General features: G+C 40.4%; 2 protein-coding genes across 2 annotated transcripts; one reads left to right on the top strand and one right to left on the bottom strand.

The window, feature by feature from the left end:
* Window positions 1-1,937: 1,937 nt before the first annotated feature.
* On the bottom strand, window positions 1,938-5,597 carry SP9 (Sp9 transcription factor; the record flags this gene model as incomplete). The annotated part of the gene is made up of 3 exons (XM_084264547.1): window positions 1,938-3,293; window positions 3,506-3,736; window positions 5,445-5,597. 3 exons carry the CDS (start codon window positions 5,595-5,597, stop codon window positions 1,938-1,940), a joined length of 1,740 nt encoding a protein of 579 aa, XP_084120673.1.
* A 26,477-nt stretch (window positions 5,598-32,074) lies between these two features.
* OLA1 (Obg like ATPase 1) lies at window positions 32,075-133,096 on the top strand. Its single transcript, XM_084264706.1, has 11 exons — window positions 32,075-32,124; window positions 32,439-32,539; window positions 34,383-34,526; window positions 43,235-43,362; window positions 78,143-78,318; window positions 93,897-93,977; window positions 94,245-94,342; window positions 125,392-125,532; window positions 126,223-126,319; window positions 128,390-128,512; window positions 132,579-133,096. Exons 2-11 carry the CDS (start codon window positions 32,439-32,441, stop codon window positions 132,678-132,680), a joined length of 1,191 nt encoding a protein of 396 aa, XP_084120832.1. The 5' UTR covers window positions 32,075-32,124; the 3' UTR covers window positions 132,681-133,096.
* Window positions 133,097-143,113: the final 10,017 nt, after the last annotated feature.

The raw sequence follows: 143,113 nt of genomic DNA, 5'->3' as shown, positions 1-143,113 counted from the left end.
TTTTTTTTCCTCCCTCCTCTCTTATCCCCCCCCCCCCCATTTTTTTTAATAACACAATTATCTCATTTAACAATTTGCCTTTAAAAAAATACTGTGGCTGTTAGGTTGGTGGTCAGGAGACAAAGGGAGTGAAAATAATTTTCATTTCAATAATTGCCTTCTGGTCAATTTAACTGTGCCTTATTTTGAAAGAGCCTGTCTAAATGAGATTCCTGTCCCAAATGTGTTCCCAGGCCTTAGCCCAGCCTTTAATTATTCCTGAGTTTTTTTTCTTCAGAATAAGACGCTGCACTGAGTAATCACAAAGAAGTCAGAGAGCATCCTTGAACCTTTTCAATAGCAGAGCCACTGATATTCAAATAACATGCAAGGACCATTTGACTGCATGGGGACATAAGCATTTCCAATTCACTATTTGCATAGATCAACTGTCTTTGAAAAGGAAAGGAGCAGTTGTCTTCCATAACATTAAAAAGCCTAGTTATCAAATCAAGTGCTTAGTTTGGGGCTTTTAAAACGTTTACATTTTATCTCAGGTTGCCCTTTACCGTTTGACATGCAAATTTGGTGCAGTTAATTTGGACAATTAAAAGGATCTTCAAGGGAGCTTTGTCACCGAGAATATTCGGAGTTTTCCCCGTGGACCAGCTGAGATAAAGTTGGCCAGAACAAATGATGTCTAGGAGATTAATTAGATATTTGATAAGACATGAATCCCTAATAAGGGAATACAAGGCACAGGGGGCTGCTGTGTGCTCTAAGTCAAAATTAATAACATTTAACAAGATTTTCATTTAGGCATGAAATGTCTTTTCCGGAGTATTGACTCTAGCGATTTATTCCCCCGGGATCGCCTCCCAGCCCAGGCAGCCTTGTGGCGCTGAAGGCTTTTTAAATTAAATAAATAGTTCCTCAGCACAGTCCGGTTTCTCTCGGGTTTGGGGCCGGCTTCCCTCAGGGCGCTTAGGGCTCGGTATGCTTCCCGGCTGGTAGAGCGGGGCTCGGACTCGCCTTAAGTTCGGGTTTTAGAAATAATTAATAATAATACAGGAGGTTTGAAAAGAGCGAGCGGAGCGGTACCGGGCGCCCGGCTCGGGGGCCGGTTCCTTCCCCTCCCGGCCACCGCTGCCTGCAGGGTTTTTTAATCGAGGGCTCCCGCTAAAAGCCTGACCCCCGCGAGGGCTGGGCAGGGGGGAAGGAGAGGGCACGAAGAACAACAAACCCGTGAGTATATTGTTCAGAGTCCTTTAATAATACCAAAATGAAAATATGTCAAGATTTTTTTCCATACAGATAAACGCATTTAATTTCTTTAAGAGACCTTAACTTACGTGTGTTTGAGTGAAATGTTAACTCAACATTTTAAATATCTTTTACATATATACTGACTTCCACAAAGTGCATCAGAAATTTAAAATAATAATAAAAAAACCAAACCAAAACCCCAAAACCTCCCTGAATTTCAGGAATTCACCAATTAGAAAAAAATTAAATCCCCCAAACCCCCTATCAGATCAACATTTACAAGAAAAATAAGCGAACACGATCTGGTTTTCTTTTTTTTCTTTTTTTTTTTTTTCTCCTTTTTTGAACCCTATTTATACAGATGTTTATGAGATACAGAGGAACCGTCTCGGACTTCCAGTTTGATTTCTCACCTTAAGCCTCTCTCAGGATGCTTTCCTTCCAACAGAAAGAGAAGAGAAAAAGGAAACGGAAGAAAGTGTCACTTCGTACCTACTGGCCGGGCGGGACGGGACCGGGACGCACCGCGCCTCCCCGGCCCCGCCATCCCGCCCGCGGCGGCGCGACTCGCGTCCCTCCGGCCGGCGCGGAGCGGTGTCCGGGCGGCTCCCGGGGGGCGGTGGGGGGTGGGGGGGTTGGGAGGGAGGGTGTCTCGCCGGCGGGGCCGGGCCGGGGGCCGGGCGGCGCTGCCCCTAGGAGTCGCCGGGCCCCGCGGTAGGTTCCTTGCCCGGTCCGCGGGCGGCGGCGCCCACCCCCTCGTGCAGGATGAGGTCGGGGGACTCGGAGCGCGGCGTCTCCAGGTTGCTGGCGTCCGTGTCGCTGTCGCTGCCCTTTTTGCCCCCGCCGCCCCCGTTGTGCGTTTTGATGTGTTTGCTCAGGTGGTCGCTGCGCATGAAGCGCTTGTTGCAGACGGGGCAGGCGAAGCGCTTCTCGCCCGTGTGAGTCCGCAGGTGCCGCTGCAGCTCGTCGGAGCGGGTGAAGCGCTTCCCGCAGAAGAGCCAGTTGCAGACGAAGGGCCGCTCGCCCGTGTGCCAGCGCAGGTGCGCCTTCAGGTGCGAGGTCTTGCCGTACACCTTGCCGCAGCCGGGGATGTGGCAGCTGTGCAGCCCCTTGCGCCGCAGGCTGGCCCCCGCCGGCCCCAGCCGCTCGGCCTCCTGGCAGTTGGGGCAGTCGCAGGTGGCGCGTCCCGAGTAGCGGCGGGCGGAGCGGGCCGAGCCGCCCCCGGCGGCGGCAGCGGCGGCGCCCGAGATCATGGCGCTAGCCGCCGCCACCGCCGCGCTGGAGTCCGTGTAGGAGGGCAGCACGGGCTTGAAGCCCTCCTGGGTGAGCAGGTGCTGGCTGGTGGAGAGCAGGTGCGAGGCGGCCGTGGAACCCAGGCCCGTGGAGCTGAAGGCGGAGTGGGTGAGGGAGCTGAAGTCGGGGTTGTAGGTGCCCAGCTGGGAGTGCAGCGAGGCCTGGGGGGCGCCCGAGTGCAGCGAGCTCTGCAGCCCCCCCGCCGGGTTCTGCACCTCCAGCCAGGAGCCCGGGTTGGTGTGCACGTCCCACCAGGAGGAGGCCGCCCCGTTGGCCACCTCGCCCGCCGAGAGCGTCGAGTGGAAGCCCGACTTGTACCAGGACTCGTAGGGGTGCGCCATGCCCACCCGCGGGTAGAGGCTCTCGGCCGCTGAGCTGTGCACTTTGGAGATGAAGGCCGACTGCCCGCCGGGCTCCTGCGGGGACACGCCCGCCGCCGCCGCCGAGTTGGAAAAGAGGCCGCCGTAGTCGCTGCTGAAGGCCGACGAGGTGGGCGAGGTGGAGGCCAGGCAGAAGGCACTGTTGGCGGTGCCCGTGCCGCTGGCCAGTCCGCTGGAGCCCCTGCTCGTGGCCACCGTGAAGCCCGAGAGGCTGGAGCCCAGGTTGCAGCTGGAGGTGGAGCGTTTCCAGGGGTGGAAGCCCCCTTTGGCGAAGGCGCTGGACTCGGGCAGGGTGGTCAGGGGGCTGGTGTTGCCGATCTTGTTGCAGGTGGCGGCCAGCATGGCCAGGGGAGTCGTTCCAAATCTCGGCTCTTCCTGCGGGAGAGACAAAGCCGGGGGCCCGTCAGGCTCACTCTCGCCGCCTCGCCAGGCTCCCGCGGGGACGCGGCGGCGCGGGTGGAACCGCGGCGCGACGAGCGGCACCGCGGAAAAGTTTCCCCCCCCCCCTCTTATTTCGGAGGAAGCGCTCCAGCCCTGCCCAACTCGTTTTCCACCGAGGACCGGTCTCGGCGCCCGACGGGGTTTACATCGGACGCAGATGCCGGCGGGAACGAGCGACAGGCGAGCTCCGAGCGGGCGGCTTGGGACGCTCCGCGCAGCGCCGGGCAGCCGGAGCCCACCGCCGTGACACGGAAAATATTGTGGGAACGAAATGCGGTGTCTCCTCGAGCCACCGTGCAGGAGAGGCAGAAAAACGGGATGGCGGAGAGGCGAGCGGGGTGCGAAGCCTTCCGACCGGCGCCTCGCGCGAAGCCGAGCTAGGAAAAAAAAATAAAACACACCACGAAAAACCCCAAAACAACAAACCAACCAAAAACCAAAACCCAGATCTCCTTAGGCAATCTAGCGCAGCGCTTCGTGTTGGAAAGAGAAAAACCGCCGCAAACAAAGCAAAGCACCAGCAGCCCGACCTCTCTCCGGCCGAGCGAGTTTCCAGCCTCACCTCTTTGCGAACGACCCGACGGGAAACCCGCAGTGCAGTCCCCCGAGGCGGGCCGGGGTTACCTCTCGCCCGCGGGCCGGCGCGGTTTGCGCCGTGGGCAGCCGCAGAGCGGCGGCAGCAACAGTTTTTTCCGGAGGGCAAGCGGGGCCACCGCCGAGGGGCCGCGGGGAAGCGCGCGGTGCCGACTTACCCCGAGGATAGACGTAGCCATAGCACGTCCCTGGGCTGGGCGGTGGGGCGGAGGGGGGACGGCGCTCGGTGTGCGCCCCGCGCTGCCCGGCGGCACTAAGGACACTCCGGCTCGGCGGGGCTAAACTCTGCCTAAGAGCGGGCAGCGCCCGCTTTGAAGTACCGCTGGCGGCGGCGCTCGCCCAATGAGGGCGCGGGCGGAGCGGGCCGGAGCGGCCCGGCAGCCAATCAGGCTGCGCGGAGGTGCCGGCGCCGGGGCTCGGGGCGCGTGCCAGTCAGCGCGCGGGGAGAAAACTCCCCGCTCCGGACTGCGGCGATCGCGCCGCAATTAACTACAAACCCCGGCTGCCCGCCGGGTCGCGACTCCCGCCGACAGAAGCGGGGAGACGTGCGGCCGGGGTGACGCTGCCCGGGCACCGGCCGGCTGCGGGAGGAGCGAGGGGAGCCGCAGAGGGCAGGAGTCGAGGGCCGGGGTCAGCCGCGGCGGAGGGCTGGTGTCACGCCTGACGCCGCTCCGCCGTCGCCTGTAAACTGCGCGGGAGGCGTTGGCTCCCCTGCTGCTCGTTCAGTCACCTGCGGCCCTCGCGTCCAGTAACCCACACCGGCGTGGCTTTTATTCAACAGGCCCTTCCCTTCCTTTGCGGGCCATGGGGCGGCTGTCCGCGCCGGATGCAAACACCCTGGCAGCGCCTCATGACATCTGATGAAAGCACGTTAATTTCTTGGTGTTGCTTTGCTAAATACTACAAGTGATTCCGGGCACAGCGTTTTCCTCACTTTCTTTCCAAAAGGATCTGAGGAGCCTTTTTAGTTATATAAAGCGCCTGTCCCCCCCCCCCCCAAATAATTATGCGTATATATATATATATATATATATCCAAAGGCGGGGATGCGACAGGCATCCCTCATCCCTCTGCTCTCGTACCAGGGCGGGAGGGGGGGATGAGGGGCGTATGACATCCCTTCACTGAAGAGAGAGGATTTTATTTTTACAGAGTAACCCCCCAGCAAAACACTTAGAAAGTCGAACTCGCAGCCTGCAGCTCGTTTCTCGAGCCTCATGTACCCCCGTGGAAACGGTGCTGCTAAACGGCAGAAGGCTCGCTGCCTCCTAGCAGTGCTAGGGCGCTGCTGGAATAAGGCTCCCCAGCACTTGCCTGTGGCCTCTGCACTGTGCACACTCCACACGCCCAGTGAGCGACAGAGACTTTACCTGCTCTCTGCATGTGCGAAATGTAAGTCCGAACCTCGGCACCCCAATGTCTTGCAGGCTAGTCCCTTTGATTTGTAATTATCGGAGGCTTCTTAAGTAATTGGCTAGAACTTGCCCGTACTGTGTCCGCGGAAGATAAACAGGCGTGCAACTTTTCATCACTGCGATCGTCTCCGCGAGGCTGGAACAGGAGCTTCTTCCTCCGCGCAGCTGGGTACAGTTCCGAACCAGAAATGCGAGTGCGTTCAAGCACCGCCGGGCGCTTGTTCTGCATTTGAGTCAACATTTCCTTCTCCTCGGTGCCGCCTCAGTGTAAAACCTCCTGGCAGATGCAAAATAGGCATCGCTAAGGACCAAGATGGAGAAACCGCGCATTTGAGAGATTTCGCTTTTCTGTACTTGTTTCGTTACATATATATACATGTATTTTTTTTCGTGCTTAAACAGCATTGCGTTTTGCTGTACATTGTGTTATGCAATCTGCAGGACGGCTGCCTCGCTAGGGAAGGATGTCCCTGGAGATGATCTTTTATTTAAACGCCTAAGACTATTTTCAAAGGGCGCTCGCCTTTTTGTCGCCGCGTATTAAGCAGAGTCGGGGCAGTAGGAGGAAATACTGTTCTGCGCTTAATTCTTTCCACATTGACTCGCAGCCAGCGTAGGGGTCCGGGGAGCGCGTTGCAAACCCTTTCCCGGGAGGGTCTGCCTGGAGCAGATCATACGCGGTGGCTTTACCCAGGGGGGCTGTAGCGCTCGACGGGTGGAGGCGATTGAAAGGCGGTGGCGGGGGGAGCGACATAACCCCCGCGGGCGAGGCGAGGAGTCCGACAGGGGCACCCGGGAGCAATCGCCCAACAGGTGACTCCCTCCTTCCTCCTTCCTTCCTTTCTTCCCTCCTTCCTTCCTTCTTCCCTCCTTCCTTCCTTCCTTCCTTCCTCCGGGGGGAACCCGCTCCTTCCCAGGAGCCCGCCGAGGTGGTCGTCAAGTGGCAGCGAGGCGCTTCTGGCCAACCCCGGGGCGGCGGGGAGGGGGGGGGAGGAGAGGGGGAGCGTGTGGGGGTGGGGGAGAGAGGGTCTTTCCCCTCTCCTTGGGGAAAGTCATAAATAAAATAGGGCTGGAAGGCAGACCGAGAGCGTGACGTTTAGAAATGTTGCCTCCAGATCAGCGAGTAAAGGCATCCGCTGCCCGCTCCCGCAGCAAAGTGGGGCTGCTGTCGTGCCTGGAGGCAGGCGGACGCGCTGCCTGCCTCGCAGCTATCTCCTCGCCCCCTTTGTAAGCCGGAAAAGTAACTAAAATCCGCAGGGACCAGGCAGGCGGCGGAGCGGCTGAGCGAGCGACGGCGAAAGGGGGGAACGCGGCTCAAATCTTTAGGGGGTCAAGTATTTTCTGACAGATTTTTTCATACTCCAAAAATCGAGTTTTTAAACAAAGATCAACGTGTTATGCTAAAGTGTTGAGCTGACTGTTAAAACATTTGGGGGGATAATGACAATCTAACAAAGGCCTGGTTTGGAGTGAATCATCACCCTTTTAAAAGTTAAAGCAATTTTCAGGAGAATAGCTTTCAGCAAATGCTTTACATTATTCAAAACGGCCAAATAATGCTCTATTATAGCGCCTGAATGCTGCCAGTCAGCCCATAAGTGCAATTTGTGCAAAGGCTCGGTGCCTTATCTCCACTTCTTTATAAAGAGGTGAATATAAAACAATTTCTTCCAAACCCAGACAGAGAGCACGAAAATTGCTTCCCTTTCTGCAATCAGGGCAATTTAACTGGAGTGCAATTAGCACTATTAAATGTCGATTCTGCATAAACAAATCTGACTAAGAAGCGAAAGTGGGGTGAGAACCTCATATAAACTGAAACTGATTTTTTAAAATTATGTATCCGGGTCCTTTACAATTGATCCGTGACGTTTTCAGCTCGGAATATATTTACACCATAAATACATTACGGTTAAATCAACATAAATCTTAAACAAAACCCCAAACCTCGATGTGAATACTAATAAAGAAGAATAGCCTAATTAAATGCAACAGTTCACTTCCTTTGAACAATATTGTTTCCCATCTTCCCTTCACGCGTGGCTTTTGATCTGTGCAACTACTAAAGTTGCCGTCTTTAGGAGGTAAAGCTGGGAAACAATTCGTTCATTAAAGCTGATTGGGAGGCTCCTGGGTTCATATTCAAGAGCGTCAGATGAAACGGCTCTTTCTGTTCAAACACAGCTCTGGGAGAGAGCAGCCAAATATTTTCCAAATAAATCGATTTAGCAGCAGTTAAATGTAAGGTTGCTGTACGGTTTCCCCCGGATCCTAGGAGGGGCACGGAGTTTTACACATGGATGTTACGGGTGGGAAAGGGGCAAACCCTCCAAGTTCAAGAGAGGCAGCCTCCTTCTCTGCCAAACAGAAGGGATGTGGGCAGGAAACAGGCAAACTGCTCCGAGCCGAGATAAATAATTGAGTCCTGCCAGATTTTTTTTTTTTTTTTAAGCAACAGGACTTCCACGCGACACCCCCATCCCACCCCCACCCCCCCCCACCCCCCCTTTCTCAACCACACGTTTTCATTTGCGTCGCCCAGACACCACCATTGATTATCAGAGCAACACGGAGGGGGACCTGGTGATAAATTAATAACTTCAGTTAAGAAAAGGCTTCCCCACTATTCTGCCCAAGAGTAGATATTAAAAGGGGGAAGGCTATATAGAGCTGGTGTTAAAATACAGACCTTGGTGCCTGTTGAGTCCACTGAATTCTTTCCGCTGTAGAGTTTTTCATTTGTGGGTAAAGATGAAGTGCAGCTTTTGATTAGAAGGAAATCTTTTATAGTTAATAAAAAAGGGAATGAGCACTGGGATCAAACAGATCATGGAAATTAAATGAAAATTATGGCACTCTCCAACAATTTCTGCTGGAGCTTTCATGCGATGTTGGTTACAGGATGCCCTCCCCGCTCCTCCTGCCCCTGCACACGGAGCCCCGAGGTGGAGCATCAGGCTGGGCTTTCATCTCTTCCCCGGTCTTTAAGGTGACACTATTTAGGAGTGTCAGGGCGACCCGTGTTACCCTGCGATTAAAACCCGATAGTTTTAGAAAGCCTATCGTCTACCGAGCGCAGTCGAAAACGTGTCTGTGGGACTAATTCTCTTCCGCTAAATTTATTTGGACCATGTCTTTTAAACCTCCCTCGCTCTGTTTATCTCAGCCGAAGACACGTTAACAATTCAAGGGAAGACTAGTGTCAAAGGAAGGAAGGTGACTGCAGGCTGTATGATGATTTTAATTACTACAATTATTGGAAGATTATTCAACAGCATCATAGATTTGTTTTCTGCCTTGGTAGGAAAGTCTGGGGAACATGGTACGAGGATTTTATCTCTTGGTTCACACGCTTTCCGGTGCTGCTGTGATATATAGGTTAGACATGACAAGCTCAGGCGGCAGCAGGTTTGAAATTCAGCCAGTGCTGGCGTTCATAAAGCCTTCTTAAAATGAAGGTGTTTCTAAATAGAAAGAGTTTAATTAGTAAACGGTTGGACCCACGTTTATAGAGCGTAAAACCACCTTTTCACACAAGTCTATTAAAGAAGCTCCGATGACTTGGTAATTAGGTCTGTATTTTAAGCAGAGGAACAGTGGCCACAGCCGGTAGCTTGGCAATCTTCCGGCAGCAGTCCCGCCCCGGCTGGTCCTTGCCCGCCTGCCTGTTCCCTGCCCGCCCGGCTGGTCCCCGCTGCCCGGCTGGTCCCGGCAGGGCTGGCCGGGGGCGAAGGGAAGCGGCAGCGCGGTGCGGGGAGGCAGGAGAGCAGCCGTGTGCCTCGCCGGAGCGTCCCCACAGCGCGGGAGTCCTGTCCCCACGCTTCTCCCAGTATCCCGCCTCTGAGACCATCCTAGCTCCTTATATCACGGGTTTTCAGCCAGGCATGACTCAGGATGTTGGTCGCGATTAGGCGAGCTGTCTATCTGCAGATAGAGATATGTGGGAGCGTAATAGGCAGCATGATTGACGTTACAAAGTTCTCTGCGGTCCACAATGACCAATAAATCCTCCCGCAGTTTTCGCCTGTTAATGAATTGCTGGTTTGGAAGAGGAAAATACGCTGGACACCCCTCACCCCCCACCCCCAGCTTCGCACGCTCCCTTCTCCCCCCTCCCCCTGTCCTGGGATTAGGGCGAGGAGAGACTGGGAACCGTTCATTGTGCTCCTTCTGTGTTCTGTAATTACTGGAGCTCAGGCTTAAGGTGAATTTCAGCTCAGATCATGAACCATTTCACGTTCAAATGCAAGCTTGCAGTACTTTCCTAGTGGCAATTAGGAGCCTATTACAAGCCATTAGATTGATCAATGTACCTTAAACAATGTGAATGATTTATATGGCAAAGAAAAAAACCTTCTTACATCCATTGTACTGTTCCAGCGACCAACCTGGCCCTGTGTCTCCATTCATCACAGCTTTAAACAACAAAAGCGATTTATTTAGAAAACTTACGAGTGAAGAAACAGGCTCGATGCCTTCGTCTGGAAGGGTATCCGAGCTTTATCTGTCTTTATTGTCAAGAGATGTAGGCTGGAAGAATTCTGGCATGTGGGGGGAAGAGGGTGGGGTGGGTTTGCTGGGTTCCAAACAGATTAATTCACCTTGTACCTGAAAAAAGGAAACAAAGAGATTCCTGGCTGCTTCCTAAACAGGCCCCTAATCTGCTGTGCATATGCAGAGTGAGGAGAAAAGCAGTAGTTTACAAAGTGTTTGGGTAGCTTTTTGTAGTCTGTCAGTGACATGGGGGACTCAGAACCACGGGTCCTGGAAGTTCAAGACGGCTCTGGAGCAGAGGGCTGGGTGTGCTAGATGATGGAGGATGGGGGTATGCTCATCCCTTTTCACCATGGAAAGTTATTCTAACCATTCTACAACGAAGAAATTGCAGAATATCACCTGCTATCAAAGCCAGAGCAGTCACCCTTTAGGCCTTGGCTCTGTCTGTAGTTGTTTCCTTTCATAAGACCCAGGAAACCTCTCACATCTGGGAAATTCCTCCCAGCTGCTGGAAGCCCCAGAGTGAGGGGCTGGGAGAGGCTGGTGGCTTGGCACTTTCTGATGCTTTGACATTATGCAATGGGCGGCCTCTGTTTCTTGCATTTTCCTCACCTTTCTGCTAAGCTAATCACCTTGCTGCTTAGCACTGCACAATTGCTGTCTTTTCTACAGCTCCAAAGTGACCGAGTGAATCTTTGGCTTGGTGTTGAACAGTTTTGGTACGTTCCAGATTAAAACTACTGACAAAAAAAGCACACACATGGGAACTAAGCTGTTCTTTAAATGGGACTTTGATGGGACCAGTGTAACAGGTGACAGTGTTTGCTAGGAAAAAAAAACCCAAAACATTTGCAAGTCTTGGTTCAGATGGAAATTTATTTTGAGGGAGAATGTTATTCATTTAAGATCCCAATTATCATTTGTGTTTCAGGAACAATCTGGTCTACTGTCTTCTATGCTCCGGTCTCTGGAAATGGCTGCAGTGCCTGTCACAAGTCATCGTTTTATCACGTCATTTTCTGCGAGGAGGTAAGCGCACAGTGCATCAATATCGGTACAAAGGAAAGAAACAAGGGATGGCTGCCAAGTCCTATCAAGAGATACAACACTTTTGTTACAAAGCCCGGATACAGCCACTTCAGAATCTGATTTTCCGAGTTGTCCATGTTACGGGATTGAGACTATTCACTCACTTCTCCAGTTACCGGCTGCTTGCTTTCTTGATAAAAGGGATTAGTAAAACACAATGTCTACCACGTAAACCGAACGGTAGATGCAATAGGAATAAGACTGTCCTTCCCCTTTCCCATAGGAGATCCCGTAAGGAGAGGAGAAGCATTTCTATTGAGTCTGTCACATACTAAACCCACTCTTTCCCTTTCTTACAGACCCTATGCCATCCAGAGCTTAACCCACAGAATCAGCAGTGTGTCCTGCTTACCTTAATCTTGTTCTTTGTCATAGAGGAGACAGACCTGAAAGAAGAAGGGGAGATGTGGAGGTCTCTTTCAAAGGTTTTGTAGAGATTGCCCATTTAGTCACATTGTGCTTTAAAGTCTTTTTCCTTTCCCAGAGCTTTGTATCTGTCACTTTGCCCAGGAGAATTGCCGGGCCAACCTTCTCAGGGCAAGTTTTGGCCTTCCTCTACTTGGAGTGTTTCTACACAAACTGCCTGCTTGGAGGGCTTTCCGCAAGCCTTAACCCTCACATGTATACCCTCTCGTACAAAAGCAGCCTGTGTGCCGCTTCAGGCATTTAACATTCCATCTGGGTTGCATTGCCCTTTAATTATCAGTCTTCTTATTGTGATCAAGTGAACTTTTACTAATCTCCACATTTATTGTTAAGGTAAATAGATGCTGCTTTTAATCAATACGGAGGGCCACACCAATGCAGTTCGAAGTAACTTAAGTCAACTGTAAAGAGTTCAATGTGTGTATAATTACAGAGGACGTCAACTATTCACTCCAGACTAATTCAGTGTCTCTTTAGAGACAGACCTCTCCCTTCTTCCCGGTCCTGCTCTCACCTCTTTGCTCCCCTTGCCCTCAAAGTAGGCAAGGGGAGTACAGCTGAGGCTGAGGAAGCATCAGCCCCGCTGAACTTCAGGCTGCCGAGCAGCTTGAAACTGCCAGGTGAACATCAGCACGCAGGTACAATATAACACCTTCTTCCAACAAAAAAGATTGATTGCATCTTGGCCTTGGTATTAAATGTGCTATTATCAGAAGAAGCTGAAATAATGCATGCAGTCACTTTAAAAGAAAGCAGGTTTCCTTTGCAAGCATACCTATTATTTCAACAGTACTTGAGAACTATTTCAATAGTGGCCAGGTTGTTGCTTACTAAAATACTTTTGAATTGAATATGTATATATCAGGGTTTTTTCTTAATTTTACTTTGAATTATTCCTGAGGTTCTCATTAAATTTACCATTTGTAAAGGACAGATTAAATGAAAATGGCTTTTAGAAAAATAGAGCTGGAAATTATTTTGGCCTTTCTGACCTGGAAGAGGTGATAATTTGCAGCAGCACTAGATACTGGACATGTCTGACATTTTAGGTATTCCCTCACAGTTTTGGACCTTTGTACAGATGAACTCCGTCTGGGACAACTCAGCAGTCAACTTTTTGTTACCTTAATGTAGATGAGAAGACTACAGCTGTCTTAAGCAATCTAGGCGGACAACACCAAAGGAAAATGAAACTTGGGCAAGGGCAGTGCTAAGAAAAGAATGTCTATTATCCACAATAATGCTCCTAACATTTTCTAAACAGCTATTACCTGTGTCTGTCCATAATTGTCCTTGTTAGAGTAACGGTGCAATCTTTCTTTCAGAACACTTGCAGAAATCTCTCTCCACTGACTTTGCCAAACGTAAACAACCTATACAGCATTTTCTAATGTAAAACAAATGCGGTAAGTAGGTCCCACATAAAGGAATCGCTTTGACTGGAATGTCTGAAATGCTCAGGGGATTTTGGGGTGGGTTAGAAAATACCACCATTTGCATTCGGTTTCCAGACGCAGCCCCAGATATACATACGAGCATCAGCAGGACCTGTATAGCGCGTTGTTGCTGGGTTTGGATGGTTGCAGAGAACAACAGCTCACTTTCTCTTTTGCAATGCGATGCAAAATAAGCTGTTGTGGATTTTTGCTGTCTAATATCTCTTGTGGCTTTTATTGCCCACGAACGTGACTAATTTTCAATGTTGACACTAACAAACATTTGTCTATTCAGAAAGCAACATGACTACACAAATTCCTGGTTACAGCAAAACAACTAGAAGCCAACATCTGTATCACCCCCGTTTGTAATCCTGTTAGACAAACCGTGTGAGTTACTCACATTGAAACAGGACTCTATGTGTAAAGCAGGGCATTCAAGCAGTGGAACAAAATGTGAGTTTCACATTTCCAAATCCTCATCTCCACATTAAAAAATAGGGTGTTCGTAGTTCCTACAGGATACTTATACAGTGCAACCGGATCCTCCCTGATGTGGTTTGGAGGAGATCCTGGGTCTGTTCAGCCTGAGACAGGCACCACAAGAGTGTGAGCTGGTTGTTGGCTTTTTGTAAACACGATGGCTGCAAGCTCAGGTCTGAGAGGAAGAGGTGGCAGTGTCCTCCAGCTCTTTCGTATTATCACTGCACGTATGCCAGTGGGTAATACCAGTATAGCCAGACCTTTCAGTCGTTACCCAAGTCCTTATGCAGTAGCTTCTGGAGAAGCTTTGCCGGAGTGAGGACCTCACACTCCTATTCAGAGGCAGACGTTGAAGTCAGTGCACGCAGAAACTTGTGCTCGTTCAGGGAAAATTTTAGAAAAAATTGTGGAGTGCCAAATGCAATTGAAGGCTTTGGAAAGGTGTGTTGCTGCACCTTTCTGGTTTGTTCCTGGATTGTTCCAGACCCCTGTTTTCCCAGCAGCTGGGAAGGTGCTGAACCCCAAACTGCAGAGACGCGATACTACGCTTCTTCAGGGAGCAGCTGTGGTACCCACAAAGAGACTGGCCGTATCCCACGGTGCAACAGGAGTGCAGGAACACCTCTCTGTGCCAAAAGTGCGGTCTGCAAATACTACAAAACATGGGTTTCTTGCCATGTGAGGGAGAGACTCGGCCCTTAGAACAGTGGGTCTTCTAGTGATGTCTAAAAAATCCAGCTTACTTGGAGTTTTGAAGCTCCAAGACTGAAATTGTACAAACACAAACTATTTGCAGATGGTGTCTTACCTGAGGATGCACGCTCACACTTGTGGCTGCATAAGGGAGAAGGAGGGGAGCTCTGCAAATAAACTGCTTAAGAAGAAAATCAAATAGTCAAACTAGCAGCTCGGTAGTTTGATATTCGATTGCCTTTTGTTACAGTATTTTTCAAATAGCTGTTACCATAACAACATAACATATTTGTCTTTTAATTTTTTTAGCTGTTTGGGGGAAAAAAATGTTCTTGCCAGAATTCTTCCATAATAGCTTCCATTAAATGCAGTGACTTCTGCTGGGGAGGCCAGTGCTGATGTCTCCTGCTGTCACAAGTCATTCACAAATCTAGCAGATGTTTTGTTTGATAAGGCCAATTTGAGCTTTATAAAACATGTTGTGGGTTTTTTGGTTTTTTGTTGCGGGCTTGTTTTTTTTTTTCCCTGTCCCCAAAGAGCAAATATCAGTTGGGATGGGACTCAGAACCAATCATTTCCCAGGAGACAAGGTTCTTGCTACCTGTCAGCAGAATGACCCCCGCACTTGAAAAAGTAGATCAGGCCAACTGGTAAAGATCCTCCTTTAACATAGCGATAGAGTACCAACTACCGAGAGAGGGGCCTGAGAGACATAACCACCGAACAACAGCAACAACTACAAAAAGGAGCAAGGAGGAAGAAAGGTGGTACGAATCCTTCTGTATGTTCTTCCCTACTCCGCAGTATGTATTTTGCCAAATTCTTAAGGCAAAGGCTGTAGATGGGAGTGGTTTGTCACAATCAAGCAGAAGTTGCTATAAAAACAATCAGGAGAGGCGAAAGAAAAGGAATCCACTTCAAACACTGATGCTGCCCCAGAAACACCAGCAATTTTATTTTGGATTCAAGTAATTTGCATGACTAAGAAATAATTGCTTTTCCAGGCCCTCTACGCATTTGACGGTGGCAAACGTGTCCAGATTATTATATTTAATAATTTCTCTGCTAATACCATCTTGTCTCTTTATTTTTGCAAGGCTTATTTTACGATTGGTTTTTTATAATTTTGCAATAAGCTGGAATCACGCTTTAGTGTAAGTTGTTCAGTTTAATTTTTTTTTTTTAAAAGCAATTTACACAGAATAAGAAAAGGTTCCATTAATTACTCCAGTGTTGTTATTTAAAATTTCTCAGAGGGGAAGAAAATGTAAGTAAATGCTATTTCTATGTTGATTACCTGGATCAAAATGCCAGTGCTGGCACACTGCTTTTCTGGGGAGGTGTGCAAGTATGTACATCCATGTATGCAGGCATGCCTGTGTGTTTTTTGTACTGGCTAAAAGAAATACTTCTAAAGTCTTTCAAAGTGTTGCTGAACAATGTGCTTTCATTTCCATACTCCATTCTGCAAATCTGCATTCATGAGAGTAGTTTAAATGAATTCCGGAGAGGATATTCCAGATTTGCACAAGTGTAAATGACATTATAAAATGAAGTGGTGATCTGGCCATAAGGCTTCAATGAGGCCACCACCAGAAGATTGAAGCTTCTCTTCAGTTTGTGAAGGTATCCAACACGTCACTGAACCTGAAGACAGCAGTGTTGGAAACAGCATCGCAAATCCTGCTGCTCTATTTGAAATCAGAACAGACAGCAATTTTTGCCTGTGTAGTTTGGATTTTTTTCCTAATGTGGACCTGAAGATATTTCTTTAAGTAAATGAATTTTCCCCCACATTTCAGTGCATTTAAAAGCGTGCAGACATGGATGTATTTCCAGTATTAGGAACGCAGCAGGGCCAGCATTAGGCTGTCCGCCAGAGTATCCCTTCCTGGCTTAGCAACAGAACTATGTGGGGTCAATCTAACAATCCTGGATTGCACATCACTTGATATCAAGAGGTGAAAGCGGTACTACAGGCGCCTGCAATTTGATTGATAATGTTAAGAATGTTCATCCACATAACTGTCCACTAGATTTTTTTTACCAAGAGGTTACTCAGGCTGAGATCATCCCTTGCAGGCAGCAAATCCGCAGTTTTGAAATCAAGCGATAAGTACTGCATGTTCCTTTTGTTATGCTCCATGCCGGTCGTAGGGGTCTACATGTAAAAATGCAAACGAGATGTATTAAACTTATCAACAAGTAAAATCTCCTGCCTCCACACCACTCTGCTGTAACCAGGGCTAAGGCAAGCTTTAAACAAAAAAGCTTTCATACCCTGCTCCGTTGTGACCAGCCATTGTAGGTTGCTCTAGGAACCCCCTCGTAACCACCAAGGGGACGTCTGAAATGGGCACTATTTGAACTTCTGAGCATGGTCTATAATCTTGCTTAATAATTACATCAACTGTGACAGTTTAATTCAGTGTAGGTATCCGAAACTATTTCTGAAATTAATAATAGGCATGCTTTATAGCTTGCGCATGTCAAAAGCTGTAAGACAAGTCTCCTCATGGAACTTAACTATTTTAACATGACTTTAAATAGCCCAACAATTTAAAACAATTATATAACTTTTTTTTTTGTTCTGACTTTTAAAACAAAAAATGTTTCATTGCATTTATAGAGTTGGATATTGTTAAGTGACCTCTACAAAAGGCTCCCTCTTTGAAGTGCTCTCTGAAGAGAGCTTCAAGGCAACTGAGTGTCTCAGACTGTGATTTTGCAAGGTTTTGATGCTAGAAAATTGTTTAACAAACAGCTCCAAAATATTTAGATTTTGATTAATAACACACAGTGCCGTGGTATTTAAATAATATAAAGTATGAAATCTAACATGTGGCAGAAGAGTATGTGTTCCACATGGTTAGGGGAACAGGAATGGGGGCATACCAATATCTGAGCAGGAGGGAAGGAGTTATACAAAGCCAATTAAACTCTTCTTTTGGAATATTATTAAACTGTTGTCTCTACTTGCGCCAAAACTTTTCCTCTAACTTTGTGGTCAGAAAGGATGCTCCTGATGCAGCATTGGGAGTTCTGGTTGTCATTGCTTTGTTCTTCAAATGTCCATGCTGTGTACGAGTCTGCAGAACCCTGGATCTGGTTAATGTTGGCTTCCCAGCAGAGACCACTTTGGGGCTATTGGCCAAATTTCTTAATACAGCAATATACGAATAAGACTAAGTAAACTCAGGGAAACTAGTTGTGTGCAACTGTCTTGAAAAGCGATGCTCACTCTGAAATCAGTCGTAGTCCCTCAGAATGTTTGGCTGGAGTTAACTTCCTAGATAGATTCATAGTCTTCTCATACGTTGAAACTTTGCTACTAAAAGAAGCTTTACCCTGCCCGAGGAAGTAAAATACCTCTGGATTTGGAGTCTTTGCTGTGAAAGGACTTAAACTGATGTTAAGAGATACTGAACTGGCCTCCAAAGAAGGGTTCATTTGAAAATCCCACCCCGTTTATACCCTAATTACTACTAGATTAGGATCATGTCTAATCTCATAGTAATTATATATTAGCTGTATATATTAGCCCTAGGATGAGATCTGGTGTTTGCATACAAGTATTTATTTTATTACATGAAGAGAAAAGACCCAGCTCTGGCATCATTTGGCTACACCTCATTTGCATATATACATTTCAAATTCCCAAACAGAAAAAAACACTTGGAAATTTTATTTCTATTTTGGGATGAGCCAATGGGAGGAAACCAGAAAATAGTTCTCTCTAGTAGTGAAAATAGTTCTCTATGAGTGACGGGTAGTGGCTACAACATGAGTAAGCTTTCAGTAGTGCGCCACTGTCTAAAATGGACATGGACACTAAAGTGATTCTCCCCCCTGCTCAGAGTAGCCGCGAGTGTTAAAAATGAGAGGAGCTCATTCAGCAAGCCATACGACTTGCACCTAGCCTGCACTGCAAACTGGTCATCGTAAGCATTCCTGGGTCGGTATTACTAAATCTCAAGGATTGTTCTGTGGCTGTTGGGAAGAAAATTAACAATGGTCTCCATTTAATCTCTTTTGCAGGAGTTGAAGATAGATGTGAAAACAAAGTGTAAAGAATAAATAAAAGGCTTACAGTCAAATATCTTGATACCTAACCACCTTCTTATCTCATGACTGGAATCTAACTCCAGAATTAATTACAGAACTTCTTTCTTAGCATTCATTCACCCCATCACAGACATAATACAATAAATATTTTAATAGAATATTTTTATAAGCAAGAATGTGACAAATTTTTGTGATTTGGGGTTTTGAGACCTCAGATTAGTATCTTAAATCCCAGCTGAACAAAAGGCAGTGTCTCAAGCAGCAATACATTTTTGTGAGTATCCAGAAGAAACAGTATGTGGGGCTTTTTAAATTGGGAGATTGTTTTTTTTCCCAGATGCTTTCCTGGGGTGAATTCCCAGCCTGGAGTGGACATACCTGCCACGGCTCTCACTCTATTACCATTTCACATTTCAAAATTAAGTGGGCTGGGATTCCTCCAGTCAATAATGCTGAAGGGTATGAACCGGAAAAGGTAGAAAGACTTTAAAGCTTTATGATACCAAGTATTTTTAAGATGCTTAACTCTTGCAGTCTCCAGGAATTACAGGAATATAGAACACTGTTCTGAAGTTGCTGACAAAATTTTGTTTGCTAGTGGGCTCTTCGTAAGGTACAGGATGATTAATTAAAGCCTGAGATGGTGTTGTGGTTTAACTCAGCTGGCAGCTAGAACAACCTCGCAGCCATTCGTTCACTCCCCTCCCCCTGGCAGTGGGATGGGGGAAAGAATTGAGAGGAAAAAAAAGTAGGGAAAAAAAAAAAAGACTCATGGGTTGAGATAAAAGCAGTTTAATAGGACAGAAAAGGAAAAAAACCCACCCCAAGCCAAATGATGCACAGCACAGTTTCTCACCAACGCTCAGCTAGTTCCTGAACACACCACCTCCCCACACCAGCCCCCATTCTATACAGAGCACGAGGTTGTATAGTATGGAATATCTCTTTGGCCATCTGAGGCCAGCTCTCCTGGTTGTGTCCCCTTCCGGCTTCTCAGGCACCCCCCACCTTCTCCTTGGCAGGCCAGTATGATAAGCTGAAAAGTCCTCAACTGCTTGGCAACAACTACAAATATCAATGTGTTATCAACATTATTCTCATCATAAATCAAAAACACAGCACTATACCAGCTGCTAGGAAGAAAATTAACACTATCTTAGCTGAAACCAGGACAGACAGTCTTCTTGTTGTTACAATTTCTTCTTTCCAAGAAGGCTGGTCTGTGAGAGAGATACTGGCACATAAGCCCTTCATCTGATGGATTGCTGACTTAAATGACAAGGCTTCACAACCAAATTCTTCTTACGGTATGGGATTTACAGAGCTGGCGCTAGGCAGGTTCAAGTTAAGCTATTTGTATCCATGTCACTTTAGATGTGTCTTGTTTTGTGAGCAATTACAAAAAAAAAAAAAAAAAGGCCACGTTTTGTACTCTGGAGACGCTGCTGTTTGTAGTTCTACCCAAATTTAAACATTTTTTTTGTGCTTGATGGGGCACCACTCTGGAGAGGTGGGGAGCTTAAGCTCTAAAGAATTCTGAGGCAAAAGGTATTTCAGTTTCATCTAGTTCCAGTGGTGCACCAAGTGCTGAACAAAAAACCATGAACATGTGAGGTCCTGTTTTTGTTCTAAAGTATAGTGGCTATGGAGAACAAAACTCTTCACTTATTTTATTAATTTTTAACTTCAGGTTTTTATACTGTGAGGCTTTTTCTCTTCTGTGTATTTTAATTACTGTTTTACTTGGAAACAAGGCATGGCTTTGTCTGGGACTCTGCATAACAAAATCAAGACTTTAATCGTGAGGTTTCATCACTGAGTCTCTGCTGAGTTAGGGAAAACAATGTGGGTACATTTGAAACCAGTTGTAATATTTTTTTCCTGAAATATGTATTGAGATTGATAGGGATAGTGGTCAGGTACTATTTTTTCCAGTACTTCTCTGAAGCAAGGAATGGTTAGGACTGAAACATGCAGATTCAGACTGTGCAAGTATGTTTTCAGTCTAAGGGTTAAGAAGAGAGGGGCAATCATTCAAGTTATTATTCAACGATGGACTGAAACTTGCATTTCAGAAGTGACTTCATAACTTAACCTAGCTAAAATGAAAAGAGGAAATACCTTTACCTGAAAGATAAAAAGTAGTAATATTGTTCTCAACTATCTACTTAAGAAAATTGGGTACAAATTGAGATAAATTGGGTATTGAAGCAGAGATACTGCTAAAACTGTGACTGATTCTATTCTGTCTTCTCCCACTTTGTGCTGTGAAACAATCGCTGTTGTCCTGTTAGAATGGCTGAACACATCCCTGTAAGTGACTGAGTAGGTTTCTTTTCCAGAGACTGGGAATGTTTCATATGTGTCTGTCAGGAACACACCAGTTACGCTTTAGCATTAACCCAAAATAATGACACTCTGTCATTACTGAACTAACATAACACAGCTATGCAAATTTGGGCACCTACCTACGTGTTCCAACCTACAAAACCTCATGAGGGAAGAAAATGGGGGTGGGATCATGATTTGGCAGGTAGATATAAATTAGTGATCTTCCCAAGGCTTTCCCCCGCTGCACTGAACAGGCAGCACAGCTAAATAGCTCTTGTTGAGGCACCAAACTGGCACTGTAAGGGGACTGAGTGAGAAGAAATCATTAATACAAACATTGTTAACCAGTTGCTCCTTCTTTGGAAGGTAATTTGAATAAGGTAGATAAATGTTCTCAGCTCTACATTTTGGGCTAAATCATGGTGCCGAGACAAGGACCATCAGTTACTGAAAGGCGCTTGAGCTGGGCCCCAGGTGAAGTGTACAGGCACTGTGCTGTCCCTGGGCCTGGCTGACAGCGCTCGGCGCAGGGCTGCGGCCTGGGACCGGGGCTGTGGGTAGAGCTGAGAGTCGGGCCTTGCCTGTGTTCGAGAGTGCGTTGGCACTCAGGTGTGAGGCTGTAGACGTGCTTTCCCCAGGTCTGTGATCTTTTGTGACAAACTTGTGATCCAATGACCAACCTGTCTTCACCTGGCTGCCTGACTGGCCCACAGTCCTGCTTTGTCCCCATGGGCATTTCTGGCAATGACCGGGTTTCTGGCTGATCCTGTACCAGTACCAAGCCCACTTTGCTTGTCTAGTTTGGTGTTCACCTGCACTAACAGGCACGTTTCTCTCCGTTGGAGACCTTCCAGGACTTGGGAGGCTTGTAATTCACGTGGGAGAGAGCAGGGCATGCAGGAACCTGATTTTCTCTAATTAAAACAGACTTGTTTATTTTGGTGGGAATGACTGTAAATACAATTGCAAATGTTTTTGGAAATAATGGATTACTTCTGCAAGCCACACCAGATCTTTGAGACCTTTGAGCTTTCCATCTGTGATCCAAAATGAAACACTAATGGACATCATTTAACAGAGGATGTGTTTGAAATCAAATAATAATAATAATAATAATAATAATAATAAAATCACTTATAGACTTGGTTAGAGTTTTGCAATTAACTTCCCCCCCCCCCCCCCCCGCCCATTACAGTTCCTAAAGGACTTTCTGGACTAAGTTAGTGCACCACTACCATCAAATAAGGTAGAAAATATTTTAATCCCTATTTTTACCCAAATTTATGTCATGGCATATTGAAGCTTTTCATTGTTCAAATCAGTGAACTGACATTTACAGAGATTTTTAACTCTAAGTGTTTTCACACTTTTGGTTTCCATCATATATTTGACATGACTCAAATGCAACTAATTAGTACTGAAGTACAATTTCTCATTTATCACGTTTTTGCAGATAGATTTTTAAACCATTTTTTCTGATTACTTGTTTATTATGATACACGGCTTCAGATTAGAACCTTGACTTATTTTAATAAGGATTCTGCAATCTATTAATACATTCTGCATGTAAAAGGCCTAATAAAAATCCTGTTATTTCCATAACATAATGGTATTGCTGTAAGCATCACAAAGTGATTATGTTTTCAGCATTTTATTCAAAGATGCATGGTGCTAATACTCATTCCCTAACTTCAATACCATTTTGGAACCACCACCCTGAGAAGCAGATGATGTGAGAACGAAGGCAAATTATTAATGCAGAAAGGCATCGTGATCAATAGGCTACAAAATACACTTTTAAAATCCTGCTTTTACAAACATGGCACAGACTCCGCTGTAGCACTGTATGCTCTAAAAGCTGCAGATATATTTTAGAAAACACTGATGAAGCCATTACTGCTCCATCCATTTGTTCATAGTATATATCATTATTCAAGAAATTTAAGAACTGTAATGATGGAAAATCACACAGAAAGAAAAGAAAAGGAACATGGACTTTGTCAGAAACAAGGGCTACATTTTTATTCAAGAGGCCCATAATGACGGAAAATCACAGTGAAAGGCAGAGACGAAACAGGGATCCCATAAAGGACTGACACACCACAGTGGCACAAGTACTGGAACAGTCATAGCAAGTGGATAAAAATAAAGAAAACAAAATTAACTAGAGAAGAGCTGGAGTCGGATGGAGCACAAAACAGAAACAAATCACAGCAAATGCTGAAGATTAATTTCAAAGAATCCACTGAGAATGAGCGGAGAGACAAGTTGCATCAATATTAATGAAGCTGAAATAGAACTCCAAACGACCATGAGTACGAAATGGCACACAAAAGCATTTTCTTTTAAATAGGTTGGAGATTGGATCACGAGACCTTCGCAAAAATGAACAGAATTCACAGAAGATGTTGTTATGGGAAGCATGATAAACAATCACAATACAAATCTTAGAAAAGAACTATGGAAATATTAATTACCAGCACATACATTTACCTTCAAACAACAGTTTATAGATGAGATACTCAGGGAAGTGAGGAGGAGTATTTTCTGGTATCTGATGCTCTATATAAGTGTCTTGAAAGGATCTTAGAGATCTTCAGGTACCAGTCTTTGATAATTATTTTTTTTTCCTCCCCCTGTGCAGTCTAAGAGAGCCAGGAACCACAAATCCTTGGTAATATATTCCCCCTGAGGTTCATATAACGTGAAAGGGAATAGTTTGGTGTGCCTTGAAATGAAAAAAGACTAAATATATGTTATATATAGATTGGCAGTCAGAGCTCTGTGCGGGCAGGAAATAAACTTTTCTTCCCAAATTACTTAAGCTACCCACTTGTATTAGACAGCCCTGACTACCGGCTGTGGAGCTTTCAGAGATTCTTGGATTCTTGACATTAAAAATTTCTACCCTGCTAGCTGACAAGTGTATTCACTTCTCGTGAGGTAGCCTATGGTTAGAAGGAAGGGGTCACACTTCAAGAACCTGATTTCTAAAAAAGACCGACACAAATGTGTAATTTTTCAGATGATGTTGTCAGGAGTCCTGTAAATTGTAACTGGCATGTCAAACGTCGAAAGATCTCCCTTCACAGGAAAGCAGAGTGAGCGAGTACCTTTCCCGATACAGATCACTCTTCCCTACAAAAACTCCTCGTGACAGGCAAAATTTCATTGTCGCAGAGGTACAATCAATCGATCCATCTCACTTGGGTAACAAATTTAACTATTAAAGGCTTTGCATCTGGCTCAAGAGCAGCCACATGCTTTTCCTTCCTCTCACGGAGCAGGTCGCGGATGTTACGTCAGTGCCTCCCACACCTCATAGGCAGAAGTCTCCTCCGCTTCAGGGTTCTCATTGTGCTGGCTGTAAGTGTGCTATCCTTTCTTTTACATCACAGTAAAGACGTAATGATCTAAGTAAAGCTATTGAGAGGAATAAAAAGACTCTGAAAGTCCAAGCTTTGGTTTGAAAGGGAGACTGGGATATAAATATTGACATAAACGTACATAAAGATTTAGATCAGCTTTGGCAGAAGATTAATCGCTTGTGGTAGGTCATGCTTCCCTGTTTCTTCAGGGGACAGGAATTACAGTGGCAGCCCCCAGTTAAACTCTGGATGGAGATCCCTGTGCAGAATTTGTTTGGGTTCTGAAATCTGCACTAGTGAAATATGTATCCAGGCATCCACGCTGTTAAGTCGTACTTTGGTTGTACCCACAAAAATATGAGGATTGGGCCGCAGCAGGGTTTCTGTGATCATGTTTTATTTCTTAATGTGGTGACAGTAAGCTTTACAGCTTCATAAGTAGGTTCTCAGTGTTTGGTAATAGGATTTCATTGACTTTCCTGAATTCTTCTGCAGAGGTGTTATCAGGCTGCCAGCTGATGAGTGAACGCTTCTGGCATGCCCTGGTCTATCCTCCTGTGTACATCCTCCATCCCCGTAACCAGCAGGGCAGGGCAATGACCTCATCCTATTACTGATGCTACTGTAATGCCCATTCTGGGAAGACAGGGCATGGGATACAATGGGAAGGTGACTGCTAAATGTAGGTTTGTACTTGGGTTTATGCTGGCATGGCCAATAGTGTGCATACACAAGTTGTTACTGAAGCTATGACATGGCAAATCCCATGTTTACAGATCCAAGTACTGCACAGTTTGGAACAGAGAGTTAGGAACGGCTTTGTAAGTAACAACTGGTGTTGGGTGAGGCTGCCCTGAGCCATGAAGCTTTTCCAAGAAGAGACTGACAAAGTTACAAAGCAGCCAAGGGGGACTCTCTGGAATGTTTAAATGAGGCATAATTGTATTGTGACTTTTTCTTACAAATAAGACCACTACCATGAAATTAAAGAAAAATAATATATATATAGCATTCAAGGTTTAAAGAGCTTTTTTAAAAAAATGGATTTTCATACTATAGCAGCTGAATGACTATGGAGTAATGTTTGGATTCTTATCATAACCACAAGAATACAGCACCAGAGATTTGTAGTATTTACCTGTAAACCAGCTACTGGGGAAAAAATTAACTCTACCTCAGCTGAAACCAGGACGCTTAAGCAGTTTATTAGGTAATTCATCTTGTTGTCCCATCAAAACAGACTGCATTTTACCAGGTTAAAAAAATCACTAGGTTTGCATGCATTAGGTTAGGCTAGGAATGAGATTTTTCTCCAAGGACGTGGTTTTGAGTTCAATTATCCAGATCTCTCAATAAACTTTTGTACTGTATTCAATAGTTGAAACAAAATTAAGTCACTGTCTCTATCACAAAAAAATACATCACAAACATTTTTGTGCCCTAGAAGAGAAACACGAAATGCCTTCACAAGCTAGTGAGAGTCTAATCTTCTTGCATGGATGGTTAACTGCACTCAGTTTAAAAAATCCAGACCAAATTCCAAATATATTTTAGCCTTCTATGCTGTAACTTCAAACTCACACCTCACAAAATCTAGAGTTTAGGGATGAGTTACTCGAAAAAATAGAGCTTCCCCTACAGTTTCTTCCTCGCAGGTATCTCCCAGGCTGCTGAGCATGCTCAAAGATTTGTAGAAAATGTTGTCCAGAATAAGCCCCTTCTGTGGGCTAATTCCTAGTCAGCATCCTTGCAGGTTTTAGGTTTGGGGTGTAAGTATTGAGCATCTTGATTTATCCACTCTTCAGTGCTATCATCCTCAGTACTAAATAAAATTAATCTAAACCTTTTTCTTAGACCACTACTATTTTTTTTTTCTAATAGTCCTTTATGCCTTAGGGTTTCATTTGTAGGAGAGGAGGAAAAAAAAAAGTGGTGGTGGTGGTCATGCTGGAGTAGTCCTAGAATCTTTGAATCCTAGAAAAAAGCCTAGTATCACCCACTCCATGATCAGTACCAATTCAAGATATTTTTCTCTGTTTTTATTAGTAGTTATCATAGAAGTATTTTTATTTTAGATTGGTACTTGCTTTTACACTGTCATTTTGCTAGGCTACTGAAAAGTTCAAAGTAGACCTGTCATTTTTGAACTGAAATTTCATTAATTCCCAGGTAACTTCCCTTACTACAGTACCTCTCTCTCCTTGCCTTTCTCTGTCTGTGAGCATATCTGTCTTTCAGTATTCTCGGTAGGTGTTATGCCTGTTGGTTACATTGTCTGTGTTAGTTATGAAATTCAGCTGAAATTTCCAGACTCACTATCTAGAAATATTATTAATACATGTTGGATCAGACTGTTCTGCATTGCATGCTCCTAGACAGAGATATTGCAGAAAAGGGTGAGAGATGCTTTATGTCACCACAGCAATCTTGACCAACTTTGGAGCAGTGCTGACATCATTAACGAGCTGTTAACCATGCTTAAAACAAGGACAGTTAGCACAATACAAAAAGCAAGAAAATGAGTAAATATAAAAGGTGAAGTAAAGTATGGATTGAAGCGTATAAAGAACGGTGTAAGGTTAGATGCTCTATGAAACCAGATGAATCCACAGTTAACAGAGCAAGTCACACTGAACACACCAAAAATAACGTGCACAAATACGGTAATAAAGCACAGTTCAGCTGGGTGATGGCTGCCTTTAAACTTCGTGCAACTCGATGAACATCACTTAGTTTAGACGTGCCCTTGAGTAGTGGGTGGGTGTTTTTTTGTTCTCTTTTGGTTTGTTTTTTTTTGTTAGCACTAAGTGTATTTATTACTGGGAGCCATCCAGTTCCCTCCCAGTGGCACGGACCCAGGCAATTCGGGAGCAGTGGTGTGCAAAAGCAGCTGTGTTCTTCTCACCCCCTGGGTTGCGCTGAACATTGCCTGGTCACAGCAAGGATCAGGGGCTCTGTCTTTATTCTTTCAGTTCCACAAAACCATTTATTTTTGCAGTTAACGGTGACTTTGCAGTAAATATATGTTCTGGGCAGCAAAAAGCAAAGAGTATGTTGGTGGCACAAACCACAAGGTGTTTGTTTTATTACTCTCCCTTAAACATTGTTTTTAATCAGGTAGAGTTGCTCTAGGGCTGTTTGACTTCTGCACGTGTTCCAGCTGTACAATAAGCTGTATTTGTGCAGTGCTTCTGTGTTGGAGAGTTGACATTGAGATGACTGCTCTCTAGGTGGTTTTTTCCATTAAACTTCTAAACCACATTTTGAATTTAATGCAGTTGAGATTATTATGGTTTAAGATATGTATGCTGATTTAAAATTAGGTCTTCACCATTATGACAGATTTGGATAGAAACCTTCAACCACGTTGGGCAAATGGTGACTCTAAAAGCTACTTGAAACCAAAACCATGTAAGATAGTGTTATGTTGCCAAGAGGTGACTTCTAGCTGAAGGAATCAAATGCTTTCAAGTCCTGTATCAGTGTTTAGTGAAGTGGCCACAGTAACAGTAAACTAGATGCAGAGGCGTTATTATGATATATTGTATGAAAAGCAGAAATATAAAACTTATATTCAAAATTCTAAATTTTAGTGCACACAGCACTGATTTTTGTAATAAATGTAGACATGCTGAAGTACAGCAACAAAAGTAGTCGGTATCTTAGTATCTTTTTCTTTTGAGTTTAGCTGTTTTTCCAGCTAGGTATAATTCTAACTATTGTAGGCTACAATCTTATTTTAATTTTTATATATATATGCATACGCCCCCCCACACTCCTTTTATTCATGTAGCAAAGTGCTTATGCCTGTATTGTGCTTGTGAACTGGTGGTGGTGGGGGGAAAGTTAAACTTAACTGGCTGCTAGATAAATACCAACTTTCTGGTCACAGATAAATATTCGGCAGAATTGACTATTTTTATTTTAAGGAGACAGTCAAAATGTTTATCTTATGAAAGCTATTACTCTTGCACTAAAAAGATGGAAAACAAAATTGCCTGACAAAATGTTAGGATGGTGAGGAAAAGCCCCCTTCCAGCAGCCTTTCATAATGTTTGTGGTCTTATTAGTAGAGCTAGGCAAATCCAGCTCTGTTTGTTGCTATGAAATAGTCTTGCACAACCTGCTGTCAGTATAAGTATTGATAAAAGTCCCCTCTCTTGGGCTTTACAAGGGTGGAAAACTAAGGCGTGTTTGTTCTACTCCTGAACAGGAAACTATGTGGTTACTGAAGTTTGTAATGTAAGGATGTGAAGGACAGAGAGGCTGCTCTGCGTTTTTTTATTAATTTCAATATTTCTGAATGTCTGTTGTAGAAATCCATTATCTTAATTCAACAGTAAAGTAACTGTATTTTAAACTGAATTAGTTGGGGGTTTTTTTTAAACTCTTAAATGTACAGTGTTAGAATTTAAGGCAGTAGAAGGACCATATAAACATGTAACCAGGAAGAAATGACAATTATTGGTTATCACAGAGCTGATAGAAAAGCTCTGAACAGATCTGGCACTCTCCTCAGCCTTATTGTTGCAAAAATCTCATGTTACTGGAAAAAAAGAGAAAAAGTTGTAACCGCCATTTTTCTATGTGTAATTCCAAATTAGGTTTACTAAAAGTGTCCTTCCATAGAAAAAAAAATATTTTTTTAATGTTCAAGATTATATTCCTTTTATTGTGACAGAGATGACATATAATCTGATGATACTCTCACCTTGACTCCTTCACTCTGGTGTTTTTCAAGTTTTGAGAATTTTATCTTATGGACTTAAAATAGGACATGCTATAAGAACAGTTTTTACTGCCTTCTCTCCTTCAATTTTCTTAGCAGGTAAACACTTGATGGTGCCTCTCTTTAATGGTTCAGAGAAGCGGAGCCTGAGTTAAAGAAAATGTCCTTAATTTTTTGAAGAGCCCTGGTCTGGCTTCTGTGACACTCCCCAGTTAATTTTTCATAGGTTCTAAATGTTTCATCTTTTCTCCTTGAAATCTCTATTTTATTCCCAGCTCATTTTCCCAATATGATAATTACTTTATTGTCTATTAAATTGCCATGTGAATTCTTATCAACAAATCCCAATGTGTTTGCAATGGGCTCTTTGTGGCCATACACTATCTTTACAGATATCTAGATGAGCACACAGGAATACCTGGTCGTGTGCCCAACCATCAACGCTCCTTTGACTCAAAAAAAGCATGTGGATGCTCAGGTCTCTTCTTTGGGTGCTGGGCATGTCACCTTTCTGGTGCTTCCCACTCTCGTGCAGGATTACTGGGTAGGGAAACAGAAGACCAGGAAATTTGATCCCACTTCTCTACTTGCAGTGAACAGGGTTACACTTTGTGCCTTGATACTTCCCTTTCATTTATGTTATTATTTCCACAAGGGTCCAGGTTCTTGCTCACAGCTTCCTTGCAAGCCGTAATCATCTCGGAAAGCTTTCAGAGCTCACGTTCACTAAAAAAGCCTATAGAGAAGGACATCCTAAATAATAGCATCACATATTTTGACAGGGCCAATTTCGATTGAGAGAATTGTTGTTTTCTTGCTGAAGACTTATTTTTTTATTTTTGGGAAATTCTTTTAGCAGAACTTAGATGAAAGAGGAATTCTTTTTCAGTTAAAATATTTTAAAAGACTCACAAAAAGAAATTGCATAAACAACTACCATAAGTATTTACATTCTTTCTGAAGATAGATGATTTACATTAGTTTCTGAAGATTACGTTAACGCAGACTTGTGAAAGGAAAAAAATTGTCTAGACACAGTATGCAGACAAGGTGTAATCATTACTGACTCATTAATTTAAAATCTCTTTTTCTGTACAAATTATATAATCAAAATAATGCTATGCAGGGGAATCGGTGGTCTTAATGACTCCTACAGCTGGTTAACTATCTTCATTCTGTTTATAGATTAAAATTATATACTTGTTTGTTTGAAAAAGCAAATGAAAAAAAGTCTTTATTCGGAGAACTGTCAGCCTAGCCCTCAATTTGCATACTGTGATACCTAAAACCTCCTAGAAACACTGACTTCTGAAACAGGTCACTTCTTCCTGGAACTGACCCAATGGTCAAATCTAGCCTTGCATCTGAAGACTTAATAAACAGGGTTTGCATTCCTGTGTTCTTCCTAGGGACAGCAAAATTGATTTTATAGGGCCACTGATGAAGCAGCAAAACTGCAGGTTATTATGATAATGATTGCTCATTACGCTAAATTCCTATTTACAGGTTAAATGGAACCCCTGTGTGGAGGTAATTTTTCTAGTGCAGTTGTAAACTCTTGCAGACCCCTTTACTTCCTTCTGTCCGTTTTAATGGGATTCTGCTGGACAGAAGAATCACAGCAGGGTTGAGGATTCCTCTTCTGGAGGTGAAGGCTAGACCCCTCAACCTGTTAGCAACTGTCCCTGGGGTTCTGCTCTTGCCTCCAGCTCTGAGTCACAGGGCCTAGGAAATTCAACAATTTTTCCTCACAGGCTGGTTTTCTGTATAGAAAGGATGTAAATACTTGCTTTTGTCAAGTATCTGTGAGTCCTGACAGTTGGTGAATAGGTAACTCTTACAAACTCTCATGGGAAAACCCCTAATCATGGAATCATAGAATTTTCTGGTTTGGAAGGGACCCTGAGGATCATAGAGCTCCAATCCCCTGCCACAGGCAGGGCCACCAACCTCTAGGCATGATCTAGACAGGGTTGCTCAGGGCCCTATCCAACCTGGCCTTGAACACCTCCAGGGATGGGGCATCCACCACTTCTCTGGGCATCTTGTTCCAGCACCTTACCACCCTTTCTATAAAGAACTTCCCCCTAATATCTAATCTAAACCTTCTTTCCTTTAGCTTTAATCCATTGTCCTGCCATTGACTACTCTTTTAAAAAAGTTGATTCCCCTCCTGTTTATATGCTTCCTTCAGGTACTGGAAGGCTGCAATGAGATTCCCCTGCAGCTGTCTCTTGTGTTCTCTAAGCTGAACAAGCTCAGCTCCCTCAGCCTCTCTTTGTAGTCGAGGTGCTCCAGCCCTCTAATTGTCCTCATGGCCTCCTCTGAACCCTCTCCAACACTTCCACATCTTTCTTGTATTCAAGGCCCCGGATCTGGACACTGTACTCCAGATGGGGCCTCACAAGGGCCCTGCTGGCCATTGTCCCTGCTGGCCACTCCTCTTCTGATGGAGTCCAGGATACCTTTGGCCTTCTGAGCTACAAGAGCACACTTGTGGGTCATGTTAAGTTTCTCATCCACCAGAACCTCCAGGTCCTTCTCATCAGGGTTACTCTCAAGGAGCATTCAAGCTGATGGCTTGTTGTGCTGCGTGCTCAGGGCTGCGGAGTACTTCTGACTGTCCTGTTGGTATTCCCCTGCTGGGGAACTGCAAGGGATCCATCCCTGAGAAAGGGTTACATGCAATGGCTAGTACCTGCAGTCTGCAGATAACCAGGCAGTGAAGACCTTGTTCTGTCCCTGGGGCGTGAGAGGGTGAGAAACCCTTGAGGGTTGTTTCTTTTCTGTGTGGATTCCTCAGACTGGTTTTGTACCTCACACAGCTCTGATTTGGTGGGTTTTTTTGCCCCATTGCCTTTCTTTGACCAATTCTGCCACTTTGCACTTCTTCCAAAAGGCATAACTCTGCGCCTCACTGTTTTCGGGGAGCAGCGGAAGGAGAAGGGAGGACAGCTTCTTCTTCCAGGAAAGAAGCTCAGTGTGGCCAGCACTCTTCTCAGGACTCACCACGGTGGCCACCAGCCCTCCCACTAGCCACAGGTTGTTTGGAGCCCAACAGTTGCCAGTGCTGGCCTTGCCCTGCAGCTGTGCAGCAGCAAACTGGGAGCCTGGGGAGGAACTGTCACCCTGGCTTTGGGATTTTTTTGCCAAGAAGGTAAAATAATAATTTGCTACTGACGAAGGAGATAGAAAACACTGTGTTAAATGACAGGGTTTGCGTGTATATCGTGGCACCCCCATCCCTGTGTGAGCTCTCTGTGAGACTTCTTCAGTGTGATTTACAGTAGCTGAGCTGCTGGCCTACGCTATTAAGTAAGCGCAATTACATTTGATTGTAACGCACCTGAATAATGTTTGTTTACTATTTTTAATGACTGTTTTCGCTGGCGTCAGCGCTAGACCTCGCGCTACGGCTCTGGGTGCCTAGGGCCGGGCTCGGAGGGGTTAAAGGAGGGAGGGCGGCTCTGAGCGGACGCGGCGGCACGAGGCGGTCCCGCCAACACCGCCCTCCCGGGGTGACCTTTCCCCTCGCGACGCTCCCGACCAATGAGCGGCCTCGGGCCCGCCTGTTCCGCCGGCGTGTCCGCGTGCCGCTCGCGCCTCTTCCTCTCAGGCGGGGGCCGCGCAGCAGCTGAGGTGAGCTGGGCCCCTCCTTTCCCCTCTCCTCTGCCCTGTCCTCTCTTCTCCTTTCGCCTCTCCCTCGCAGGGCTGGGCTGTGGGGGGAGCCGCTCGGGCTGGGCGGAGGGGCAGCTGAGGCCTGGGAGTTGCCGCGGCTGGCGGCGCGGGGTGCGGGCGGGTGTTTCTCTTCGGCCTTCTCGAGGTGGAGGCCTCAGCTCGGTCGCGGCGCCCTGCCGGGAGCGTCCCTCGCCGGGACGGGACGGAGAGGAGGGTGTGCAGCGGGACCCCGGGCTGTCGCGGTGCCTTCAGCATGTCCTGTTCTGTGCTTTCAGATGCCCCCGAAAAAGGGAGGCGATGGGGTTAAGTCTCACCCGATCATCGGAAGGTTTGGGACGTCCCTGAAGATCGGGATCGTCGGGCTGCCGAACGTTGGGTAGGTGCTCAGGGAAGCGCGGGACGGGGAGCCAAAGGGCGATACGGAGGAGTCGGCCGGAGCTGCCCGGCAGGCTGGGGCTCCCCGCTCTCCTGAAGTTTGCTTCTGCTGCAAGTAGAGTGACCAGATGCAGTTAGGTGAAGATAGGCACTTATGGATGCGTGTATGAGCTGAAGGACACAACCTAAGTCTGTTTGCTAAGGGATAGGGTTATATCTTGAAATACTTACAGGTGGAGCAGTGTAAAACACTCAGGTATTGTGAGGCTGGCATGTGCAAGTCTGGACAAAGTCATAGTGGAGAGTTAAAAGAAAAATGTCTTGGTAACTGCTGAGCTTTATGAAATACTAAGTCTTTTGCATTTCCTTACTTCCACTGTCGTGTATGTGTAGCACACATTTTTGTTCAAATACACGTGCACATGCATACAAATTCCTTTTATGCTTTACTTTTTTTGGAGAGGATGAAGTACACAGGAAGTGGTTAATGATACCAAAAGTATCAATACTAGTGAAGAGGACTTATATTCCTGAAACTTTTTCAGAGCATGTAATGAAAGAAAAGTTGTGTAAGTTACAGTTTGGGAGAGGCGATAAAAGGTGAATTGTTGTTCTGTGTTATGCTTCTCATCTGTAGTTGTTATGGCTCCTCAAAGGAGCTATGCCTAAGGCACCTGAAAAGAATGAGTTACAATGAAACTATCCGTGTGAAACTATTGGTGCTGATTTGTGTATCAGAATTCTCAAATTTCATACGTTTTAAAAAGTTAGAGAAAAAGTCTTTGAGCACATCTCAGGACCATAAATACTACTTTCTTGTCTTTTAACTATAGTTTTGTTTTTCAGGGGTAGGTAAGTTGCACACTAGAAAGAAAATAATTAGCAGTGACATTGTGTAACATTTCAATGGTGAAAAATAGTATTTATGTGTAACATATGTGTTAAATGTAACTTTCAAAGAAAAATAGTAGATGACTTTTTTGCATGTTCACTGCATGCAGAGGGGGTTTCAGATTTTATTTTTTTTGAGAAGTTACATGAAACTAACCCCCAAACAACCAGAAATGCCCAGAGTATTTATGGTAGAATATTCAGGAGTTGATTAAAGAACTTTTTCTTAGCAATAACTCAATAATGTCTCTCTTTTTGTTTAATAAATGCCAACTAATAAAATAATCTGCTACTTGGTTTAAGTGGAAATGCTCTTTTTTTCCTCTGATACCAAGTGCAGCTTTTCCATTGATTTTAATAAAGATGAAGAATGTTTGAGGTAGAACTGTTATCTTGAAATGTGCAAAGATGTTACTTGTAATTGATTAACTGATGTGGTTTGCTTTCAGTGCCTGTATTTCTGTTTGGTTGTTGACTTTTACTGCTTAGATACTGAAATTGTGTTAATATGTAAATAAATCTGAAGAAACTACACCCTTGTGGAAAAAGCTGGTGAGTCATGGCAAAGCTAGTTCACTCAGTAAGTTTCACTCAGAATCACAGAACATTTCAATCATCGCTATTGGTTTCTCACTCTGTCCTCACTTTGGGAGGAAAATGACTAGTGGCCAGTAGAGCTGGGCTTTTCACTTGTCTTTGCTAACTAATATGTGGAATATAGTCACTTAAGGGAATTTTCAAGGAAGAGAGGTAAACATCACTGGGTTTCCACAGGACATCCTGTACATGTACTTGGAAGTGTCTTCTACTAGGATCAGGGTAATGATTGCTATTGTTGAAGTAAAGGGAAAGTTTAATATTGCTTTTGGGTTGGAGTTAGACGTGTTTCTATCTAATCCTTTTAAATACTTCTAATCTGAGCATCTTTAAGAACGTGTCTGTGTTGTTTATAGGAAATCCACGTTTTTCAATGTGTTAACCAAGAGTCAAGCGGCAGCAGAAAACTTTCCGTTCTGTACTATTGATCCAAATGAGAGTCGAGTACCTGTGCCGGATGACAGATTTGACTTCTTATGCCAGTACCACAAACCTCCAAGGTAACTAAGATTCTTAATCTTTTTTGTCACTTAAGCAGCTGTATTACTGAACCCAAACTTTTCATAGACATTTAATGCAACTATAATGTCTGAAGTTTTTGCTGACATCTCCTTTAGGATGTGATATATATGTACCTGCAGTATACTTCTTCCTGCAATGTAACCTTTGTGGTATGAAAAGTTTAGGAGCTTGTAGTCATTGCTCAGCACCATTTGGTGCTTGGTGTTCCTGTCTTTGAAGGTAGAGGTTCCTAGGATCTTCTGAAGAGATTTGGAAAATGAACAGTAGTGGAGTGGACATACCTGTTGGGTCATGAGGTTGCTTACTTGTAACATTTCCACCCTGTATTTTATATTGTTCAGAACATTGTATATGTTGTACGTAGCCAAACAAATACCTATGAATGTAGCTCTGTCATCAGTCTTTTGATGGTAAGCTTTAGAGGCAGCCTTTTTTGCCCCTCTTTCTGTTCTTTTTATAGGTTGTGCTACTCATTACCTGGTATATATTCAGGGATATTCCTACAATATATCTCTTCTAATTATTTTCTTACTCGAGGAGTGTGTTAATTTTGTCGCATCAGTGTTTTTCCCTATTGACTGTTTCTATAATCTGCTCTGTTCAGTGTGGGAACTGGATTTTTACTTTGAAAAAATGGAAACTTATTAAATGGACACCTGTGACTTGTTAATTTCAGTTTGCATTTACTTGCAGAGATATCTTGAATAGAGTGAGCCTACATAAATTGTAGGCAAATTACCATGTCTGCCTGTACTATTGTTTAATACTTTGTCATCAGTTTTAGAGCCCGATCACACCCACAATTAAAGATTGATTAGTCAGTGATCAAATACGCACTTGTTAACTTAATTTTCAGGTCCAAACAAGTTGCTTCTGTTTCAGTATTTTAAATACTGAAAAATGCATTAATGTAGAGCTGTTTGTTCAGGTGGATTGCTATAACGTGTTATCTGTCTTTTCCTGCTCAAGTGAGTATTAAACATGCTTGTTACTGTATGGATCATAAGAGAAAACTTTCTGGCTGTTGACTGTGCAGTGGTAATGGTGTGGCTTTTAAGTTTTGTTGACAACTTAGAAAAAGTTGTAGTGTTACTGCTGATTTGGCAACATATTTATCTCTCTTATCACTTAGCTATGACGGGATACTTTTATGTTAATGCTTGAAGTAACAGACTATTACCCCTCCCTCATCCTGCATTTGGCCATCTATTCTTATGAGGTGTGCTAAGATTGTAAATAACTTGTATGTGTATTCTCCAGCTCACAAGCACTCTCTTTGGAATAAATATTAATGAAAACTGTATGTTTACTGAATCTGTCTTCAGTAAATATTCTGAATTGGATGATAAATAAACTGGACATAAATAGTAAATCAGTTTTCTTTTGAATGGTCATTTGACTTTAAGAGAGTATTTGTTACTTAAAATAAATGGATGTGGGGATTATTGTGTAGTTACAGCCCCTGAGTTCACTTGTGCTGCTTAGATGATTTTAATTTTTCACTGTAACAGTAATAAAGCAGTGATAGTGGTAATTTGGCAGCACAATAGACTGAGGTAGCTCTTCTTGGGCAGTTTGTGCTTATCTGGCTGAGACTAACCCTGGAAAAGAAGTCTATTGTCATGAAGATACACAACAGAATTTAATTTAAATTCCTTAATTTCTCTCATATTCTTGTGTTCTGTGTTAATTTTCTACTTGTTTGGATTATTAGACTTAATCTGTGCACACGGAATGTTTTATAAACAGTAAGTTCTCTTTTAATTAGACTCTTGTCTAGCCTCAAGATTTTGTCTCTTTAATTCTAAAGCATTTAGGTTTTTGTTTCCCATGTGTTACACTTAGTCATCGCATAACTGCAGTCATTGTTGAAAGTTGGGGGGAAAAAAAAAGGGGGACTTTATCCTCACTAAGATAATGCATAGCAAACTAAAGTCATCTTGCCTGGATGACCACTGTGAGGGAGATAAGGGAAGAATGGGACTGGGGTGGGCTGACAGTCGCTGTATGTCACACTGAGCTGAAATTGCTGCTGCTACATTGAGAGGAACTCTGTTCCTGAGAATACTGCTGGTATAAGTTTGTGGCTGTTTGGCCACCAGAGGAAGAGTTAAGTTCTTTAGGTACTATTTGTTTCTTAAAAGTGTGTTTCTGTCTCCAAAAGAAGAAAGCATCACCCTGACTGACTGGTGTTCAATTACTTGGTAGCCCATGCTGAAAGCTGACTGGTATTACTTTTTTGGAAATGTAATTGTTTGTAAATGAAATTGTGGGAAATGGTTTAGAGACTATTCTGTAAAGGTAACTCTGTGCTTAGGAGATCCAGATTTGCCATCAGCATTTAAAACTTATATGTTTTAATTTTTGCAGCAGTGGATGGTGTGTGACTGTTCATGTTAGTTCAGTGATACAGACTGCTCACAGAAGGTGGGCTCTAAGAACTTCCAGTAAAAACTGCTGTGTTGCTGCCAAATTAACTAGATGAACCAGTTTCCTTGAGCTTTAATGTTGTCTATTGTTTGCTTTCTGGTGTGAATGAAACTTCTGGTATTAAAAAATGACCTTGATATATTAAGAATAACTTTGTATGCTTGTTATTTTAAGGTCTTAGTTTAAAAAAACCCTATTCAGTAGACAGTGAAAACTTGTATTTGTTACAGTGTGCCAGCATATAACTCTTTCAGAAAGGAAAGACTGTTGGTTGTTTACTTTGTTGCCCTCCTAACCCTGTTCTCCCAACACTGGTACTGTACAGGCAAGGTTTGAGACTCGTGATTTAGTTAATTCCAGTTTAATAATTGGAAAGAGATAATTTTCTTTGGACTGACTGACTTCAGGAACTAAAGCAGAAAGGTTTATTCCTGCCCACCCCCACCCTGCCATCTCTGAATCTCAATCAAGCAGCAGATATGAGATCTGCTAATTCTAAAATGGAAGAGAGGTGTTCTTCATCTCAACAGGTAGCTCCTGACTTAAATTGGGACCTGGAAGCCAGAAACAGGTGATCTGTTAGCTGCAGTCAATATTTTAATGGGACATTTTGCGTTTGGAAGTGGGAGGTTTCTCACATGAGAACAGAACTATGTGTAGCTGTCCTGGTTTCAGTCAGGATGGAGTTAACTTCTTTTGCAGCAACGGATGGAATGCTGTGTTTGAGAGTTAAAATGAAAGCAGTGCTGATAACACCTTGATGGTTTTAGTTGCTGTCAGACAGTCAAGGACTCTCTCAGCTCTTCATATTTCTCTATTCATGAGAAAGGAGGGGTGAAGCCAGGACCAGTGACCCAAACTGGCCAAAGAGAGTATTCCATGCCAATTTATGTCATGCTCAGTACAACGGGGGGCTGATGGGAGGAGGAGCAGGGGCGGCTCCAGGACGTGCAGTTTTTGGGGGACGGTTGGGTTCCGGGACAGCTCTGGGTGGCACGACCTGAGCTGTGGGTTCGATGAGAAACTGCATTGTGTAGCAACAGTTTCATATATTTTTTTGCTCTAAAGTCCTGTTAGCATTGTTACATTTTATCTTTCTGCTATTCTAGTAAACTGTCTTTATCCCAACTCAGGGGCCTTTTGGTTTCTTGGTTTTAGGGTTGCTATTTGCCCCTTCCTTTTCCTTGCCTCTCCCCCCTCCCCCTTTCCCCTGCTCTTTTCGTTTAAAGAGCAGGCAGCTGCGTGGATCCCGGCTCTCAGCCGGGGTAAAACCACGACAGTAGCATATCTAAAGAAACTGTATTAGTTTAACGAAGACTTTAATAAAGCTAGTCCTGTGAATTTCGTGTTCTAAATTTCATTCCAATGCTAGTTAATCACCTCCAGCCTAAAAATATTTTTATGTGAGTGTCAAACTGATGTTATTTGGACAAGTGATTTGTGTCCTAACTGACAAATATCTTGGAAGCCTCATGAGTGTGTATATGTACCAGGTTTAGCCTGTATGGTCCTGCCTACTACCCACAGCTGTGGTGTACTGTGTCTGACCAGGAGATATGTCACCACTGACATGCGTGATTCAAGCCTCAGAATGATTTTGAGTGAGGGGAGGAAACTTATTCTCCCTCACTTTTTTTTAAAACTTATGTGTGTCCTAAATAATCTCCTTACTGCACTGATTATCATTCTTCTTTAAACTATATGATTAAGGAAAACCAGTACTCAGGTAGAAACAATGTAAGCCTAAACTATGTTTTAACTGTAAACAGTTTAAACCAAGGGACTGTATTAGCTGATAATAATCAACCTGTGTGAAAGCATTAATAGGAAAGTGATTTTTTTAAAGCCTGTTTCTGCTTCCTCCTCTGGCTAAATCCAGTGAGATTATAAATAGGAATGAGTAAAATGTAAATTGTTTGATAACCTGACAAAGGATGAATCTGTATTAACTTAGTTCCTTGTTTGTTTGCACCTGTAAGTGGGTGTGTTGCCCTGTACATACATGTTGACAAAACAATGCTTATTGCAACCACAAATACTTCTGTTTAACTTAGACTATTTGAAATCTATCTTGGGTGTCCTTTTCAACGTTAAATTTTAAAGCAATCTTGTTTATCTTGCACGAGGATAATATGTGAAGTGCAGCGATCCTCTTCAGCTCGAACACTGTCCAGTGTACTTCAGGTTCTCTGTCATTTTTATCACAAGATTGCTTTGGTTTGTTCTGTTGCATTGTAGATTGTTAAAATTCATACAATCAGATTTTGCTGCTAAAGTGATGGTTACTGCACTAAGTCTAAGTCTGAGTAACTTCCATTGCTGTCTACACCATGAAAGTCCTGTGTAATATGAAATAAAAGTTCTCTCAAGCTTGTTACAGGATCACATGCTTAGATACCTGAAAGTTTTGAAGTCCAATTTATGTAATCAGTTGGTGGAAAGTACTACTTAGAAATGAGGTCAGGAGTGTGACTCTTTGAATGACATCATGTGGGACTCTTAAGATTTAAATTAAAACCACCTGTAATTTGAGTGAAACACTAGTAACAGCTGGATGTAATTCCAGTATATCAGCATCTCTAAGAGAATTCCATTTTTTTTACAGAAAACAACTGAAAATTGGCAAATATATCTTGTTGCTACTGTGCTGCTTCCTTTGGTGTTACTGAGTTTGCCTGCTCTTTGGTTAGTTCTGAGCTTGTGTAAATCAACTTGGTTGTGTTGCTTGTTCTAGCATTGCAGCTGAATAATTTGCCAGCACTGAATGAAAGACCTTAAGTAGTGGTGACTTGAGCCATCTTTTCTGCCTGGTGGGGTAAGGCAAAATTTAATTAGTTGTATTTTGTTAGTGTAATAACTTAGTGAATAGTTTGAGAATGCAGGCTTTGATACACACGAGGCACTGAGAGTCTTAGTCTACACTGCATCTTTTTACTTTTTTATAATTCATGTAAGTGAAATTTAATTAACAGAGTTTTTGCTTCTGGTTCATTTGCTACTAGGTTCAAGTTTTGTTTGTCAGTACCATGGATAAAATGCTATTAAGGAAATTGTTTTTGCATAGGAATGACCAGGGTTCATCTGCAACACGTAGTTCTTCAGAAGCAGAGGCCTTTTTAATTATTTGCTTACATTGGTCAAAACTGCTTGTGAGATTGACAGCAGAAGCCGTGATACAGCTGCTAGTATGGTCTCCTGGAAGAGGGAGGGACTGTGAAATCTTGTTTGGAAATGAGCCAAAATAGTGGTGAGGACAGTGAGAGTTGAATAGTTTTCTAAGAAGTCACAATATACATGTTCTATGCTGCTTTTAGGTCAGGTCATTAGTGAACTCTTAACAGATGGTTCCTGCTTAACTCGATTGAACTTTTGGGAAAGAAGAAGAGTTTCTCCTTTTTTAACAGATTTCAAATAACAGCATTTAAAGACAGGAGAGTCTGTGCTACAACCATGAGATGAGTAGCATGTCTGGCTTTACTGAAGAGAAAAGGGGAGCTGGACGTTTTACCCTAATACTGAAGAATCTGGCTTTTTTTGGCATGTGGAACCTAGGGTCCGGTAGAGTTTGAGTTGAGTGAAATTTCTTGAACTACTCAGGAAATGAATAAAAAGTGAATGTTGTAGCCCTTCTTTGGACTCTCTCCAGGAGATCCCTGTCCTTTTTATACCAAGGAGCCCAGAACTGGACGCAATACTCCAGGTGGGGCCTGACTAGGGCAGAGTAGAGGGGCAGGATCACCTCCTTTGACCTGCTGGCTACACTCCTCCTGATGCACCCCAGGATCCCATTGGCTCTCTTAGCCCCCAGGGCACACTGCTGGCTCATGGCCAACCTGTCATCAACCAGGACCCCCAGGTCCTTCTCCATTGAGCTCTTCTCCAGAAGGTCATCCCCCAGCCTGTACTGATACAAATGTTTGTTCCTTCCCAGGTGCAAGACTCTACACTTGCTTTTGTTGAACTTCATCTGGTTTCTAACTGCCCAGCTCTCCAGCCTGTCCAGGTCTCTCTGGATGGCAGCGCAGTGTTCCTGTGTGTCAGCCACTCCTCCCAGCTTTGTATCATCAGCCTACTTGCTGAGGGTGGATGCTATTCCCTCATCAAGGTTGTCAACAAAGAAACAAAGTTCGGGAGAAATAGGTCTTCTCCCCTGCAAAATGCATAACCCTATGAATACAGGTCTCTTATTCCTGAATAAATAACCCAATCACTGGACTACAAAAATATAGTCTCTTGTGCTGGTTGTTGCACAGTAGCTTGTACAGTGAAGGGAAAGCAAAACTGCTGCTGCTGTATTTCTAAGTGAGGTAAAAAAACCCTTGCTCAAGGATTGTACCTGGGCTTGAAATATAGGGCTACTTCTGGATTTGGTAATTGGTTTCATACTATAAATTCCTGTGGCACCCTTTATGGTAGGTCGGTATTGTACTGATTTGTACAAATGATCAGTTGATGCCACCTGTTCCTGATGATCATTTGAGGCTCAGTGACATTATGCTAATGCTGACTAAGGAATCTTAAGACATGGAAATTAATCTGTTTAGAGGAGGTGAGAAAAAAAGAACTATCCAGTTAAGTCTTCTAAATTTAAATGTAGTGAACTGCACTAATACCAGAGATAATGCTATTCCTCCTCCATTCTCAGCTTTTCTCTGTATTCGTCTTGCTATGATGAAATAGATATTTAGAGTTAAGAAAGGAGCTGCCAAAAATGGGGATGCTTTTATTTTGCTTACAATGTTAGCTTTGTGGTGCCCAAGGTGAAGGTGAGAAAACAGCCTGGAAACCCGGATACTCATCTTCAAAGGTTTCTGGCTCTGTTAGTCCATTGTGAAATAAAGGTGCTGGGATTTTCTTTCTATTGTCTAGCAAATGAGGTTGATCCTGGTGATAGAGTGGTCATCTGCATATGAAGGTATCTGTCTTGCTCTAATGTGGCATCTTTGTAGTGAAAGTGTAAATTCTTCTGATGGCTGGCCAGGAAATTAATCCTACCAGAATGATGAGGGGAGCATAGAAGGAGAACGTTTCTAACACCACCTTTGTTTTTCTTGAAGCAGTTTAAAATGACAATGGCGAAGTGCTTTAAAGAGTGGCATTTTTCTACTTTGCTTTGACTTAGTTTGTGTCAAAAAGTAAAGAGTTATAACAAACGTGACTGGTCTGAGGTATGTGTTTGCTCTGTGGTCCTGTCAGGCAAAGGAGTTAACTGAGTTAATGTATCAACAGAGTTACTGGTTTCTGTCTTCAGTGTGTGCATTACATTTGGTAGTATTTTAAACTTAAGAATTTGCTGTTTCCATTTGAGTTTGTGTACTGGTAGTTAAAAACAGATAGTTTGCTAAGAAAACCATAGTGGGACAAAACCAATGATATTTTCAAAGCTTGTTTACTTCAGAATATACTTAACATTCATGTTTGCTCTGCGTTTAACAACATTAACTTGCAGTACACGACATGCTTCTTCCCAAAGACAACTCTTCATGGCAACATATTGCGTACCTGAATTTAAGTAACTCATGCTGTGTTGTAAATATTGAGTGTTTTATTTTTTTAACTTACCTTTCTGGATGTTGTGTTTTATTCATGTTTGTTTTGAAGCTTGTCACAAAGATATTAAGTTCCTAATTTATTACACTTGACAGGTTTAGTGATACTTTGAACTTCACCTTGGTGAAGTAAAAGATTTTGTCCAGATCTTGTACCATGAAATCAGTTTACTTGCAGGAAATAGTTTTTCTTTTGGCAGTATTAGGGGAAGATTGAAAACAAAACCAGGGGAAGATCTTTTGCTTTTAGGTTACCACACTTACAGAAATACTGATGTTACTTGTCTTGTGAGAAAGTTGCTTAACTTACTGAACTAAATGGTAACCTTGGAGTTGTGTGAAAGTGCAATATATGTCTTAGCCCAGTGGTAGTAAGAAAACTGCTGATTACCGATGACTGACTTCATGCCTCAGTGTTCCAGGCCTGGTTGATTATTTGTATAGTTAACAGTAAGATTCCACATATAGAAATGACTTTCTCTCATTTTACATGAATAATTACAGAGAAATTAAAGAATCGTTGATTGAATTGGGGGGAGGGAATACTGTCTTCTATACATTGCATGTTAAATAAGGAAGAAAGCTACTGTCATATGTAACTTTTTCTAAAAACAAAAAAAAAGTCAGATTTTCATGTTCTAAATTTCAGTGCCAAAAGTTTTGGATAAAGTTTTCATTACTGAAGCATATTAACTTTTATATTTCAGCAAAATTCCAGCCTTTCTGAATGTGGTGGATATTGCTGGCCTCGTGAAAGGAGCCCACACCGGCCAAGGCTTAGGAAATTCCTTCTTGTCTCATATTAACGCCTGTGATGGGATCTTTCATCTGATGCGTATGTAAACTTATTTATATGCTCTCTGTCTTAAGGACAGCGTTGTTGTACCCTGAGAACTGTGGAACACATTATCACTACAACTTAGCATTCAATTCAAAGTCACCAGCTTTTAGGGTTTTCCAACTGAGAAAATCCCAATCCTCTGCTATATAACAAGTACTTATTTCTTTATTGGCATTGTGCTGAAGACTTAAAAATGAACAGGATTTGGGAAGTCTGCAGTAGTCGCTTGTTTCCTTTTGCTTTCAGCGCATGACAGTTGATATGTTCAGTTTGATAAAGGAGGAGGAACGGAATGTGATAATAAAAGGCTGAAATGGAAGTAGAAAAAAAAATAAAATGGAGTTAGTAGCAGACTCTGGGATTCTGTTCCTTACAGGGCAAGCCTCACTTTCCTTTTTTGGATTTCCATGTGACTGAGTATTAAGCACACACCTTTACCTCTCCCCCAATCCAAGTGAATTCTGAGATTCTAATTCTCAGTTAGACCAAGGGCTTTGTTTCACTCCTCCATCACCTATTAACACAGAACTGACCTTCAGAGTCATATTAACAGCACTTAGGAACTTGGCTCTTGAAAGCTTCTTGGAAGGTTGTGTTGGTTTGTAATATACTTTGAGTTATGAAAAAGGCTTCTGGTCTGAGAAGATTGAGCTTAATAATGTTTGTGTGGCTTTGAGGAAACGGGACACCTTTGTTGGTATCTTTTGGTTGGCCAGTGTTTTACTGTGATGAAACAATAGGACAAACTGAACAAATACTTTTGATTCAGTGATTGAAGAAAACAGGTTTTTATGTGGGCAGAGTGTTTACAAACAAAACCCAAAGACATGGAATATTATTCTATTACAGTACTGATTTAGATACTTAGAACCCTTGTTCTCATGAGCTTGTCTTTTGAAGCATATTTGTACAAAGCAGTAAACACAATGTGTCTGTAGTCTGCATGTTTGGTAAATGCTACCTCAGTCAAATGCAATACCTAGACACTGATTTGTTGTAGAGTGCTGCTGCTCTGTTTTCAATCAAATGAGACAAATTTCTGAGGAAGGGTATTTTTCTTTTAGGCTTATGATGTTGAAAAACAGGATATGCTTTTAGGAACATTGGCCTTTTTTAAGGTCTTCTAGTGTCTGTAAGCCATCTATAGCTGTGCATGTGTGGACCATTACTTGTCCTTTGAAATTTTGGTCTTATTTATATTTTATATCTAGTATTACCATTTTCTGTTGAAGTCGTTTGACGCAGTTTCTGTAAACTAGCAAACTATGGGCTGTTGATGGCAGCTAAGCCATTAATAGTATGTAAAACTAAAAGATTTTTGTAAAGGCAAGGCCAGATCCTTACTAGGTAGAGTGAAGTAAGTTTTGAACTTGAGCATCTGTTTAGGAACTAGTTCAGTATATGAAGGCTCTGCTAATACATTGGTATAGTTAAAATATTTGTAACTAGCCAAGAGCCATTGCTACAGTATATCTAGAAAAAAGGGGGACCATTTCCCCAAATTCATTGCTGTCCTGGTACTGCAATTACTGTTTTACCTGGTGTCAATTGAAAGCGAGTGATAATTGCTTCATTCTTGCTCTGTTTTTATACTCGTATCCTTAGTGCTTGTTAAGGAACAGATAGCTACAATAGTGGACAAGATACTTTTTAATCTATATGTTGAATAATCTTTCCAGGTAGGTAGCTACTATAAGGGTTAACACCATGTGCATTTTTCCTTCGGGATTGAAAGGAATGAGGCTATTGTGTGGTTTTAAGCCATTTGGATACTTTGTATTGACATCTATTTCTTCTAATCTAGCCTTGGATTTACATGTTACATGTTTCAGCTTCTTTCAAGGGTTCTGAAATACAATGGTTCTGAAATTATAGTCGCTGGGCTTTTTCTTTGGGAGCTAAAAAGATAATGGAACCACTTTTTAATTAGCACTTTTTCCTTTTTATTTTTTTTTTAAAAAATCTTAATCCTTTTAATCTAGATGTTTTAGCTAGAACACAAGCTAGTGCCAAACTGAAGAAGAAATTCTGTGTGTTAATTGCCCAATAAACAAAGTTCTTTCAAAATATTATGGAGGGGTGATAATAAGTTAATGCAAAATTTTGCTGTTAAGATACTAAAACTATTTTTTCCCCTGCAAAGTGCATATTAGTTCTACTTTTCTTTCCCCACAGTACTATAGAAATGAAGATTTAGCACTAAAAGTTTAGTAATAGTTATCAAGTAAATACAACAAAAAAAAAAATCTGTTGTCTACGCAGTTAAACCCTGTATCTCTTGGAATTTTCGCCAAACCATGCCAACTAAGATTATAAAAATGATTAAACCTTTTTTATATATACTGCAATGTTTTTATATGCACCCACCTGTCTAAATTACTTCCAATCTTGAAATCCCTTTTTATGAGTCCGGCATACCTGGAGTTTGTGTAGTTTCTATCAAATTACAGAAACTACCCAAGCTGTTTTTGTAAATCCCTAAAATTTCCAGATCTTAGAGGCTGAAGCTTCTTTGTTGCCCTTTACCAGGGTTTGGTCCAAGTTCTTAATAGACTGTGTGTCTTTAGAAACCTGTACCCTGAGACTGGATGGCAGTCTTTGTCCTGGTGGCTAGGCACTGAATTTCTGCTGTTGTGGAGAAGCCAATTTAAGAGGAACCCAGACAGGTTGCAGGACTGGAACATGAGGCTTTTTATATCAAAAAGCTGGTAAGGAGGTGTTGCTGAAGATGAAGAGAAGATGAGAACGGTGAAATGCTCTTAAAAAGCAACACACTAGGAAGTGAATCTGGGGACCATGCTTTTACAAAGCATGAAAAAATTTGCATTTTCACTAAGGTTTTGAGTTGATCTGGAACAAATTTTCACCTCTGAGCTCTGAAACCTTTGCTCCCTGTCTTTATCCTATTGTAGTATGCACTACTGCTGCCCATGTTAATGGCTAGCATGTGAAGCAGAGCCTTTTGGAGAATTGGTCTTAATTCTGGATGCCAGGCAGAAAGTCAGAAGCAAGTCATTGGGGTTTGTGCTGTGGGCTTCAAGATCTGTGAAGTATACTAAAGAAAGGCTTGTTAAGCTTCAAGTTATCTCGGTTTGGTTGGTATTTTTACAAAAAAACAGCTTGAGAATGAACTCCCTTATATTTTAACTAAGGTAATGGTAGGTAAGGAAGTGGCTAGCTAGTAATAAAGAGCTTTTGTTTACTGCAGTCAGCCATAATTTGTTATCTTTATTCATTGAGAATGTGTGGAACTGTTTTTTCTTTATGACAGAAAGTTTGTTTGTGGGTTTGTTTTCTGTTCTGTATCTTTTTTTTGTTGGTAGGGTGTTTTAGCTGCCATATCAGAATTCACTGATGTTACAGTGGTCTGAGATGGTTTCTGAAGCAGGTATTGCCTATCAGTTTACCCACCACAGGGCACGGAGGTGAGCTGCAACTGTAGTAGTCTCAAAGTAGTAGTAGGTTTCTGTTGGAACTGTTGTAGTGCTGTCTGGTATTTAGCAAGACTGTTTTTTAGATGGCATAAAGTTCAGGAGAAATGAGATTTGTCTGGCTGATTCTCTACTTCCCTTGTTTCATTTAAAAAAGGAAAGTATCCCTATCATGAAATGGTTATGGATTTTCAGCTGTCAAATTTCCATGTCCTAGAGACACTGCTACTTTCCTGGGTTCACAGTGTTCATTAAATCAATGAAATATTATTTATGTTGAAGGTATATTTTAGTATACCTAAAAACCCAGCAGTGTGTGTGAGAACAGTGATTGGGTAATGGCACAAGTAAGAGAGGGAAGTTTGTGTTGAGCACCAGTTATTTTTTGGACGTAATTAGTGCTGGTATGAAGTAGATTCTGTTAGCTGAGCAAACTGGTTTTCCTATATTGAATAGAGTAATACATTCTTGGGTTTTGATACTTCCTATAGATTTTTCTTCTATTAAAGGCCACAAACTGAAAATTAATTAGTGATATTCAAAATAAACCATATGATCTCAACACATGCAAATATATCAAAGGTTATCTCAGTTTCTTGGGGTTAGGGATCTATATTCTTTTGGCCAAATCCAATCATGAAAACCTCAGACAGATATACTTGGTGGTTATTGGCTGGGGGAATAGGAATTTAATTTTAAAACTTTTCTGCCCTGGATAGTGGCGTCTACAGCATGAGTACCATAGTAATTTGACATGTGCTTTAAAATAGTTAGACCTTTGTTCATCTTCCCAGTTTCACTGCTTAATTTGAAACACTTCTGACAGTTCTATTTTCCATGTTTCAGGTGTGTAGCGGTTTTAACTGAGACAGCAATGTTTTCTCAGTGGCAGAAAGCAGGCTGTTTGAAGATTGTAATAGTGTTTCTTCCAAGTTGCATGGCTTTAACCACCTTTCAACTTCAATGGCACATCAGTCACAAGTACTTGTAGAAAATTACTTTCTTTGTGTGTTGGACTAAAAATGGCAACCTTGTTACATGTGTAAATTTACAAATTGCTGTTAAATAATGCTTCAGTGGAGAAAATGGTAGATGTCAGTATTTAGTCCCTGCTACAGCTCTGTAGTTTTTGAACAGACTGGATGTTAAACAGCCAGTACTGCTCTTGTTTTTGAGTTTCTCCTCTGATATTCTGCAGTTCTAGTTCTCTGGAAAATATGTTCCACATTTTTCTCTTATATTTAGTTTCTTTAATGAAATGCAGTCTTGCTCTTCAAAGTTTTAGAAATTGGAAGGAAATCTGTCTCTAAAATTACTTTGGTATCAAATGCTCCTTTTTAATAAATAAAAAAAAGAGATAGGATTTGATGCCAAATATTGAACAAGGTGGGCAACATTGACTCTTGTGAAGGATCTTGAGAGCTCACCTGCATGCCATCACTTGGTCTTCCAGCTCTGCAGAGGAATGTGGGAGCTGCCTGCTGTGGGTGATACCATGCTGGGTAAGCACAGGCAGGTAGGGGTGTGGAATTCCTACTTCATTCCTCTGCCTGGGAGTGCTCTGACTCCACAGCAGAGGAGCTGTAGCTAGCTGCCTTTTAGGGGCAGGATGGGGAGTTTGGTAACTGCTAATCCGTGAAATGTCATTCTTTGTGACAAAAGTGAAAGAACCATGAAGCTAGGTAAACATCCCCCGTGGTCTTATAGAAGTGACTGGTGTGACCAATGTGAATTGGTTCCTAAAAAGCTTTAATTGCTTTTACTCCAGTTTTATGTCTGTAGTAACTGGAAATGTTTAGTACAACCCCTGATTCTGCCTCCTGCTGACTTTAAAATGTAGGTCAATTTGTCATCATGTAAACTTGGATAGGCATGGATCATGTGAGCTGAGTGTAGTTCGGTCTTCGAGATGATAAACACTCAACAAAACAGTTTGACAATATTATACTGATTTTTGCTCAGTGTTTAAAATGAAGTTGACCTGGCTTTATTTTTTTGTCATCGTGAAGGTTGTTGGTAACTTAGAGTAGTACTACTCGTGTTAATTAACTGAATAAGATGCATCCACTTCATTTTTCTTCTACTTTCTATAAAACTCTGTATTTTCTGTATAAAGATGCTAATAGTTCTGTAGCTTTTAAATACTTGAGGCACGATACATTTCCCCGCCATCTTCTCTAAGAAGAAATCACACCTGCTGATTGCTGCTCCTGAAAGCTGACTGCTGCAGAGTGAAGGCATACGATGGGATCACTTAGAGACTCTCCACTGTACTAGGATTTCAGGGAGCAAAGTATGAGCTGCATCTCGTCCCTTCAGCATGTGTATTTTGTGCACTGGGAATTGCAGTGGCTCTGTTAATGCAGCTAGTAGCTTGGCTGTGTCACTTTCAAATATCTGAAGCTATTTTTCATCTTTAGAATATTTCAAAATTCACCTTCAAATGATGTGAACATACCTGTCTTACAGATTTCATTGCCTTTAGCGTACTTCAGTTCAATCTGTTTCATATTTTTGCTTTGTTTTCCCTATTTTGTTTTATATTGCTAAATGTAATTGTTACCTGTTAAAAAAAGTTAGGGTTCTTCGTTTACAAATACCAACCTTTCAGTGCTAAAGTGTCAATGTTTAAAAGTAGATTGCATGTATTAAACTTGTGTTACACAATCAAGATATATTCCTTTATGTTACTGAGCAGATAATAGTTCTTACTGAGATTTTATCTTGCAAAGAGTAACCGAATTGATGTTTAATAAAATATTTGGAGTAGCTTACAGATCAGCTAAACTTTCAATTAGCTTTCAGTCACTTTGTATTAAAAACAAAAATGGTGAAAGCTTTCAAATTAAAGTGGCAGTTGCGGCAGTGGGAAACATTTTATTGTATTAACTAATGCTTGGGTGGGTTCTCTTTGTAAAATATTGTAAAGTGTTTTGATTCTAGGTAACGGTTTGTATAGGAGACTTTTTTGATCACAAAGTTGAAGTGTGAAAACAGATGAGGTTCTGAAGCAAGCAACAATGTTGTATAGAGGAATTCTGTATGCATACAAGTCTTTCTTCTCCTTTTAAATAACGTGAAGCAGCCAAAAGGAAGCATGTTTGAATAAAGTGTTGGGGCTTTTTGTCAGTTTGAGGCACACACACAGATACACCCTCCCAGCAAAAAAAAAAAACCCTCAATAGAAAAGGGATTGGAAGAAGCAGTGAGTCATGGAAGACTGATTTTCAAGAAGTACTATCTTGACAAAAGATTTGTTGCAGGGAATCACATGCAGTCATCGTTAATGTCATGTACTAGTCTTAAGCCATCTTGGAGAGCTAGTGCTGTCCAGTGCTGTCAGATTTTTTTCCTTCTGGATCCAAATATGGAAGTGGAGCCATCTTCTTGCTCAGAAAAAATGTTCATAGAGAGAAATGTTTATGCAGACATCTGCTCAAAGGAGCTTTGTGAGAAATAACTATGTAGGATTGGACTAAGTGTTTTGTGCAGCATGTAAGTGAATAGGGGCAAGACCAGGCTACCCATTGTGTGGTGTAATGGCTGTTATTCACCTGTGCCCACTCTTAAATAAAATGTTATTGCCAGAGGCTGTAGGGTGAAGGCTGATGCTGCAAAGTATTTGTCAATGTAGTGTACTTTGTAGAAGCATCTGAAGAGCAGAAGAGAACCTTGTGTGTGTTTTGGATAGTAGTATGTCATTGACCAAAATCTTGGCAGTCGAATTAATGGACTAGGATGGGTTGGATTCTTGTGAATCTTATGTGCAGTTTTAGCTAGTGCTGCAAGAAGGTGGCATTTTGTATGCTCACATCCTGTTCAATAGATCAGTGCCAGTGCAGGATCAACTAGCTTAATTAGGCTTGGTGTGGAAAACTTTAATAAGACTTTTCACTTCAGCAAATCGGATTAATACTGGACAGCTGGTAACCTCCTAAACTAAACTACTGCAGAAGCCTTTTGCAAGACCTGCCATTGTTCTTACATGAGCATAATATTAGTGTCTCTGAGATGTAGGAAGTCACATTATAAAATTACCCTCATCTTCTGCTTCATTGCTGGTGTTTCTTTCCTTTTGGTGTGCATATATGAATAGAATTTACAGGCTTGTACCTCAAAACTTAAATGTTCAAATGTTTTCATTACTTATCAGAAACTCTGGTTTGTTTTTTATTGAGGATGCCTTTTGATGTCACAAGTTGAATTTTTATTGTACAGTACATAGAAGGTTTCTTTTCAGTCTCAAATATTGTCAAGTCTGTAATTTTAGTTAATTACTTATGCTCACTGAGAAGGAAAATTATTGTTCTTGCATTCTTCTCTACTGCTTATTGTAGTTCAGTAATGCTCAAATTGTAAGGCTCATGCAAAATGGTTACAATGAATTTTTGAGCCCACTTTGTCATTCATCTTTAGCTTAATATCCTGCCTGTGTATGTCCATTTTTTTCCTTATCAGAGTAGATGAAAACGTAAAAATCTCTTGTCTGAAGGCCACCACCCTCGCTCAAGTAGCAGCATCTAATGCCTTTCTATTTATAGATGGAACTTGTTAAGTTTCCTCAGCAGGGACTTAAAGCTATGACCTCGTAGGCCAGAAACAGGAGAGCTACCTACCGAGCTCTACAAGGGCAATCTCTCAATTCTAAAGAATACATAGAAAAATTCTAATATACTGTACTGTGAGTCATAAAGTACTTGGCCAGTAAACCCCTCCCCTCCCCTGAGACTAAAGACCAGGCAGGTTATCTTCACTGAGCTGTTGCTATTATTTGACCTACAACTACTTTTATTATACTTCTGTGTGTCATTTGGCAGTGTGTAATTGCTACTTAGGCAATACATGTGAGATGTAAGTTTTTCTCTGTAATAAATTATCAGTATGTTATAGTGTTAGAGGGTGTTCAGGTGACTATTTTTGAAACACTTGTGTGCTTGAGTGGATGTCTTTACTGATGGTGTAGGGTATCCTGTCTTTAAGACAGTGACAGTTTAATACTTTGTAAGTATCTTCTTTGGTGTGCCATGGGCTGTCTTAAAAGCTTGAAGGAAAGAATGCTGCAGGGGTTTTTTTCTTAATTTTTTTTTTTTTCCTGGTTGTAATATGGAGTGTGAAAGCTTGATTTTTCCTGTAGTTGAAAATGGCCCCCTCAGAAAAGCGAGAATAATTCTTTGCAAGATTTCATGACCAGGAAAAGTTAAATCGCTGGCAGTTTGTCAGCATCCTTTTAACTAGCTGCAATGGTTGTACATCAGAAAGATGAGTAGTCTGTAGACTGAGAATATTAAAGCTTTCCTTTCAGAAAGCTGCTTTCTCAAAACTGCATTCCTCAAAATAGCCATGGAGTTAAAGCCGGTTTTTTATTGTTGTGGGTTTTTTAGGGTTCTTTTTTGTTTTGTTTGTGTGCAGAGTTCTAATGAAAACTTTGAAATGAGCTATTTGAAGCACTTGCCTGTTTCCTAATTTATGCATAGTGGCCCTGCTCGCTGACACAGCTAAGGGCATAGATCTGGTTGGGTTTGGAAACAGCAGTAGAAATTAACTGCTGGTACTCTGGGGCTCTTCATCGCTGTCCTCATTGCTCCAGAGTTAAGCATGACAAAGGAGTAGGCAAGTGTGTCAGTATCAGATGAGCTGATTGTGAAGGCTGACATGAATTTAGCTGGTTTTGTATTAGAGTAGACAAGGACCACTCGCAAAGTGATTGTGGTGTCTCATCTCTGGGCATGGTGGTCTCCAGATGAGAGAAACCAATGTTTCTGTTCCTGTTAGAGGTAAAAGTAATACTGCTTTTAGTGCCTTGAGGCAAGAGACTAAGTTACTCTGAAGTTTCTTCCCTGATTCCTCACTGGCAGGACCTGGGAAGCTGAAAAGTTCTTGACATAATTGTATACACAGCTTGGCAACTACTAAAACACCAGTGTGTTATCAAGATTATTTTCATACTAAATCCAAAACTAGACCAGCTGCTAGGAGTAAAACTAACTCTATCCCCCAACAAAAATGGGACAGTCCCTTTAAATAGTAACTGAAGTTGAAGACTTTTAAGAAAGAAATCTGGAATGGCAGCAATCTAGTTGAAGGGATAAAATATATTTGAAGTGCTTGTGAAGACCGCCAGTGGTAAGCACTGAGTGTTCTTTTGTGCTGGCTGATTTTATTAATAGGAGCTTTGCCATGTCATGTGCTTGTGTTAGGTTCATATTCCTAAAAGAAATGTGTGCACATCATATGACATGTTCATTGTATTAACAGTTATAATAAGCTTTATGCTTGTAAGTTATTTTGAGTGCACTTTATGCTCTGCTAGGTCTTCTGGTCCTCAAAATATGTGAATTAAATTCTCCCTGATCACCTGGCCTACTTATTGGTATTTTTGTGATCTGTGTATGTGATATGGCTGTGTACTGAACAGTGGAGTGTATAGTGCAAATGCAGACCAGGAGAAAGCTGTCTCTGGGTTTAAGTTGAAAGTTATTTATCCTAGACAAACTAAACAAGGCTTCTAGCTTAGTTAGGGTATTTAATTGTAATACTTCACTAAAATATAATTTTTTTTTGGTGTGTATCAAGCGAATATCTGAGATTCTTGGAGTGTCAATTTAGAGTGCTTCCTTTTTCTTTGCCTGTAGTCCAGTAAGCCTCTGGTGGCAGTTACTGCATGTTAGAAAGCCAAAGAGTGTATCTGCCTACCAAAGGAACTGCTTTAGGAGTCACACCCCAGCAAAAGCTCTGTTCAGTAATCCTACTGAGATGTAACCTTTCTCAGCCTATGGCAAGAAAAAACTTTGTTTCAGTTTTATTTCAGAATTGCTGCTTATTGGAGCTGTCCTGACTTCCACCATGACCAAAATGTCACTTCTAGAAAAATAGGTGTCTGCTCCTTCCCTAGTCATACTTTGTGTCTGACTTGCACACTGGATAAGTATGTCTTTTGGTAGCTGGAGCAGGTCCATGCTGCAGCACCTTTTCTCATCTACATGCTGGTAGTTTCTTCTCTGCTGTTGGAACTGATTGTAGAATCATGTAGTAAAAGGGCTTTTGCTTTTTAAAAATAACCATATTCTCCTTGCTGAGTTATTTTAAAAATAGGTCATTTCTGTAATCAGATTTAACATGTAATCCAGGAAACAGTTGTGCTGCTCTGGCTGAGGGAGCATTAAGCTGATTCCGTAAGTTGAGAAATGTTTGTAAAAAGGCAGCAGCAGAAAATACGTGATGGAAATCGCATCTTTTTTTTTTTTTTTCTTCCAAATCTGCAAGGGTTGGACTTGTTTTCCTTCAAACCTTGCATGCTTTCCCCTGGAGTCTGAGGGAAAACTGACTTTTTGATGACTGTTATGTATGCTGGAGATGTTACTGAGCATGCAGGATTTGGTTGCAGATGTGCCTTATGCTATTGTTTTAAGATAAAGTATTGATGTGGAAATCTGCTGACTTCTTTCCGTGAGCCTTTGACAAAGATGGTATTCTTCCAGTACGCTTTCCAAAACTTCTCTTCCCTCCTAATGAAGCCCAGGTTCACACTGGCTAAGGAAGAAGTTTTACATTTCTGCATGGTTTTACAGGTGATCTTTAATTAATCAGTTATCATTGGCATCTCAGCAGAAATTTTGATGGTCTGGGTTGTTTTGGTTTTGTGTTTGGAAGCTGTCACTCTTACATTTGCTACTCCTGGGTTTTTCCCAGCTGTTTTTTAGTGTTTCAGGATATATCTTTGTCCTGAAATCCTATGTGGAAGAACAAAATTAGCATTGGGCTGGATTTAAGTGCTACATGTTTGTCAGCAGTAGTTGGTAGAGATGCTTGGAAAGCTGCTGTTTTAATATTGATGCCAAGGGGTCTCTAGCCTCAAATGACATCCTGAAGCCTCAGTGCCTGGAGGTAATCAACAAAAAATGCATTATCAACCCAACCATTTGTTCTTGTGGAGCGCTTTTGAGTTTTTCATCTAAAGTGGGGTTTCATCTGTTGGATACAATAGCAGCAAGATTCCTCAGAACCTTAGTTGTTTATCCCTAGAATTAATTTTCTGAGTATCCCAGTGTCATGTGGTTATTTTTTTGTTTAAAAAGTTAGTTTAAAGGCTTTCTTTATAAAATCAAACACCACCTCCCTTCCCTCTCTCTACCTTCTTCCTTCTTTCCCCCCCTGCACCCTGTCATACAGGTTTTTCTCCCAGTAAGGATGATGACAGATAAGCTCACATTACTAGTTAAACTTTTAAAGTGTGTCTGAGCATAGGTTTGCATTTCAGTACTTACTGAGATAGCTGTTACTGAGATAACGGTTCCTGGAGGCTTATTGAATATTTTTATGCACTGAGCTTTGGTAATTTGATGTGAAAATTGATGTCTCAAAACTAAATAGCAGTAGGAAAGGGAAGTCAAGTGTGTGTGAGCGTGTTGCAAAAGGGGGGAAATGTATAGCTACCAGAATGTAGGCTACCTGAGAGGGATTGCGGGCTTTCAGAGAAAATATGGAAAGAAGCAGAGGGAATATAAAAGATAGGTGGTGTAAGGCTCTGGGTTGAGTTGCTCTGTGCTGCTTTGAAGTGTCGTAAAGCAGAAAGATTAATCCAGTGAAATCACCATAGAAATTGTGTGTGCATGTGGATATATATATATATGTAGTGTACAAGATGAAAATATTGATGTGTCATATTTTTTTGTTAGGGATGGTATCGTAAAATTGTTGTGCAGAGGAAAAAGTCTGGTATCTTGGGTATGTGTTTTTAATCTAAAGCAGCAAACACTGAGATGTTTTAATCATCAGATGGCTATTTCATAGTTTAATTTCAAGGTAGAATATAAAGATTTTTTTTGATATCTTTTGCTTTTTTATCTTCTAATTTTTTAAAAATGGAACATATTCAGTCAATACCACTTTATTTTTTTTTAATGATTTATTTATTTTATTCTGAATTACCTGTGTGTTAATTATGTCTTTTATTTTGCCTGGAAGTCTTTTGCACTTAAATGCAAATGCGAACTATAATTCTGCATTCTGTGCAGTGTAGATGTGGTGTTTTGTTTGTTTTTTTAATTAACACTGTGCACTTAAAACAAAACTGTTCACTGGTCTGTGCAGTATTTAGAAAAAAACTAACGCATTTCTGTGATGCTGCTCTTGGTCCAAAAATACACCAAGTAACAAATAAAACACATCACTGTGTAAAGACCTGAAAGTAAAAATTTCCTTCCAACTGTGCTACAATATTCAGCTGTTGTTTGAGATGGATATAGAAAAGACAGTCAGCAAGGAAATATTTTTTTTTGTCTTAAATTGATTTAATTTATATATCACATGGTACTCTCTAAATATTGAGTGCTTTGTGCAATTACAAAACATTGTAAGTGTAGGCAGAGCTCAAGTCAACGGGATCCAGAACCTTACCACAGGTTCTGCTTTTATCAAAAGAAGGGATAATTTTCCCTGAGCCATAGTTCATCTTTGCAGTTAGTCTGTTGAGCTTTTATTTGTAGAGATTGTTTAGTCATTATGATAAAGCATATTATAAAAATTTTGAGAATGAAGAGTTAAAAAGCTCTTGGTGTTTTCTTTTTATAAGCCACCTGTTGCCTTAGATGCGTAAGTGTATAAATTCAAACAAAGTGCTCATCACTTGTCAGCCATCAGTGGCAGCATAAAAATTACTTGTGGTGCTTGCTTTGCAAGAAGTTCTTTTGTGTTTGTGACATCAGCTTTGTTTTATACAATTAAAGTATTACACGCTAGAATAATCTAAATTGCAAGCACTAAATGGTGATGTAGTTCTTTTTTCATAGAGCTGAATTTGTTTACTGGTTGTATACAGCTATTGACTACTGTTTAACATGACATGTCCCTTTTGCCTTGAACAGTATTTGCAAAAGGTGGGGGTTTTTTGTGTCCTGTTCTTGTCTCCTACCACATCCATTCCTCCTCCCTTCTCCATTATGGAAGTCTTTTCTTGTACTCTTTTTAACAAGTAGATATAAATACATGTTAGGCTTCAGTATTTTTTTTTCCCAGCTAGCAAATGAGCAGCACATGATGATACTGCAGCAGAGAAAAGTCTTGAGTAAAATGATCTGGACTTTAGGAGATCTTTTTGGTCTGTATGAACACATTTTGACATAAATGGAATAGGTTTTAGCTTGCATGGTTTAAAACAAACCCCCAAAGCAAATCCTGGTTTTGATAACACAGGCAGGTTTACTGATTCTGACCCTACTATACCAGTGACTGTACAGACACCTATGGAACAGCCATCTCTGGTGGAAATACCTAATCTGTTGTGATGTTCTGTCCCACTGTTATTGCTGTATTTTTCTTTTATTTACACGTCTTGCCACTTAAAAGTGAATAGGAGGAATTTGTGTGTGTCTAAGTTATTTTTTAATATTGTTTTCTTTGTGTTAAAACGCATATCCAGCACCACAGACGTTTGTGGAAAATACTGCTGTGTCCTACTCAAATTCTGTACCCTTAAGTGAAGGATAACTTTTGTGGGAAGTTCAACAAAGCATGTGTAAGTAGTGCAGGTTTTTGTATGTTGGTTCTATTAAGTATGCAATAGGTCTGTCTGGTTCCACATAACATTAATAAAGGAATAACATTTCTTCAAAACTTCTAGCTATTTAGAACTCTCAAGGCATAGTTCTCATCTGAAGAAATCACACTATAACAAAGCTACACCGTTACTCATTTTTATATTAAACTGCTTTATTTTTATAGGGAATGCATGGCAGCTGTGTAAGTCTACAGTAATTCGTATGCAGGAGTTACTGGCTCTAACTGAAACTGTGCTGAAATAAGTCTCAGTGACTGCATGTCAGTTCTGGAGCACTAAAGGCTGCCTTTGGTGGGCACCCCTCCTCCTTGGGTCAGAAGAACTGAGGCCAGAGCACATGAGCTCAACTTTCCTGTTTCACAGAACGTTGGTTTAGTAGCTTATCCTTCTGAGGAATGGGGAACACTTGCCTTAGCAGCTCCATTTTTTTTCCTCAAACCTCCTCTTGTGTTGACAAATCTGACTGTTTGCTTGTGTGTTCCAACCTCTTTGTATGGCCCTGGCATAGCAAGATGGCTGTTGCACTGGTTACAACTGGGACAGAAATTACTGAAGCTTGATACTGGATTTCTTAAAACCAGATATCACGGTGTTGGCAAGTTTCTTGTTTTATTAGTTAAAGCTTTTACAAGGGAAGGGGACAAACATTCAGTAGTATTTCAAGGTAATTGTGGATTGAACAAATAACAAGTAGCTTACAGACGAATCATGATTACAGCACTGTTCCCACAATAATCATGTAGTGATGTGATATGAAAAGTATATAAATGCTAACTGAAGACCATGCAGAGCAGTATTAAAAATGCAGCTGTACTCCCATAGTCTCTTACCCTACGCAGTGTCTTTGATAAGAACACGTTTATTTTAATGTTTGTGTTTCACAGTTATGTTTAAACTGATAAACCATTAACAACAATCACTTTACCAAGGTGATTATTTTTTATTTTATTATTCCAACATCAATCTAAGTTGCGAACTGGTAGATTAATGATTCCTGCGCTCATTCTTTCACGTGTCGTTCTTGGAACGTGCATGTGAAAAAGTAGGAAGACAGAACAAAAGTGACTTTTAGAAGTACTTCTATATCCTTTCCAAGGGCACAATTCTTTTATTTAGTCATACTGTGTTTGTGATTTTAAATTCCACGAATCACAGTGAAATTCTGCTCAGTGTGAATAGAGATGGCTTGGTCTGAACCTAATCTATTCAGTATATATTTGTAAAAAAAAAATAAACACCCTCCTCTCTTGTATGGATTACACTTGCAGACTGACATTAATGTGTCTGTGCCACATAGAATGAATAATTTAGTGTATTGAGTTAATTGATCATTTACAAATAGACATTCTTGTTGTGTAGAAAGAGAAACTGTTTCCTTGGAGTTGATTTGTCCCACATTGAAATAAATAACACTGGTATGCATGTTTAAATTAAAATTCTCCCCTTTTGTATGTTTTCACTGTGAGTGGTTTTGAGTTCTAATGGATGCAGTTGCACTCTTTGAATAAATTGGGGAGTTTTGTTACATGTGTATATGTTTTACTTCATGCAGAAGCGTTCCAGTGTCACTGTAGGACTTGCCTGAGCTGCTGTTAGAACTGGAGAGTGCAGTGTGAGTACGCCTAGCAGAGCAAAGGTACCTGCTATCTGAATCAGCTTTTTTCAGGTGTCCTGCTCACTAAACCTCAGCAGTGTTTTGGTTATTAATTGAAGGAAAAAAAAAAAAGCAGAATTATTTAATTTTTTTCAACGAAGCCCTCTACTTTTTTTTTAAAGTGTTAGATATTATTGAGTCTGCATTTTCCACCTGTGTGGTCAGAGTAATGTTATCATGCTAAGAGATTTTTGACTACCTCATCTAACCAGTGTTGTGGAATATTACAATGGATTAGACATGACAAGAAGTAAATACATCTTAAGTCTGATCTTACTGATCAGCTGCTGTTTCAGACAAGTATTTCACAGCTTTTCCTAGTATTGCTGTAGATGGGAACACACAGCTTGCTGTTTAATGACCTGAGGGAACCAATTAAGTTTCAAGAGCACAGTGTATACTAGTGAGATCAGGGTAGGTAAGCTGTGGTTCTCATGCCATGGAGATGTCTCTATATCCCCCATAGTAAGGGTGATAAGCTTATATATGGCATATAAGCCTGTTCTTGTCTGCCCTGTGCTTGGTTCTTGCTGTTGCAAGCTGGACAGCGTACTTGATTTCTGCTGTGTTGTCGTGTGTCAGGAGCATATCAGGCCTTATTTGGCTGAGGGAGCGTGGGATTCCCAGGAATGGTGATGCTGGGAGCATGCAGGGGTGACAGGCACTGCCTGCCTGGGAAGTGCCTTCAAGGCTGCTGGAGCCACAGGCGTACTGAGAGGCTGTTGCAGGCCACTGTCATTTCTAGCTTGTGTGTTGCAGTCACACACAAGTCTGTCCTCCTTCATGTCCCTTCATCTGGTTCTCATAAGCAACAACCAAATTCCGTCCCTGCTGGAGAGAAATGCCGCCTTTGTCAGCTAAAACCCTCAAGTGAGGCTTTTCTCTCATCTCTCTGTTTATGGAATTTTTGAGATCTTTTTTAGAATTCCTCTGCACGTGGTACTAGTTGCCGGTTTGGGGATTTTTTCTTCCTGCTTTTTGTTTTCTTGCAATGTAACAGCAGGCTGACCTTGGTTAACAGGATTTTCTATCGGTGGTGCTATTTACTAGAATGAAGTTAATTTATTGTACTATAGCAGGGAGAATATGAGAAGTGATAATTTCTGTGCAGTCTGAGTGCTGCTTTAAATGGCAATGGTAAATTTGGGGAAATTTGATAAGTTAAGCCTATCAGTTTAACACAAACTTCAAATCTCACCCATAAAACCACTGTGAAATTACTTTTTTTTTTTTCCTTTCCCCGCCTGTGTTTTAAACTTTGCCTTAGAGAACAAATAGCTGTTCTTTGTTTCAGGACAAGCATAATTATGTGCAAGTGTGTTATTTTTGTGTTATACAAGCACTGCATAGAAATATTTCCTCAGAACTAGAATGAAATATTCAGCATGTTTAAGAAGAAAGAGCCTTTTGGGAGTCTTTGGTAAGGGAAAAGATTACTCGTATGATGCAGTTTGAATGCATAAATCAGTCTCATATGTATGGTATGCCACCAGTTTTAATATCTTGATGGAGTGACTAGACAAGCAAGCTGGGCTTGTGGATGGCAGTGTGGGGGAGGAAGGCAGCATCTGAGAGCAAGGCAGCGTCTTCCCGTGAAATTCAAACAGGCTCTAAAGGCCTCTCTTAGGAGGAGGGGATATTGTAATGTTACCAGCAATATTGTGCTCAAAATTGAAAACCAGTAACTGAAAGCACATTGTAGAGAAACAGATGATTTTAATGTCTGGGAGAACATTTTTAGGGTTAGTAATCAGCAAACCACAAAGAAAATTATCTTGTGATCAGAGTTCTGATTTTTCACCACGATCGAGAGCCTAGTCAAAGGTAATCCATCTTCTGTTTGCTAATGTGTTTTTTCTTAGCTATGCTGCCTACCAGCTTATTTAAAGAAAAATATTTTATGTATGTAGGTACAATTAAATAAATGGCGGAACAGAAACTTAACAGCTTTATAGCTGCTTAGAAGCTCCTCTCCTGAAATAACATCTCATAAAACTTCAGAAAATTATTGCATAGAAACAAATAGTTTGAAAAATCATCACTGAGTAAACACTGGCTTGCCAGTAGTAAAATACAGGCTGTGTTCATACTGTTGCAGCAACTATGCTTTCGTCAAAAATCTGTTTGTTTTTTTTTTTTTTAAAGCAGAAATGTCTCTTACTGATTTGTGGTGTGTTTCTAACCTTTTTGAAGTTTCTGCATGGTATTTTCATAAGCTCTGAACATCAGTGTTTTCCTGCCAAATGAAAGAGAAAGAATCTTAGATGGGTAACATTTTCTTTCTGTGTTATGTGATACGGATTTTTTTTATCCCTGATCCAATTTTTGGTTACTTCATTATGTAAAAAGGTATGTATAGTATTCTTTGCCAGGGCTGTTACAAAAAGGGTAGAATTGAGAGTGAACTCTTGTCTTTGTAACAAATTTATACTTATTTGAAATCATAAGGTTATTGGAAAAATAGGATGCAACTCTGGAGAGATCTTATTTTGCATCTTATTTTCTCCCCTTTCAAACTAGCAGGTGATGTGAAGTCTGCTAGGACAGTTCTTCTGGCCTCTGGCGTGCCCCTGTCAGCCCTCTTTCCCGTGGGCAAATGGCGAGCAGGCTGCAAGTTGAGGGAAACTTCATGAAGTGATGGTGGGGCTTGACTTGCTGTTTTGAGGAGCCATCTGTAGCAGTAATGTTAGGTGTCTCTGTAAGTGCTTATATCCTGTATATGCCTTTTTCACATCCCTTGAAATGTGGGGTTTTTGTAACCTGTTTTTAGTCTAATGTGAAAAGGTGTAAGTATTGTGGTTTAGCATTTGCTGAGAGTCTACTAGTTTTAGAAACCGTAAAGTAATTCCACGTATTTTTATAAATACATGGAATAGACAGGATAGACAAGGTCCAAGTCAAATGCTACATGATAGCTTTTGGGCAAACAAAATTGCAAGGAACCTTGCTAAAATAATTGGATGAAGATTATTTCTTTTGGTAGATTTAGGTGCTAATGAACAAGGACTTTGTTCAGAGACTTAAAAATTGCCAGAAACGTGATGGCCAGTACGCTCCTTTTTTTCTGGAGAGTTTCTTTGAAAGCCGAAGTGTTTTGAGATGAAGAGGATCTTCATTCTGTCTAAGAGTGACTTTTAGGCTCATTTTATCAGAAGTTTAGACCAGTGTCAAACCAGACCTTCAACAAAGGGTGCTGCATGCTGGAATTAGCAACTTCGTTTTCAGAGTCCTTTCTGACTGCCTGTGAGTTTGACAGGTTTTGTCACAACCTATTAAAAAAACCCCCAGGTTGTGGTATCAGTAATGTTTAAACAAGGCAGTGGTCAAGTGAAGGATGACAACATTAGCATTAATTATTTTTCATTCTGGAATGTTTGGATTCCAGATACATAAAATCAGAGAGGGAATGTTTTAAGATGCATGTCTCCTTGGGCAAAAGGCTGATTTCTGGTGGTCTGCTTGACCTTTTGTATTCCATGATACAAATGTTCATATGTAGAGAACTTTAGGAATTTGAGCATATGTTTATATGAGCAGTTCTTTTGGATTTCAAAATTAAAAAAGTCCCTACTAAGATGTGTGTACCAGTGCAGCCAGAAGTGACTAGGAAACTTAAGGCAACACTGCTGAGATGGGCAGTTTGCTGCCTGTTCTGTGGTGGCCACGCTTCTGCTTGTGCACTGTCCTGTGGCTATATGTGAGCACAATGCTAATCGTGGTCGTGTGCTAAGTGTTATGGAAAGCCTGATCTGGTTTGTTACTATCCAACAACTAATTTGCAGCTGTTACCCTTGTGTTTTCCATCTAGTGTTCATGTGGGGAAAGCTCATACACTTCCTATACACCTTTGGAAAGCTCAGTTAGGAATGTGAGTGACACAAAATAATTCCTGATGTTGAGAAGTTGTTTAATAATAATAATAATTTAAAAAGATAAGCATATGTAGAAGTTGGTGAATGATAGTGGGATACAAGTAGTGGGAGGAAAAAAATCAGATATTTTCATATGAAAGTGTTTGCCTCCAAAGAGGCTACTTGCTATGGTTGTGTGTGCGTACACATTTTCACCTAGCAAGCAGTTTTAGGTGTCACTGTTAACAGACAAATGGGAAATATCAAATATGAGGTAATAAGTAGAAGGTGGGTTTGAAATTAGCACGTGAAGGTAAAATACTGCCATTGCTTTAAAGGCAGAATTTAAATGCAAAACATAAGCTGGTTACCCAACAAAGTACACTGCTGAGCTGGTGTTGCAAATGAGTGCATTTAGAAGTGCACAGTGGCTGTCTTGGCAGCCATCCCCTAACTCCAGCCCAAGGTGCCATTGTCACAGCTCCAGTTCTTTGCTGCTTGTCCCTAGCTGCAGTTCAGGCGCTGTGGTTTTGGCAAGATGCATCTCACTGCCGTGGAAATAGTGAAACTTTGTTAGTTCTTTAACTTCGCATGAATAAGGGTAATAGAGAGCTTGGGTGTGTTTGCAAGTGCTGAACCTCTGGAGGAGTGCAGCACTTTGAATGATGCTTGCCCTACATGAAGCAAGCACATGGTGAAAGGGGAGTCCCTAAACTGCTGCCTAACCATGCATAACTTGCATTGAGGTCTTTAATTTGTAAAGTACTGTAATTTCAAATTCCTAAGTAGAAGTTTTTAATGTTTTAAAAAACAAGGTTTGTAACAAACTGTTCCTTATGCTGCGGTACTTTATAACATCTTTGTCTTTTTCTATCATTAAGAAAAGTGTTTCTGTAATGTTAATTAGCTAGTAACTGCTGTTTTCAGTGTGCTTTAATTACCGTATGTTGCTTGATTATATGTTATGAAATAAACTTAAGGTTATTCTAGATTGTTAAACGGTGAGCTAGTATATAACTACTGTGCTTAAGAAGAGGTTTTTCAGATATGGTGGTGGGGATATTGGGAGGAGGAAAAGCTGTAAATGTGGTCTCATTCTTAGTACATGAAGACAATTTAAGAATTGCCTGCTAGGTTTTAAAATTACTATTTACAAGAAATATGTGGTAAAATACCATGAAAATACTTTGAATCATAACTGTGCATAATCATAGAATAGATTGTAAAGATGTAACTTTCGGATGATTTGCGTATGTGTTACTAATAGGCATCCTTTGCTGACAGTCTAATTGTTCAATGCGAGATACTTGGCATTTACTATCACTTAAGAATTTTTAAAAAATGTTCCTGTTCAAATTACATTTAGTAGCAGCTGCATGGCTAGTAGATTACATGTAAGTAGTTCTGTCTGCACATGGAAGGATTTCTGGAGTCACAGTTGTTCTTTTTAATTAGCAAAATGTTTAAATAACTTGCTGCTTGTGGGCAGTTCTGTGTTCAGTTTCAAATAGAACAATGCTAAGCAAAAGGTTGTATTAAAGGTTGTGTTATGTTTGGTCAGCAAACAAAAAAATTCATAAAGCTAAGCTTTACAGATTAGTTAAAACTTCTGATAAATACATTTGATTACCTTCCATATTAAACTAAAGTTGGGGGGAAAATCAAGCAAAATTTTTGTCTGTTATAAAACAAATCCTGTAACTTCGTCTCCTTTAGGAAGATACTTGCAGTAGTTTTTGTACTAGCCCTTGGTGTAACTGATCTAACACTGGAAATCACTAAGAATTTTAATACTGTTCATGTGTAATTGCCTTCATGAGTGGTCTTTGCAGGAGATGGTGCTTTAAATAATCAAGAGGTTTTTTCCATGGTGTTTCTTACTCAGATTGCTAGAATAAAATCTGTATTTATTTTGTCCAATTGTATATAGAAATAAACAGTTTACATTTTCACTTGATGCATAACTTTTCCATTTGCTTTACAATATCTTAAATTCTAGCTTCATCCAAAGTTGAATTCTGTGGTTATGTTCACATACCTCCCCTCAGATCTTCAAGAAGTTAGTGCAAGCAGCTATATAGCTCTGATCATGAGCTATCTTTGCAAATCGTGCAAAATATACGGAGATAAATACTGTGCCAAAAGATTTGTTATCCTTTCTTTTACTGAAAAGTTTTCAAATTGACTTTGCCAAAAATATTCACTCTCAGTAAGTCTTTGTGTTTGAGAGATCTTAAGTTGTTATGGATTTTTTTTAAATAACTTTAAAAAGACCTTTTCTTTGAAGTAGAGAAGGAGTAGAGCTCAACAATGTTAATACCTAGGAGGGTAAGATCAGCTGGGGGGTTTGTTGTTTTTCCCAGTAGCCTAATAAAATGTGGCATTTTAAGTGCTGTAGAGAGCGTCTCAATTGTGGCTGCTCTGGCAGTTAACTAACTGCTTAGGGACACTGAAGATGCAGTTTTACATTCAAAGAAAATAAAACAATTAGGTGTTCCTGTCTCTACAAAGGTTATACAGTGTAATGTACCTGTTAATTTCACCATTCATTGATGACACCCGGGCTTTGGCACAGGTGCCTTCTGCTGTTTCTTTTAAGTTTGATAAGCTTTACAGCAGTTGTTTTTAAGTATAAAACTCTTATTGTCATGTTGCCAAAAAATAGTTGCTTACATTTTAATATTTTTTTAACCAAACTTACTGCTGATGCTGTTAAATACTATTGGTGACATTTTTGTATGGAAAGTTGCAAGTGTTCTGGATTCTTCAGTCACCAGACCACATTTTGTGTTTAAAGCTAGCGATTGTTCACTACTGCATTTTGATGCTTTGTACTTTGATGAAAATATAGTAGCAAGAATAAAGTATTTATAGTGTTAACCTTACAGAGCTGTTTGAAGTGAGGTATTTTTTTTGAGGGGAGCCACCACTTTTAATACAGAAGACAGTGTATATCTGAGATATAAAAATGTTTCAGTATAACTTGTAATTAAGGTTGATAAAAATATGAATGAATCAACCTGGCCTTTAGGTGAAAAGATTCTCAGATTTAAAGCTTTTGTGCCCCTGATTGAGATTATTTCAGTGGTTGACTGAAGCATTTGAGAAGGAAAATGTTTATTTAAACAGACGGAATTGAGTTGGGGATTGGGAACAGAGAGGAGGGAAAAAAAACCCTTAAAACCCCCTCTGATTATGATTATCATGAAACTGAGTTTTGCTTCGAGATTTTAACCAATGCTATGTTTTCATAATTTAATTGCTATTTATTTTCTCAGATGTAACTGATTTGGATTTCTTTAGAAGATGCCTGTAACAAACTGGATCCATCAATAAGTAACTCATTTACAGCATTATTGGACTCAGTCATGAGAAGTTTAATTGCAATTTGCTTCCATCATTTTTCTTGACAGCTGTTGAAAATAATGTGGTAGAATTGGATTTATACTGACTTTCAGGAAGGAGATATTTGTTCAAAAGCCGTCGGGGAGTGCAAAGATCCATGCCAATATTCAGAATTCATATTTCCCTTGAATGGAAGGTTGTGATAAAATGGTACATGGTGTGTTTTCATTGCCTGTTGAAAGACTTTCATGCAGTTAAAATAAGCATTTTGATGGTGGTTGAATTAAGAGTTTTTGTCAGTCTCTTCTCATCATGGATGATTAGACTAAAACGTCTGCTTGTCTTGACTTGAGATCACCACAGCTTCAGATAACATGCTTTGTGATTGAAGGTCGAAATATTTTGAATTCTAATAGGCTGCCAGATGAATTGCTTGAAATAGACTGTAAAATTTCAAGGCTTCCTTTTCCATCTGCTGTGAAAAGAACCATTGGGAATGGTTGAGCTTGATGATCATAGAATTACGGGATGGTGATTCTAAAACCCTCAAAGGGAAGTTGCTATGGAGATCTAGTTCCAAACTGTGAAATGATTCACCTCTGAAAGGCTTCAGGGTCTGAGAAGCTGAACACATCATTGTTCAGGTGGTCATTGGTTAGGAAATTGCTGGTGCCTGTGTAATCAGCACTCCTGTGGTAGTTAACGATCTAAAAAGGTTTGTTCTGAATGATGTGGGACAACAGCAATGTGCATAAGATGGCTTCTCTCAATCATAGTTTGCTCAGCCTGGTGCTTGTAAAAATACAGTGAGCTAAATGGCAGAGAAATGAACTGCTTCATTGAGGAAGTCTTTTAAAAACAAAATTCTTTTCTGTGATGGATTTGACATCTAAAGTAAAAGGAGAAGAACTGTTTCAGCTTAAAAAGCTGTGGTTAGATGTTGCAAAAGTATCACATTTATATATTTATTTTGCAAGGAGCAGAACGGCGGGGCAGTGTATTTGTGTTTGCTCGCAGGCTGAAGGAGTACTACTATTGGAAATGAAAATTCCTACCGAGTCACACTTTGGGAACATAAAGAAGTAGCCTCGATATGTTCATATTGCTGCTTCCTACCCCCTTCCCAACTTTAGGGCCTATCAGACGCTTTGCTTTAGTAATCATGGAAAAAAACCTGCTCTGTATGTCCAGGATTCAAGTTAATCAAAGCATTTGGTTCTTTTAGTTTCGAACTTGAGTGTGTTCAGGATAAGGAAAAGGAAGAAAAAATAAATGTTTGTGTACATGCATAAAGCAATGCATTTTGTCTGCTACTGCTAAAATTTGCCAGCAGATTCTTAAATTATTTTGAAGCTTCAACATGAATGGGAGTATTCTGTGGAGGTTAGACTAGATGACCTGTAAAGGTCCCTTCCAACCCAAGCTATTCTGGGATTCTATTTATCGCATTTTTTTCAGGGAAGGTGTAAGGCATTTTGCTCAATGTACATGTAGTTACTGGCTATAGCAGTCTGTACCTAACTCCAGGTAAAATGTTTTCTTGACTGTGTGAGATTCAGATAAAGTTTATGTTGTTTTTTTGTGCATATCTGTTAGGTATCACCCTTGTCACAGGTTCTGTTAATGGGATTTAGTAAAGAAGACGCCACTGGCTACTAGATGGTGCCAGATAGTTACAAAACACAAGTGATATGTTCCACAGTGTAGTTACCATTGAAGTAGAATGTTACTAGAAAGAAAAGCAAATCCCAGAGGGCTAGGGATTGCTTTACTAAAATAATGTACAAAATAATGAGTTCTTTACTTCTCATGTAAATGCAGTCTATAGCAAGTAGCATACTTTAGTTTTCCATTGGGAAGCTGTTTTAAGTTTTATAAGGAAGAGGAGGGCACTAACATCAAAAGTAAAATATAAGTGTTGAGGTTTATCTGAATAACTGTTACATTAAGATTTGAACATTGATTGGGATAGATTGTAAACCCTCTTTATCAGGTCTAACATCTCAAATAAAATGCAAGTTATATATTTGCTTTTGTTTTCAGTATTACAGTTGCTGTTCTAAAAAGTTGTTTGATATTTCTTGTTATTCCAAGCCTCTACCATTACTTTTTTCACATGAAAAGTAATCATTGCACGTGAAAAAAAATCATGAATGAGGAACAAACTGTCTCTTAAGCAGCTAATGATTTGTCATTTTTTGTTTATTACTAATGAGATTTCTATGAATGGAAACCAATAGGCAGCACTCTCATAAAATTTGAACTGATTTGCAGGGGATGAAGTGCATTGCTACTTTTGTATTAAGTTTACAGATTAGGTTATGAACATGGGCCAGTGTCTAGAGGGAAGGTTGTGTGAGTCCCACTTCTAGAAGGTAAATTTACTGAGAGGCATTTGCTTGTGTTTTTAATTATTCATGTAGCAACACAGCACTTCATTACAAACTTAGGTATGCCATTAACAATTTCTCAGCTTTGTTATAAAATATCTGGTCTTTCTATGCTTGTTCCTCTTTACCTCTATTGTGCAATGAAATAGATCCTCAAAGGAGAAACATTCAGGTAGGGAGACCAAGGTTCATTGTTAACATGTGATGGTTGCTAGTTGCTATTCATGATCTGTGTGACTGTTGTCTTGAAAACACGGTTATTGTCAGCAGTTAGGTTTTGTTACAGTGAGTCTCATCTCTCAGTTAAGACTGATGCCATAGAGCTTGGCATGAGTATTCATAAACAATACATCTAAATGACTGACCTTCAGAAAGAAGGGGTAAAATGTACCACAGAGATGATGATGGTGGAAGTCATGAGTACACAGGTACGCATATATGTATATATTTATTTCAAACAGTATCTGCGTACGAGTCTCTTTGTTGTTGGTACAGTGCAGATGCCTTCAGATTGCAAATACATGAGTCCTAGTCTGCTTTTGCACAGGGACATTGCCCTCTGTGAAGAGTCTGGATATGTGGAACACAGAGACATGTTTAAAGTTATCTGCTGATACTTGTGGCCGGACCTTCCTGAGCGCAGTGTCCTTTATGCAGGCAGCACTCACGCTAGGGAGGGTGATAATGCTGAGACTCCCTTGTTCCTGCTTGCTTCTCTTCTCTGGACTTTAGCTCACAAAGGAAGGTTTTCAGTCATTAGCAAAAAAAGTAACGTGAAGCAAGTGCTCGCATTCATCAGCCTTTTTGGCTTTTGTACATTTAGCAATGGTCCAGGCTAGGTTCCAAAAGTCCCTTCTTGTTCCAATTAACACAATTGTATTTTGGAAAAATCTGAGCAGAGAGACTAGTTTTTCCTAAGGAATTATTATTTAAACAACTTATGTGGTATGTTGGCCACCTCAAAGTTTTATATCGAGTGCTGCCCTTTCTGTCATCTTCTGATAGCGAGTCCATGTGAATTACGATGTTGCTGTGGTCCTGTGTAAAGTCTGTAACAAGAAGAGTAACGAATGAGTTTGTCCCAAGCACTCTCTGGTGGGTATTGCAGTGATAGTATTTCAAATACATGATCAAGGGCAGTCAGAGTGAGCCCTCTGCAAACAGAGGCATGAAGGGCTCAGATTTATTCCTTCAGCTGTCAAATAATGTCCTTTACCCAGTGTGACCAACTTGATAGCAAATCTCAGCAGGTAGAAGGTTTTGCCTGTGGAGTGTTGACTACATCCCAGTGGTGCTAGGATGAAAGAGCAATGGCAAGTAAACACATTTTACATCTGAAATAAATAACTAATATTTGTCAGACTGACTCAAGGGTAAGGGCTCTGGAACAGGTTTTTACAGATAAGCTCATTGGACCGACTGTCTTGGTAACTACTTTTCTCTGTTAAAACTGCTTCTACCAGGAGCAGAATCCAGGTTTCTTCTGCTGGCTTATGTGTCCTGATGTGAATTGCTTTGCTTCAGTGTTTCCTGGGGAGGTTATAATTCCCATCCCTGACCTTGTGTAGTACTCGCTTGATGAGTACTTTTATGCAAATGTAAATTCTTTGTATGCTCCCAAAGTTGATACTACAGTCATTTAAAATCCTGCATTGCTGCTACACGCTCTTATTGTGTGTCTTCTGGTGCAGAAATAGACTTGCCCTTTTTTGTCAAACACTCCCAATAGATTTGATATTGAAAGGACTGCCGTTCAGCCGCTATTTCAGACTTTTGGGGAGGGGTGCTTGATTTGCGCTGTCTTGATTGGTGCGGTATTAGTGCTCAGCAGGGTGAATGTAGCTGCTTATCTTTTATATAGGTAATGAATTTGAGTCCTGATACTGTACTGGTCGAGAGAGCCCGAAGCAGCTGCTTTTACCGTCCTCTGTGTGTGTAGCCATATGGTACACATAAACCGTAACGTTGTGCTCAACGTAATTAATGCTGCAACTAATATTCTGAACTGGGTTTCTGTTGCTAAAAATCAGCTAAACTTGAGAATAAAAACAAGTGGTTTTAATGGGAATTAAAACCTTTTCTTATATTTCTACGATGCAGGTAAAACAAAATAATTATTGCCACAGTGACTGCTTGCATTTTAAATAAATTTATACATATTATTTGAAAAAAAATCTAGTTAACTTTAAAATATGTAAGTTTTCTTGTCATTTAGGGTTCTGTGAAGCTGATCATCAAGAGGGTTGCAAATCATTGGCGGTTTCTATTTTCAGAGTTCCACATCCCAGAGTAATTTGCTTTAATTTCACCCAATTTAACCTATACTTCACACCATCACCATTCAGCTTTAATAGCTATGTTCTATGCATAAGAAAAGCAGATAAATGTCCACAATTAGACTGCGAGTGATTACAACTAGTTAGGGCTTTATGAAGACAAAACTTAAAGGGCTGTAGCACAAAACAAAGCGACAAAAGATGTCTGAAAAAATTCTTTCTTCAGAAGTCAAGGTTTACTACAGCATTTTATTTAATTTTTTTTGTGGTTGATTTTGCTTATGTTGAAGATGTAGGCAGGTGCACCTTCTTCAACTGAAAATTACTCTGCTTAAAGAATATTAGGTTTGTGTTACAGGTGATTAATTTCACTTGAAATTAGCTTGCAAGGGAAAACATGCTAAACCTACTTTATTTGTTGGTTCTTTGTTAACACGTGCTATGTTTAGGAAGCTGTTAAATGTTGACTCCGAGAGTATTCTTTTGCCCTTCTGATCATGAGTGTGCATAGTGAAATGTACCATCATCGAAGTATAATGCATTCCATAATGTTAAACGTACTTATACCTCTGTCAGAAATAGCGGGATCTTTTACTGTTTAAATCTTTCTAATTCTGATGATAGCATGTCAAGCCAGTCTAAGTACAGATATTACTTATAATTTAATCGGTTTTTTGACACTTGTAGTCTTGTTTCTTTTGATAGCTTAAAGAAATCGCCCCCCCCTCCCCCCCCCCCCCCCCCAGTTACCCCATTTTTGTTCTCTCCCCCTATTCCCACCCCAGTAAGTGGCCACATAGATATAACTGTTCATTTATTTCAGGGCTTATAACAGGGTATGTATGTGTATTGTGATGTGCCATATCAGTCTGTGACGAGCAGTGCTTTTTGATAATAGTTGTTGAATGTATGCTGGAGAGGAAGTGCAAGTGCCAATTATTCTCTGGGTCTGGTTTTTGGTGGTGTTACTAAACATTCTCTTAGAGCTTAGTGACGAGAACAGCTAGTTGTTACTCTAAATACCGATGGGAGTTTCAGCTTGTGATGCAGTTCAGATTCTGAATAACTGTAAATATCCCTCTTAATTAGGGCATAGCATATACCAATGCAGTTGCTTACCTTTTGTAAATGAATACAAGATACTGAAGTGCTGTTAGGTGGAGTTTAATAGTAGCCGAATATTTGGTTCCATTTTACTTTAAGGATAAGGATAATTAAGCGATGGATCTATCAAATATAAATATCTTAATCTTTAAGATATTAATTCATTTCTGTAACTGCACTTAAGAACAGAACAAGATAAGTCTAGTAGTGGTGTTCTGGTTTGGTTTTTAGTATCTCAGTGGCAGCTTGGAGCAGCGAGAAACAATAAAGTTTAGGCTATAGGCAGCTTCAGTTTTGTGTCAAACTAGTTTTATATGCTATATCATAAAACTTTCAGTCCAATCAGCAACTACATTTAAATACTGCAAATTGTGGCAGCAAAACAATAATTCTGCTGATTAGCCCCTTTCCATTTCTTGTAAGTGAACTGTTTATGCTGTTGAGTACCTTTTGAAAAAAGAAAAAGCCAAAACAGCCTTGATTAGTCAAGGAGTAATTGGATGACTTGATTTTAGCAAGAGAATGAATTGGTTGATGATAGCCTGTAACTAAGTGTAGTGGTTCTGTTCAGATGAATACATAACATACAGTCATCAGATCTTGACAGGTATAACATAAGCAATGCAAAAATCTCTGAGGCTGAGAGGTAAATTTTGTCAAAGAATTTTGAAGCTGATTCTTGAAAGAAATGGAAAGAAATGAGCATGCCATTAGATGATACCATTTAAGATGTGGTGTTTGTTACTGCGGTGCTGTATACATATTTATCTGCTATTACTTTTGCATGTGAGGAGAAGATACAGTCCTTGTGTCCTGGCAGTCATCACGACCTGACAAATAGTTTCTGCTCTTCCTCAGGTTAAGAAAACAGAGTTAGATTTCACATCTTCTCCAGCCAGTCATTGCACTTTCTGAATCTCTTTTATCTGCTATTACTGTGTTACCACTTTAATGTGGCTTATAAACTACTTTTGTACCCACCACATTTGGACCCAGACAGCTCAGATAAAGTGCTTAGCTGAAAATAAGTCCCTCACTGAAAGTGAAGAATCCTTTAGGCTTGAGTCCACTGGCAGCAGAAAAGGGACCTGGATGTGGCAGTGAGAATTTCTAAGCTGCTTTCTGCAACTTCAGGTGAAGTTGTTACTTTGGTGTGGTTCAGGCTAGAGTGTAAATCCATCAGCATTTTCTGGGAGATTATTATAGTCCTATGGTATAATTTCCTTTAGCAGAAAGAGCGCCGTTTTGGAGCACAGAACAGCAAAAGGAGACTACTGTGGTTTGGGATAATGTTTGAGAAATGCTGAATCCTTCTGTTCAAAATGCAAATGCAGTAGACAAAGACATGGGAAGAACAAAAGATTTTCATTATATTAGTTGGAGAAGGTAGTGGTCCATAGGTCACACTGTCTTGAGAATGCATGGCTAGTTTTGGGGAACTTCGTATTAAATATATTCTTAATTTTTTTTTTTTTCTGGAAAGAGTAATTAAATAAATGAAGTAGCATAGTTGGATCAGTTTATTCTTTGATGAAATTCCAGAATATCATAACACATTTTTTTGTAAGACAAATTGTTTAGCACAAGTTGGAAAAAACTGATTTTTCTAATGAAGATGTGGGAAGTTAGACTGCAGAGCGAGTAGCCTGGCAGGTGTGAGTATGCTGCTAAGAACAGCATGTAGGCAAGTCTCTAACCTTGAAAAGGTCCTCATTTACAGAAGTTAAACCCTCATTATGTCAATAACAGGACAGACACGTTGTGTTTGAGGTTCACCATATTTAAACACAGTTCATAATCAGAATGAATTTTACTTCTGACAGGTGACTGTGTTTGTGCACTCTGTTCTTCTGCAGCATCTCACTCGAGTCCTTTTCTTCCTCACCCATATGCTGCATTAGCATGATTTCAGGGACCATTTCTTCCTCATTTTTCTACCAAGATCTTTTGAGCTAGTAATCTGCTTCAGCTCAAAATGACTCTCTATTACTTTAACTCACCAATTCAGTTATAAGCAGTGATCAGTATCAGCCAAGCCAATAACAGCATTTCTTTGTTTATTTTTCATTTTGCTTTCTTCTGAGACCCAAATGTCCATCAACTAACTGGTATTCTTTTTCTGCATGATACCCAAGTTAATCTTACCTCTTCCTTCAGAAGATGGAAATTCTCATCTGTTTACTATCATCTTGCATCTCAAGACCTCCTTCTCATCTTCCTTGCTTCTTCCAGTTCAGCATATTTTAGTGGGTCCTTTTTATTTTCAGCAGGCTTCTTTTCTACATAGTGCTTGATATCAGTTACTTACACTACTACTTACTCAAGGTTCATGGCCAGTGTCCACCCTGTGGGTATTGTTCATCATACAGGTGTTGCACTGTCTTTAGTTGGACATTGAGGTCATTGTAGTCTGGTATTTGTTCTGTTTTAGAATAGAGCCTTTGAGCTTTCTGTTTAGCTGCTGGTATTGCTGGAGGGAACTAGGGGTTATCTTATTATCTTCCCTAACAAAAGAGAGTTAAAGGCCTTACTTGACAGAGGAATTTCACTCACTTAATAAAGCAAAGCCAGGCACACACATAAATAAATAAAATAAACTGTTAAGAATCTATATCAGGTAAGATTTGAAGATTAATATAGTTCTTATTCTCACCTTTATAATTTGAAAACAATATACATGTTTTTTGGTATGTCCCATTTCTTTAATCAGCTTTACAACTCCTTTTTTTCCCTACTACTTTATGTTTTTATATAGACTTCTTTAAAACCAAGGGCTGAGCGAAACATTATTCTATTAAGTTAGACTTCATTAATTTCTCACAGTTGTGCTTTTAACCTGGAGATCTCACCTGTCACAAGCAGAACCTAATTTCCTAAGGTTACGACCAGTTCTTGCTTGCTACATCAGTGCTCAGCTCTGCAGAAGAGAATTGAATTCCCTGCAATGCTCGACATGATTTGTGGTGGACCATCATTACAGAGCAGGCTTGAGGCTGGCATAATGGGTTGGGTTGCCCAAGATACATCTTACAGAAATTGAGATGAAATTATAACTAAGGCTCTTTCATCACATCAGTGTCTCTCTTCCTTTGCCCTTGAGTACGCCCTTGTCTTCTGTCTAGGTTGTTAGAGGCTGATCTGTTCTAGGTTGGCAACTGAAGTTGGCATTGACAAACCCTGAACAAGAGATTTCACAAATAAAGCTCAATGCTTCTTGATTATCGAGAAGAGTCCTTCAGTTGATGCCAAAATGTGGACATTAACACCAGTTTGGCTTTTTGTCCAGATAAAATCTTATACCTGCCGCTTCCCTAATAAACTGTAGTTGTCTCAACGGGAAGAGATTTAAATTTCTTTCCTCTAATTGTTCCTAATAACTTAAGGAAAAAGAAATAAAACCTGGCATGATTAATTTAATTGATTTCCTATCTGTAAGGGAATTGTATGAGATGTTTTTTCCTTCCCAAGTTAGGAATATGTACTTTTCCTCTAAACATAAATTGAATATTTAAGCTCAAAATCCAACATTTTAACGGAATATGCAACTAGTATCCATTTATTCTGTGAGAAGAGACAAGCAACCCAGTGAAGAGGAGAGAAAGCTAAGTTGTAGCCTTGAAATCAGAAGCTCAGTAGAGGGACTTGTCACCTGACCAGGCAACTGCCTGTTGCTGTACATGGATCTGTCTTCAGTGTTGCCTAAATGAGCTGTGGGATGACTGGTGACAATAGGCATGAGGATAGCTGGCAGGAGCAGGAGACGCAAAGGAAGCTCTGACAGAATGTTAAGTGTCTATGGATTAAAGCATTTAGTGGACTGAGAACAAAAGTAAAATGTATAGATTGGGTTTTCTAGGGGTACAACTAGGCTAAGTTAATTGGGTTTGAATGAATAAAGAACTTGGATTTATTTTTTTCTTTTTTGTGGAAAGGAATGGGAAGGTGTGAAGAGCTGAAGATACTAACTGGAGAAGTATTTTACTGTTGTTGAAGAAAACAGAAAAATGTAGCTAGTATAGAGCTGTGTTTGGTTCTTACTAATTCACATTACGTTTGCTTTTCCAGAAAAAGGACATTTCTCCTTAAGACCACACCAAGCTGTCTGCTTTGCTCTTATGTTCAAAATGTGAGATCTTTATAGTACTGGAGCTTTTCTCCTGGCTTTTATGTGTGGGGTTCTTCTGTTTTTTTTTTTTTTTAACCTTCGGACACCAAATGCGGAAGGAAGTTGTTCACAACTTGAGAATGTGTTTATTTAGACTGACACTTTAGTATGGAAGAAAAGTCAATGCTTTTAGCTGAATAAATACTACTCACCTGTTCAGAAGGCTGGGCAGGTAGATTTTTCTTTAATCAGTATTGTGACATCTTCCTTCCTGTTCCCTCATCCCCCTTTTTATTTAGTGTTTTCCTTGTAAATCAGAGCAGAGCTGTTCAGTTATACTTTCCAGTATTTGTTCATCTGGACAGCCCATGTCCCATTGAGTCAGGTGTGCGGATGTGGATTTATGGAAAGCAAAAATCACAGCATCTTATCCTTAACTGGGTTAGTGTAGTGAGTTTCCATTGGATGGAGCAGCCTGTTTATGTGTCATAGCCAGCATCAGAGTTGGATCTATTGCTGGGGTGGTTTTCCTTGTACGATTGGAGCTCATTGATGACCTTCAGAGAGAGGCGGCTGATGGGAGGGGAGGAAACTTCTGGTAACCACTGTTTTAAAGGCTTCTCATTATTTTATGTGAAAATGATTTTGACATTTGTCTGTCAACAACAGTTTAAACCTGTGTATCCTGTTTTGATGTAAAATCTTTATTGCTAATGCCACTGTTTTCAGTAAGTCCAAATGCAAGATGAAGATTAATATGTGGATGACAACAAAGAACCTACATTTTCTGTCTGTCTGTCAAGAAATTATTTGTGGTTTACTGTTTCCTATCTTATATAATGTCAAGATACAAACATGCATCTTTCTTCCCCCTGCACTCCCCCACCCTCCCCCATGGAAAAAGACCAGTTGATTTTAGTTTTGGTGATAAAATTATTTTTGTTGATTTCTCAGCATAGCTTTGATCTTACAGGATAGGCAGGCAGATATGCTGAAAATTGACTCTGGAATAAGTAAAAAAGGTTTTTAATTGTTAATATTTTTATTTTTAAAACATGTAAAGAATTTTTGGTGGGTTTTTTTTTGTGATGCTGCTTATCTGATAATTTAAATCCTAGTTGAATTATGTTGCCAGATTGTCTTCAGAAGGGCATGAAGTCAGCACACATGCTTCAGTAATATCTGGTTGTTTTACCCTTATGTTTCCAGTTGGCAATTTGAAATTATGGCTTCAACTGCACTTTAAATATGTGATAATAGCATGTGTTTCTAATAAGGGCCAGCACCATTTTGTTCAGATAGTGTGAATGGTTGTCACTCATATATGACAAATGCACCTTCATCTGCTTCTTTGATGGCCCCCTAAAAACCATACCCTCAAATCAGGCCGATGAAATTAGCTGCTGTGTAAATTGTGTGTCTGAGTGGTTCATTATCTAATCACCGTCAGAACCACAGTGATAAAGTAGATTGAAACAGGGACGAGGTCTGCCAGATGATTTCAGGCCTTTTTTTCTAAGCCCTGTTTCCCTTGGAAACACTACGAGTCGTTTAGAACTTCAGAATTCTTTGTCTAGAACTTCTTTTTTCCTTAATGCATAAAATTGGTCAGCCAGTGAGGGCTGCCAGGGTGATTTGTAAGGTTTTCTTTCCACCAGTCTTTTAGTCATTACTCCGTGTATTAAAATGTTCTGCAGTGTTCAATTTAGCTACTGTGTTTGCTGCTGCTAGGTTACATACTGTTAAATGCAGTGGTACCTATTTTCTGAAAAGTGCTCTGGCCTGCTCCTATTTAGAAGAAACTCTTTAAGGTATGTTAAGTACCCTCCTGAAATGGCAGAGCATGTATGTATGTGAAACTTCTGATGCTTGGGTTGATAACTAAGTTAACAGACAAAACCACTATGCTATGAAATATTGCAGGTGGTACTTGTATATGGGCAATATGACAGAAATGTACTTTTTGACTTTTCTTGTCTCTTGTGACTCTTATTAGTATGTTGTAAATACATATATTTCCTGTGATTTAGACAACACATAATTTAAGTGTTCTTTTGTTTTAGGGGCTTTTGAAGATGATGATATCACTCATGTTGAAGGAAGTGTAGATCCTGTTCGTGACATTGAAATAATACATGAAGAACTTAGACTGAAAGATGAGGAGCTTATCATGCAGAGTATAGACAAGCTTGAAAAAGTAGCTGTAAGAGGAGGAGACAAGAAATTAAAACCTGAATATGTAAGTATAAGTGTATGCTCTGTAAAAGTAGGTCATTAAGTACTCTGTATTGAATTGAAATTTTTGTACTGTTGGGTTTCGTTATTGGTGTGTCACGTGTATTTTATGAAGCACTCATTTTTTTATGTGTAAAGTAGTTATTATTCTGAGTTGAAAAACTATTAGAATGGGTTATTTGCTGTGTTGACAGTGTAAGATTTCAACGATGAAGCTAATTTTTAAAATTTAACTTATTTTCTTGCAAACGCAGCCTTATACAAGAACTGGCAGTGCTTCGTCAAACTTGTGTTGTGCTTAGCTGTAATTCGAAGTGCAGCAGTCACTTCTGAATTATTCTTGCTGTTAAGTTCTAGGCTAATGTTGATGTTAGTATTTCTGTAGCCACCAAGTGAATATATCTTCTTGGTGTGGTTGCACTTCATATCTTCTAGTGCGTGTTAAATAAAGACCGCTAGTTGAAATTAATTTTAGAATGTTGTTGTGGAAAGCTGCCTAAAGGAGCTCAGTTACCGCAGGGTAGTAGTGGTGTTTCTTTGTAAATCAGAAATGTATAATAATTATCAACTTCAAAGTATATTTTTGTAAATTATTATTTTCCTTCCACTTGACTTTTAAGTCTGCAACACTTTGCTAGTAGTCTAGTTACTAATTTTTCTTTATTTCATTAATCTTCTATAAATATTTCAGGTGGTATATAAAGCACATTCTCTAATTATTACAGCAGTGTATCAGTGTGGAAACAGACTATTTATGCTTAACAATTAAGTAATAAAAATTCTGTTTTCTCCCAGGGCTTTTTAGATAGCAAGCAATAACAAAAACACTGTCATATCAGTGCTGGTGTTTATCTGCAGTGAAGTGCAAGGAAATTTGTTGTCCCTGCCTAGTGTTTGGAAGTGAATGGGAACTGAAGGTGAACGTCCTTCTCCAAAATGTTCATCTCCATGATGCAGTGTTAAAAAGCACTTCTTTGGTAACTTCAGTTGGTGAAGAGCTAGTCTTCATCTGGCTTTAAAAATGGTTTATTCCTTGGTTGGTCTAAGACAGAAACAACAGATATTGTTGGATTATTTGAAGGCTTTCATGTAAGCTCAGAGAAAGAGAAGCAGGTATGCTTCATTTAAGGTTTTGTCTGACATGTCAACCCAGCCTTGGGTACATATGGGCAGACATTTTTATCTGTTAGAAAAGTTTGCCCCTGCTTAGAGGAACAGTGCAGCTTATGCCTACAGTTTCAAATCACATCCGCACAGTTTTTCACCCTTTCATTAGCCTTAAAGAAAGGGGCAAGGAAAAACCCTGCTACAGTGAATTAAAAGTTCAGCCTAAGGCTAAATTTTACATTGTTATGAGATGATGAAAATGAGGAGTGTTGTGCTGCTGCTTTGTGTGTGCCCAGTCTTGAGCTCTTCTCACCCACTTTCTTGTGTGGCTGTCTTGAGGAGCTGAGCAAAGGTGTTCCCAATGATGGAGGTGGTCTTAGCCAGTTTTGGAGTGTACCCGTCTGTATGCTTAGAGTGCTTCCTGTTACATTCTGTTCTTCCTGTGCTAAGGAAGAAGTCAGTACTTTTTTTGTGATTGCAAAAAGACATAACTGGTGTGGGTTAAATAAAATTCTTTATACTCATCATGTAACTGTCATGGGTGGTAGGTACACTTAGTGTTGTGTGATAGAGCTGCTCTTACTCATAACTGCAGGATGTTGGTACATGTTTGAAATGTCAGGTTATTCTCAGATCAAGACAGTAAATAAAAAAACTCAAATCTAGAAATGCAACTTAATGCTGATTTTAAAGTTTTAATTAATTTATTTATCTGTCTACCCAGTTTCGGTTTCTTATCCTTCTCTTTGCCTCTTCCTTAGGTCTCCTAACTACTACTTCATCTGTAGTTAACCTGTCAAAATTACTTTGTCATTTTGTATTTGTAACACTACACTTCTCCACTTCTCATCATTCCTTGGTTTTGGCTTCCCCCTCCCATTCCCCCCCCCCCCCCCCCCCCCAATTCTTTCTTTACCTATACATACACAGAAAACACCAGGGTCTTGAAGTTGTGTTACTCCACCAGTTCTGGTCTTAGTAACGGTTGTTACACTTGACCAGTCTCAGCTGAGTTTGTCAACAGTAGAGGTTTCAAAGGCATTAAATGCCTTTGTTTCATCGAAAAGGGTGGCTGATCAGAGTGGAGAGACGCAAATTAATGCTCCCTTTGAGACAAAGGCTGCACATAGAAACTACAGTCACTAGGGAATACTTCAGGGAAGTGCTGTGGGGCATCACCCCATGAGTTCTGCTGATCTTCGACCTTCTCCCTTGTCTTCCTTTGTGACTTGTATGCTTGACTTACAAGGTTTATGGTAGACCTTAGTAAAATAGACTATTTTTTTTTTTATTGGTAGGAGTCTGTCTGTTCTGCCTGGTTACTTTTCTTTTTTTCTGGTAAATCAATAATTTGGCATAGTTAGACAGCTTCTACAAATAGATTTGTGTAGCTGTAAGATTGTAACAGCGATTCTTGGGCTTTTCCAGCCACTCCAGGGGTTTATTTAAATGTTCAGCCCCTGGCTTGTGAGGCACTCTTGTACAGTTGGTTTTGCCTCTTCTCTGTTAATGTTTTGTGTTGCAGAGAAGGCTTGTGGCTGCATTTATATAGTATTTTGCATGATTAACTGTGCAGTAGGTGACTTAAGGGTCTGGGAGAGACAACATATGGGACTGGTGGCAAACCTCCCCCATAAAGTTAAATACTGTATCTCCCTAAAGCAGTAGTCAAATGTTAGCAGCGTATTTCCTTGTTGGATCATTCTGGACTTCCCAAATCTGTTACATTTCACAGTTAGCTTCTTGAACAAAGAGAGGGTTCCCTGTGCAGCACAACTTGTAACATTGTGTGGCTTGTGGCTACTCTTTAAAGCTTCCTTTGAGTCATTAAAGGACAGTACAGACTGGAATGAATGTTTTTTGGGTTCCATCGCCCCCAAACAGTTTGTCTTCAAGAAAGTGGGGGGAAGAAGGAAGGGGCTGGGAGAGAACTTCTCAGGATTTAAGTAATTTACCAGCATCATATACAGCCATTGCTAATATTCTGTTCTTGGCACAGCAGAGGTGTGCAGCAAACAGCTCTTGTCTGTGCTCGGAGTGTTCACAGACTTTTTTCCTTTCAGGAAATCTAGGAGTCTAGAAGAAACTTGGTATTTGTAGGTTGTTCTGATTTTTTTGTTTTGTTTTGTTTTTAAGGTGCAATGTTAACATTTTACTCTTTTTCATTGTTTTCCCATCTTTTCAGGAGTAATTCATGGTAAAGACAATTTTTCAAAAGCTTTAACTGGTTGAGAGTTGTGAAAGTTCTGTGGTTCGCTCAGATGAAGATATCACAAGTTTTCTTAAATGTATTGCCTGCAGACCTTTCACTAGCTTGCTTTCCCCTGCTGAACAAAACCATCCAACACTTGAATCGCATTTTTCATTCCTTTCTACTTCTTTTGAGAGCATTTTGAAATCTATTGAGGAAGAACACTATATAAGGTTAGGCAAAGAAGAAGGAGGTGAGGAAAGAAAAGAAATAATATTGATCTTGGTCAAGTATGTTTTACCTTTGGTAGTTTGCTCAATATAACAAATAACCTTAATATGAAAGCTGAGGAAAAGTTACTGATTTCAGAGACGCCATAATCTGTGTGACCTGTGTAAACTTATTATTGGCATCAAAGGGGATTTCACTGTGTGTTTCGTGGAACTTAATTGAAAGTGGAAGTCATTCTTCTTATTTCATAAATATGAATTGTCTACTTTAGAGGATCCTCTTTATCAGTAAGCCTCCACAACTGTAACTTGATATTCTGAAATCTCCAAAAGGTTTTGGAGAAGAAAAGGAGGAAATTGTTGTTCTGTATCAATCAACAGTTCTTAAATGTGAGATTTGTGTTTGATCGCTCACCTTCTCTCCACTGTGTTCTAACTTGTTAATTATCATTTCCCCTTTGGGTAAGCCCACATTGCGTACCATTGGGAAGTTCACCTTTGCGCAGTGACCTGGCTTTGCAGTTGAATACGGTGTTAACTGTTCATGCTGTCTCTTGGAGAATTGATTTCTCAATCCCCTGTCAGCAGAAATAAAATAGCCAACTGCTGTTAAGGAGCCATCAATGAAATAATTTTCAAGTTCTACTTAAAAATCAATGACACACTATGGTCCAAGATCAGCAACACGTAATGTTGACACGGGCTTGGGATAGCTTCCTTTACACATGTATTTTTGTCCATTCTCCAAGTGTTCTCACTGGCTTTTTAGAAATGTCTCTCTGCTTTGACTAAGTTCTTTCTGACTCAGTACGCCTTTAAATATTATTAGGCTATAACCTTCTAAAGAGATATTATAGAACAAAAACCACCCCTGTTATTTGCATGTATTAAAACAGTGCAGATATTTCAGAAAGCAATCAGAGTAATTTTGATTTATATTTTAAAGTTGTATGGTGCTGGAATATGCAGACACATGAAAAAGAGAGTGAATTAAACTAGCTCATATTAGGTTATTCATCTGTCATTTTGAGTAGCAGGGGATTTCAAAGTAAAATTCAAATGTGTATGAACTTATAGATCAATATATACAAATTTTTAAAGTTGCCTTAAAAATTTATGTTTTTAATTTATAGAATTTTCAGTCCTGGAGACAGAAGTCTTTTTGTTAGCGTAACTATATTATACTGTATTAACATTGTTGCAGGATTCTCTCCCACTACTCTTCCAGCATGATTCAGCTCTGGTCCTTAGAGGTTTACCCTCTGCAGCAGATTCCTTCAGCCCTTTGTTAGTGCACCAAATCTTGAATTCAAGTACAGAAGAATTCCTATGGGTAATGGTATGGTGATTTATGTATCTGACCACAGGAATATTATTTATAGTTGAGTTCACACATATTATTAATTAAGAACTAATCTTTAGGTGAGTATCCATGTCCAAATGTCTGCAATGTTGGAGTTTCCAATTTTCAGTTGAAATGTGGATCAAGATTAGTTTTCACTGCATTTGAACTTAGTTTCCAGTTGAAACGAGTGCTTTTTCAAGTCCTAAGAGATCTCTAAATTCAATTGTTAAAAAGTCTTTCAATTTAAAAATAAGATTTATTTTTCAAATCAAGCACATTTTATTAAGAGCAAAAGTAATTGCAGTTATGAACAGTTGGAGACTCCTCTTTAATGCAATGGTACCAGAACCAATGAGTGCATATTTAACTTACAGGAAAGGTATCAAGCTTTTTTTCTGTTACTGTGATGGGTGATGAATGAATCATAGACTCATAGAATGGTCTGAGTTGGAAGGGACCCCAAGGATCATAGAGCTCCAACCCTCCTGCCACAGGCAGGGACACCAACCTCCAGGCATGGATCTACACAAGGCTGCCCAGGGCCCCATCCAACCTGGCCTTGAACACATCCAGGGACGGGGAATCTACTACTTCTCTGGGCAGCCTGTTCCAGCACCTCACCACTCTTTCTGTGAAAAACTTCCCCCTAATATCTAATCTAAACCTTCCCTCCTTTAGCTTTAGTCCATCCCCCCTTGTCCTGCCATTATCTGCTCTTTTAAAAAGTTGAATCCCCTCCTGCTTATAAGCTCCCTTCAGGTACTGGAAGGCTGCAATGAGGTCCCCCCGCAGCCTTCTCTTCTCCAGGCTGAACAAGCCCAGTTCCCTCTGCCTCTCTTTGTAGGGCAGGTGCTCCAGCCCTCTAATCATCCTTGTGGCCCTCCTCTGAACCCTCTCCAACAGTTCCACATCCTTCTTGTATTGAGGGCCCCAGATCTGGACACAGTACTCCAGATGGGGCCTCACGAGGGCAGAGTAGAGAGGGACAATCACCTCCCTGTCCCTGCTGGCCACTCCTGATGGAGCCCAGGATACCATTGGCCTTGCGAGCTGCAAGAGCACACTGCTGGCTCATGTTAAGTTTCTCATCCACCACAATCCCCAAGTCCTTCTCAGCAGGGCTACTCTCAAGAAGCTCTTCTCCCAGTCTGTATCTGTGTCTGGGATGCTTCCGTCCCAAGTGCAACACCTTACACTTGGCAGTGTTGAACCTCATTAGGTTCCCTCGGGCCCACCTTTCCAGCCTGTCAAGATCCCTCTGGATGGCTTCCTTTCCTTCTGGGCTGTCGACCACACCACTCAGCGTGGTGTCATCCGCAAACTTGCTGAGGGTGCACTCAATTCCATCATCGATGTCATTGATAAAGATGTTAAAGAGCACCAGTCCCAAGACAGATCCCTGGGGGACCCCGCTTGTCACCGGCCTCCACCTGGACATAGACCCATTGACCACCACCCTTTGGCTACGGTCTCTTAACCAGTTTCTTATCCAGTGGATGGTCCACCCATCAAATCCACTTCTCTCCAATTTAGAGATAAGGATGTGGGGGGGGACTGTGTCAAAGGCCTTGCGCAAGTCCAAGTAGATGACATCGGTTGCCTTTCCTTTATCTACTGATGCTGTCACTCCATCATAGAAGGTCACCAGATTGGTAAGGCACGACCTTCCCTTGGTGAAGCCGTGCTGGCTGTCCCGGATCACATTGTCTTCCCTCATGTGCTCCAACATGTCGTCCAGGAGGATCTGTCCCATGATCTTCCCAGGCACAGAGGTGAGGCTCACCGGCCTGTAATTCCCTGGGTCTTTCTTGCTCCCTTTTTTATAAATGGGAGTGACATGACCTTTTTTCCAGTCCCCAGGGACCTCTCCTGACAGCCACGACTTTTCAAATATGATGGAGAGCGGCTCGGCAACCACATCAGCCAGCTCCTTCAGGACCCTGGGATGCATGTCATCCAGCCCCATAGACTTGTAGACATTCAGTCTCATGAGGCGGTCTCAGACTTGCTCTGCTCTTACAGTGGGGGGCGATTTACTCCCCCCATTTCCCACCTTGAGTTCCAGGGATGCAAGGTTCTGGGATTTGAGAATTATGAGAATCCTGGCTGCCAGAGAAGACGGAGGCAAAGAACTCATTCAGTACCTCAGCCTTCTCCTCATCAGTTGCAGCCAATTCTCCTTTCTCATTTACCAAGGGGTATACGTTCTCTTTGGCCTGTCTCTTCTGGCCAATGTACCTGTAAAATCCCTTCTTGTTGTTTTTAACATCCCTTGCCAAGTTCAGTTCCATCTGCGCCTTGGCTTTCCTGATCCCATCTCTGCAAGTCCGAACAGCATCCCTGTATTCTTTCCAGGCTACACACCCTTGCTTCCAGAGCTTGTATTTGCCTTTCTTTTCCCTCAGTTTGACCAGCAGGTCCTTGCTTAGCCATGCTGGCCTCCTGTCCCTCTTGCCCGCTTTCTTATTCAGAGGGATAGAGAGCCTTTGAGCTCTCAGAAAGGCATCCTTAAAGAGCAGCCAGCTGTCCTCAACATTTCTGTCTCTAAGAACCACCTCCCAGGAGATCTTGGCCAACAAGTCCTTAAACAGCCTAAAGTTTGCTCTCTTAAAGTTCAGTGTCCTGGTCCCACTTTTTGCCAGGCCCACATTCCTTGAGATTACAAACTCAACTAGGGCATGGCCACTGCAGCCCAGGCTGTCTCCAACCTTAAGACCTTTAATGATCTCCCCCACATTGGTGAGCACCAGGTCCAGCAGTGCATTGCCTCTGGTCGGTCTGTCCACTATTTGAACCAGAAAGTTATCATCTACAGACTCCAGGAGTCTCCTGGACCTCTTGCAGCTCGCCGTGTGGTTTTCCCAGCAGATGTCCGGGTGGTTAAAGTCCCCCATCAGGATGAGTGCCTGTGACCGCAATGCCTCCTGCAGCTGAAGGAGGAAAGCCTCATCAGTAGTCTCTCTTTGATCAGGTGGCCTGTAGTAGACCCCTATCACTAGCTGCTCTTTAGCCCCATCCCTAATCCTGACCCACAGGCTTTCAGCCTGCTCCTGGCCATCTTCCAGAGAGAGCTCCTCACAGTCTATCCACTTTTTAACATAGAGGGCAACCCCCCCAACCCTTCCTTCCTAGCCTATCCCTTCTAAAAAGGCAATACCCTTCTACAGGGGTATTCCAACTGTGGGAATCATCCCACCATGTTTCCATGATTGCAACTAGATCATAATTTTCCAGTGACATCACGGTTTCCAATTCCTCCTGCTTATTACCCATGCTGCGCGCGTTCGTGTAAAGACACTTCAGCTGGGCTTTCTGACTCAATACCTTTTTGAGGAGCCCTCCCTCAAGCCTCTGGGAGGAATCTGAAGCTTTCCCCCACTGCCTCCTAGAGGGACATTAGAAGGTTCCAGAAGGGGAGTCAGCCATACTACCTCCTCTGAGGAGTCCCCAGAAGTTCCTATGGGACACTGTAGAGGTATATCACCCTCTTCACCCTCCGAATGTAATATAAAGCTCGAGGCTACTTGCCCTACACTAGCAAGCCTCACTATATCCCCTCCCCCCTTCCTAACTAGTTTAAAGCCCTATCAATGAGCCCTGCCATCTCCTGGGCAAGGATCTGCTTCCCCCTGTAAGACAGGTGAGCCCCACCTCAGTGACCATACAGTGACCATAGGCATAGCATATAAGTGTCTGTTAGCATATACATACGATGAGGAGTAAAACAAAGTCTTCCTATGGGTTTTAAGTAGGTTTAATCCCTTCTTTCTTCTTCTTCCCTTTCATTTAGTGTCTTGGTCTGGTCCTGATTATACGATAACTGTCTGAAAGATGTTTTTTGTTCATTTAAAATTACCTCTATGATATGGGAGATACTTCTCAAACAGTAGAGAGCTGGTAGATTCAGTTTCTTCTCATTACCAATATATACCAGATGAAAAGGGGGTGAAAAATCTTTCCTTCCAGCAATATTCTGATGAATGGAATGGTGCCGAGCAGAATGCGATGACCTCGTGCTGCAAGAGCTCTCCAGAGTTCTCACGGATGGATGAACTCTTATTTCCTCTAACTGATGATGTCAGTTGGGAATTTTCACCTTTCTTTGATTCTGAGTTGAAGATAAATACAGCAATGAATTGTATCTTTTTTCCTTTCCAGTTTCTTTCCTTTCCTTTTATATAAGGCGAGTTTGAGGCTAGTTTGTGCCATTGGAGATGGAAGGGAAAGAGCAGAGTATGCGTACACTGTTGACATACTTTTATGCTGATGACTGTTACAATTAGTAACTTAAATGTTAAATCATAGGGAATCAAGAAAATATTTATATTCTTAATGCATATAATTATGCCTAAAATCTTTAGTGGACCATTTACTGTGCTTAATGTGGTATTTAGAGGAAATTAAAGTTCATTCTGAAGAACATTTTGAATGTAACGGAAAAATATTCATGGCAGATGTTTGTGAATTAATCGGTAGTAAAGCCTGACTTAAAACTACATAATGTGTAAATACACGTTTGGATTTCTTTTGGTAGGCTCAGCAGACAAAGAGAAGTCTTAAATACTTTGTCAAGGGTGTTCCTTCCTGTGTAGAATTGAATAGTGGCTTAAAGAAATTACTTCTGTAAATAATGTCTGTCTGGGTATGTCTAGATTCAAACTATGGTGTAATTTTAAAAATAATATCTATACACACCAAAAACATTATATAAGAGAGAGATTCTGTAAGAGACCCCATTTTCAGTTGGCTTAAACCACATCTAGGGCAAATACATTCACACATGGATTTATTTGGAAGTGTGTGTAGACTAGTGCAGTAAGAAAAGTTTGGTTGAACTCTATGGAAGATGTTTCATTTTATTTTTTCAATGCAATTTTCCTCTTCTGAATTTCTGAACTGCTAGAAATAATCACTTGTAGGTTCTCAAAAAAGAAAGCAGGCAAGACTGCTGAAAGCTGTTAATCTACAAGTGACTCTAATTTTATGCATAATGTCTTAGAACCCACACAGATGACCCACACAGGAGAATTTGGGGATTATTGACGTGTATTACATTGCCTGGAAATGCTTGTAGGGTGTTTTGCGTGAGAGTGCTTGCTGTGGTTCATAAACATTATTGGCATCTAGCTTGAGTAAATCTTATATCGTGTACAGCTTGTACTGACTCTGTTAGAAGGTATTGAATAGAAGAAAGAATAATACACTTGTCCTAAATCCATTACCTCTCCCATTGTATTTTTATTAAAGTCGGTGAGCAAGGGAATTGTAAGAGATTAGACATTGTTTTGTACCACAGAGGAGCTCATTGTCACTCCAGTTGATGCAGTACCTGACTTGTTCTTTTTCTTGCACCCAGCTGCTACAGCTTATTTAAGCACTTAACATAATTGAAAAACATGATCTAGCCTTTTTTATTTAAAAAAAAAAAACAAACCCTGCAAAATTTTTCTTAATTGAATTTTAAAAATACCACTGTTTCTAAACATTGTTTTCACAATATATTCTTATTTTGTCACTTTAGGCTCACTATTTTAAATCGCCAGAAAACCTCCAGGACAAGTAGAGCACTGAGGCTATGCTAAATAGAAGTGAAAAAGATTTCCAAGGAAAGTCATGAATGGAAGGAGTGTGGGCATGGTGCACGCTGTACAGCTTGACATTAACAAGGAAGCTGGTGTGCGCACCGTAAACTGGTTTTGGAACAGCGCAGTTTAGCTATATAGTTACCTCAAACAGTGCAGTTCTCTGTGTGTGAAGAACCATCCTAGCGACTTTGAAGGCTGGAAGTAGTACTATTACCACCTAGTTTGATCTTTTGCATATTCCATAGCTTGTGCCAGTGATGAGTTTTCTTTGCTGTTTAGAAATAAGACACAGCTTGAGTCTGTTTGTCAGGTTTCAACTTTGAGCCATTAATTATATATATATGACATACAATAAAACTGTATGTTTTAAGCATACTGAGTCTTCATGTATAAGCACTTTTTCAAAACCTTAATTTTACTCAGTTTTTCAGTATTTCAGTAGAGAAGTGTAGAGTTATTCACATTAGACATTTGCCTATTTATATACTCAAAGTTTGTATTAGTCTTTTTAGATACAGTAGTTTGTTTGCCTGCAACTTCAAGTCTTCTCAGCCACTCTCACAAGGGGGAAGCCTTCTTCCTAGTAAATAGTGTGTCTGCCCACCCTTTTCCCCCACTCAGCTAGTATATGAACTTGAATTTGTTGTTGAAAAACATTGTTTGCTTTCACTGAATCTGTCTAGTAGTTCTGGTCAATACACACATGGTTTATGTTGTCTGTGTCACTAACGTGGTCTTTTCTTAGGCTGTTAATGAAAGGTAATAAATAGGGATACTTTGTTTGCAGAGCCACCAGAAAAACACCTGTTGGATTTTCCATTTACAGTTACATTCTGAGACCTATTGGTTTGGTGATGTTGACTCCATTTAGTGCATGAAGTGTTTTTTGAATTAAAGACCTTATGTTGCTGACCCAGATTCAGTAAGGAAGTCTGAATATATTAATTGTACTCTACTGCCTTTGTTATTGATATACTGTGCTGTGGACTTCTGTATGAATAGAGATGCAGGTAGTGTTTTAGGTACTCCTTATAGCTTTTCTGAGGAGCAGAGCAGTGAAAATGATAGAACGTCGGATAATCAAGGCATTTTAATAAAACACATTTAACCGCTTTTGAAGTGTTTACAGTGAGCTGGTTGGTTACTACATCTCAGAAGTTTCAAAGGGGATGAGTAAGGTGCTGAGAAACACTACATATTTCCCCAAAGACATCCCCTTTGGTGGGGGTAAAAAAGCCAGCTGTACTCACAGTTACTCTCTGTAGTAGTGGAGTCTTTTGCACTGCCTGCAGGATCACGGAGAATTCACTGGCACTTTCAAGTGTGAAGTGATAATCCTCACAACTGCTTACTTCTTTATTAAATTTGCGGAAGTTAATTACATGCCCTGCTAATTTACAACAAAAAACTCACAATTCTCTGATGCCAAGTAGGCAAGTGAGTCTTCCAAGCTTCAGTTTAGTCCCTCATGCTGTAAGAAGAATTTGGCATTGGCTCACATTATTACTATCATCCATCCAGAGAGTTTATTAATGTATGCACATTTTCCTACACAGTAGTGTCTCTTGATAAATCTCCTAAATGCAATTTAAATGTGTTTCTTCATAGTATTTTATACTGTTGGGACTTATTGTTAAAGTCCTGCTTAACATTTGTGGGTTGACTACTTGCCGCCTTGAGAAAATAAATGAAAATCACTGTATTGCAATATGGCTAAATATACTGTGTAGTCACATGTGCAAAATACATTGCCAAGGATGTAGTCAGAAATTAACTGATGTTTAAAACAGTGGTATTTGATATTCATGAAAAGGAAATTGGATTTTGGAGAGGATTTTGGTGGCTTTTTAAATGGTGCTTGCTATAATGTTGCTAGCTGAAAACCAGGACAAGAGTACCCCTCTCATCAAACAAGGAGAAGTGGATCATTCTGCTGGTGACAGCTTGACCTCGAAGTGTGCAACTGGGGAGGCCAGATCTAATGAAACAAAGTGGATCATTGCTCTGCATTCTGTTATTAAGCATCTCGGAGTTAACTAGAGTAATGATTAAATGTGTTTAAATGACTGTTACAATGATAGTGAAGATAAAAAGGTCAGTTCATGCTCTTTCACCAGGCCTAAACAGAAGCAATTAAACTAAAAATTGTGCGATAAAAGGTAGAACCTGAAAATTTGTTTTTTGCTTTCTGTGTGTTTGTTTAGGTATTGGGGCAGCTCGAGTGAAAAAGAAGTATGTGGCAATAGCTGCTCTTCATATTGTCATTAGTATTTATTGATTTCTTGTTAAGGATTTGCATTAAAACCCGTTTAAATGGGACACCAGCATTCTAAACCCACCTGGATGTGTTCCTGTGTGATTTAGTCTAGGTGATCCTGCTCTGCAGGGGGCTTTGACTAGATAATCTTTCGAGGTCCCTTCCAATTCCTAATGTTCTGTGATTGATATGGGGGAAACCCTGAGTTATCTGTCCTTTTTTGTTTCTGGGCTGTCTGCATTACACTTTGTGCAGTACAACTGCCCATATAGTCCATCAGAGAAAATATTGAGCAATTATTCCCATGCTCTTTCTTTGTGTCTTACTGCCCTGCCAGCTTCAGGCGTAAATGCTGTATTTTCTTATATGTTTCTGTCCTTTTATCTAAAGAAAGTTTTACAATAGTTGTCCACTTCTCTATAAAACCAAATCTAAAATTGTACGTTTACAGCTGTGGGTTCTCCCCAACATACTCAGTTGTTGGTCAGCCTTCCGTGTGGAGGTTAGCTGTGTAATTTCTCCTTTAGAACAACAGTTGCAAACAGCATCAAATCAGGTACCTCAATGAGGACGCCGAAAAATTAAGTCCATGCCAAAGCAGGCTTAGATGTGTCACCATAGGTAGCGGGTGAATGTGAAAGAGAAATGCTGATAGGCAATAGTGTGCTTAGGTAGGTTATAGAAAGAGCAAGCTATGTTTGCTATATTGGCTTTGGTAACTTGTGCTATAATGTTTTTTCTGTAATTTTTTTACTTACTCCAATTTATATGTAATAATGCATTGCTGAGGGGGTAGGGGGGAACTGTAATGCCAAAAGCCATGTGGCAGGTGCCTACAGAATTAGATTAAAACCTGAAATAGTGTGTAATCGGAATTCCTTCACTGCTGGACAAGAGACTCAGAGATTGTGTTGATTTTTATATGTCTCTTAAACAAAAGCTGAGGTTAAAGATCTTAAATGAAAAGTACCTATTGATAGAATCTTTCCTTATCTTGTTTATACTGATTAATTAAAAAATAAAAAGCACATAGGGTTAAAGATAAGATGGTACCACTGTTTTCTTCTTTACGTGTAATCTTGTTGCATGTCTCTACATAAGCTGTTCTGGCCACTCATCATAGTAACCAGCTGGGCCATTTCACCTGCTGGAGCCATTAAAGAGGACTCTCTCCCCCTAGATTAATCCCCTCCGACATTAGTTTTTTGCTCTGACAACTGGAGCAGGCATTCAGAATTTGCAGGTGGCCAGTGTGACGCACATAATTGCCTACAATTTTAGGCAATGAATAAAAATGGTCTACATTACTTGTCAAAGGTTGTATATGCAGTGCCAAGTGAGATCTATGGGAAGCCTTTTAGGGTTTAAAGAACAGTTAATAGCAAAGCTGCACAGTGCTTTTTTAATCATAATGCATTTGTAATATAGCACTTTGATCTTCTCCTTGTAGGAAATGGTGTTATATTAGCCACTTTTAAACATTTATGAGTGAAATTCAGTTATAGGAGAGTAAAAGTGATTATTCTTAGGCAGAACGTGTTAGATTTCATTAAAAGTTTTAGCTTGCCCCTTCCTTGTTAAAATCTGTGGGGAGTCCTGTTCCTGGAGGGTTTCAAATCAGGATCTGAAGGTTTAGAAGAGCTTTTTCTTTGTTTTTTCACTAAAGCAACTGCAAGACTAGAAAAGGCTGTAGTAAATACTGATGTTATTTGTGGTTGTTTATAAATGTACTCCAACTGCATAGCACAAAGTGCAAAAAACGCTGTGTGCTCAATGGTTTAGGGAATGTTTCCTTGTATTTTATAGATCTTCATTCTCAGTTGCATCAATTATAACCCCAAAAATGCATTATTTAAAGCATGATCATAAATTATCTACAACAAAAAAATAGGCGACTCTAAAATGTACTACTCCTAGAAGAGCCAAGTTTGACCTTTCAGACCCAAGAGCCTTTTATTAACACCTGCCTGTAAGGAGAACCATGCCACACGCAGCTTTCGGATTCACGACCACAAAACTGATGAGGAAAGGCTTGAAGGGTTCAGTTTGTGTCACTTGCTGTTTGCCGTTTCCATTTCACAGATGATTAATCTTTCTGTGAAGAAAGGCCAGAGAAACAAAGCACATTGGGCTCTTCCTGCAGTTACTCCTTCTGAATGCACACTAGCTTGCTAACTAAAAGGCCTTTAGATTTCCTGCCGAGAGAGATGTTCTGAAAGTGAATGCAGCTGGTTGGAGGTCACCAGTGCAAGGCTCTTGCCATTGTGTAATGGAGGCTTTGGCAGGTTTCATTTTGGGGGGGAGGGAGAAGGTGTTGGCGAAAAATTAATGCAGAATAAAAAGGGCTCTGGCCATTTGAATTAATTTCTTGAAGGGTGGATCATCAATAATAGGCTCAATTTCTTTTGCTCACAATTTAAAAAAAAAAAAATTGCTGTGTTTTTTCCCACCCATTCCCTTTTCTTAATGGTATGTTTATGTTGTACGTGGTCTCTCCCGCTGGATGCTGAAATGTCGCGTCTTACAGAGTTTGAAAAGCAATCTAAAATCGACTGATTTTTACATATGTTTTATGAGGTCTGCTAATTTTTGTGGTGACGAGAGATGATACTTGAGCGTTGTGTATTTAACTTCCTAATTACGGGATTTGTGTTGCTTCAATAATCAATATTGCTCTTTAGTGACTTTTAGAGCAGCAATTTGTATTTTTCTGGGAGAGTAAAAATTTGCTTTTAAAAGGTGCTAGCCAATTTTCAATTTGTGTGTATATTTTGAACCTTTACGTACACACGCCTTGTTTATGGAAAAGAATGGTCTGATATCCAGCTGAGTTTTTGACTTTGTTTTTTTTTCTTGATCTTGCGTAGGACGTAATGTGCAAAATCAAGACATGGGTAATAGATGAAAAGAAAGCTGTCCGCTTCTATCATGATTGGAATGACAAAGAGGTAGGCTATAAATATTACCCCATGGATTGACTTCTAATTTTGCTACCTGTTACTGTCTTTTTTTAAAGGTTCTTTTTAAAATTATTTTTATTTTGTATTCATAGTGTATTGAAAGTTAAATTTCTCAGGGGATTCTGTATTTATCAGTGATCTATATATTACACTTCTGTTGCCTTTGCAGATGTGCCATGAGGGAAATGGTCCTGAAATTAGCTAAAGATGGTAGAACTTGTTTTTAAAATTGTTCTCCTATATTTTCACTTTCAGATTGACGTTTTGAACAAACATTTGTTTTTTACTTCAAAACCCATGATCTACTTGGTTAACCTCTCTGAAAAAGACTACATTAGAAAGAAAAACAAGTGGTGAGTCTGTTCAGGTTAAATACCTAAATTGATGTTTCTATTTCAAGTTTTTCATTGGTAAATAATTCCTTGTGCATTAGGATCACCAAGAATATTAATGAAAATAGGGATGAAAACTTACGTTGCACTTTTGTTACTTGTTATGCTCCCATTGATGTGCTGCCTGAGCACAATGCATATGTGAAACCCTCAGTGAAAGCACAGAGTAGAAAAGAATACGCTTTACTTCCTTACGTTTCTACATGAATCCATTAGCTGCAGAGAAAAGAGATTTGATTCAGAAGTACTGATTTAAATAAACATATGGTTTTATCATGTTACATAATGCTGATTGAAGAACATCTTTTTCATTCCAAAGGAATGAATTGAATGCCAGAGGACTGAAGCTATGTGACTTGCACAGAAATCTCTGAAACTGTAGCAAATTGCACGTTTTAGCAGTACTCTTCTGCTTGCAGTTGGGTGCCTGGCTTCCTTGCCACTGCTTGCACTTTGCTTACGGTTTACAGGCCTGTTTTGATGGGCTTTAATGCCATGAGCAGTGCAGGTTTTAGTCAAGTATTCCTGATGTCAATATTATGACTTAAGTACGTGATGGTTATGAAATCAACCTATCAGGCATTCAGTGAACTGGATGAAGATCCAGTCCCAACACAGTAGACATATGGTTGGAATCTGCTGTTGAGAAGTATGGCATTTAGCATTTCATTGGGAGCTCTAGATAGGATAATACTTGGTTTGTGGAGGAGGGAACAGATTAAGTAGTATACGATGAAGAAAAATCTGTAGCAGTATATTTAGTTTAAAAATAAAAACAACCACACAACAAACCTTTTCTTCATGTTCAGATCTTTAAACACTGTACTTGTGAGATACTTTGAAGATGTATAAATGTATGTTTGTGAACAGATATATGCATGTAACTCATCCAAACAAATCAAAAGTATCTAAAGCGGAATATCTGAATTCTCCTAAAGTACACCCTCTGTTTCTCCCTGTACTTCATTAAGTACTTAGATGCACATGGTTTCAATTTTCCATTAAAAATTCTCATTTCCATATGATATCAAAGAGTGAGAAGGCTTTAAACTGAAAAATAAACATTCATAGAGTGGAAGCCAAAACAATAATTAATGTCAGATGGTTAACTCCAATAAATCATTAGAATAAATTCTGTGAAATTACTGCAACTAAAACTGTCCTTTTGATACTCTAAGACATTTTGTGTTAGTATTAAAGAACGAAATTTAACCTATTTCAATAGCAAAGCTTCTCAGCCCAAACACGCAGACTTCGGAATAAACTTGCGAAGCAGCGTAATAATGTAAGATTTCCATATTTGGCCTAATTTTATAGTTATAAATTAATTTGTTCCTCCCCCGATTGCTTTTTTTTGGGTATGAGGATTTAGATGTTGAAAGTGGTTCTACCCGAGGAAGCCTTTAAAATCAGGGTAGTAGCATTTGCTCTGGTATTGTCAGGTGATGTTTTTTCCGAAGTACAAATGTTGAGGTTTCCTAAGGTTTGCTGTAACTGTGCAGACGGGGAAGTTAATGTGAAAATGGACAAGTCCGTTTCCCTGTCCAAAAAAGGATCCTCGCACCTGTATCTGGATGATTACAGGTAGAGCTCGCGGGCTCTAATTGTACAGTAAATACCATTTCCCAGACCCTAATGGTAGACAGACTACTTAGGAGACGCCAGTCTGTGATTTAGCTGTCGCCAGTCACCCCATGTTTTTTGTGAGACTGGTTGTGATGATGACATAGTTAAACCCAATTGAAAGCAAATCTTTGTATAAATGGCAGTTTTTAATTTGTAAAAAATCAGATGCTTGAGTTGAGGAGTCAGATAATGAAACGGTTTAACTGTTTCTATTACAATTAATGATTTAGTTTTTTAAAAGTATACCCAGATCTCATGGATGTGAGTGTGATTGTAGCTGAAAGATCAAAGCCTGGGTAGCTGAGTGATGTTCCAGAAGAGAATTTACCACATAGCCATTTTCAGTACAGTTTCTGCCTCCTGCTGTTCCTATTTTCCCTCAAGCTAGCCATTGACTACCCCCTGTGCATCCCTGCTCGTAAAAAATGATTGAGGAAGTATTTGTCATGTATTTATGAGTGGGAAACATTGTGCGATAGGGAAAGGCATCTACTAGAACCAGAAAGATTGCCATTTTCTTTCATTCAGCCACTCTGCCACAGCTTTAAATCCTCTGTTTATGCAACATAGCTTTTATATTTAAGAGTGGAATAAATGTTTTCTATGAAGGATGCTAACAGTAGGTTTTTGTCATTTGTGGGGTGCAAGCAGATGCAAATGATTAGAATATATTTTACTGTTAGATGCCGCTTAATTTGTGATTTCTGTTATTATTTTGAGGGGTAGAGGTTCATATTTGAAATGCAAGCCACATTTAGAGTAGTTGTTCAACTTGAAAAAGTTTCTTTCTTAGCTTAATTCATATTGTAATGATAACAAAAGTAAGGTTAATGCACAAAAAGCTCAGTAGCAAAATGTTTTCATAAGACTTTTACAACTATACAAGTGTTTAAAACAGCGAAGGAGAGGAGAGGCTTTTTGATTGTGGGTAGAGAGGAAAGCTAAAATTGTCTTTGTTTTAATGGGTCACTCTTTCAGAATTAACGAACATTTTAATTGTTATTTAAAACACACTTACATTTAAGTGCTAACATGTTATTTTTCAATCCAGGAAAAAAGAAAACACTGTGAAAGATAGGACTACTGTGCATTTGAGTAGGTGTATTGACCTTTTGAAAGATGTAAAAACTGGAATGGCTCCAAGCAGTTACTTGCTGGTTTTAACAATGTTGAATTAGTCATTCAGTTGATTTATGATTAAGACCTAGCTCCTGAAGAGAAGCTGACATGGCAGCTGTGTTAGTTGCACTTGTGTTATGATCAGATGACAGTAATCATGATGTTGTATAGGGGAATCCACTGAAACCATTCTTACTACATAGTGCTGTGCTTGCAATGAATAGTTAAGCCCTTCTTTTAATAATTCCTAATGTTTTTATGTAGATGCAGTATTGTAACCTGGTATACATGTATCTTAGTTTTACCATAAAAGTATTCTAAGTAAGCCTATTAATTTTCAGTTAAAACTGCTTTCTGTGTCACAGGATGTCATATAAATCCAGGACATGAGATTTATCAGCCCTTCACGTAATTAAAGGTTTACATTTTAGTCTTGCTAAAGAGGGTGCTTTTAGCACGTCAGAGTATGGAACCCAATTAGGAACTATATCGAGCTAATTAATGAGTGGATGTAGTGGACCATGCTTAGTATCTTGGACTTGTTCTTTGCAGTGAACACCAGGAATTCTCTATGTGTCAAAGCTGCATAGACTGATCTTTTATCTCAACTTCTCGGGTACGAACAAGTGATTTTTTTTCATCCTATGCATAGACTGTAATTTAAAGAGCTGATTATGCTGTTACAGATTTCCTGATAACTATAGGATAAGAACTAAGGCATCTGAGGCTTGATACGGATTCTTGAATGGTGCTTTCTCTAATATAATTCAGTTTTGTTGAGTATCCAAGTCTGTGTTAACGGTATTTTTGAGGAGTTGCTTCTCAAAAATGTTCTGGATGACATTCTGTTAGCAAAAGCTGGGTGCAGATGGGATAGGGTACCTCTGTTGGAGTATCTCACTCCTGTGTATCTATCAAGGTAGTATAGAAGTTATAGTAATAACCTTTTCCCTGTTAATTTTTTTATGGTGTAATTAGGCATTTTTAGGTATAATTGGGTCAGGTAAAAGCTCTGTCTTTTCTGGCACCATGTTTCTGACAGGCCACTAACAGATGTCCAGTGAAGATTATAGGAGCAGGTTAAGCAAACAGAGTGTATGCGTCCAGCTTCGTGCAATCTGTTCTTGTAGAAGTGACTAAGCCAGACACAATATACTTGTGGGTAATATTTTTTGACTTTTTTTCTTTTAATTCTATGAATTTAGCCACTGACCTTTTGAACCCAAGTATGCATTTGCCATCCTAATATCCTGGAGCAGGGACTTCCACAGTTTAACTATGTGCTATATGGAGAAGTACTTCCTTATGCTTGTTTTGGATCTGCCACATCGTAATTTCATTTGATGCTCCTTAGATCTTGTAGCATGGGAGTGAATAATCCCTTTCTATTCATCTTTTCCATATTGCTTCAGATGTTCCAAATATTTTAAAAGAAAAAGAGGGGGGTGGTGAGATGGGAATCTGACAGGGAGAAAGAAATATCAGGGTAAAGTACAATGAAGACTCAATAGGATTGAGTATGAATTAATTTGCTTCACTCAATCTTTCACTTTTAAACTATTTAGAAAAGTTATCATCTGGTGGTAAATGGAGACTCTGCGTTCTTGGTTGTAGTTCTGTGGGTATGTGCTCAGTGGTAGAACAGAACAGTTCGGTGTTTACTGTCTTTGCAAAAGAGCAATAAGCTGGTAGGGCAAGAGGATGGTGACAGCAGGAGAAAGGCTACTCAACAACAAACTATGTGCCCAAACTTCCCCTTCTTCCCTTAAATAATGTCTAATTTTAGACAAGTCCTAGAGAGACTTTTTTTGTACAGATGTTTCTTAGATTTGTTAGCAATAAATATTTGATACTGATGTATTAAAAAGAAAAAGGCATGAAAGACCTTTCAAAAAGACACTTTAAGAACCAAAAGCAACAACAACTAAGGGAAAATGGTAGTGTTAACATGACATACCTTGAAACAAAACGTGATGTAACAAGCAGTGTAAGGATATGTTCATTAAGAATCTTGGGAAATATAATTCACAGGAACTAAAGCTAAGGGAAGGAACAGCTACAGGCCAGCTCTGTTTCTTATAACTAGAAATATGGTGACCAAATAAAAGTGTGAAGCAGCTCCATCTTACTCCCACAGAAGCACAGTCTCCTTCCACTGTTCAGGTTTGACCCCTTTTCAAATGCTGTCTGAAGTAAGTGAACTTGGCAGATTTTTCTAAAACAAAAAACTTCTCGTTTGGATCAAATACCTGAAAGTTGTTTCTTTTCTAAAAGGAGGGGTGCTGCTGTCAGTGAACTCTGCAGTGCAGAGACAATCAGAGTTACACTGGTTTCATATATGGGGTATAGTCTTAAACCAGCTACAACCTTTAGAACAAACAGTTATTTGTAAATACCACTATGTTAGTCATGTGGTGAGATACCTGAGCGAGAGCAAAATGTGGCTTTCCTGCCTTCAGCTTCTGAATTATGTTCATTTTCTGAATTGCATTAAGTGTATATTTAAATATACTATAGGCCACACAGTCACAGATGTTTGAGCACATCAGTTTTACTCTTATAAATATTTTTGAGAATGCAATGTAGAGTTCTTTAAACATTAATTGTAAGTTGTAATGCCATCATGGTATTGAGATGTTTTCTTGACATAGCTGCTTTATGATTTTTAAAGCTGTTTTCTATGCTGACAGATTTGGAAAATATATAGTTCTAAAAATGTTGCACTTCCTGTCCCTGCCTTACAACTGAAATGTTTTTTAAAATATAATTGAAAGATTATTTATATTATCTGTGTATAAATGGAGTTTTGCACATACTAGTTGTGAAGCTAAAGATAACAAGACCCGGAATTTAGACTTCTGTTGCACCTTTACTGCCAACTGAGAGTACCTTACAGTTCAGGTTGTATGAACTAGGCATCTTTTCTGTAGAGCACCCACCTTCTTTAAGAGGGGATAATGCACATTGTTTGCCTGTAATAAAGCATAACTGTTTATTGTCTTATACAAATTAATGATTTCATATTAATTTATCATCCATCACCATAATTGCTCTCTCTTTTCTTTCAAGCCCCTTTACCTGACTGCCAGTTAACTTCTTGTAGTCTTCTCTCTTTCCAGTTCCAGTGACTTTTCATTCAGTTGTTCTGCCTATCCCAGGTTTTTTTCCCCGCCCTTTTCTTAGCTGACATGTTCTCCATTGGTTTTTGCCAGATTGTTATGTCCCTCTTCTCTGGTTTCATCCCGTTCTTGCTGGCTTAGTTCCAGTCCACTCCTTTGGTCTTGATGATTTTTTTCACCAGGCTTCCTGCTTCGCTTTGCTTTGCTTTGCTTCCCCCTCTGGAGTCCCCCCTCTGTTAGGATGTGAATGCATATGTTAGGTTAGCAGCAGGTGTTGGGGATGTGTGTCTCAGCAGGGAGAAGATGGGACCCTGCTCTAAGCTCCAGCACTGGCGTGTAACCTTTCCTCAGACACAGAAACACCTCCCAGGAACAGCCTAACTTCACTCCAGTGTGCTGCTTGCATGTGTGCACTGTGGATTATAGAGATTCAATGTGAGACTCTTCAGTGTTAAATTTGAGCAGTTTTGCTACTGAGGACATGAATTTCTGATTTGGATGGAATTTTGCGTAAGTGTGATGGTTTATCTCTGATACCAAGTCTGCTCTGTGTCAACTTTAAAGTTTGGACTCCTAAGCATTAGGACAGTAAAGTTTTTCAAATAAAATGTTTCTGGGATGCTGTAAAAATGGTCAATGCTATATAGCAGAGCTGGTTTAGAATATTTCAGCCCACCTGGTTACAACATGGCAGTTATAAATAGCTGAAGTGTAGGTTGTGAAGTCAGGAAATAAAGTCTCAATAATTTATTTAGGATGTATTGACTCTTGCAACAGTTAAAAAGGGTGGTGGTGGTGGAGGGGAACCTCCTGGTTTTTGGGAAGGCCTGTCCTGAGCAGGTGGAGGTAGCTTCAAGTTATTTCTACAGCTGATCAAAGGCTGCAGACTGTAAAGAACCCAGCCCAGCATACAACAGCACATAACACCAGCCTGATACAGCCGTACCCCAACAAGCCTCTTGTACTCTCTGAGATCATCCGTGTGCATCAAGCTGATGATACTTTCAGAGTAATGCAGAACAACTACATATTAACAAGTGAAAGCAGCTATAAGTAACTTTTCAACTCTGTTGCTGTGTATGAGCCCTGTATTACCAGCTGCATGTCATACCAAACCTCCTTTTGAACAATTCAGCTTTGCTTTCCATCTTCTGTTCCTTTTCTTCTTCTCTATCCAGATGCTCTTCTCAGTGTTTTTATTTTTCTGGCTGTCATCATCATAATTTCTGAGCTGTTTATACACAATTCTGTGGGTACAGTCGCAACGTTGAACAACCACAGCTTGGAGTTCTGATGCTTCACTAGCTTTACAATCAGCTTGTGTAGTCTTGTGGACTACTGCCTGCTAACAATACGTTTTTAATCCACCATGGCAGTTTGGAGGACCAAGTGATTTGTGTGATATTTTATTTAAACACTTGGATTTTCATAGGCAAAATGTAAAGTGATAGATGCGAGCTATCAACAAGCAAAACCATAACTACTTGTAAGGTTGTTCAAACCTGTGCAGGGTAAGAAGGGCATCTTTTATTTCTATATACTGTCCAGACACTCTACAAACTTTGTTTCTTCCTGATCTTCATTGGAATTGGGACTTTTTGCTAAATGTTTTTGTCACCTTTTTAAACACGTGCTACTTAAGATACATAGTACCAGGGGAGAGTATTTAGTACCACGTGGCACTAAATTTCAAATCAGTTATGCAACTTGGCTTCATTCAACATGTGGATAACACAAGCAGCAAAGAGAGGGGCTTCCACAGAAAAATGGTATATGATGACATTGTCAAAGATGGTGGTACAATCATTGCAGTGAGAGGTGTTCCTGACTCTAGGTGTATCATGAGTTACAACATCCTTTTCAAACTTCAGACTGTTTAAAACTGAAGGATGCTTAAACTGCTGAGAAACAAACCTGAGATGCAGAGATGTGTCAGAGTATAGATTGTGTCACTGCGTAGGGGAAAGCAGAAACTAATAAACAACTGCTTTTCTGTCTTCATGGTATGATGTGTAAAGGGCTGACTTCAATTTTTTGCTACTTTCTTTTCACTGCTTGGGAAGCTTGTGCTTTATGCCTCAATTTTCCTTAGTGTTTCCTTGAAAGTGTTGGTGCTGGTGAGATCACAGACAGAATGTTTTTGGGAAAGGTTCCCTACTTAAAAATCAAGTTACCTAGCAGAAATATTGATACTGGCTAGTAATTGTGTTTGTGGTTTTGGGTTTTTTTTTCTGAAATGGTATCAGTGATTGGTCTCCTGAATGATGTATGTAAAGAAACTGTGTTCTGTCAGTCCTCTTTTTCAAAGGCTTTCCCAGCATGTTTGGAGTGGTTTAAGTGTGTGCTGTATGTCATTACGGTCTGAACGCTGCTGTCACAGACTTAGCTGGCTAAGCCATGTGCTACTTGCTTGCCTGGATGCAGATTCCTAGTTCTTTGAATCAGTTACTCTTTAGAATGCTTCTCTTGTGTGTTGCGGGTTAGAGCATAGCTTTTGACCATGCAGAAATTTATTTAGCCTTACTATGTTAGTTTTACTGGCAGCTAAGTGAGTTTGGGAATTTCTGGTAACTTGATATCTTTTTTTGATACTCAAAAGAGATTTTTAGCTTCAGGGTGTCTCACCTTGCTTTTGATGGTGTGTGTTTTTAGATTCAGACTAGCTTCTGTTTAAGAGAACTCACATCTCTCTCTCTCAGTACTCTGAGCCAGTGAAGTCTTAAACACTGAAATGGAAAAAGTGAAGCAGAAACAATATTTTTTTCCCCACTTTATTACAGAATGGAAGAAAAGGGAAGGGTAAGCAACTTTAGCACCCAGTTGAGGACCAGATTCTGTAATTTAAAATATGTTCCAGCCCATAATGGTTACTCCTGAGCATCATCAATGGAACCCCATCAACAGGTCTTCAGGGATTTTTGGAGGCGACTGGGGTACTAACTGCCATATCAGTGCTGTCATCTCTCTACACTAGCATTACTCAGATGCAGATTTCAAATCCTACTTGCAATGGTAAATAGTTCAGTAGTGATTTCACTCTTAGTGATTTTAGAGTTAAGCAGTTTGTGCGTGTAAACCCATAGGTGTTTGTGTCAAAATCCCTTTCGCGTTTCAGTGTTACTAATGAAGTGGAACACTTTTTGTTTCCTTGCTTTTTTGTGCCATACATATTACAAGCACAGCCACCTTCACTGCAGTGATTTTTTGGATATATAATATTGATGGAAAAAAGGAAGTAAGGTGAAATAGTCTACAGGATTAAATTTTGCCAGGGAATAGAGGTTTCTCTTTGGTTAAAAATGAGACTCGATATCTACTTGGAGAAGATGAGCTCTGTTCTGCATTATTTTATATCTCCTTTTTGATGCAGGGTGCAAAGGACCAGTTATACTGGTTGCAGTTAAAATGCTATCTGCTAATACGCTGTAGCTGAACGAATTTACCTTTTTCTGCATGTTTGAACATCCAGAGAATTTTGACAGGGAAAGAAGAGTAGAGACTGATCTACATATGCCATGGTTTGGTTTATGAACTCAAAGAATAACTTGAATTTCTCATGTTAATGGGCAGGTCTTGTCCTAGAAAGTAGGATTTTTTTTGTTTTTTTAATAAAGGGCACCCCCCCCCCCTTTTTTTTTTTCCTTTACAAATAAATTACATATTATTACTTACTGTTATTAATCTGTTGAGCCTGTGCCTTTCAGAACAACTGAGTGTTGTTAGCCTGTCTTTGTCAGCTAGACAACATAGAAACAGAAGTTGTGCATAGTCCGTAAAGCAAATAAATCAAGGGGAAAATAGATACTATGGGTACGTGTCTCCAGCTTTTAACATCTGTTGGACCATTATTATTATATGTGATGTAGCATTTAAAAACGACCAGCTGGAGAGGGACTTTTTACCAGAGCATGTAGTGATACAAGGGGCAATGTCTTTAAACTGAAAGAGGGTGGATTTAGGTTAGAAATAAGGAAGAAATTCCTCACTGTGAGGGTGGTGAGGCCCTGGCACAGGTTGCCCAGAGAAACTCTGGCTGCCCCCTCCCTTGCAGTGTTCAAGACAAGGTTGGACGGGGCTTTGGGCAACCTGGGCTGGTGGAAGGTGTCCCTGCCCATGGCAGGGGGGCTTGGAACTGGGTAATCCTAGAGGTCCCTTGACACCCAAACCAGTCTGTAATAAATTAGGAAGTAACTTCTCTTTCATAATCTGTTACGTGGTAGTGGCATACCTAATTTGCAAATAATTATGTACCTCAAATTCAGCTTATCAAATTTGTCTGTCTGGATCACGTCTTCAAACATGGTTAATCTCCTTAAGTTTTCATCGTTGAAGTTAGAGAATGCTAAGTGAAATAAACTTTCCTCACTGCAGTTGATACTTTAGAATTGTATGGGGTCTGGGAACAAAATGCATCTTGAAATTGTTCTGTATAAATAGTCTGCAGCATCTTCATTTTCTGAGGGAATATTTTATGGATTATTGTTCTGTTTTCTACAAATAGGGGGTAAATGGGAACATCAGCTAGTCAAATCCACCTATTATAAATAGAAAAACAATGTTTAAGTAGTGAGATTCTTTTATACAATTGGGAACATAGACTACTGTGGCTTTTGGCCTTGGCACTTTGTTTTTAATTGACAGATGCAGTTTTTCATTGATGATTACTTTGAATCTGATGCATTTGTAAAAAATAGTTTTATTTTTAATACTGTGGCTGTCTCCAGCTCAGTTTTATAAGTTAAGTATAGGGAAACTTTTTTAATTTAACTGCTTGCTTTTCCCCAGAAAGGCTACTTACCTTCTAAAGTTTTGGCAGAGTATTTTATTTTCACAACTTCAGTTCCTTCTAATGACTAAGGCTAATGACTAATGCTCAGATATAGTCACTGGTTTTAGAAAGAGTCGAACTATGTATCCTTGTTTTGAAACTAGGAATAAAGGCTTCTTCATGTTTAAGTTGGAAAGTTCCTATGTTATGTATTTTAATGAAGAACTGTCAACTTAGACTTTTGGTATGGGTTTTCTATTATCTTTTATTACCAAGGGTTGACCTTAATTATTGTTAATTTGGAGAGAAGTTAAATGATATTTAGGATTTACCATGCTATGGCAATAGTTTCTAAAGCCTGATGAGATGTTTACAAGATAAATATTTGGAAGAGAGTAAGTACATCATGTGCTGGTTTTGTACTTCATTGGGTTGAACAATGAAAATGCATTAATCAAGTCCACTGTATATCAAGTCTCATGCTTGTTCTCATGCACTGGGACGGTGTTACACTTTTGATGTGAAAATGTATTTAAATCCAAACAAATGGCTTTTATTTAAAAAAAAAAAAAAGAAAAAATCTTACACCTAATACATTGAAAACCTGCACAATGTTGTCAATCTAAAACATGTGATGGTTCTTCCAGCTTATGTTTTATATCAGAGGCTCATTAACTCATGCCTGTTTTTATTTAATAAAATCTTTATGTCCCAGAGTACTCATATTAATGAAGTGTGCATGCATGTGCATGTGTGTTCAGTTTCCCATAGGATTAAAAAAATTATTATTATTATTATTTAAAAATAACTTTATGGAGGGTAAATGTTTGTCTTTGGCTCCCTCTATCTGTCTGTCTCTACTTGTCTTTGTGAATCAATGCCTCTTCATAACTCAATCCATCATATAGATTGGAACAGGCACATAAGATGTCTTCAAGTGTTCCACATAGGCATTTGGTAAAATAAATAAATAAAAAGGGTAGAGAGACATGGAGGACTAGTAAGCAATTTAGTTATCCAGGCTTAAAAACTCAAGGTTAATGTCTTTGTGCTTTGTCTTTCTGAAATATTTTCCCATTCTGGTCAAAGCCTTAATTTTTGTATTAGCTTTTCCGCAAAGGTTCCGCTGTGCGCTCAAAGGGTATTAAACAGAAGCATGGGTTTAGCTGCCTGCCTTGCCATAGCGTGGGGTTCTGTGATAGCCTTTTGTTTCTGATGTCTGGTTATGCTACTACCCTATTGACATAGAAGGTAGCAAGATTTGTTCTATTAGTGATTTCTGACAAACGGAAATGATTCGATATGCTAAAGCTATTTCTGACAGAAGATAGGAAGTTTTGACAAACATGCATGGCACAGCAAGTGTCCAATTCTAAAGAGCAAAATAAATGCAAACCGCCATTATGGGGAACACAAACAGCCTGAAAGCAAGTTATCAGTAAGCAAATAATTGTTGAACTGTTATGAATGGAATAGGATGTTGAAATAGGGCATGATTGGCTGATGTTACATATGTCCTTGATTACCTTCCTTGTGCTTTTATCCTAATAAGTGACATTCTTTGTATTCCCTTGGATGGCTAGACAGTCTGACACTGAAGAAGAATAAATATTGCATGTGGTACACATTAAGCTGTCATCTAGGACAGCATTTATAAAAAGTAACTAGAAAAATTCATAAGAAATTCTGCAGTGCTACAGTTTCCTGGCTCCAGTCATAATTGTCAAAGTTCTTGACACATTCAGGTCTTCTGAAATGATTTGGGTTTACAGTTACTTGGTGTATGAATAATTATTAAGGATTCATTTTCTCTCATGATGCAGACTGTTAATGTTAGTTCTCAAAATGTTGCATTTTCATTAAAGGCCGTGTAGTAATTAAAAAAAATAAAATATGAGTCTGGCGTATGTAGCTAGTCCTCTTGCAGAAATCAAAACCAGGAGCTGTATATGTATGAAATAAAAATAACCGATAAAATTAAAAAGCTCTTTTTCAAATGCTGTCTTAGAATGTTGGTGGAAAATCCATTATGAGTGTGCATTGCTACTATTATTCTGCTTTGGAACTAGACCTAATTTTTTCATGTCAAATATCAGTTGTCTTGTGGCTTTCTTCACTGACTTGAAATTAGGACTCAAAAGTAACATAACAGGATATCATCATCTCTGCAAGGGCAATGGAAAAAAAAAAGTCCCCACCCTTTTGAACGATATAAACTGATGAGTTAGTGTTTGAATGGTAATTATTGTAATCTTTAATTCTGAGAAGAGGGGAGTGTAGTAGCTACATTCTCCATACTCTTCAAGTCCCTGAATGTCTTGCGATGACTTACATGTTAGCATATAACATGTAACATGTATCTGTTGCCTAAAAATACCATGATATTCTCTGGAGTTTGACCCGGTGTTTTGCTGGAAGTATGGTAAAGGATGCTTGCAGGTCTATCAGTGGCCATGCCAGGGGAGCACTCACTGCATACTGTGTTCATGGTACAGCCTGTCCTGCATTTGAAAACACGGCCCTCCATTTGTGGATCTGTGTCTCTCCCTTTGTGACAGCATTGTCTCACTCATGTGGCTGTTTTCTTACTATTTTATGGAATGAAGAATACCTTGTAAGGAAAAATAGCCTGCTACCACCTCATCAAGTTACTGGAGGAGTACCATAATTTTATAGGTGACATTGTGCTTATTCTCACCCTTCTTCCAAGTAGCCTTTGACTTACAAGAGCTCATTGTGAGTAGCTTGGAATGGGAAAATAGAGCCATTGGCTCTTTCATAAATTTGCATTTAATGTTAATTGAAAAGTCTTAAATTAGTTCTTAGAGTTGGAAAAAAACCCCATGTATTCGTGGGAACAGATAAAGCTTAAGCACCTGTTAGGGCTGAAGAAAGTTTTTTCCAAGTATAACACTGCTCAAATGTTACAGGTAACTGTTAACTCTGTAGACCACTACAGAGCACAAAATATTTGCCCAACTGGTAAATTGAACTGTAAGTCCCACTGTGGGAAATTGCTTTGCTGTGCTCCAAACAGCAGTTATCTCAGTAATTGTACCTGAATTCTTTTGTGGCTAATAGACAGTTGATGTCCTTCTTACTATGACAGAATTATTTTATCACAATATTGTTAATTGTAAAGATTTCAGGTAAGATGTGTTTGTGTAGTTGAAGATGGGCCGAGTATGATTTTTTAATTGGTGCACTGAGAGCACGGGTTTTCAAGTTGAGAATGTGCATAACCCTGCATTTCACATTCTAAACCGGCGCTCACAACAAGGAGCTTATCAGAGCAAATTGTCTAGTCCATCCCCTTCCTCACTCAAAACCTAATGACCCTTTATCATCATGGTTTAGATTGCTGGACACAGATGTGAGAAAATACAAGTAATCTACAGGTAACTACAGTAGCTGCACTGATGTTCTCAGAGAACTGACTGCTGGGAAGATAAAAAGCTTCCCACAGAGCCTGTGACTTTCCAGCAGCAAAGCACATCATGAGCTCATACATGAAGTTTTATTTGCTGAAGATTCACAATAAGATGCATTAGGACATTCAGCAGGGTCCCTTCTTAGATGAGCACAAGAATTCAGTGAGGTTGTTAGTTGATGCACTAGTGCATGACTTCACACTAAAAACTAGAAAGTCCGACAATACCAATAATGTTTCTTTTTGAGAACATCACAACCTACAGCTGTAATATGATATTGATGTTAACGTAGTTTGTTCCTTGGTAGTAAATGATCTAATGTCATTGGACTTTTTTTTTTTTTTCCTGGTTATGGAAGATATCGAGGTGGGAAGCAGACATTCTTTGGGGGGGGGGAAAAAAGGCTGCTGGCTGTTGAAATACAGTGTTAGCTCTGCATGGGAGATATGAAGGTAGAAGTCTCCTATGAAAAGACTTGCACATGATTCATTATGGTCTTTATCTCAGCATTTTTTTTTTTTTGCAATCATGAGGTAGACCTTAAAATCTCTGTGTATGCGACTGGATACTTTGCCAAGGAGTGGGAAGGGAATAAAATATTTTTCAGATAAATTTCACATACTTTAAGGTTAAGAAGGTAATGATCTTGTTTACTGTTTTTTAAAATGCTTTTTGTAATTCAAGAATCCACTGTAATACAGTTTTTAGATGTACTGATTCAGTAAGGTTGAAATGTATCTATTAAACCAGATGGGAATGATCAATGTGAATAAGTCTGTCTGCACTTTCATGCTCTTCTAAAGTAACGTAAGTATAAACATAGTCAGTTATGTAGAAAAATGAATTTGGATGCTGAAATGACCTTGTTTGGTTGGTTGTTTTTTGTGTAATCATCTGTAAGTTTTGGGTTTGTGAGGGCAGGGACAACATGGCATGAGAGGTATAGGTTGTCCAGAAATGAGGATCCACAGAGGGTGGTATTAATTATTAAGTAGGGAATAATCATTACAATGGTGGTCTTTATATAAAATGCTAATCCTCCAAGAAGCCTAAAACCCAAGCCAAAAAGCCCCTCTGAACAGCCACCTCCCACCCAGAAAGAAACAAAAAATACATCCCACAAACAACATCCTTCCCTCCTCTAGTAGTGTGAATGAGGCAAACTTATGTATGGGGTTTTTTTAAGTCCTTCCATGCTCTTCAGTCACCCTGAAGGCTTCTGTGTTCTGTTACTGATCTTGAGGAGCTGCTGTATCGGGACTCAGTGCCACCGTTGGTGGCAAACCTGTGATCGAGAGTGGGTAGGGCTGGCTGTGTAAGGCTGCATGTCTCAAGTGGAGCCAGTGACCACAGCAGCAGTCTCCTTCATTTTCTGTTGTGTTGTTGACTCCAAGGCCTTATGAAAGCTAAACACTGTTTGCTCTTCATCATTGCCACTTGCCTCGGTTCCACTTTCTTATTCTGTTTTGCAGCTTATGCCGCCCTGAAGGGTAACAAGCAGGACTCCGTATCACAAAGCCCAACAGATACTTTCCAAGAAATCACTTTCAATGATTGCACATACCTTTTGGTTCACAGGAAAGACATGCAGAATTACTTTAGCTTTTTCACTAGCAAATAACACCAGTACTGCAGGAAAAGAGAGATATTCTCTGTTCTTTTTTGTCTTTTGATCGCAGAAGACAAAAAGTGCAAGATTGACCCCCCCCTTCTTTAATCTTGAGATTAATTATAATGATGAATTGAAGAAAACACTTGAAATATAACCTTTTTATGATATACACTGTGTTTCATATTCTGTAGTGGCTTTAATTCTCAACTACAGTAGACATACGGAAAAACAGGAAAAATGGCTGTTACAAAGTTTTGTTTGAGCTTTTTAAACTGAGTGATTAGCAGAAATAATGACCCTGTCAGCCTTAATCACATTAAAATGTGGTTAACATCATTTAATTTTTTCCACTTAATATGCGAAAATTTCCAGTAGATTTGCAGTGAAGGCCATTGAAATTCCATTAGAACAAGAATAAAAATTTCAGGCATCATTTATTCAGAGAGGGAATAAAGGTCTCGACTGAAAACTGCTGAATCTTTCTCTAAGGGAAACTATGAATCATTGCATTGAGCATTACCTTCAGCTCCTATAGTACTGATTCTGGGTTGCTTCTGAATGAATGGGATGCATTTCTAGTGAGGTGCTTTTCTGAAAATTGCAGCATATAAATCTTGGACAAGTCCAGTATGTGGCTTCTCCTAAAGGATTATTACGTAGTATTTTCTAACTGCAGTAGCGTTGGGGAAATATTTCCATTTTACCCATCCCATTGCTGTAAAATTGCACAATTTGCATGATTTTCATTAAAACAATTTCTGATTGGTGTGTAATGTATAGTTGTGGTTTCTTTGTAGTAAATAGCAAATAAGGACTTGTGCAGCTAGGACTAGAATATTAAGTCCTACCAAGTCTCCAGCACTCTTGGCATCTCTTGTCGCAGGCTCCATAGGCGTGATCCAAAAGCTCAACATACAATAACTATATGAATGCAATAGAGAAACTAGCAACTGCATTCTTTTCTCAGACACATCTCTCTAGGAAAGATGCAATGTTTGTTAGCTTTACCATGTTTGCTTGATTTAGATTCCCATTTTTGTCCTTTGACTATGTAAAACCAAGATTTTGTCGGGTAAGTGGAGACCCTAGAAATACAGCCGCATGTTCTGTGCTTTTCTAGACTCTACCAAAGGACTTGTATGGCATATTTCTGTAAAAGAAGTGTTAGTGTGTGTGTCTGTTAAGATATGATAGCGTTACTGAATTGGTTTTGTATCCCTGGCTTTTGACTCGATTGGGGTGTTTGGGTTCAGTTTTTTAAATTGGTATTTTGTTTTTTTCAGCCTATTACATAACTACCTTGTTCTCTTTCTAGTGGGAAAAATCATTAGAATGCACTGGATTTGTGCAAAAAACAAATTTTGAAATTTCAGTATTTTTATGATTTTTTTTTAATGAAGCACAAGGAAGTGTGGTGCTAAATACTGTGTGGTACACAGCGGTGAAGGAATGTTTCTTTGAAATAGTGGTTACCAAATGTAAGAATTGAGCAGACCTAACAGGAATTTGGAAGCGCCTCTGATCCTAATGTACCTCTGTAAATCGAGGAGTGAAGGAAACCGAGTAGGAGGTGGGTCCCTGGCCAGGACCAGACTGTTAACCCTACAAATGAGATAAAAGGAAGCAGGAGGATGGGAGTGCCAGAAAGCTTGGGTAGGAGGGAGATGTGAATTGAATGAAGGGGTGCAAGGCATTTCGAAGTATCTTGCTAAAGAGCTGTTCGACCAGGATGGGAAGCTTTGAAGACTTCAGAATGACACTGGGAAAAGAAGCGAAAGTGAACAACAGAATGTGAAAAACTGCCAGATGGGATGGGAAAGGCGGCATGTTTTAGGAAGAAGGGACAGAAGAAACTGTACTCACTAGATTTTTCTCCTTAGAAAGCATGGCATGAAATTGGGGTACTATGTCTTCTTGTTTCTCTGCTCTTAGCAAGTATCTGTGCGATCTTATAGCATAATGCCTTACTTCTCTGCTGCTTCTAGTCTCTTGAGAGGCAAATACTCGCTGTAGCTCTGTTAGCTGAAAGGTAGCTTTGTGTAATGGGCATGCAATGAGCACATTCGGTTTAGAATTTAACGCGTTTATTGGTTGCTTTTTCTTAGAAACTGGAGATTATGTACAGCTATAAATGTCTTACTGTTGTAATGGGAAACAATTTAAATTCAGAAGATGTTGGAATGAAGGTTTCCAATGCACTTCAGAACCCATGTCCTGCCCCAAAGGCTTGTCTGCTCCTGGGTGTACCATATGACTACCTTGAGAGTCCATGTTGTCTCGCTCCATGCAAAGAAGCTTGCTTTTAAGGATGCAGTAAGGCTGGGTAGGATAGGAGACTTCTGATGATGGGAATCCCTTTCTTTGGAGTAAAGCTTGATACTCCTGTGGAACTGGAGGAGCACAAAATAATGGCTTTATTTTAGTGGCATTTTACATGCCTGGAGAATTGGATTTTACTTCTGTCTCTTAGATTTATGTTTGTGATGCCAAGTAAGAAAATTCCATTAAATTTTTCACACATTTTTAAATAATCATGTTCTTAATTTTCTTTATTTGACTGACCATGTTAATGAAGTCTGGTATTCTCACTAGTGCTATTTTAAAAATGCTTTGCCCAAATTTTGAAATGACTTACTGCTGAGCTGTGTGGTACAAGTACTGCAGCCACCTCTTCTGACTTGTCTGTGCTCTTCTCACGAGTGTTATTGGTAACTATACATGGTATTACTGGGCTCTGCTCTTATTTTTTAAGAGCAGAACTGATGAAGTCGAGTTTTCCAAGAGTTTGCTTTTTGTTTTCTTGCAACAGTAGTTCCTAATTTATACTAATTCTTTGAAAAGCTGTGACACGGTGCACTTGAACGGAAGAAGTATCATATTCTGTGGCTCGAGTGGGCTTTTTGCGTGGTAATCAGTCTGCCAGCCTGTTGCTACTGGTCAGCTGGCTAGCTCTAGCCACGATGGATATGTGGTGGTCAAGTTCTTTATGCCTTTTTCCCCTGCGGAAGCACTTTTTTAACAAAATGTGTAGGAACTTGATTTGTATGAGATTGAGACTTCTTTGTCCCCCTTTGCATTTCTGCATAGCTTTTATGTGCTTCTGAATTCACAAAATGTAGTGCTTCCTTGTAACTATATGGTAATCCCTAAATTACTGTAATCCCTCCTCTGCATTCAGTACAGAACCAGTTATTGTTGGTAGCTACACAGTGTAATGACTTTCATAAATTAATTAAGATTCTTTTTTTAACAGTTGCTGATTGTTTTGCACTTAGTATTGGGAGGCTGTTCACAGAACCTGGCTGCTGCCTTGGGTTGAAAATGTTCTGCTAATTTCCAGTCTATGTTTTTCCATGGCTGGTTTATTTCATTGGTGGTTCTGGCAGCTTCATCCTGTAGATTAAATAGTATCTTACTTAATTGGTGTTTACCGCCAGTACTTGTTTAAAGGAGACATTATCAATTTGCTCTCTGTCATTTACATGAGGTTCCCATTCCGCTGATAATCGCAGACCTGTTCTGAATTTGGCTGACCACAGCTGCACATAGTACTCAGTGTCTTTTCATGAATACCTTATATGCAGGCACAATACATCCTGCTAAAGGGAAGCATTTCCAGTAGGATCTGAAGACTACGTTTGCCTTTTCCAGGTTGCATTGGCTCAGTGGCTTAGATTTGCTCTGAAGAAGAGTAACCCATTGTGATCCTCCTTCTATGTCACTTCCAGTTGATGATGATGACTTGAGGAAAATGTCTCCTGCTCTTGTATCAAATGCAAACTTTGCATGCACCTAATGTTTGTCGTGGTCAATAATATATTTAAATAAGATCAGTCCTAAATTTTATTTGTGTGCAACTTGATTAATGATAGCCTTAAACACCAGTTTGTTCTCCGGCGAGCAGATCCAGAGCGTTGCTTGGTATGTGGCCTGTACAAATGCACTTCCTACTCTTCTCCAACCAAATGGGTAGTTTCATGCACAGCACACTATCAGATACTTTATAGATATATTTCTCTTGCATAGAAAATCATGTGTCATATCAATGAGAAAATAAATTTATCAAATTACTTGTGCTTGCCAATATAATTTTCTGTGATAATTTCTTCTTTGGTGTCATTGCTTAACCAAACTAAGTCTAAAATAGCATTATATCTGTTAAGTGGATAGACTATCATGTACCAGAATAACTGTCTGCTACATGTATGTTTATTTGAAAAAAAAGTTTCCTTTGGCTAGGTCCATATATTACTTACAGGGCTCTTGCCTGTTGAGCAGGCCTTTTCCATGCTTCAGATTGGTGGCACTTGTAAAATAGAAGAAGAATCCACTTGAGCATTAAACAGGAATGCTAATTTTCATTGGTTACGGAATTTTTTCTTAAAACTCCTGCTGAAGAGTAAGCTATTGCTTTAAGCAAGTAAACAGCTTTTCTAATGGTAAGAAAACATCTGGATGCAAGTTGAATAATTCACCAGTTCACTATTGTTCACAATATGTATTGTTTTAGTCTTCAGTTGTACGATTGGATGAAGTGTTTCCGACTGTTGGATTGGATAGAGAGGATGAATATATAGAAAGTAAAATTGATTTCCTGGAGGCTGTTAGAAGTCTAAAGATTTGAATTTTTTTTTTTTTACACTCTGGAGCTGATTAATGGTTTTAATTTTTAATGGCAATACCCATCATAGCTTTTTTCTTTTTCAGTGTAACTGTAGATCAGACCTCATTCCTTATGGTTCAAATATACACAGGATATTCTACTTTGAAAAAGTGAAATGATGTGATGTTTAGCCACAGAGAAATGTCAAAAACAATGCATTTATATGATATGAAAGATTTGCAAGCGCAAGCTAGCAATTGATAGTAATATTATAATTAGCTCTTTATACAGCCTGTTTTTTATTCATGAACATTTTCATTTATGTTGACAACTATCATGCATGCCACCACACATGAAGCCTTTCCTTTACTCAGAAGAGACTGTGTGTGAGTTTGTGTGTTTTGGGGCTTACGTTCTGACTTTCTTTTGAGGAACAGTTTCTGGGCCAAGTCATGCAAATTAAAGTAGCTTGTGTGTTAGGTTTGGCTTTTCGATCCTCCTCTTGTTAGTGTTCCTAAGGGTAAAACATACCACAGGGTGTTGTAACTTCAAGGTCGAATTTTTCAGTCAATTGTTGTTAAAGTTGCTGGGGGCATTGAATGTGTCCTAATTCCGTAACTGATGGGGAAATGAAGATAGGCGAACTAGTAGTTTTATAGTACATAGAATTTTATTTTTGTGTTTGTAAATGAAAATGTTTTGTACACATCCACCCACAGAATAAGAGTATTTGTTTCTGATGGAAATGTACTTTGTCATTCTATTTTCAACCATAAAAGTTGTCATGTCTAACAGATCCTTTACAGTCCATCAGATAAACGGAGCGTAATTTCAGACACTGATCCAATACAGAATTCTGCTTCTGAAAAAAAACGAAGTCAGTGTTCCCCTAGGACAAGTATGTTTTAGTAGAGGATTCAGATATTGTGAAATTCTTTCATTTCACCATATCTTAGACAGGTAAACAGACTGTGTCTGTAAATTGAACATTTTTGTGACAGCTTTTCAAATTAGTGAAGTGCATTCCATACAAGGCATGTCTGCACACTGTGAAAATCCTGAACTCATTTAGTGTTTTACTCGGACATGGACATGTTCGTGTGACAGTACAGTATGTGCTGTTGTATTTATTAGACACTATTTTGGGGGAATGTATCAGCAGGAGTTAAGACTAAGGTACACCACGTAATTTTACATAAGCATCTTAGAAACTAACCCTGACCTTAAGTGCCTAAAGCAACCTATGAAGAGGAGAGAGAGAAGATGTTTTAAGGAGAAAGTGAGACCAAGAACCCTAATTTAAGTGCTCTGAATTGCCCTGGCAAGAGCCTCCTGCTTCATTAACTGTATAGGGAGCAGAATGAGATTAGGTATCTAAGTCAGGTGTCTGAAATTGAGCCTTGTAGTCTTTGAGTTGCTGTAGCTGGCATATCAACCATTGAACTAAATAACTTCATCGTCATTTTGAGAGCTTCGATGATGCTCTTTCCCTGAATAAATACCAAAGTTACTTCTGAGTTATTGAGTAGCGAGTAGTGTATTCCTGTCTAGTAACAAGTTTGATCTTTTAATCAACCTCCCTCCCCAGCTTAGTCCAGTATCACTAGATTCTATGATTCTTATTACCAATCTTGTTAAAATTGTGTCTTAATTGTCAATCACAGTATTGTGCTATTACCGAATGTTGGTACTTGGTAACGGTCCAAGGGGACGGAGGAAATAAGCAGGAGTTAATATTTTAAATCTGATGCACTTACTGTGGTAATATGTGACTCCTGCGATTTTAATACTTGCATAGTTGTTAACAGCTGATGAAAGGAGGAAGAGAGCATTCATGTGAGTTCTGTGGTTTGGAGAGGCTGTGCAATTAACATCACGCAGACTAATTCTGGAGAATCAAGGAAGGCGTCTCCCTCTATCACGTGTGAGCAGGAGAGGATATTTCATTAAGACAAGTGTGTGGGGAAGAAGGTTCTGCCCCAGTTTGTTTAGGTTTCATTATGTTGTTGTGTGACATTAGTAAAAGCCAAAGCTACCACATGTTGTAGTCTGCATGCGTGTTGCTCAGTGCAGGATTTTTAATTAGCACTGGTGGAGTATATTTCCAATTCCTCTTTATAGCATCTTATTTCACATGTTGTTAGTGTGTATTTAATTACACGGGAGTTCTATGTAGATCACATGTTTTGTGGGGAGTATGCTTTTGTGTTTGCATGCACAGTATGTAGAAGAAGAAAATAAATTTAAAACAGTGTTGTCCATTGTGCATTTCATGGAAAGTTTCTCATGGTAAGGCTCTGCATGGTTTTTTGATCAATATTCTATCTATGCGTGGCTTACAGGTTTCTTTATGGAATTACGTATTTGAGACTTTTCCCTAGTGACACCAATACGAGTTGTCCTGCTTTTTTTGTGCAGGACCCTTAAGAATATAGTTTTACTTGTGACATAAGAACCCCTGTCAGAAAGTAAAAGTTGAAATTATCATTAAAATGACGACTGTTGAATAGGGGTTGTCAATAAGCCTGACTGTGAAATGGGACTCTTCCTACTTGATCTGTAGTAGTATCGCAGTCGTCGTCACTTTGCACTAAGTCTCATGACTGAGATTTGCTCCTTCCGCTGTAATGTATGAAAGGGCTTTTGTTAAATTATTTTATTCAAGATAGCCTTTCAAAACTGCATTTTAGAAATGATAGCAGAGAGAACAATTAAGATGTGGCTTACCAAAGGCATCTTTTCTGTCCAACGTGTGTGTGCTGCAAGTGGAACGCAATGTGCACGATTCATTGCAGTCTCCATTGTTACGCATTTTCATCAGTGGTTCAGTCCTGACTGTGCTTGAGCTTTGCTGACAGCAACAGCCACAGTGGCTTTTTTTCTTTTTTCTTTTTTCTTTTTTTTTTTGAGTTAAGACAGAATTAATTTTCGGAATTGGCAGACCAAGGAGAACTAGAGTCTGTAAGCCTTTCACGTACCAGCAGGTGCTACAGCAGCAGTGTAATACTGTTTTCATTATTATTATTATTTAAGTCATAATTGTTTTGGATCGCTTTAATGGGGACTGCAATTTGGATGGAGAGATACTATTGAAGTCTTGAAAATTATATGAGAAACTAATGTTTAAGAAAGTTTTTATTCTTCATGAATGATGCTGCTTAGAAATGTTTAAAATAGGGTTACCCTGAAGGACCTTTTGTTAGATGTTTTTGTAGAATTTGCTCTGTAGGTTCCTGAAAAAGCTTTTTTTCCTGGGAGCTCTATAGAGATTAGCAGAAAAAGTAATTCTGGATTATTTTAGCTTTCTCTCTGTCTTTCTACCATCTTGATATTTTTTACTTCAAACCTGGTTATAGGTCATCAACTTGATTTTTCTATTATGCATGCTGTATTTCTTCTAGTTATAAAAGTATTCTGTCCATTAACTATGTCTACACTTGATTTATGAGTAATATCATGTTTATGGCTATTAGTGCTTTCACAGTTCCAATGTGTTGCAAACCCAAAAGAGCCAAATAAATTTCATGTCAGTTAAGCCAAATCTTTCTAAGAAATATGTTCAAAAAGCAGTCAGTAGTATGATGTTGAATTGAAATGTTACTTCCTTTTGCATTTCTAACGTACCATTAAATAGCAAATATCTCCAGGTAGCGTTCTAGGCCAAACAAATGGAGAGCTGTATACTACTGCCACATTATGTTAAGATAATTTGTTATCAGAATTACATCTTGAGGGCATGAAGTGCTTTCATATGAATTTCCAGAACATTGCCTTGTTTTTTCCCTCCCTTTCAACTAATACTGTTTTCTGCCTTGAAGAATCTGAGTGATCTTGTACAGGATAGTTTTTACTCAGGAGTTGTGCCATGTAGAAGCATTCTCCATTAGTAAACATCAACATTCCTGATTGAACTTGGCTTCACGGCATTGCTCCTCTTTGGGTGGTGGGCTGACTGAAGGCACTTAAGTCCTTAGCAGACTTTCTCCTGCACCGCCCTTCAGTTATACTGGAACAGCCAGTAGTAAGGATACGTGGGAATGAACTGGTCCAGCTTAAAAGAAAGGGTGTGGAGGGGTGATATAAAAGAAATAAATTCTCCCTCCCTTCCCAAACTGCTTTTTGCCAGGTTATTTTTGTCGATGAACAGCTTGACTATGCCTGCAGGGAGTGCTGGTAGGGTCACTGCAGCTGGTAGCAGAAAAGCAAGTGTAACATCTTGGATGGATCAGGAGTGAGATGAGAAGCTCGTGTCCAGATTATGAAAATGTTTCTTTAGAATCTGGGATGCAACATGAACTAAAATAGTAGGTGCAATATTGGTCACCCCATTGAACAAATGATTTTGCAGAATTATAGGGGATTTAAGGTAATGGCCATGTTAGAGATCAAGGACCTGGAAAAACTTGCTTTGACACACATGAGGCAGAGAGCCTGGGATTACTTATATTTCAAAGGAAAATGTTAAGGAAAGTTATAAACCCATCTATAATAAATGGCAAATGACAGTGTTGATCTGCCATTCTGTTGTGAACTTCTATTCTTCTTTTCTTCATACAGCACCGGTTGAAATTACAATGAATCTGAAAAGGGTAAATTCCAGATCTGGTAGAATGAAATACTTATGCACCTATTCTGCCATAAACTTCTGAAATCATGGGATGTGTTGTAAGTCCCCAAAAATGTTGTGATAAAGAATTTTAAGGATTGTTCCACAGCATCCTTCAAGACTCAAGTCAATCTGTGTTGGAGATGTGAGTGACATCTAATGCGTGAGATAAGTTCTCTGCATTGGTGTCTCGTCACGGAGGAACTTAAAGCATTCAGGATGCAGAGGATAAAAAGTTCTGAGCTCCTGAAGCTCTTGTCTGGAGAGGCTGAAAGGAGACTCCTGGCCAAGGAGCAGCCCAGTGTGTGGAAGCAGTGCTTTTGTTCTGAAATATTGCTAGAACAGGATTGCTGTGTTACTCCTGGCCATCTAGGAATGGTGAATAAGAACTCTCGCAGCCCACCAAATGAACTAAACCAAGTGGTACTCACAGTAGAATGTTTTGGGACCTGGCAAAAAAACCCTAACATCATTGCCTAATTCGTCATCATTTTAGATAACTTGTGAAGCCTCACTCATTATCTACAAGACACAAACAAGAAACAAGACATTTTAAAGTCAATTACTTTTCATTTAATTTCAAGAAAAATGTTGGAACAATGCAACCCAGTTGTCTTCACAAATTCATATTGGATATTAGTTGTCTGAATTGTGAGATGACTCTGATACTTTGTGATAAATTTAATGGGTTTGCATATTCTGAAAAAAATTGCTACATATTGGGATTTTTCTTAAGCCTTTAAAGGTTTCAATGCCTTACAACATTCTCGTAAACAAGATGGGAAGCACTGGCTAGATGGAAACTACTGGAAGTTGAGTGTGTAAGACTGGTTGGAAGATAATACACAGAGCACAGTTATCATAGGTTCACTTTCCAGGTGGAAGAATGTCTCATTATGAGATGTGCAGAAGCGGCTGCCAGTTGAATATGTTACATACTTCCATTAATGAGCGGGATGATGAGCATTCTTGTTAAATCTGTGGATGACCCCAAACTAGGAGATGTCCATGTATGTATAGAACAAAATTAGAATTTAGGATCATCTCAAGAAATAGAAAAAAATTGTTAGGAGAAAAAGAGCTGGGGTGCAACTTCTGACTAGGATTTTATGCAGGATTAATCAACTATGCAGATACAGTATTAAGAATAACTAGTCAAGCAGGGTCATATAGTAAGTTGTAGGCTGAGCATGAGATAATGTTGCAGCACTGTCGCAGAAAAGCAAATGCTATACTGGGCTTTATAAACAAGAGAGTGACCTGAAAAATGTGTGAGTCAATCCCTTAGCTATTTTTAATGCTAATAAGGCATTATTATTATTATTGAGAACTCTGAGGAGTGCGTTAGGTACTGTGTGCTTCCAGAACTTTTAGACCAATTGGAGAGTCCAGAAAAAGGTTCAAAGTTAGGTGTAATGTGTGGTTTACAAGGAAAGCTCAAAATAAAAAAGACAGACCTTAGGTTTTGGGTATGTAAAACGCTGCTGTAAAGCAATAGAAAGCATGTATTCCCAGTCCAAAGTGTATGGGCTCAGTTAAACTACCTCATTTAAGTGGAGATAAAGGTGGTTTAGGCTGCACATACGGAAAACTTTTCAAGAGAGAAGAACAAAGCACTAAACAGATTGAGTCTGGAAGGTTTTGAAAATCTGGGGTTGCTCAGAACTGCCAAGGAGAAGAGCCTGTTGGAATTGCTACCTCCTCTTGCTCTCACTCCTATCTCTAGATCATCTTTTCAGACTTTTGTACGTTTTGATCACTCACTTTGATCTTATCTCATTATCTGCATTCATTTCTTTCCTTTTTGTGGTGCTGCCTGGTATTTTCTTCTTCCCTGCCATGCTGTTTTGTTTCTGCTGATTTCCACTTGTAATTTAGGTGTAGAACAGAAAAACAATTGTTTCCTCTTCCATGAGCAAGTTGGGGGATTTTTTGGTGTTGCTTGACAAAAGCATGCTTTCACAAAACACCTTTCTTCTCAGGGGTCAGTTTTTCAGATCATCTTGTCTTGCAGGTGTCCACTGAGCTTAAGTTCTTGCAGCTTCTCTCTTCCATCACTACTTCTGATTTCCATGTGAACTCTGTCTCTGTTCCCAGCTGGATCTCTCATGTGAAATTGTCAAATATTGATTTGTAGTTAAAGTACGTTCTGCAACTTTTGTACCTCATATTCTGGTTGTCTGCAGGTTTTGGTTTCTTCTGCCTCAGGAATCATAAGCATTTTAAAGGGAAGGCACTCCCATATGCACAACTCCCCTTTCTGGTCCTCTTTGTGTATTGGCCTTCTCAGTGAAAGCCCTCATTCTTAAACCTTTCTCCAGAGTCTGTTCTGCACCCTGATTTAATATCAGGAGTTAACCCTGGTAGTTGTCCTGAAGCTTCTGCATGTGCAGTCGCTGGCTGCTTTCATTTACTTTTTCCTTGTCAGGCTGATGCAATGTTAAAAACTGGACTGCCCTGAAGTGATGTCATTACCCAATTTTGGCATCTAGTAGTGGCAAGAAAACATCTTGGTCTTCACATCTTTTCTGACTTTAGTAGTAGATATGCTGACATACTTTTGTCCTTGCTTATCTCAGTCAACCAACAGTGTGTTAGGTGGATCCTCTCGGCCGTTTTCCCTTGTCAGAATTTTGGGTTGCTGCCTTCACTTGCAGGTTGTTGAGATCTGGTTTTGTTCTTGTCTTGGTTTGGTTCTTGTGTCAGGTTTTTTACACAGTTGTCTTTTTAAATCAAAACTCAATTTAGCTTTTATTTAGAATTTTTTTTTTTGCCATCACAGAATAAATGGTTATCTTGCTGTCTGGAGTCTCTGTTTTTTCCCAGAAAGGATATTTTGTCCATTTGCGGTGAATAGAATTTAATGTCAATACAGGAACCTTCTGTAGCTGCTGTTGGCATACTCTTCCTCTCCATGGAGCCACGTGGAGGGAAGAACCAAGCCACCTCCACAGGGTGCAAGGTCCAAGCCTTTCTTCTGCCCACTCTTCATTTTATAATCAGAATTTAATTTTAACGCTACTTAACAGCATTTTCAGAAACCTAATTAGGAAAGAGAGTATTTTTAATTGCTTTTAGTACGTACATTGTTTTCAGTTTACTTTGTCAAGGTTTTTCGTTTTGAGCACTTCCTTGTTTCTTCAAGTAGTTTCAGCTGTTAGTCATGGTTATGGATTCTGCCAGTTCTTCTGATTCATTGGTTGAGGTTTATTTTTTTACACTTGTTATTTTGCTATGTTTTAGTGGATTTTTTCTTAAATTGAAATTTTTTTAAGTGTTAATAGTGTTTTCTCTCCGCCTAAAATCCAATGCATGAAATAATGGAGAAATATTCCAGGATTTGCCTATCTTAACAAAGGCCCAAATGTGTGTACTAATGCTATCCTTTTACAGACACACAGCACTGCCATGGAAAAATTACGTGCTCAGGCAAAACAGACTTTGACATTAATTGTTACCATTTGTTAAGGTAATTTTGTTCTGTTTGGCACACTTGGTTATCCCCAACAGGAAAGCAAAACTTGTAGGATTACTTTGTTGGGTGTTAGTCCAGCATTTTTGCTTTGGGGAAGAATTAATTTAGAAATATATCCATATTATCAGTATTATTTATATTTGAGTATTTACTTTGTTTTGTTTTCTTTATTTTGATCTCCATTAGGGGAATTCCTTGGTACTTTTTAGTAATTCCCATGACATTGAAAGTCACAAAAGTGAAAGACTCAGGCATAGAACCCGACTGTCTGTACAGAGTGGGATGCAGTACCGTATTCTTTTAGTGAGGCTGTAGCAGGTCTGATGTCAGTCACTTCAGAGACCTTTAGACCTCAGTGCTCATTTATTGCTAAAATGTACCAGCTCTGCTCCTGCATTATGAAGATCATCTGTCAACACTTTGAGATATTCTCCTTTGTTATTAAGCTTGTGATGCTCTACACTGTCAGGTTTTTTGCCAATTATAGTTAAGGTACAATGGTGTATTCACTGGATCAAAGTCTCACACTGGCGGTAGAGGAATGATTTGTAAGTCTTTATTCATCTGAATTGTACAATAGAATACCTGAGGAATGCAAATAATCCCTCTAAGGACTCAATAGAAAAGCTGTTAAAATGACAGTCTAAGACTATTATTATTCTGAATTGGTGTTTTAGCCAAAGTAATTATTTCTTATCTTGTTGTTCCACAATAGTTCTTAGTTTATTAGTTACGATGACCATATTTACCAAACAGAATTCCAATCCAATTTTTGACACTACTTTCACGCTCATTTCACTTTTTCAAGTTTGCATGTCTGGTCCTGTCTTTTACTCGGTATGTTATTTAATTAGTCCAGAGAGCACTGTTAGATACTTTCTTTAAAAAAAATAGAAAATTATGCACAGAGGTTGAAGTACACTTATGAATACAGATCCATTTCTAGCTACATTTTCTGTAAAAGGCTGGCATTCATAAACTCTGAACTTTGAAAGCCAGTTTGTTAGCCAAAATAAATTAGTTAACTACAAATGTCAGTTTTAAAAGTGCTGTTAAATGTCACATGTCACATTCAGAAACACACCTTAATTGTGATTTTCGGTTCAGAAGAGTGTTTCAGTATCAGTCCTGGATACCAGGCTGTATTTTCATTGGATAACTGGAGGGAAAAAAAGATTAGTATAATGAGGATTGAAAACCACTGATGGGGTATTTATATAAGTAAATGATAGAAGACCAGCCTTATATAACAAACGTGTGAAAACTATTGACTGAACTTTTATATTCTTTGTCCCATGTAAACCCCTACTCAGTGGGCCATGCACTTAATCTCATAATAGCTCTGATCCCCTGCTATTTTCTTTGACAAATGTGTGTTGATGAACTTGTGGTTCAGTTCATTTTTTTTTTCTGAAGTGACATTTGCATTGATTATTTAAAGGTTTGCAGGCCACAGTTTCAAAGCACTTTAGTATAATAGCAGTTAAAACCTTAGTCTAAATATTGGAGATTAGCTGGGACTAAGAAAAAGAACTCAGCAAGCATAAAACCCTGTGCTGTATGGTGGGTGCTTCAGGTCTGAAACATCTACGGCACCCAAAGTACTGTATTTTGTACTTTGTGTCGAAGTGCACAGGAAATATTCCCATGCCTCCTGGATTTTCTTGCTGAGCACACAGAGTTGTCGTTCTTACCATTCACACCTGTTCAGGAGTAGTGCCCTATAAATAACATCAAACTCCTCACAGGCAATCCATGAGTGCCTCCCTTAGAGTTGAAATAAATCATATTTGTGGTCATGAACGTGATGCTCGTGCTTAAAGATTGTTTAAACAATCAGCCATTGCTGCAAAGGCTTTTATTAATTTTGGTAGGGTAGTGAACATTCAAAAGCTAGTGCCATAAATCTGCAGCTCTACACTGTAGTGTCGTTCAACTGAAAAAATGGATGTACAGCGAGCTATTGCTGATGCTGCCAGTTATTGAAGATGAGAAGTAGGAAATTTGATTCCTTTAAAAAATAATAATAGTATAATATCTAGAAGATTTGTTCCTGGGGAGATGGTACAAAGGTGGGAAAAACTAGTTAGAAACCCAACCCTGTATTCATTAGCTATGGCGTGCTCCAAAATCAATAGGCAGAAAAAGCAGGGTGCTGCTTTATAGAGCGTAGTGTTCTTCTCTGTCTGCTCGTATCAGCTGCCCTAGACACTGAGATGCTTTTTTTTAAAAAAAAAAAAAGAAAAACTGAAGACCCCCCCTTTCTTCCCCTTTCTGAGCACATTTGATAAACCTCACTCTTGCAAGTCTCAGAAAAAATGAGCGTTCACAGATCTGCAAAGTTTTATTCAGTTAGCATTTTAGATTGCACATATTTAACCTCTACCAAAAACCTAGTTATTGTCTCAAATTGTGCCTATTTCTGACAGATTAAATGCCAAACAGAAACCAAGAAACAGTGAAATGTTAATGGAGTACACCTGAAGCAATTGCTGCCTGTTAATGCCTTGACCTTGGAAAGCAATACACAAAAAGATGGCATCATAAAACCGTGCAATTCTTATGAATATGTATGTGCTACTTGATAATAATGAATGTGGTACAGCCATGCATGCACTACAAGATAATGTTGTGCCCTTTGTTGTCTACAGGTTGATAAAAATTAAAGAGTGGGTGGACAAGCACGACCCGGGTGCTTTGGTCATTCCTTTTAGTGGGGCCTTGGAACTCAAGTTGCAAGATATGAGTGCTGAAGAGAAACAGAAGTATCTGGAAGAGAACATGACACAAAGGTTAATTAGCATTCATTTTCCCTACACTTTATTATCAACTATTTCCTTGCAGTAATTTAATTGCTTGCGCTGATAGAATAATAAATGACAGAGTAATTACCATTATAAAGAGAGAATCTTCTCCTTTCTTTACCATGAGACAGAGTGAAAAGATTTATTTTAAATTAAGTTTTTAACTGTCATCTGTCATCTCTGTACAGTGTTTTAATTATAACATAGGTATTAGTTATGTATATTTTTGAGAAGGAATGATCACCAAAACTGTTTCGTCATCCATGGGGAGTAGGGACGGTGGAGAAAATTTTGCCATAATTTTTCTGAAGAACTGTAATAAATTGTTCCGATATTGAATTTCAGTCAAACAGTTATGCTTCATGACCCGGAGTCCTGAAAACTGCATGAGACCCAAAGTGCTGCCTGATAGGGTGATTTAAATTTATCCCCTATTCCTGTATCCTGCGGGAATAAACAAATCAAAATACTGTCTTTGTGATGCTGCGGTAAAAAGTACTTGTTCTGAAGAGAGTTCAAAGGAAAAGGCTACTGCGAGTATTGCTGTGTGTCAGAGTAGAGCCAGTGTCTTCAAAATACGCCATGTCTTTCCATGTAAATTGATTACTTGGGGCATTTAGCTGTTTTATGTGTATATGTTGAATGGATTGGATCCTTTTTTTTTCTTTTTTTTTTCAGTGCTTTAGCAAAGATCATTAAGGCTGGATATGCAGCACTCCAACTAGAATACTTTTTCACTGCAGGCCCAGATGAAGTGCGTGCATGGACCATCAGGGTAAGATTCATACTTATTCATCAGCTATATCCAGTTCCACACTATTGAATTCAGATTGATATCACTGACTTTGAAGTTTGTCATGGTGGCGGTTAGCTAGTCATTACAGATGAGGTTTTTGTCCAGGATAACTTTAATTATTTGTGAGCTGCTGAACAGTGAAAGTGGAGCTGCATTGATTGAGGCAGGTAACAATTGATTCTGCCTATTACATAGTCTGAATTTCTTCATCCTGTAGAATCTGTCTACCCTCCTCCTGTGGTCAGAGATAAGACGTACCAGTATTGTGCTTGCTTAATCTGTGTGACTGGGTTTGTCTGCAGTGAAATTGATGTTGCTTTTCATTTTGTATTCACTAAGTTTGTTTGGGTTGCGGGTGGTTCATTCCTCCTTTGCTTTGCTCGGATTACATTTTCAGCAATAAAAGCAATATAACATCATTATATTCCTCATGGATGCAGTTGGGCTCAAAAACCTAAAATCAGTGTGCAGTAATTCAGGTCTTTTACTGACTTTAATATTTAGACCGAGTTTATTTTGGTAGTTTTATGTGTTTTTGTGGGAACCTACGCGATGCCAAAAATTATATTATGAATTTTAAATATTGGTGTACAATGATTATAACCATAGAGATGGACTAATTTATTCCCAGAGGACAGTAAGAGCTGAGCTGTAGTGGTTTGCCTTTGAATGTAAATATTTTATTATAAAAAGATTAGCATTGGAAAATATTTTGAAATGCACGTAGTTGCAAACTCTTATGTTAAAAATTGCCAAAATGTCAAGTTCTGGAGGTGCAAATCTACCACTGAGCTTCTGTTTCTTGCATCAGTGTATTTAGTCCTGTGCAGTGAATTTCCGTGCTGTATTTAATTTCATTCAGTGGAATTAATTTGTTTTCATTAATCAACATAATTTCCAGGAAATTTATATTTTTATTAATACTCCTACAGATGTTTGTGTATATTTTAGCACATTAAACTTATTTTCCTGAAAGCATGCTTATTTCTTTAGCCTCTTCATCTCATCTCCTTTTACATGATACCTGCGAGCTAGAGTCCCTGAAATAGCTACCAAAATAATATAAAAGCAGAAGTTTTGTTGTTCTGATCCTTGCCATAGCTTTTAAAAGCAAATCCTGAGACTCTGCTGGTTTCAGAGTAGGAGAAATGCTTGCTCTGTATTAGAAATTTGAAAGCTGGTTTATCTTAAGACTGATTGTAAGTATCTTTGATTTAATGTGCAAAGATATGTAGTCAGGTAAGCATCAGTGAGTAGCCATATTAACCCAATACATCTTTTATTGTAAAAACTGTGCTTTACACTGTCAGACTCCTTAGCACTTTAACATGCTTTATTAAGCAGCCTTTAGGTCACCATTATTTCTCAAATTTCTCTCCATGGTTGTATGTGCACAGAATGTATGTCCTTGTAATTTAAAGCATGCAGTTACAGTGCATTCCCCTCTGTTGCATAAACTTGAATTATCTTATAATAGATGCCTGTGATTTTTTAATTTTGCAGTGATCCCATTGTTGACATTTTGGTCAGAATGTTAATTTTGTTCTATATCAGACTTACTAAAATTATTCTGAAATAAAAATAAACTAATACGTAGGGCTCAAGATCCATAAACCAGTCCTGATTACAAACGTGGTTTGCCAACGAATGTTACCACTGAATTGAAATTATTTGGATATAAGTCAAAGTCTTAAGGAATTCAGATTTTTAAAGTTATTTAAAAATCTTTATTTCCCTCACTTTCTGCGTGGAGAGCTAGGGATCGAAGTGAATCCCACAACAAAACACAACCATAGCTTCTAAAATCAATACTGCTGTTGATACCTATTAGGAAAAACAAAGCTGCCCTCCTTTAATATCGGTTGGTTTATCTGTGGCAAAGGCATCTGTCTGTATGTCCCACTGTTACCCTGCTGTATGCCTGGCATTTTAACTGATACGAAGCAAAGTTTCAGCAGGTCCTGGAAGCATATCAAAAAGGAGAAACCTCTTTCCTGCAATCAATCTTCTTAAACACAATTAATTTTCTTCCGGCCTTTCCTTTGACAGAAAGGGACGAAGGCTCCTCAGGCAGCAGGGAAGATTCACACGGATTTTGAAAAGGGATTCATTATGGCTGAAGTAATGAAATATGAAGATTTTAAAGAAGGAGGTTCAGAAGCTGCTGTCAAGGTGAGCTCCCCACCTTTTTCTTCTCCCTTCCTCCCTATGTGCCATTTTTCCATTTCAAATCTGTTTTTCACTGGGAAGAAGTTCTTGATGCCAAGCAAATCTTAACAGTCACCTCTAGCAATAGACCAAAATCTGTTTTCATCTTTTACTTAGGAAGGTTTTCAAATGCACCAATGTAGTGAACAGGAATGCAACTGCATCAGTATCCAAGATACGACAGTTTATGGACTACATGTCAACACTAGGACCAAATGCTATACTAATGTTTTTTAATCTGTTCGCATGTTAGCTTGTTCAGAATTTAATAAGCTTTAAAATTAACTAGTTTTCAACAAATCAATTTTTTAAGGTGAGATTGCAGATTTTTTTAAACACCTCTAAAAGGAGATGCAAGAAATAGGGAAAATCTGATTCTAATAGTGTGTGTCATCTGCTTTTGAGCTTGTAGTAAAGGTACTACAAATGTTGGATGCAAATGGTTAAGAAAGAAAAAATGGCGTTATTAAAATTGTCCTTTTTCCCCCCAGGATTAGTGGATTCCAACCCTAGACTGTGATAGGCATAATTAGAATCTTAAAATTTACCATTTCAGTGTTTAATTCAATTGCCCTTTGATGTCTTATTTAAAAATGCCACGCCTTACTTTGATTGTTCAGGGTGTCAGCAAGAGTGGTACGTAGTCCACAGGAATGCGTTACAATAGGCAAAGTTTCCCAGCTGCTGTCTACTGAATCGACAGGGAAGATATTTAATGGAAAACTTTTTTCCTTGAGCTCGTGCTTCTTTGTAGTGACACTTCTATTAAGAGGAGTTTTATCTGCTTTCTCAACACTAGAGGGCAGAGACTGATTGGGTGCCCAAAGTTGTGCCCTTCTCAGAGCAGGCAAATTATATTTGATTTGAAGTTATTAAATATGAAATGGACTCGTATGTGGCAAATAAATGTCGTAAGAGAAGCTGTTCTCTGCATCGCTATTGCATTGTTTCTGCCTTCTTTGGGCAGAGAAAATTCCCTTTATTTCATGTACATTTGATTTCTCGTTTGGCATTTTTGATGCTTTATTAAGAATTGTATTTTATAAAATTGCAATTACAAAGCACATTAGTTCGGTTTAATCAGTCTCAGTATTTGAAGGTTCCTACTTCCATAATGTGTTAAAGAATTTCAAAGGTTCGGCTTCATTGTTTGCTATTTGATAGCTTGAAAGGTATGCAAAACTCTGATTTCAGATTCAGCTTATTCTCAGTGGTATCACTAAGGAAGATCATACTGAGCAGCGGGACTTTAATAGGTTTGTTTGAACCCCAGGAAGTGAGGGAAAAAAAAATCCCGGTATAATTGGTTCGTTGCGGCATGTGAACTGCCTTATGAAGAGGGAAGTAGAGTTGTAGTTGTAAAGTGAAACCATAGCTATAAATAAATCTAATATTCTGCACCCAGAAACCACTGTATGTAACCAAGATTCAGGTTCTGTCAGCAGCAGTTTTTGATGCTCAAACCTGAGTGTTTTCCCTGAGAAGCTGCAGCAGTTAATACCTATTAAATTAGCCCAGGAGTATTTTGATGATGCATTTTTATTTGCTTTTCACAATGTAGGACTCTGGACGTCAGGCTTCCATGTTCAGATTCTATTTAATGATTAAATTGTTATTGTTCTGAAGTATCTGCAAACCAAACGTATTTGCATTTGTTCCTCAGATTTTCAATCTAGGTTAGAAAAAACCCCACAACCACCTTGCTCTTAGAAAACCGCGTTATATGACTCTAGTCTTCTAATTTGCATTTAATACAGTGTTTCACGCCATACACAATGCTAATTACTTTTATATTGCTGGTAAATTTCAAAATTAAATTTGGGAGCTTTTAGGAGTCAGCTGAAGTAACAGTGGTAATGGGAGTTGCTTGCTTTGTATGTTATCAAGTTGATCGATTTTTAAGTTTGATTTTGTGTGTGTCTAACACCAGTACAGCATAACTAATTTAATGCCAGTGCTGTGAACTATACACTGAATAGCTCTGTGTGGGCTTTGTAGTCTACAGGGATATCACATTATTAGCAATCATATCTGCTTAGGCAAAGCTGGCTTCTACAGATGGCTGCTTTCAAGTGCAAATGAACTGGTTAGACGTGTCTTGTTTAATACATACTCAAGATTCACAAATGGGTATTGATTTTTTCAACCAGTGTTTCTGATAGCAATGGAAATGGATTAAATGGTCTCCAGGGAATTTAAAGGAACACTGTCACCTTTAATTAACTGTAAACTGGTAACAAAAATACATAAACTTGCATTAGTGTGTCAAAATGTATTTAATTGAAGAAGTCTATGCCGCTTTGACAGCGTGCAGTAGTGTGCTGAGAAAAATCCACGTTGTTGTTTTGTGGAGGTCAGTTTTTCTCTACAAATATTTCTGGGTAATAAACGTATTTGGCTGTAAAATGTCTCTGTACCTGCGCCTGCAACTTACGCTCACCGATGATTTTTATAGCACCGTTTTATTAGTGTTTATGCCATCAATTAGTCTAATTACTCTTGACTTTGAGCATTATTAGGATCTTCAAAGGGAAAGAACTACTAAGTCTACTTGAAAGTAAACCTTTTATAGCCTAAACAAATTTCCAGGGGGGGTGGAATGTAAAAACATTGGCAAAGTACTATTTATTATTTATCAATAGTGTTGTGTGGGATAAGGTCAACTGCTGCCGCACTGTATGTTTGTCGTCGAGGCTGTTTTATCTGGGATTTTCTGTAGGCTGGCATCGCTGGTGACAACGCTTAAATAAGGGATGACAGCAACAAGGTTACTGAGCCTCTGAATTCCTAGACAGCAAGATGGGGAAATACGTTGCTTTACAGAGCCGGTTTTGTGAAAGAAAGGTGTCTAAGTTAACTATGTACCATTAATCTGATCTGTTCTACTGCAACTAAGGTCATTAGTTAACAGCTTTCCTGTAATGGGATCTTAGCATGCCACCACTGAGATAGTGTCATTGAGAATAATGGCACAGTGAGGTCTTGCATGGAAGCACTTTCTCCTGCAAGAGGAAACTTCAAAACAGGAATGGTTATTGAACTAAGGCAGAAGCTCTCAACTTTTCCATATTGTCGATCACTTTTCAAGATAAATGCTTCTGCAGACCACCTCCCGCCCAGTCTGTCAGTCCTAATGCTGTGACTCCTCTCTAGCCTCTATGGTACTAGGTTTAATTGCAACAAGGTAAGGATAGAAAAATATGATAATAAATCCTGATGCGGAGAGTACTGATCTTTAATAGATTCCTTTCCTATTTTCTGCTCTCCTCAAGTACAGCATTTTCATAACGAATTTCCTTTTCATGCCTTTGGTCCGTACGCCTTCTCCTCTCTCCTGGTTCCACAGCCTGTCTGCTCTGATACCTGTCCTTCTGAAGCACATTTCTTCTAAAGGAAATTTCTGACAGAAAAACCCAGCCTGTAGTTTGTGCTCCTGAGTCCTTCATTATCTGGGCACAAGCAGACAAGAGAGCCCTGCTCAAAGCGTGAGGCGTGCACGGTTGTGACCGTCTTTAGCCACGACAGTACTCTCTTGTCCCTCGCTGGAGCCATGCAGAAGTAGTTCACACACCAGGTCGATAGCCGTGCAGCTGTGATGCAAACTGTTGCTGGTCACCCTTCCCAGTACTGGTGTTTTAGAAACCGGGCGCCGGTGTTTGCCATCTGCGGGGTTTTGAGACGAAGAAGAAGAAAGCCTGAGAGCTGAGGAGCGGGAGGGGGTGGTGTGAGGGGAGATTGAGGAGTTTGTCTCCTTCCTCGGAAGGCTTGCCAGGGTGTACAGGTTTACTGCTGCATAATGCCGATGGCATTTAAGAGCCACCAGTTCAGTGGAGGTTAAATTACCTTTGTATATATTTAGTATGTATCTAGGACCAAATTATGTCAAGCTGAGGACTATTGTGGCTATCAAACTCTGAAGCTGAAGTAGAACTGATTCTTTACAGAAATGCACTTAAATAATTGCAATCAGAAAACAGGGTAAAACGTCTAATGAAATAACCCATTTTCCTTTTGTCTGGTCTGTTTGCAGGCTGCTGGAAAATACCGACAACAAGGCAGAAATTACATCGTGGAGGATGGAGATATTATCTTCTTTAAATTTAATACACCTCAACAACCCAAGAAGAAATGAAATCAGATGTTGTTCATCGCTCAGAAATAAACTGTGCTGTTTCAAAAAGCATATGAATTTTTATTTAGGATGGAATATCTGGAAACAAAAAGCATACAGTTTCTACCTAGGGAACTTCCCCTCCCCCCAGTGAAATTATTCTTGTTTGTTTGGAATTAAAATATGGCACCTCCAGCGAACATGCAAGTTCACTAAATGTGAACAGCTTTGCATTTCAAACGATTAAGACCCTACTCCAAATTGTAGAAGCTTTTCAGGAACCATATTACTCTCATGATACTTCATTAATCTCCATCATGTATGCCAAGCCTGACACGTTTGACAGTGAGGACAATGTGGCTTGCTCCTTTTTGAATCTACAGATAATGCATGTTTTACAGTACTCCAGATGTCTACACTCAATAAAACATTTGACAAAACCAGCCTTGGTGTGTTTGGGGATGTCTGTATTGACTGACTGTGGTGTGCTGAATGCGATACGGCACCTGGTGGATGCTGATTACAGAATTTTAAGACGCGTATGATACAGTAACTGGCAGTGTGGGGCAGCTGCAATTGTATCTCGAAAGTGAGTCTTTCATGGGAATCAGAAGATTAGGGTGCCAATGATTTGTCTCAAAAAAGTTAATGAATTTGTAGATGGACGTTCACCGGAAGATGATAGTAAGGATAATCAGCATAAATGATTTTTAGTGGAGGGGGGGAAATGTGTGTAGAAAAATTGTGTTATCTCTGAGACTGCGAAGCTTTTTTTGTTCAGACCATTTTGAAAAAATATTTGATTCTTGCCTTGAAATTATTAAATTGCAGGGGCAGGAGCAGCGGTGCCTGATGTTGTACGCTGTCTTCTTGGGTCTGGGTTTCAGGCCAGTGGAGGGTGATGCAGATAGTGTTGTGAAGGAAGAGGTCACGCTGTGCAGATAGTTAAGTCGTTCCGCTGAAGGGAGGCTGTGGCCGTGAGTACATTTCTACCCCTGTAAGCATGAGGGAGAGCTGACCTCTTTTGGGAACACAGAGTAAGTCGCTGGCAAAAATAAAGCCGAGTTTGTCCTTCTAATGCACGCTGTGGGGCTGCCATTACTTGTGGTATGGTTAAAACAGCCTGGCGCTCTCTGAAGCGCCTGTGGTTTCAGCTCAGGTTCAGCAGGTTCAGGGCTGGGAGAGATGCTGATGTTACTTGTGACTTGTTGGTGTGCCAGACGTCTCGTGTCGCTTGCTATAAACTTTGAAAAGGCAACTTAGCACTGGCAAACCTCCCCTCTGTGTCTGAGGCGCTGGGAGCGCTGGTCGTATCCTGCTCCAAGGCTTCCCTTGGGATGCTGCCTTTGAGCTGCATCGCTCGCTTCTAAAAGAGCAGGACATGGGTCAGCCAGAGCCACGAGGCTCATTGTGGAGACATTGGCATTGTGCCTTTAGCTGCGCTGAGCAGAAAGAGGGAGGGCAGGCAACTTCAACACGTAGTTGTTGATTTTTGTTTTAAAGAGCATCTCCTTTCTTCGTGGTGGCTGCAGCAGGGAGAGTAGTGAGGGGCAGGGAAGGTGGGGCTGGGGATGTTTGGAAAACCTTTGACGTTCTCTTTTGTATCCTCTCCTGGTGTGGCTGGCATTAGTTCTCAGCATTATTTTGATGTTACATAGCAGTGAAAAGATCAGGACCGCCAAATCTTGTGTTAAAAGTCAAATCCAGAAGAAAACAGAGCCTACCTCTTTCTCTTGGAAGCCAGTGAGGTGCAGGTGATGGAGAAGGGCTCGTGCTGCATTTTAGATGTAATGGAAGGGGAGTGAGAAGTGGAGTGTCTGTGTGGGTCAGAGGTAACCTTCTGCCTGCACCCACACGTGCTGAAACACGGTCTCGTGTCCCGCCTGAAATTTGTTCTGGTTTCCAGAATCCCGTTTGCTCTCTCATCATTACATGTCGGTGAAGCTGTTGGAAAGGACAGCGCGATTCATGGGTTGCTTTGTGTTTGTCGTGTCTCTTGGTCACATTTAATAAGCCACATGGGTTTGAGTGTGTTTGATTCAAGAGCCCTCCCTGTGCTGAAAATAAAAATAATTAAAAAATTAACAAAGCTGTTGCTGATAGATGGGAGTGCGTGTGAAGTTATTAAAATGTCCTCAAAATAGGAAAACTTAAAATATTTGCCGTATCTTTGAAAATACATACTTTGTAATGGTTGGGGTTTCAGTTTAGTAACTTGCCTGAATAGTTTATATCTTCAGCCGTTTTAACTAATGTTCCTCTAACTACTGAAGCTAACCAATCAGTCCAGAATAAACCCAAGTTTTATTTAGAAGAAAGAATCTGATGAGTTCTGTTACTCCTGCTACTGGGGACTTGCGGGTGCAGCCCCTGCTTCTCCTCAGCAGGTCTATGCCTTTAACACGAAGAGCTCCTCCAAACTTGCAGGTGCACATAACAAGTTCCAAGCGCTCTGTTTGAAATCTGGTTGGGGTTTAAATTAAGCCAGGCGCATGCTGTCCAGGCATTTCAACCTGCACAGGTGACTCTGGGTGTGATGTGTCCGTCTGGGTCGCATTTGCTATTGAAGAAATAAAAGGGAAATCTGCCCATGTGACCTTCAGGAAGTCTCAGTAGGAGACTTTGGTTCCTCCAGCTGGAGAGGGTGAGAAAACACATCAGGCATTGCTCTTGCGGAGCAGTAGGGGTAGTACTGCCCCTTCCTTTCAGGTTGCATTCCTCAGTGTTGAAGAGCCATGGTGCTGCCTGCATGTTTCTGGGACCAGACACCAGTGGAACAGGGCAGTCGCTGCTACCTGCCTCCACATGGGCCAGAGGGGATAGTGTCTGGACGTGACCTGGAGATGTCTGGGAAAGCAGCTCTGCTAGCACCAATATGTGGGAGGATGCTGGGGGTAGGTCTGGCAAGCAAAGTGGGTGGTGCAGGGCTCCCATGGGGGTGTGTGTGTAAAGGTGTGATCCAAGAGACGCTTTTAAAGACAGTATTCCTGGTCAAATAAGAACGATGCTGTAGACCAGTGAGGGCTTCCTGATGTCTTTTCTTGCCAGCAGCAAGAGCAGCAGTGTGCTTGGGCACCCCAAAACATGGCATTTCAAAACAGTAAGAAGCACAAAGGAACTTAATTTGAAGTCTCTTTGACCCACGGGTACCTCTGGTTTAGGACATAGTTTTCTGTCATCAGCCTTTCCCTGGACAGCACAAGGGGAGCAGGCTTGGGCTTTCTGTGTGGATTAATACACAACAGCATTGTTCCTATAGTATGTGACCTAAAGTAAAACAGATGGTGGGTGTGCTCAGCAGTCAGTGATGGACTAGAAATACCCATGCAGCCGCCTGAGACTTGGGTGTCTCCATCTGACTATTTCAAAAATTGAAGTAAACATTTCAGGGAGTGAATTTGGGGAGGGAGTAATCGTTCAAAGCTAGTTAATTGTTTAAAACTAATAATCACTTGCTTTAATTTTTACTCCCCCCATACTAATTCTGTGTGTTTGGTTATGCTAATCCACCATCTCACTTCAATTAAACCAGGAAAACCACCAGAGGCTTTAGGGGGAAAAAAAGGAGAAAAAAAAGAAAGAATCAAAGTAGCGTTATTCATGACAGTGTCCCGACGGATTGGAAGAGCCCTGTGCTGGCTGGGCTTCCACACGTTATTCATGACAGTATCCCGACGGATTGGAAGAGCCCTGGGCTGGCTGGGCCTCCACACGTTACTCATGACAGTATCCTGACGGATTGGAAGAGCCCTGTGCTGGCTGGGCTTCCACACGTTACTCATGACAGTATCCCGACAGATTGGAAGAGCCCTGTGCTGGCTGGGCTTCCACAGTTTTAAAGTCAGTTCTGCACTTGAAGGCTCTCTTTGAAGCAGTTATTTCCTGGCTTCTACGTGCAGGTAGTGCCCATTCCCAGTCCTTGGGAAGAGCTGCATATGGCAGCGTGTTGCATGTTGTGAAATCGGTTACGTGTGTGTGCTTGCTGCCATAACCTGGTGATTTGGTGGGTGTCTGCTCGTCGGAGCTCACTGCGGCTCTGCGCGGTTACCCAACGCCAACCCAAGCCCTGTTTTCTACCTCCAGAATGTACGTGCTCAGCACCAAGCGGCTCCCAACCTGTACAGAAACGATGAGCTGCAGCTGTCGTGAGAGCATGTGCGATGTGTGTGTTAACAAACCTGTATGCCTGAGCCTGGGGAAGTAGGGGGTCCAGCTGAACAGGAGCATGGGGGGTTCCCTGCCCTTCACAGCACCGTGGAAAAGGTCTTCACTTTCTGCACTGCTGGGCCCTGCGGGGCAGGAACTCTGCATGATTCAGGACACTGGGAAGGCAAAGGTTATACTCGGGGGTATGGCCAAACACAGTAAGTAACATGCCTGAAGTGCAGCCTGAGGTAAGCATGTGTGGCCCAAGTCTGGCACCTACTCCAACAACAAAGAGAGGTAGGTTGTGCAAAGGGGCCATAGAGTTTGGTTTATGGTAGACATGTAATAATTTACAGGTTAATAAAGTCCTCAACTAGTGATGAGGAGGAAGGCTGCTCCCCGTATTGAAAGGTTCCAGCAGCAAGCTGAGCAACAGGACAGGCTTTGCAGGAGGACACCATGGCTCAGCAAGTGAGGCTTTAACTGAACCCAGCCACCACAGCCTGCCTGAAGCACAGGTGGTATGGGGGCCATGTGGTTTCCCCAACCCAGGACGGGGACCTACTCCCCTCTTGCCTCCTCTGCTAGGAAAACTCACCTGTGCTGTGGTTTGTATCCTCACCAAGGACAGGCTGGGGTCTCTCAGGAGAGGCTCTGGTGCTGCTGAGGGGTCACCTCACCAAATCTGTCAGCAAAAGATGCAACATTTGGTCTCCTTTGAGAATTGCACACACTGCTTTTTAGCTGCCAAAGAGTTAAACTTCTCTGAAATCTGAATTGTGCGTGAAATACCCAAATTTGGTTATAGATCCTATTTAAGTTTCAAAGCACAGCATTATTGGAGGTAGCAATAGTAGCATCAAACAGCCTTGATAAAATCAACAAATTACTAAGTATAATTGTTTGTGCTGGGGTGTGTGCAAGGAGATAAATAGCTCATAAATTAAACACCAGTGCCTGAGGGTGAGTCATTCACGGATTCGGAGCTGTCCTGACACTCGCAAGCAAAAAGTAATTTTCTCTTAGTTTAGTAATGATGCAATTCCAGACCTGGGATCAGATCCTCGGTGTGCTTGCAGAGGTGGAAGGGTACTTTGGCTATGGGAATTTCCCATACGTTGATTAACAACAAAAGTCAGTTGCTTGTCCCTATAGCAGGGAATATTCTGACTGAGGTGTAGTTCTTCAATGAGGCGGTGAAGACTTGCATAAAGAAGGGATTTAAAAATAGACCAAGGGTCAGTTGTTGCTGATATAAATTGGCAGCACTCTCTTGAATTCAATAGAGCAGTACTAGTTTATGCTAGCAGAAAATCTGGCCCAAATTACTACAGAAAATCAACAACCCCCCTGTGATAACTGCTGTTAGTCATCCAGGCTGGTGCCTGTCTCTGAGAGGCACCTGGCACCTCGCTGGCTGTGCCGCAGCTCATACGCTCTCACGCAGGGTCATTAGAGCCCTTTCCTGACTTATTCATAAGGCCCCACGAGGATCTTGGACTAATCAGGGTTTTCCTAAGGACAGAGAATAGTAATGTAATCTGTTATTGTAACAACATCATCTTGATCTGCTTTTATTTACTAATGTTTTGCCAGCCATTAAATGTTTTTCTGCCAAATTCAGATGGAGATCACACTGAGAAATCTTATTTTTTGGAAGTGTGGCATAAATCTCTCAGCTGCTTAAAGCTGGTCGCTGCTCGTACAAGCTCCCAGACTTTGGGACTCAACTTGAAATGTAACCCACAACCGTCCTGACCACGGGTATCTCAAATAGCCTTCACCCCGCCTGCCTGTGGAGTGTCATGCTGGGAATCCTTCTGGAGAAGGATGGGATGTCTCTCACGGTCTCTAGACTTTCCTACTCAGACATCTGGATCTTTTTGCTCTGGGTTCTACTCTGATGAACCAAATGATTGCAGCCATCTGGCTACGCAAACAGGTACACAGTGGAGTAAGTGAAGGTAAAGACTAATCCAAGTGAAGAACTATTTTTGAACTATTACTTACTTGCCATGCTAGGGTGAAAATGCTTGTACAAAGAGATGTTTGCCTCCAAACTGGTAGCCTGAGTCTGAAGGCTCCTTTGCTTATCAGGCTCCAGTGAGACTCCCCAGAGCGGGGGTGTCCCACTCGTGCTCTCCCAGCAGATTCCAGGGCTGGTGTGTTCAGTGCTGCCTGTGGTTCAGGCTTGTCCCCAAGCAGTGTGGTGGTGTGACCCTGTTACACAGAGATGTACCGTGCACAGACCGCAGAAGGACTTTTCCCTGGAAGAAGAGAGTCTGTATCTCCATTCCTGCCAACCACAGCTCCCATCCCTGCTCCTGCAGACTGAGAGCACGAAGAGGGCAAGGCAGAGCCATGAGGACGCTTCTTACATGGAAAGGTGCTGGAGGTCTGTGCAAAGTGTAAGTAGGGTTTTTAAGTTCCTACCAAGAGACGGCTGCTATTGAAGTCCAACTGTTGACATATTTCTCATAAGTAACATGGGGATCCTGCCTTTAACGTTTGTGGAGCCTTTCTCAGGGTAAAGACTTCAACTGGCATCTCTTCCCCAGGATGGGATCCCTCGCACATCAAGAGGACTAACGATGCATCCCTCCCCATCCAAAGCTGCTTGTGGAAGAGATGGATGCGTAACTGGTGTAAAGTTACCTGTATGGTACATGAAGCGTGTCTTTTCCCCTGAGCAATGCCTTCTTCCATGTGAGGTCTCCACCACTGCTTTGCACGCCACCTGGCTTTCACCTGGCGCTCAGCATACTTGTCACCAGGTAAGGATGCTTCTACGGCAGGCGGCTGTTACCTGCCCTGTCGCAGGCAAAACTCTTCACCTTTGGGAGGTTCGTGTCCAAGCCCAGCGTGTTGGCTTCAGATGCTCTTGTGGAAAGTATTTGAGGTCAGCCCTGGCTTCACTGGCAGATGCCATTCTGGGAATGGAAGAGAAATGTTTAATTTATATTTACTATTTAGGAAAAAAAGCTGTAAGTGTGCTCTTTTATTGCAAAATAAAAATGTGTTAATGACTGGAGTGTTTAGCGCATTGGGGATGTCATTGTTTTCAATTACGTGCCATTCTGAACGGGAGAGCACAGATTCTTAGGCTGAATGGAGATTTGTGCTGCAGCTATTTGTGCCTTTTAAAACATTTTCTTTACTACTTTAAGAGAAAACTGTAAAATGGCAATAATGACATATTATTACAAGTAAATTACACTGTAAAATAGCATTAATATTGCAGTTGAAACCTAGAATTTGAAATAAGATGGAAATATTCATTTGCACACAGCTTTTGTTCTTATCAAAGGCAATTTGGATTAGGAACGAGATTTACTTAGCGCCTGCACTTGCAGGCGAGCTAATGCTCAGTCACCTGGCTGCGGCGCAGGCTGTCAAGCTCATCTGTCAGCAGCCAACGCGGGAGCCTCTGGCGAAGCCTGGCACACCCCGGGGTGGCATGAAGCACCGCGCACCCCAGAGGTAACGGTGATGCTGAAAGTGCAGCTCAGACCTCGCGTGTGCTGCGATGCCTCAGGCTCAGTCCCTGGGGAGCGAGCGGGCTGGGCAGCTGGGGCTTGCGCGGGAGCGGGGATGGCCTCCATTTTGTCTCCGTGGCAGAGGCGGATCTGTACCGTAGCATGTGAAACACACTCTTCCCCCATCTAATGAAGAAAGACCAGTAGGAATTAGATACTAATAAAACCAGAGTGGGTGCAGGATCGTAACTGGGGACCTTGTGCTTAGGGAAGAGCACTGAACAGTTTAATACTCTATTTAATGGAAATTGTCCCTTGGCAGGCCTGTTCTTTAAAGGTCAAGGTTTTCTTGCTCTTGTTTTTCCACTCCTCCACTGACACATGGGAAATTGTCAAACCCTTGAAGGATTGCTCCTGCACAGAGAAGCATAGTGCTGGTAGGGTGTGTGAGGGCGTTCCTTCACAGGGGTACGCAGAAGGGACCGAACTGTATTTATGGCATATTCTCTTCTGGGCTCTATTGGCATTAAAGAGGAAGGAAGAAAAGAAACCATTTTCTCTCGATTTCAATGTAACTCCTTTAAGTAGATAGCTCTGATAGTGAACCTGTCTTTTGGAAGGCCTTTGTTTGCCTCATGCATATCCTGTGGCAATGTTTGCTGACATCTATCACCTGCCTTTCAAGTAGGACATGCTATTGGACATGTCATCAGGAACACCAGCAAGGCCGCCGTGAACTTTCCTGTGGCAGTGGGCCTTCAACCTCCTCTCTCTCCATGCTTTGTCCCCAAATGGGACGGACCTCCTCTTCCTCACACCTCAGGCGATGGCAGCTGGTTTGACCGGTGATCTGCCTGCCGAGGTACAGCAGCAGCCAGTTGATCACCAAGGGGAAATCCCATGATTCCCATCACCTTTATGTCACAACTTCTATTAATTTGCATTCCTGTCAGCACAAAGCTGAGTAATAAACGAAGAATCTTTCCCTTGGGCAGCTTCCGTTCCAAGTTGCGCTTCTTATCTCTGCCAAATTAAATAATACAGGGGAGGCACAAAATCTCTGAATGTGGGATCACTGATATCTCTGCAACGCTTCTTTGCAGCAGTGAGAGAGCTCCGTTTTCTGTCTTTGCAGTCATTTTGCTGTGGGGCAGAGAAAATGAACTGCCAGTCGCTGAATCCTGTCTTGTGCTCCTCGTGACCTGCCGGCGGCGTACATGGGAAATGGAGGATGGCCATGCAGGCCACAAAGTGCTGCTGTGCCGCTGCTTTTGTCCTGGTCCTGGCTCTGAAAGGTAACCCTGGGCAAACTTCCCTCCCCGCGGGATAAACTGGGGGTGCAGGGAGGTCTGTGCACAGCCTCCTGCTGTGGGGATGCACTGGGTGCCCTGGGAACAAAGCAGGTTTTCTTGTTGGAAACACTCTTGTTTAGAAACTGCCAGACTGTTAGAAAGTGCTTTTGGAAAGAATGGAAGCACCTTGACTGGCAGCCTCTCATAGCTGCATCCTGGTCCCCAGCCTGTGTCTGGGAGTCCACGCTCCTTCTCACATCCCCTGTATACTTCTGTGGTGAGGAGCAGGTGCTTCCCTGATGAATCAGGCTGTGTTAACATGTAACACGAGTTTTAGCAGACGGGAGCACCTTGAAATTATGTCTGAGCCATTAAAAACATCAAAAAGAAGAGGAATTGGGTTGGTGATGGGAGTCTGAGAAAGCAGTCCTGAAGGGCTGGGGGAGCTGGAAGGGGGCTTCTGCTATGGTGGCTCTGCCCTCCTCCCCCGCTTCTGGCATCAGATGTTTAAAGCCTGGTCATAAATATCCTGTGTGGTCCTCATGGCATGGTCCTAGAGACAGCGAGTTCCTAGAGCTGCGTGACACCCAGCCTTGTGGGTCTGCCGCTGCTGGGCTGCTGTTCCTGCCAGATCATGTGTGTGTTTGAGGGGCAAACGAGTTATCCAGGCAAACTCTGCTGTTCTGAAATACTTTTCAGTTCTTCCAGGAGGAGCAGAGGTGAGCCATCACACCAGACAGCCTCATGAATGTATGTGTATTGCCTCAGTGAGCTCTGGGAGTGGTTTGGAAGGGTGTTGGCACTGTGGCCGCACTGAGATGAGCATGTGTGCTCTGAAGTTAGTAGCTCTGCTTTCAAGGGCAATACAGGTCTATTTGCATGACTCTTGTATTTAATACTATGGCAAGTTGTATCTTAGAAATATTCATGTGTTATTTCTAGAAATATTTGTGTATTATTTCTAGTCATCAGTAAAAATATCTACTATTTGGATTCCATTTGATGCCTCTACCTGGGAGGAAATATCTTTAAATGCATAGGAAATAAAGATCACTGACAGTCAGGGTGGGCACTTTCTAAATAAGAGAGATGATTTCCTTTGGGGGCCCATCAGCCCAATAGCATTTGGTGCCCAAACCTTGCTAGAGGCCTGGCTGAGGACCCCAGTGCCTGGCAGGCATGTTGGTTCCCGTGGTTGTCCCCACCAAGCACCCTGTATCTGACAAAAATCCATATCTCGTCTCATTTCAATATGCCATCTACTGAGCAGAAATACCTATCTGTCGCTCTGATGGTCCCTTTGGGATGCAGGAATCAGTTTGGGAACGTGGGGTGTAAGAAATCAGTGTCCTTTATTTGATGCTATGAAAACATTCCCAAACCTCAACGGGGTAATTGGGTTTTGGAAGTGTCTCTAATAAGACAGACATTTAACAGCACTTCGACAAAGTTGCTTCAGAGTAACAATAAGCAAATAAGCAGAAATAAGCACGAGATGCCCCAACATAGGACCTTCTCGAGGTCTTCTGTGCTAACAGAA

This window comes from Gallinula chloropus, assembly GCF_964237585.1.
Source record: "Gallinula chloropus genome assembly, chromosome: 5".
In the NCBI taxonomy this organism is placed as follows: Eukaryota; Metazoa; Chordata; class Aves; order Gruiformes; family Rallidae; genus Gallinula; species Gallinula chloropus.
Note: the sequence above shows the minus strand (reverse complement) of the source record. Positions and strands in the feature narration are given on the sequence as shown.

What these genes read in the sequence shown, in the direction of transcription:
- OLA1 (XM_084264706.1), top strand. Translation starts at nt 32,439, where the DNA reads ATGCCCCCGAAAAAGGGAGGCGATGGGGTTAAGTCTCACCCGATCATC. An exon ending in ATGATTGGAATGACAAAGAG is followed by an intron (nt 93,978 to 94,244) that starts GTAGGCTATAAA and finishes TTTCACTTTCAG; the next exon opens with ATTGACGTTTTGAACAAACA. An exon ending in ATTAGAAAGAAAAACAAGTG is followed by an intron (nt 94,343 to 125,391) that starts GTGAGTCTGTTC and finishes TGTTGTCTACAG; the next exon opens with GTTGATAAAAATTAAAGAGT.